General features: G+C 45.2%; 1 protein-coding gene across 2 annotated transcripts; it reads right to left on the reverse strand.

Moving 5' to 3' along the window:
- Window positions 1-58,559: 58,559 nt before the first annotated feature.
- Window positions 58,560-95,639, reverse strand: EGLN2 (egl-9 family hypoxia inducible factor 2). Of its 2 annotated transcripts, XM_083159696.1 has the most exons (6): window positions 95,109-95,638; window positions 93,891-95,033; window positions 70,248-70,367; window positions 66,070-66,206; window positions 64,695-64,762; window positions 58,560-59,437 (listed from the first exon to the last, which is right to left on the reverse strand). In XM_083159696.1, exons 2-6 carry the CDS (start codon window positions 94,869-94,871, stop codon window positions 59,385-59,387), a joined length of 1,359 nt encoding a protein of 452 aa, XP_083015822.1. In that variant the 5' UTR covers window positions 94,872-95,033; window positions 95,109-95,638; the 3' UTR covers window positions 58,560-59,384. The 2 variants fall into 2 exon arrangements, with proteins under 2 accessions (XP_083015822.1, XP_083015823.1); XM_083159697.1 differs by lacking the exon at window positions 70,248-70,367 and having other exon boundaries at window positions 95,109-95,639.
- Between the last annotated feature and the right edge of the window lie 43,356 nt (window positions 95,640-138,995).

The raw sequence follows: 138,995 nt of genomic DNA on the forward strand, positions 1-138,995 counted from the left end.
AATTCCTTTTTGGCCAAGGCGAAGTTGGTTCCCAACAGTACTAAGAATGTCAACCGGACATCATTGGAGACTGCCTCTCCTTCCCAATCTCCTTCAGCAGGGCCCATTGCTACATCCAGACATCCAGACCCTAAATTTGACGGCGTGGTTGTTGAACGGGCGATGTTAGTTAAAAAGGGTTTGTCTCATCAGGTGGCGCAATTCCTTTTGAAAGCAAGGAAAGATGTATCATCAAGAATCTACTATAGAACATGGAACAAATTTACTGAGTGGGCCAAGTCATATCCAGAAGATATACGCTTCAGTGTCCCGTGTGTACTACAGTTCCTATATGAAGGCTTTTCGAAGGGACTGGCGACATCGACGTTAAGAGTACAAATCTCAGCCTTATCCGTCTTATTGGACATAAGATTGTCCGAAGATCCTCTTGTCAAAAAATTTGGCCAAGCACTGAAAAGACAGCGTCCCAGAATTAAGGAACCCATAGCTCCATGGGACCTGAACCTTATTCTGAACGCCATGATGACAACACCGTTTGAACCTTTGGAAGAGGCACATATGAAATTAGTGACATGGAAGGTGGTCTTCCTCACAGCGGTCACATCTGCCTGTAGGGTCAGTGAATTGCAGGCTCTTTGGGCAGAACAACCTTACCTCAATATTCTTCATGACAGAGTATTGTTAAGAACAAATCCCAGTTTTCTTCCTAAGGTTGTTTCCAATGTTAATATAAATCAAGAAATTATTCTTCCAGCCTTTTTTCCGGACCCAAAAACAGAGGAAGAAAGGAGAATGCACATGCTCGATATGCCTAGGGCAATTTCCTTATACTTGAAAAGATCAGAAGAGATACGCAAGACCAAACAATTATTTGTTCTACATTCAGGGTCAAGAAAGGGCGAAGCAGCTTCCAAAATCACTATAGCCTGCTGGATTACGGAAGCAATAACATTCGTGTATAAAGAAGGAGGCCTGGAAATTCCGAAGGAGCTGAGGGCACACTCTACCAGGGCCATATCTACTTCTTGGGCGAATAGAGCAAATCTCTCAGCAAAGGACATCTGTGCCGCTGCCACATGGAACTCCATTCATACCTTTGCAAAGCACTACAATGTAAATGTATCTCCTACCCATTTGGGGAAGGTGGTGCTGCAGCATGCTGTTTTGTGAGCTATTCAAAATATATATATTAAGCATCACCCTGACTATGTCTTTATTGAGTCCCCCCCCTGTTTTTATGCTTTGGTACATCCCAGAGTAATGGCTGCCATGGAGAGTGAGGAAGAAAGGATTCAATTATACTTACGATAATTCCGTTTCTTCTGAACTTCTCCATGGCAGCCTACGGTTTCCCTCCCTGTCTGTGGTATTAATAGTAGAGACACTCAAAAGACTGGAGAGGAAGGGGAGGAGGCAGAGATATACCCTAGGTGGGAGGAGTTACAAGTCTACCTGTCTAAACCTGGAGAGAGAGGGAATAACCCAGAGTAATGGCTGCCATGGAGAAGTTCTGAAGAAACGGAATTATCGTAAGTATAATTGAATCCTTTTTTGTTTTCTACCTAAAATATTGCATGATTTATCCTCTTTTATGGCTTAAATTAATTGTACAAGTGAGGGAATATCATTTGTCAGATTAGAGCCACAGTCAGGTGGAGGCCCCAACAGGTTGACCCTTGATCATCAGGGCCATGTTAAGAGCTTCAGGGGCCCCCGGGAAAAGCATTGGAGTGGGGCCTCTAACTAGTATATATACAGTTGTGCTCATAAGTTTCATACCCTAGCAAAATTTGTGATTTTCTGCCCATTTGTCAGAGAATATGAATGATAACTCACAGACTTTTCTTTCACTCATGGTTAGTGGTTGGGTGAAACCATTTATTGTCAAACAACTGTGTTTACTCTTTTTAAATCATGATGACAACAGAAACTACCCAAATTATATATATAATAGGTATCCAGCTAGCTGGTATCCCTAGGTGGCGCTGCTTAGTCAAAAAAACAATTAATCATTCAGATCCAAATGGAATATGCATATATTTATTAAAAATACAATTCATCATAAAACATTTTCCTAGACATACATAACATACTACACATAACATACAATACGTAATTAGACGAAGCTGATAGTAGCTTTTAAAATGTCTGTATACTGAGGCTTATTTTGTAAGATGACTGTTTGTCATGTTATTGAGGCATTTTCAAATATAGAGGCTTATATAGTTACCAGTCCCAAGGGCCGTTTGTAATGGATAGATTCCACAGATTTTTGCTGCTGCAATGTCCTATTGGACTTCCTCCCTTTATCTGAGCCAGGTAGATGTTTGTAATCCTTTGAGTGGTCAACCTTTTTTCAAAGGGACCGGCTCCAGGTGGTGTCCGTCCAAAGGAACTTTAGCTGTTACACAGTCGAAGCTGTGTATAGATTTACTGCGGCGCTGGGCTGGACTGCTTCCGGGCTGAATATGCGAGGCTCCCAAGTACGCGTTTCTCCGCCTATTTAGTAGATCAGCGGCTTCATCAGCTGATGAAGCCGCTGATCTACTAAATAGGCGGAGAAACGCGTACTTGGGAGCCTCGCATATTCAGCCCGGAAGCAGTCCAGCCCAGCGCCGCAGTAAATCTATACACAGCTTCGACTGTGTAACAGCTAAAGTTCCTTTGGACGGACACCACCTGGAGCCGGTCCCTTTGAAAAAAGGTTGACCACTCAAAGGATTACAAACATCTACCTGGCTCAGATAAAGGGAGGAAGTCCAATAGGACATTGCAGCAGCAAAAATCTGTGGAATCTATCCATTACAAACGGCCCTTGGGACTGGTAACTATATAAGCCTCTATATTTGAAAATGCCTCAATAACATGACAAACAGTCATCTTACAAAATAAGCCTCAGTATACAGACATTTTAAAAGCTACTATCAGCTTCGTCTAATTACGTATTGTATGTTATGTGTAGTATGTTATGTATGTCTAGGAAAATGTTTTATGATGAATTGTATTTTTAATAAATATATGCATATTCCATTTGGATCTGAATGATTAATTGTTTTTTTGACTAAGCAGCGCCACCTAGGGATACCAGCTAGCTGGATACCTATTATATATATTATCACTGTGAGAGGTACACAATTCCTCTGAATAGGAGGCTGCAGCTTGGTCAAAAGATTGAATAAAGTCCATACCCATCTATTGTAGGAACCAGCGCTTTTGAGTGACCCTACTACCCAAATTACCCTGATCAAAAGTTTACATACCCTGGAGATTTTGGCCTGATAACATGCACACAAGTTGACACAAACGGGTTTGAATGGCTACTAAAGGTAACCATGCTCACTTGTAATCAGTGTGTGTGTATAAAAGGTCAGTTAGTTTCTGGTCTCCTGAAAGACCCTTGCATCTTTCATCCAGTGCTGCACTGACGTGTCTGGATTCTGAGTCATGGGAAAAGCAAAAGAATTGTCAAAGGATCTGTGGGAAAAGGTAATTGAACTGTATAAAACAGGAAAGGGATATAAAAAGATATTCAAGCAATTGAGAATGCCAATCAGCAGTGTTCAAACTCTAATTAAGAAGTAGATAATGAGGGATTCTGTGGAAACCAAATCACGTTCAGGTAGACCAACAAAAATTTTAACCACAGCTGCCAGGAAAATTGTTTGGGATGCATAGAAAAATCCACAAATAACTTCAGCTGAAATACAGGACTGTGGTATGTTTTTTCAAGATGCACAATAAGGAGGCATTTGAAGAAAAATGGGCTGCATGGTCGAGTCGCCAGAAGAAAGCCATTACTACGCAAATGCCACAAAGTATCCCGCTTACAATAATCCAAACAGCACAGAGACAAGCCTCAAAACTTCTGGAACAAAGTTATTTGGAGTGATGAGACCAAAATTTAACTTTTTGGTCACAACCATAAACATTACATTTGGAGAGGAGTCAACAAGGCCTATGATAAAAGGTACACCATTCCTACTGTGAAACATGGAGGTGGATCGCTGATGTTTTGGGGATGTGTGAGCTACAAAGGCACTAAAAACTTGGTCAAAATGGATGGCAAGATGAATGCAGCATGTTATCAGAAAATACTGGAGGAAAATTTGCACTCATCAGCCCGGAAGCTGCGCATGGGACATACTTGGATGTTCCAACATGACAATGATCCAAAACACAAGGCCAAGTCGACCTGTCATTGGCTACAGCAGAATAAAGTGGTTTTGGAGTGGCCATCTCAGTCTCCTGACCTCACTATCATTGAGCCACTCTGGAGAGATCTCAAATGTGCAGTTCATGCAAAACAGCCCAAGAATTTACAGGAACTGGAGGCTTTTTGCCAAGAAGAATGGGCAGCTTTACCATCTGAGAAAATAAAGAGCCTCATCCACAACTACCACAAAATACTTAGCTGATGTTAAAGCATTACACGGTATTAAGAACTGGGGTATGTAATCTTTTGATCAGGGTCATTTTGGTAGTTTCTGTTGTCATTATGCTTTAAAAAAATAAAGTAAACAACCACTAACCATGAGTGAAAGAAAAGTTTGTCAGTTATCACTCATATTATCTGACAAATGGCCTGCTAGGATATGTAAACTTATGAGCACAACTGTATATAATATATGTGTGTTAATGCAGTTAGGCAGAATGCAATAGGAGTCTGATGGCAGTAGCGGTACAGGCAGGGAGTGTTGCAGGGAGCTGGCATCCCATCTCCCTGCAGTGCACCACCTTGTGTGATCCAGCAGAGGCTGGATCACACACTGAGGTAAAGGCACGCTGTCGGACACACTATCACTGGGCGCGCTGTAACTCACTCCCCCTGGTAATGGACACAGCCTGGGGTGTTTTTTCTTTCAATCTGGGCAGTGGCTTGCTGCTTGCACTGATCTTACATTCTACAGATTAACGATCCAACCTGATATTTATATTACAGCTAATGTAAGAAACATCAATCCAAAAACACTTCATAAAAACACAGTTTAACAATGTAATTACCCTTATTAGATCCCAGGTAAAATAACATCAATTAAAGTAATTACAACACTTTTTTATGAGACTACTGTAGGAATATTTTTATGAGACTTGGAACCGTTTCTCCTGGAACACCCTTCGGATATACTGTAGCTTCTGGAACTTACAGCCAACAGGAAGAGACTGAAACTAATGTTAACAATCCTTGAAATAAAATCTGTTTACTCATCCATCAGTTGCTCTGCATTTATAGCCAGTCAGAAGTGGATTTAAAATAAAATGACAGGGGGGGAGGAAGATGATGGCATGGCCTCACAACAAGGGGGTGTCCTCAAATGGAATGCCGAATTATGATGGAGAGAGGGGGATGCCTTGAAGAAGCATAGGGTGACAGGAGAGAGGAAGGTATGCAAAGTTATGGGGAGAGATAGTGGGAGATGGAGAGGCAGAGGGTGACAGCGTGATGGTAAGAGGAGAGAGAGGTGACAGGGAGAGACAGTTGGAGAAGGAGAGGCAGAGGGTGACGAGAGGGTGACAGTGTGATGGTGAGAGGAGAGAGAGGTGACGCAGAGAGATAGTGGCAGTTGGAGTGGTAGTAAGCAACAGTAAATGGTGATGGGGAAAGGCAATGGGTGAGAGAGAGAAGGTATTAGAAAAGGCAGTAAGTGACAGGGAGAGGCAGTGGGTCACAAGGAGAAGCAGGGTGATGGGGGAATGGAGAGGGTGATTCTCTGGAGAGACAGAGGGTAATGGGAAGATTGTGATGCAAGGAAGAAGCAGAGTGTGATGAAGAGAGATAGTGTCAGTGGGTGACAGGAGAGGCAGATAGTGATAGCTATTGGGTGACACCAGGGAATGGGTGACAAGTAAAGACAGTAGATGACTCCATATATGTCCCTGCCATCCCCCAAAAATACCTAAAACTTCCAAAAACACCCCCTCACCCTTTCACAAGTTGCCATTATTACACTCTACACTCAAGCTGATGTAACTAACACTAATAGATTAATACACCCCCTCCATGGCAGCAGTGTCTACTCATGTACTACTCCTCACTACCTGGCTGCGTCACAGCCCAGAAGATGTCAGGGCCATAGGAATCTCCTACTATGACACTGCCTCCCCCTTTTGGGACGTGACCCAGACTATCACTTATTACACAATAGATTAGGAAAAAAAACACATAATACCTGATACTAGTATGTCCCGCATTCACATTTCGGTATGTGTGTACATATTGCACAGAATCCTGGCGATCAGAATACAGGTGCTGGAATCTCGACAATTGTCAGAATACCGAGCCAGAGATGGTCAGGGTTTGGCTACAGGGGGAAAGTTAGGGTTACGCTGTGGGGTGGTGGTTGTAGCAGTAGTAGTAGTTTGTTTATTTATAAGGCACCACAAAGTGTCCGCAGCGCCGTACATAGCAAACATAAAAACAAATTACAAGGGTCTACACTGGAGCGGCACGGACACTAATGTGTCTCATTGTTTTGTTCAATAGTGTACAGTAGGTGCTAGTATGCATCTTTACTGTTCAGTATATTAAAGTCCAGGTTGCCAGAGTTCGATTGTAAAGGGATCATTTTAATTTTACACACAGCACTGTTACAGTCATGTATACAGTGGTACTGTAGATTTAGTAAGCTCGATGAAGTGATAAAGGGGGAAATTTACTAAAGGAAATTTGTAAAAAATAGGTGTATTTGTATCCAGAAATACACTTATTTTTGACATTTACTATCCCGAAAATACGGCAATTCGTATTCGTATTGATGTTCTATCAATACGAATACGAATACGAATTTCCCCCTTAAAATGTCTGGTTTTTATCAGTGGTAAATCAGCTGCTACTGTATAGTACAGTACATTACTGTGCTTTATAGTACCTGTCATTTTTTAAAGCCAAGCATGTACAGTACAGTAACTTTACAGTTACTGTAGGAGCTGATTGGCCGGTGATAAACTACTCACTGGTGGGCATGCAGAATGCGACACTTGTTCCGTACAGGACGCAATATTAACAAGTGAAAGTGTGCCACTCTGCTCCCACACCGCTAGCCTGCATACGCTTCACAGAGTAGCTTCATCAGGGCCTGATGTATTGTTGATTTTGACCAGCTCGTGGTTCCCACAGCCCTTATCAGGGGAGGAGGGAGCCTATACGTCACTGGTGTCTCTCACGCTGCACGGACATCCTGCAGGCTACCTTATAGCCTGACCAGGATAGTAGCTTTGGTGTCTAACTCTGCATACTGTACTTATCCCGCAAACTACTGCATGTGCAGGCTAGCGGCGTGCAGGCAGGATTATCGGCATACCTTTGCCTTACACTGAATCCGACCAGCACTTAATGATTATACCTGTGCGGGTGTTTTACCATATGCTACATATGCAAAATTATTCCTATTTTAAGAGAGTAGACAACCACGCTTTTTAGAAAATTGATACTTCTGTCCATAAAACAATATTATTTTTTTCTGTACTAAAGGGTGGTGCTAGTTACGGCGGCGCAGACACTTTGTGGCGCCTTATAAATAAACAAACTACTAAACGAACTACTACTATATTGCACAATCCCTGAGTGCTACAACATAATTTAAAAATTCTCATTTTTATTCACGACTAGACAGGCAGGACGTGTGAATTGACAATTAGTCATTAAATATTGGCTAAATTGTCTCAATCTTCATGTAAGATTGAAATTGATACTCAGTATTGTGTTATAAATCTTAAAGCTATTTAGCTACTAAAGTGGAACAAAACACATTATTATACTGACTACACCCATTCCAGGCATTAAATGAATAAAGACGCTGGTCAAAAGTTAAATCATTAATTACTACAGAAAGTGAAATAAAAGTGTGCCACTTGCCCGCCACCTTATCCTTTTAAACATTGTCATTATCTCTGTCAATTCCACTACATCCCATTGCACAGTACAAAAAGTACATACTGCACATACTTTTTGTACTGCCTTCGGATCACATCGCACGCACATTGCATTCAAAACGCATGCGATGCGATGCAATCTAGCCCATAATTCATGCGATTCTCGCAGCATTTACCTTAAGGTATATTTCACAGCATTTTATTTATCCTTTTCATTAAAAGTTAATTTTTAAAATGATTCCAGGTGCACCAAACTAAGGACAAACTTTTCCTCTCAGCTTGTGTCTATAGCTTGCTGTCCAGTAATAGCGCACCCTCATCAAAAATGCCAATTTAGGCTATGTCAATTCTTTGAGGGTCCTCACTACTAATCTATGTCCTGTGTGACTGGCTCCATACCCCTCTATGCTTCAAAAGTTAGTCTGCTACCTTGTGATTTTGTGCATGTTTGAGAAAGATGTAGTTTCACTCACTGTCAATGCTAGATGGCAGTGTTTTGGAGACATAGGGCGGTATTCAATGTGAATACCGGCGACGTGCAGCGAATCCTGTTTAGGATTCGCTGCACATTCGACACTGCTCGCTGCGTTCCGGAGCCTCGCCGGCTCCGGTATTCAACGAGTCAGGGGCTCGCTGCCCCTGACCGGCGAATTTGAGCTCCTGCGGCGGATGCCGCAGGGAGCCTGAGGACGGTGGCAGGCAGGTAGATGGAAGTCTCCCTGCCTGCCCCAGAACGTTTGTGGGGGGGAGGTGGGCTCCCCGGGTGCCAGGCAGCACAGGCTGCCCCCCCGGGGGTGCCAGCAGGGGACCGGGTATATTCACTACACCCGATCATGCATATGTAATGATCGGGTGAAGTGAATATATGAATATCTGGTACTTGTTTCCTATCTGGGCGCCCGCTAAGTTAATTGCGCACCATGCTATTCTCCGTAGAGAAATCGGATCGCATCGTACACATACACGATATTGAACGATGCGATGCGATGCGATCCGATTTCCCTTAGGAAACAATGTTAAATGGCTCAATTTAGCCAAATTATCATAGGAACAATAGTAAATGGACCAAAAACACCCCTGAACATTGAAATGTCCCCCCAAAAGTAGTTGACGCCACCCCGCCATCAACGTGAACCCGAAGCGTGGCGAGCGCAGCGAGCCCGCGAGGGGCGGCGGTACGCGTCCTCCGACCTTTTCATGCCCTACTATCCACGTCGGCGTGGAGTGAGAATAGAATAGTGTGGCGAGCGCAGCGAGCCACCGAGCCCGAAGCGTGGCGAGCGCAGCGAGCCCCGCGAGGGGACGCGGATACCTTCACAGGTAAACGCGTCCCTTCGCGGGCTTCCCAGGTGTCCGCGTCGCCATGGACACCTGGGAAGCCCGCGAGGGGACGCATATAACTGTGAAGGTATCCGCGTCCCCTCGCGGGGCTCGCTGCGCTCGCCACGCTTCGGGCTCGGTGGCTCGCTGCGCTCGCCACACTATTCTATTCTCACTCCACGCCGACGTGGATAGTAGGGCATGAAAAGGTCGGAGGACGCGTACCGCCGCCCCTCGCGGGCTCGCTGCGCTCGCCACGCTTCGGGTTCACGTTGATGGCGGGGTGGCGTCAACTACTTTTGGGGGGACATTTCAATGTTCAGGGGTGTTTTTGGCCCATTTACTATTGTTCCTATGAGAATTTGGCTAAATTGAGCCATTTCACATTGTTTCCTATGGGAAATCTAATCGGATCGCATCGCATCGCATCGCATCGTTCAATATCGTGTATGTGTACGATGCGATGCGATCCGATTTCATTACGGTGCCATACGTAGAAAACCTGGGCGCCCAGATAGGAAACAAGTACCGAATATCTAATGAGCAGCTCGGCTCTGGCCCCCTGCTGGCTGGTCTGTGTAAAAAAAAATATTTTTTTTAAATTAAATATATATTCATGTGCTTACAGCACATGAATAAAAATAGCATGCCCCTCCTCAGAATAAAATTCCAGATTTTTTTACACCAATTGTAAAAAACAAAACACTTTATTTTAAAAGTTCACCTTCCACTTCACCATAAAAAGATAGCGATTGCTACTCGGTGAATCATGGCGAAAAAAACCTTGAAATGTATTTGCCATCTGGTCATTGAATAGGGTGATTCACCGTTTTAGTCAGAAATTCGCCTTACAGCACAAAATCGCCATAAAAACCTGGCGAATCAGCCTCATTGAATACCGCCCATACAATCAGACACTAGACATATATGTATAGAGAGAGAGAGAGCTAATCTATGAGGCCAGAAGCTGCGCACACTGTACAGAGGCAAAAACAGAGTGCTGTAGCTGTAGCTTGCATAGGTGGACCAGCATAGGGTGGACTGGAGGATACCAGAGTAGGAACCGAGTCCATGCCATCCTCATGTGTGATGTTTGTATACAAGCTGGTTATATCTAGAGTCATCAACAGGCTAGATTCTGGTAAAGTGCTCTCAGTTTTTCAATGAAATCAGTGGAATCTCTAAAAAAAATAATCCATGTTCTGTACTACATACTGAAACCAAAAATGTATAAATTGGAAGATAGGTAAGGTTGGAAAAGAGAACCAGATGAAGAAATTATAGGACACCCTGGGGGCCGCACTAAAGTTTTGTGCAGTTTTGGCAAAACATAAATAAATGGGGTCCTACGATGTGTTTGTGTCAAAAATTCAGATTTGGATTTATCAATCCAACCATGAACCAATCCCTAATTGATTAATTTGTTTTTTATACACATAGGTGGGGTCATAGGTCAGTAGCTTATAGCAATCAATATCAGGTAATTGCCTCTCAATCTCAGAAACATAGGGCCTTATTCTAGTTCACTCTTAGAGGCAAATTCCTTCTTAGCTGGACAAAACCATGTGCACTGCAGGGGGGCAGATGTAAAATGTGCAGAGAGAATTAGATTTGGGTGGGGTTTTAATTCAAAGTGAGATCTATATTGCAGTGTAAAAATAAAGCAGCCAGTATTTTCCCTGTACAGAAACAAAATAACTCACCCAAATCTAATTATCTCTGCACATTTTACATCTTCCCCCTGCAGTGCACATGGTTTTGTCCATCTAAGAAGGATTTTGTCAGAAACAGTGAACTAGAACAAGGCCCATAGTCTGACTTGTTAAGCAGCACAATACTGGTCCCTTTATCTGTGGGACGAATAAGCACTGAGGAATTGTTTTTAAGAGACTGTAATCAGAGTGTCATCTCTTTGATTAGTGTTGTAGTGGGTATTTTAGCATGGCTTGACTTTGATTTGTTCTGATTGCACTTTATATGTGCCATTAAATATGCATTTTCAAAAGGATGTTGCTGGCTATCTCTCTCCTGCCCGTGCGGCCGGTACCTCCTGCCGCATCTGTCTTGCGGGTCCCGGCTCTCCCGGCTCCTGCTGCTTATAAAAAAAAAGTGACATTCGGAAAATGGCTGCCCCCATACTGCAGACCGTTTTTAAGGTTGCTAGAGGAAGCCACCGCCTCCTCTAGCATCCTCAAAAACTGTCTTTCGTATGGGGGCAGCTTATTTTTATAAGCAGCAGGAGCCAGGAGAGCCGGGACCCGCAAGACAGAATCACCGGCTGCAGGGGCAGACGGCAGCAGCTAACTATAGCACCGTAGCCTCGCAGCCCCCCCCCCCCCCCCCCCCCCCCGGCGTCCACACCTTCTCAGCGCCTCCCCGTCACCGCGGGGGCTGCGTGGCTATAGTTACGCCACTTATATGACTTTCCTTACAATGCTGATTTTGAAACTACAGATTCTGACAAGTGTAAATAAGCATATGAGTTTAGAGTCACAAGCCCTGATTCTGAAATTGCATAAGATTCTCAGATGCCAAGTATTTTTTAATCCAAGTTTGGTTTGGCCCATCTCCAGAGCCATCTTATATTACATATACACAGTTTGTGAGTGAGCTATTATCTAATATATAAAAACAAAAATTTGTCCTTCTGTCTTTCTATACAAATCCATAGTTTACAAGGGAAGATCGTGAAATTTTCAATACGAGCGTATTTAAATTAAGGTTGAGGCAACTAAAAACATTCCAAAGCGAAAATAATTCATGTTCATTTTTAATGAATTATAAACCACAATTTTAGCTGGTTTGTTGCCAATATTACTTCAGAAATGATTTTCACAATGTTCTATTGTTTTGAAAACGGAGCAAAGTTTATACTGTGTGTTTCATATTTAAATTTATTTTTGCAAACAAATATTCTTAAAATCCTGAGCAACTCCACCTAGTAGTGAAGATAAAGGAGAAGACACCAAAAACACTACATCATAAACATGTCTCCTGCAATGATATTGGTCTCTTGGCATAATGTATCTGCCTCACAGTTTTTAGATTATTGAATATTAAAAAATATTGTAAACATTGGTGGTAATTGTTTTCTAGAGGAAAGCCCCACTCACTTTTTGGCTTTCATCTATACTTAGTTAAGGAGTAAGTCAGCCCTATTGAGTAAGTCAGCCCACAGTTGTAAAGTAGAAAACATCCATTTACAAAGTAAATGCTTAAGATGTATAGGATGAATTAAGGACTAAATATACTCCCATATTGGGTGACATTTAATAGGATGCAAATTTTAGTTACTTCTCAAATTCTCAAATTCACAGCGTGTACTTTTTGAATTCACATTTTTTTCCTCCAAAACCGATTATTTAATAGGATGCGAAAATGTGCGGTAAAGTGCGAAGAGATGCGATGTGGTGCGAATTTATGACACAGTAATGTGCGATTTCCGGCGTAGGTCATTTTCTGACCAACCGGAATGCGAATTACTACACTGCCTCCGCATACCAAACAACCCCCTGTGGCCGGAGACCCCGGCACACGAGATTAATGGCCGCCACGGCACTGAAGGGGTTAACCCTCAGTGCACTGCACCATCATGGACAAAGGGCGTTTGGCACCAAAATTCTAAATGTACTCGGCACTAGCCGCTGGTTGTTTAAATGTGTACCAGTCTGGTTGTTTTGCAGGGGAAGGGGAGCCAAGGAATAGTCCAGCGCTGCCGCTGGGAGTCCTGGCCTGCAGCGGAAGAGAGGGGACACTGGTATGCTGCAGCCCCGGGTCAGCTCCAGCGGCTGCAGTGAGCCACACTTAACCCCCGATGCACCGGAGGCAGGAGGCAGTGTTCCGGGCGCCGGAGAGGAGACCGGGGGGCAGCAGGGATGTGGGTGCGCTGCAGTCCCGGCTCATTACCGGAGGCTACAGCAAAGCATCGCCCAATTAACCCCAAGCGCGCTGGGGCTAGGGGAAAGTGGCTGTGCTGCAGAAGCCCCAGACGCTGGAGGGGACTGTGTGCAGGCTGTTGGCAGGCTGGGAGCATGAGATAGCCAGCTCCCAGCACAGGTAAAGGAGCCCCTGCAGCCAGGATGGCTTTCCTATAACATCTGCCCCTGCATCGCAAGCAGCAGAGGAGGTAGCATAGTAGGCTCACACATGCCTCCACTGTGCTTGTCGACAGGTGTCGGCGGACCCCCAGGATCCGCTGGCCCTAACCGGTAAATCTGTTTCTGCACAATTCGCTCTTCTGTTTGTTCTGTTAATGATAATAAAAAATCTTTGAGAAAAGTAGTGAAACTGTCCTGCTGGCAGCCTATCTGGTTCACAAATTGGCAGAGCAGAAGTTAAGGGTGGCCCAGGGGTGGACCTCCAAATATCACGCCCAGGATCTACCATTTTGGACTTTTTTGCCCATTGTGGACATATCCTTAACGGTGCCCCCCCATTTAAACCATACATTGTGGTGGACACTGCTCCTCGAACTCTCCAGCGGCATATTACCATCTAGCCAGCATAGTGGGAGGACATTGTCTCCTGTGAGCAGAGGCCCCTTCTTCCTCAGATCCCACTTCACTCATTAGGAGGACAACGCATCCTGGTCCACCATTGGTGGGTAAGGTCCTACACAGACCGGAAAGCTACATACCAGCTATTGCGGAAGCCTTTCCTTCAACTGTAATTACAAGCACCGTAACAACTAGTGAGGATTACCTTAATTTGCAATAAAGTGGATCTCAGTGGACTCAAAAGTCACCTACAAAAAAATCGGTAAAGTGCACTTACCTGTGACCAACGGTACCCCTTACTTCCCCTGATTCTTGGGCCATTTCCATACTTCACCTCTAATCCTGTGGCGTGATTTTTATCAATTTATTATTGTATTTTATTGTGCATCTATATTGTATTTGTTTATATATATGTTTTTATTTATCGTGATCAATTCGCCCAGCAGGACCTGGTCTGCATCAGTGGCGATTTTTAGACACTTTTGAAATGTGAATTCCGTTTGCGCATCCCATTAAATAAGCGACTTGTATACTTTTCAATGGGAAAACATCTGGATGCGAAAAAATGCGATTTAAACTCGGTAACTGAAAATGTGCGAATTATCGCCAAATATATGCGAATTACATGACTTATCGCACCCTATTAAGTAAAAAAATTACGTGAGGTTCCTAGTATTTTTTAAATCAGCCCGGGGCTCTTGGATCAGACCTGGTTCCAAAAATATAGGGGACAATAGAAGTAGTTGTCCACCGTAACTTTGAAATCAGCACCGGGCTCCACAAGTCATTAAAGTAATGCCACAGCAGGGGTTCACTGTTATATAAGTTCCCTGGGTGCTGGACGGGTCCCGACAGTAGGGATCCCGACAGTCATCTACCCGACGTTGGAATTCCGACAGTCAAAACCCCGACACACGGGGGCCCAACGGCCACCGGCTATTCTCCCTCATGGGGCTCCACATGGGGGTAGCGAGCCACCGTGTACACAGCGTGGTGAGCGCAGCAAGCCCGCAAGGGGCTTTGTTGCGCTCACCATGCTGCCTGGGTCCGGCCAGTCGGGGTAATGACTGTCGGGATCCCAACTGTCTAAACCCTATACCATACCTGTTCCTATGGCCATGGCATTACCATCCATCTGGTCATCCCTGGCTGAAGAGGGGACTCTTCCATTATATTGGTCCCCCAGGCCAAGCCAGGGCTGAAACCTAGTGTTATCCCTGGCACCCCTGGACTAAAAGTACCAGCAAATCTCCCCCCGCTGGCCGGTACTTGGAAACCCTCAAGTACCAGCATGCAGGACAATAAAGGGCCCACTGGGACTTGTAGTTCCACATCCAAACCAATACTGTGAAAGCCAAAATGTATTAACATGCACACACACATACTTACCTATGCGGACATGTAGAACGGTCCTCTTGTCCAGTATGAATCCATTTTGGGTACCTGTGGAAAAAAATAATTACTTAAATTCATGGTAGATTGGGTCTCTTCATTCAAAAGTAGCCAAATAAGGGTTTAAAAAATGCAGGACCAAAACCACTTGGACTTAGGAGAAGCATGTGTGTTGTAGAAAATGTTCTGGGCTAGAACAAGAAGCTTCAGTAGTGGGGATTGCACAGGGTCAAGGGTTTTTTGTTTTTTTTACTTAGGAGGTTATTCTGGTTGATTCGCAAAGCTGCGAAATCACAGCCTTGCGAGTACATCTGACGCCACCCTGCAAATGCCGGTATGTTGAGGGCCTTGAGCACAGCACTGGGATGCAAGTCATTAATCTAAGATCAGAACTGCAGCCATTATTCCGTAGCAGAAACACATGATTAGGTTGTACTCATTTTCCACTAGGTTTATGATGTCATCTTCTTATTCAGTGTAAGCATTAACTTTTCTGTAGAATTCACTATAATTAAATACAATATGTAACTTTATATCACACAAAATGGAATTTCCCTGTGATGGGATTAGTAGATTCTGAAAATTAATATTTTGTAAAAATAGTCTCAAAGTCAAATCATCAAAGGGTTGGCTTGTGATGGCTTAATTCTATCACAGAGCATATGCAATGATGACACTATTCTATGGCCCCTTGCAAATGGCCGTTCTACCCTGTACAAATAAGCAGTACTTTATAACTCCCACCAATGGCATAAACTCTATAATACCAAAATAATGCAAGCCTCCTCTAACCCTCAGAAATACTAATGATTTTCGACAACGTTCTACCTCTCTGCAACAACTGCTCTCACCCATTTCTACCCTTGCCTGTCCTGAGACAGCTGTATCCCACCTAAACCAGACTATACAAACTGCCCTTGATGAAGCTGCTCCAGCTACTCCTCACAATCCACGTAGGCTTAAGGTGCCCATACACCTTGCGAGAATCACATGCGTTATGGGCTAGATCACATCGCATCGCAAAAAGTATGTGTACTGTTTAATGGGATGCCCGCAGGAGAGCGCATCCCATTGCAGCGTGTATGGGCACCTTTAGATGCCAACAGTGGCAATCTAAATAAACAAGACACCTGCAAAAACAATCACGTAGATTTGAACGTCAGTGGGGTAAATCTTGAAATCCAAGCGACTTCATCATATTTAAGAATACCTACCACTCCTATCATAATGCTCTGGACACTGCTAAACAAACACATTTTCAATCTCTCCTCTCTTCTCATACTCCCTTACCCTCCCCACCAGCTACTATCATTGAACTTGCTATCTTCCTCAAGGAAAAGGTTGCTAAAATCCAAGATGAAATGGAATGCTCTTCTTCAGCCAGTGAATTGCCTCCTTCTTTTCCTGAGCCCTTTGCCACTTTCTCCTTATTTGACCCCACAAGTGAGGATGAAGTATCCACACTCTTCTGATCCTTCTACTCCACTAACTCTCCTCTTGATCCTATACCCTTACAAGTCAGTAAAGCTCTGTCTCCTGTTCTTATCCCAAACTTAACTAAAATCTGTAACCTCTCTCTACTGGTATCTTTTCTTCTCTGTTCAAAACATGCACTTATTACTCCCATTCTAAAAAAAAAAAAACACAATTCTGATCCAAACTGTCTCTCTAACTACCATCCTATTTCTCAGCTCCCATGCCTCTCCAAGCTAATTGAGAGAACTGCCTACTCTCGGCTCACACACTTTCTTAACTCCTACAACTTATTTGACCCACAATCCCTAGGTCTTCAGAACACAGCCCTTTCTTGTAATTGCTCTTTGGTGTTCACTTCTCTGATTCTACCTCCTCCTTACTACCTCTGTCCGTTGGAGTACCACAAGGCTCAGTCTTAGGTCCTCTGCTTTACTCAACCTATACCTCCTCACTTGGGAAACTAATCGACTCTTTCAAATTTTAGTATAATCTTTACGCTGATGATACTCAAATCTATCCTCCCCGGAACTGTAATCATCAGTATTGCTCCGTGTTTCTGAATGTCTTTCTGCTATTTCATCTTGGATGTCATCTCGCCACCTCAATCTCAACATTTCCAAAACAGACTTAATTATATTCCCACCAGCCAAGAGTAGTTACCAACTTGATATCTCTATCACTATTGGGAACACAACAATCAATCCTACTACAGAAGCTCGCTGTCTAGGGGTCATCCTCAAAACTGAACTGTCCTTTATTCCTCACATTTAATCTGTCCCTTGCGCAGTAGGAAGACCTGTGCTTAGTAGTAGTACCTCTTCTAGTACAAAAAGAGAGAAAGAAATTATGCAGCGCTCATATATTTTAATGATTCAACCATTTATCATATTAAAACATCTTTAAAAAATAATAAAACATGAAGTACAATAAAAAATAGTAAATAGAAAAATGTGGACCTGTCAATAAAGTATATAACCTGCTCTGGTCAATCTCAGCACATTTAGAGGAGTGAGGTTGGGGGATCGCTGGAGTCGAATAGTTCCACTTGTTGCTGGAGGTCCTATTATGGACTTGCCGGCTTGTGGGGATCCTCTGTAATGTGTGTTGTGCTTGTGGGAAAAAGTGCTCCAATTTGTAATCCCAGGTGGTCTCACTGTAGCTGTCCCAGTCCAGGATGGACTTGTATTATTGTGGGGGATCCTATTGGAAATGCACCGTGTTTGAGAAATAAAGTGCTCCAAGTGCTGGAAGGAGATGATAAAGTCCAGATGAATTAGCAGGTGAGGGGCAAATAGTCCATGACAGGCCCACCCTGTCTTCAGTCCGGCACCTCATATAACTGGGCTGTGAGGATATATATGGAATGTAATTTAGTAGGGGTTATGGGGAATACAGTATACCTTACAACAGTGGTTCCCAACCCTGGTCCTCAAGTACCCCCAACAGTGCAGGTTTTCCAGGTCACCCAGCAGGTGCACAGATTATTCAGGCACATTTTAAAAGATCCACAGGTGGAGCTAATTATGTCACTTGTGATTCTGTGTGGAGACCTGCAAAACATGAACTGTTGGGGGTACTTGAGGACCAGGGTTGGGAACCACTGCCTTACAACATAACACATTTCATTAGGTAAAAAATGCTCTGCTCCTGGACTTCCCTGGTAATGTATGATTGCTGGCAATCATCCATTAACAGGGAAGTCCAGGAGTGTTTTGTACCTAATGGAATGGGTCATGTTGGAGAATATGGTATATACCTAATAGGTATTATCTGACACCATAGTCTTAAGGGTTGTGTGTTGTGCAAATTTGCAACCAACCCTCCTTGCCCATTGAGAGTCCCATGTTCTTTACCCAGAACCCAAATGCTACCAGTGAGAAGAGGGGCCATGGTGTTATACAAAAAAGGGGACTGAGTTTAGATGATTTAATAAGTGTTTGAATGAAACTTGTACGCTGAATAGAATACTGGAGGGTAGAAGGAAAGTTATTAATATTGTGCGTGAATCTGTGTACAGTGGCGTAACAATGGAGGATGCAGTGCAACTGCTATGGGGTCCAGTGGCTTGCGTGGCCCCAACGTCCAGCAGGCAATCCCCAGCACCCTTTTTATTTTAATTCTGTCACACAGGCTGTACCACTGTCCTGCGCTCTCCTTTGTCGGCACATTTAAACTTTGCTGCGGCATGAGGAGTGGGTGACACTGTGCCGACAGGAGGGAGACCTTATGCAGGGAGCCAGAGGAGGAGACACTGCACCAGTGAAAGGGAGACTCAGCACTGATCGTGATAAGGATCGCTAATCCCTGCCACTGCTGGAGGTACATTACATGCATGGGGGGGGGGGGGGGATTTTGGGGCACATTTATCATGATCGTATTTACAATGAAAACTGGGCGGAATATTACCGCCCAGGATCGCATTATAAAATGCGATCAGATCACTGGGATGTATCATCCCTGGCACTGCAGGGACAGGGCTCCGAAAGGAGCCTGTCCCTGCGAAGTGCTAAGCCGGAAGCCGGGGGGTCAGCGCATGCGCGGTTATGCGCTGACCCTCACCGGCCCCTCTTACCGCACTGCCCTGCTCGGGCAGTGCGATGTGCACCCATAGGCTACAATGGGCTATCGCCATCCCAGAATGGCGATAGCCCAGGGGTGCAAAGCCGGGCTGCCCGATGTTGATACATCGGGCAGCTTCGCATCCCCCATAGAAACCTATGGGGGATGCGGCCGGCGGCACTGCAGGGAGGATCGCAGCAGGGATCGGAGATTCTGCTGCGGTCCCCCTATGATACATTTAGGGGATACTTAGTATTTGCGGCTAACGTGCGTTTTCGGGGATTTAGCCGTGAATATGGTTTGATAAATGGGCCCCTCAGTCCTCTACTCCCCCCACCTCTCATCCTCTACTCCCCCTTCCATCCACTACCACCCCCCTTCTCTCATCCTCTACTTCCCCCTCCTCTCATCATCTTCTACTCTCCCCTCCTTTCAACCTCTACTCGCCCATCCTCTCGTCCTCTACCCCCCCCTGTCTCATCCTCTACTTCCCCCTCCACTCGTCCTCATCTCTCCCCTCCTCTCATCTTCTATTCTCCCCTCCTCTCATCCTCTACCCCTCCTTTTCTCTTCCTCTACTCCCCCTCCTCTGGTCCTCCAATCCCCCCTTCTCACATCCTCTACTACCCCTCCTCTCGTTCTCTACCCCGCTCACTCCCTCTTTCTCTCTCTCTCTTCCACCTGCTCCTTGCTTTCTTTCAACCCGCTTTATGCCTCCTCCTCAGTCCTTCTGTTTTATCTCTCTTTATCTCTCTCACTGCCATTAATCTCTGTCTCTCCTCTATCTCTCCTTCCCACCTCTTTCCCCACACTTCCCATCTCTTCCTTTCCTCTTTCTCTCTCTGTCTTTATCTGGCTCTGTCGGTCACTGACACCATCACTTTCACTTTGTGTCTACCTCTTTCTCTCCCTGACACCCTCTCTCACTCCCTGTCTCTCCCACTTTCTCTCTTTGACACCCTTTCTCACTCCCAGTGTCTCCCCCTTTCTCTCCCTGAAACTCTCTTTCTCTTTCCCTCCTTCCAACATTCTTCCCTGCTTGAAGCCCTATCTTTCTCTTGCCAACGCGTCACTGATTATCCGTTTCTTATTATCTGCACTGGAACTCTCCAAGAACACTTATCCCAGCTGGCAACAGATAAACAATACAACATTATGAGTAATAATAAAGCTTTTGGAAGCTCATGACCCTTTCACATAGAATATGGCTTTCCAATTGCAGCTGGCCCTAACAACCAAGAAGCAGACAAATAAATTAATACAATAAGTTGCTGATCCTAAAGATAAATATTGATTAAACGTATTAAAGGGCGTTCTTCTGAAAACTGTCAGAAACAGCTACAAAATAATGCAAATAATCCCTTTTATTATACTTAGACTAGACTTATTCATGAAAGATAGTGGCCCAGTACACAGGGCTAAAGTGATTATAACCACACCACACTAAAGCTGGCCATACATCTACAGTACAGATCGATTGTCAGATTAGGCTGGTTGGAACAATAACCTGGTAATATCTGAATGACAGTTTGGCAGTTCTCCAGAATTTCAAAGCTAATGGTCAACTGTCATTTGCTCTCGTCCATTACCAGGATTTTGTTCCAACCGGCCAGATCTGACAATCGATCTGTAGATGTATGGCCAGCTTTATTCTCACAGAAGTTGCAGGAGATGCACAATTATTTGGGTAGTCCCAACACCACAGGAAGAGCATTAAGTTCTCCCACATCCTAGTGATGCAGGCAGGATGGAGAGATAGTCATGGGCAATTGTGGGTCTGCTGGGAGGGTGCGGGTCTAAAATGGGCGAATCATGTCATTTTAACACTGCTCCCTACCCGCATCACAGCCTGGCTCTGCCTCCGGAGTGCCCAGCAGTTTAAGAAGACAAGTATAACCATTCTGTAAAGAGATTCAAAATGCGTGGAGGGAAGGGGCACATTTTGCTATGGTTGCAGAGATGGCCATAACATAACATGCATGCAGCTGTGCAAGGATATTTGTGCTAGCGATGGCCATCATTGCCATTTTATTATTATGATTTTATTTATAAGGCGCCACAAGTGTTTCGCAGCGCCGTACAAAGACAATCCGCTATGTCTCTTGCATCTATATTGGATTTATTTCTTCACAGGCACCACTTCAATGGTGCTCACACCTGCGGCTGGTACATGTAACACGGAAGGGACATCACTCAGCTGGAACTATCCATCTCCTAGCTGTCCACAAATTGCGACCAAACCTTTGTTATGTGAGTCTGCCCATCTAAGCACAGAGGGAGCTCATTATCAGTTATAGAATCAAGCAGTGATCATGGTAATTTCTCTGACTGAAGCTGGCATCTGAAAGCGTGTTGGCACTTACATAGTGCTCTGGTGTTGATCAATGTTGGGCGCATTTGGATGTGATGCAAGAATGATAAGCACAGTAACTAATCAGGCAATTCACATTATCTTGACATATGCTAAGCGGAGACCCAGAGCAATATTTGGTAATTCATTTTGTTACAACATGTTATTTTATATCACTTAAAGGAGGCGCAAACATCAAACATAATTTTCTCTATGTATTCTCCTAATGCCTTGTGCCCAATGCCCCAAGTTACAGTGGCATTAAATGGTAGCCGCTGGGGTGCCGTATAAATAGCAGAGTTCTGGAGGACAAAGCTATATGTATACAGAAAAACTCCCCCAGTGGGGAAAACAGCACTCACCAGACTTTTGAATTGTATTATTCAGGTTTAAAGTCCCAATAGTTTAATCATGTACAGGCTTACCGACGTTTCGGTCCCTCAGGACCATTCTCAAGGCAGCAATAGGTACAGACAATATCAGCAGCAGTTTTAGGTATGGAACAGGGACAGGGTCCCTGGTACGGAAGTAAAAACACACTTGCCATTCCTAAGAATGGGTTGCAAACTGCACCCACTTCCCAGGATGGGGTGCATTGGCCTGTGACCACACACTCTAGTAAATACAAACACAGGGGGCCCAGCACTCACTACGACAAACTCACCTTAACATTCAAATAATCAATTAAATAAATAATGGGGTTTTAGTTCATGAATTGATCAATGCATTTAAGCTTGCAGCCCATCGCCAAGGGACCCCATTTCACTGCAAGTCCTACACTAACAACTGATTTTCATGGGAACCTGGCAACTGTTTGCACATCAGTTTGTTGTAGTGAGTGCTGGGCCCCCTGTGTTATATATATACTGTATATATATATATATATATATATATATATATATATATATATATATATATATATATAGCACTTACCTATCCTGGGGACCAGGTTAGGAAAACAGACCAGCACTTATGCAGATAGGATGAAGCAAAGAAAATGTGTAATTGTCAAAGCATTATACAAAGTCTAGCGGTGCTGCTGTGGCTGGGTGCCATGGGTGCATTAGTACCAAGGGTTGGGGCTTGGAAGGTGCAGGGTTGCCGCAGGTGAGGGAGGGTGTCCAGTAGTGGTGTGGGTAGGGTGCGGGTGGTGGAGTTGCAGGTGTAAGGGTGCCGCATGTGGGTGAGGGACGTGCGGGTTTGTAGGGTTCCGCTGGGGTTGGGGTGCGGTAGTTCGGTGTGGGATGGTCAGGGGTTCCGCCAGTTTTGGAGTGGGAGGCATGGGGTTGGTCTGGGTGAGGGATGGGGTTTGGGCATACTGTGGATAGGGGTGAGGCCGGTGTGGTGTGGGTGGGGGGTGCTGGTGTACAATGATACAGAGATTGTGACCCTCTAGCAGCAGGTACCAGCAGGCTGCAGCAGGGAATGAGCTGCATGCTGGGTCTTGTAGTACCCCAACAACTACTGTATGCTAGTAAGTACCAGGGTGGGTTATGGAGGCACCCTGCTGCCCCCTGGCATGCCTGCCTCCCTGATTTGGTAAGTGCCCCCCCTGCCCTGATCTCACCATTGCAGAACTGTGGTGGTGGTGGTGGTGGTGGTGGTGTTATACAGGGTGCTGCTGCAGCAAGGGAGCTGTCCTCCATCCTGGCTGCTCGCCAGCACCCACACACAGCTGCCTTGGAAGCTTGGAGTGCTACTGCCTCCGGCCTCCTCCTGCTGCCCCTGGTCACCATGACAACTGCTGGGTGGCGAGGGGCTGCTGCTGCTTCCACCATGGGGGTCTCTGGGCACACAGCAGCTTGGCTCCTGCACACTGTCAATGTTGAGTTTTATACACGCCATTTTAGTATAGTATGGCCGCCATTTTGGTTCGCAGAGTTGCGCAAATAAAGTATACATACCCGAGTCTGTGTGACAAAGTGGACCAGAAGCGCAGCCATACTATTACACATAAATTCATAATGCCACTAACACTAAATAAAATATAGTTAATTAAAGGATTAGTGCACTACACATAGGTTAATTAGAAATACACGATTGTTTCTGTACATGTTTGGTATCATTATGTTCAGTGTCCCGTACACAGCATTCCGGTCACAGACAAATATTCGCAAGTCCCATGGTCTGATAATTACGGACAAAATACCTATTATATGTATTTTTATCATGTGTCCTGTATGAGACAAAGGAATGCAGTTGTAACTAGTTTGTGTTGCTATTTACGACCCCTGACGACGATGCCAACACACAAAGGACTCCAAAGTTCACTCCCCCCCTGCACCTTTGCAAACCAGTTGTATTACTTTGCCCCAATCACTGAGGACTGGACATTCGAACCCTGACCAATAGGAACGGCCTTTGACCTCCCCCTTCTGACCCTATAAGTTAGGTGACCCTGGGCAGCCTCAGTCACTTCGGCACTGCTTCTTTCCCTGACCATTGACCGGGCTATAGTTCAATCTGAACATGGCGAGCTCCGACCGGACTGCGCTGCGCTATTTTCCCTGACGGTAAACATTTGTATTCCCATTTTATGTAATGTGGCTGATTATGATTGTATCTGTTTCTGCATCTTTGTAAGTGTTTTTAAAGTACTGATTATTGTTAGAGAATTGCATCACGTGTTACCCTGTGTTTTTCCTATTTCTGTAATCCCCTTTTGTCCTTTAGGGACTAAATACACTATTAACGGAGTTTCTATCTCCTCACCTTTATACTGTGGTCTCGTCTATTATTCGCATCTAGCGATAAGGTGTATTACAGACATTGTCCTTACAAGTGTATTCGCAGATTAGAGACAAAGTACTGCGAAGGGATCTCCTATTAATGCATTGGTTCTTCCGTGTATAATACACGATAAAGGTACGCTACGCTGCGCTACGTTTTGTTCGCACGTAGCTAGGAATAAAGGGTACACAGGTTACGGACATTATACGTAACCTACGCTTTTCACTTATTGTTCTTTGATCATATAAATATCGGTATTGATAATTGGGGGCTGGCGTCCGGCCGTTTCACACTCTAGAACTCGGTACCAAACGCGCGGCTTGACCTATACCAGCAAAAGGGTGGAAGTAATTATTATCCATTGCTGGATAGGCCAGGTCCGCGGAGGTGCAGGGTTTGAGAGGTGCTAGCGTTTGAACTCGAAGTACAATAAGTGAAATCCAAGGAAACATTAAGCCACGTGTTTTAAAGTATATTTAAGTGTTTAGTAAACTGTACTTCTGCCTGCCACAAGTAGTTTAACGGGGTATAGTGTCTTGAGTTGCTTGTTCATTACAGTATATGTGCCACGTGCGATAAGGTTCGCACACGTGGAGACAAAGGCATTTGTTTATTATAGTACATAGAGGATCCCTTCTGTGCAAAACTATAACTTTTATTGTTAGTTACTGAAGGTGCGCGCGAAATTTTCGCATCTTTGTACGTAATTTACGGATTGAGTGCGGGATTTATTTTGCATCTTTATACGTAACTTTCGGACGGAGTTAAGGGATTTATTCCATATTTATGCGCAATTACTGCGTATAGCGAAACCCGAGCGCGACCTTGCAAATACACTATAGAACACGTGGGTGGCCGATTCATCGGCGGCCTGCGAACAGGTTTAACAAACGCACGTACACTCGTGGCTGTTCACTGGCACTGCACATGCAGCACACATAGGAACCCAAAGGTGAACAGTATTAATCACTAGCTTTATTTAAAACAGTATAGTAACATACTGTGGATAAGGCGGTGATTAATAAGAGAAAATAAGTTTTTCTTTTATTGTTCATTTTCCCAAAAACAAGCAACCCAAACATTATTTTAATAGATTCCTATAGCCATTTAAAAGGGATTTATACCTGCATAAGTATCTAGTGAGAAACTACCAACCTGGGAAGATTTTTCTGTACAGAAATATTTCAAGTTTAAGCGTAAGACCAAGGTGTAACTAGCACCCAGTGTGAAACAAAACTGAGGTGAACGGGTGTGTGACGACACGACTCAAGCGTAGTAGCGCAGTCCAGTGTAGGACAGTCCAGTGTAGGACAAGGTGCACGTGACGACATGCCCATAGGAACTGCCCCTTCCGTGGACCTACCTATTTTGATCCACAGGGAGGGTACAAGAAGCTAAATCGGAACCCCGTGATCTGATTAGCTGCTTTAGAAAACCAGTTTTTGGGGATACAGGAAAAACCAGTTTTGTTGTGTCCTGGAAAAATTTGGCCGCACCTTGCAAGTTGACTAGTAGTTCGCTACTAGCCGAAAGACTTGGTGATTGAGTACATTACCTCGCATAGTGGGCTTCACGCTTAATTGCGGAATAGTGCCATTTTGTGGAGGAGGAGTGTTTTGGGAGCAACTCACAGATAAACGACCCACCGGTTTCTGCTAGCTGTGAACTTTTATTCCTGTAACAATGGGAAATAACTGGTCACACAGGGATGCCGTGCTAGTTAGGGAGGAATCTAGTCGACCTAAAGGGTCGGCAGCTTCCATAATGTGTTGGAGCACAGTGAACGAGCAGTTGTTTACCAAAAGAAATGAAAAAAGATTGACACAAGGCAGCAAGTTAGAATTTCCCAGTGTTGGTGGTTTCGATCCAGAAGTCTAATCAGCAGTTAGAGATCAGATATGTTTGCTCATGCCACTCGAGGAAAGAGTTGAACAGAATGAATGTCTAAAATTGAGGCAGAAGGAAAGTACAATCCAAAGGGAACATAGTTATCCGTCAGATGCAAGTATAATCAGCCACAGGAATACGAATGTTTCCACTCCCCAATATGTAAAAAAGGGAACAATTCAAGTCCGAAGTGAAACCAAAAATAACCTGAAAATGAATAACTTGTGTACTGTTTTTACCCCCTATAAGCAAGATACAGAAGATCCACAGGAGGGATTCCTGACATCAGCCATCCCTTGCGAAGCTAGCGGAAAGGAGAGAGAGGCTGAGACAGCCCAAGCTGCTGCTGCCATTCTGGTCGAGGAGATGGCTGATGCCAGGAACACAATTGGAGACACAGGTAAGTACACACAACACAGCACAGAGATAGTTATTCCTGGGATGTTGTCCAATGGTGCAGGGGGGATACAAATCCACCCTCTGCACACAGTGGAACCTCCTTGTAGACGGGGAGACAGGGATGAGGTAATGCCTGTAAAGGATAGCGACATGCACAATACGTGGACACAATTAGAACGTCATTCAATCATCAAAAATTTCCCTGATCCCAGCAAAGATCTGGCAAAGTGTCAGAAATTTGTAAGGGAACGGGGAAATTCAGATGAGCCCACCAATAAGGATTGGCGATACATGTTGAGAGCTTGCCTCCCTTCACACATAGATGTCCAGAAATTCATTCGAGACAGTGGTGTGGAGGGCGATAAGATTTTAACTGAACAGGGCAACCAGGAAAATATACGCCTAATAAATATACAATTGGGTGTATATTTCCCAGCGACGGTTGAAAATACTCTGATGTTCACCATCAAACAAAAAGATGGTGAGTCTGCCAGCGGATATTTCAACCGTGCTTTGCAGGCGTTGCCAAAACACTCTGGTATCCCCGACCCCAGAGACAACATACATCTTAAGGGAGTGATTGTCTCTGTGCTGATACAAGGTCTTAGGGAAAATTTGAGAACCAGCATAGAAACCATTCACCCCAACTGCAGACAGATGACAATACATACTTTAAAGAAATCTGCTGTTGATCTGGACAAACGATTTATGACAGAAAGACAGACAAACGGCATGCAGAAACTGATAACAGCCGATAGTCACACTTTTAGTAAGGATCCAACCAATAACATACCACACCCAAGGCAAGACACGGTAAGACAAAACCAAACGGTATGTTTCAAATGTGGAAACAAAGGACACATAGCCAGACATTGCAGGGTAAGTAACCATAGGAAACATAACACATATGTAAGTAACTGGGAGACACAATGGGAGAAGACAGGTAGGTCTCAACACATAGCCATAGCCCCACATACTGTAGTAGCCAACGCCGCCCTAAGCATGACACATATATGCAAACAGGGAGTAGGACACACACATACACCCCACAACCAGGTAACGTAAGACAATATCTGAGGGAGGAGCCTCAGATATGGGTAAGTGAAATGGTTTAAATGTAAAAGTTTTTTTTTATCAAACCCGTTAAACAACATTCCCTCCTGGTCTAGGTTGTGCCAAGCAAATAGCAGTTACAATTGGGGTAACAGGAAAAGTGCAGCATTACCCATAGGTAAAACAAATAGAGATCATAATCGGGCCCTTGCATATCAAATGCTTTGTCTTATTGACTGCAGCGACTACGATTGACCTTCAAATTACAGAACTACCTTGAAATATAAGTTATGTCTGCTACTGGACTCCAGAGAATTCATAACTTAGAGACAACAGGACCAGTATGCACGAACTAGATGCAAAATTGTTAGATATACCCCCATGACTAATGCTGCACTGTACTGTTATAGATTTTTTTTTACCCATCTAAGGTAGCTAAAAACTACAGCACAAATACCGAGTTCCCTTTGAACTAAAGATGGGCAGGACACAGGATTAATGGCAATGATAGCTTCAAATAGAAACCCATTTAAAAACAAAGAGCATAGCGCCCCAAAGTACAGCTTCACCATTTGGAACCTGAGGTTGAGCTGTAAAAATACCCAGTGAAATAACAAGGTTCCCAAAAGAGAACTTTTAGCTAAATACCCCTAGACACAGCCCATAGTCACAACCACACTGGGAAAGAGAAAGAAGGGAGGGCTTACAGATGAGAACAGGAGTTGAAAAGGGTAAGAACCAAATAGTTGAGAGCCAATTCCCCCATAGTGCCAAATCCTGGTGTCATCCAAATAAAAGAGAAATTTTCTGTTGAAAATAAATGTACACATAACTGTCATTAATTTTTTCTACCCTTTTGAGTTTTTCTCTCTCTCTTTTTCCATTGTTTTTTTTCCTTCCCCTACTCTTCTGTTCCAGCAACTTTAGAGAGCCACCAAGCCCCTCCCCCGGGTCTTGCAGGATCGCACACTGTCCTTACGGCCCACCAATGGGTTGATACCAATACAATGGGTTAATGATCTATTGTTATGTCCTTTTCTCATCCACAACACCAGCAGATGGCGATGGACAACTTCTGGTGTATCCTCCTGAGGCAGGACATAACGTATCTCAGGACAGATTGCGGTTGCGCCTGAACAGGGGGGAGAGGAGGAGGGGGAAATCTGGGACACATTAGTAACCATAAACCCACAAATCATAGAAAAAAATAGTTCGAAAAATCTGTCGCACTCCCAGCAGAGAAATACCTTACCTATCTATATAATAAGTTGAAGAGTCTGTGTGCGTGTGTGTGTGTGTGCGTGTCCGTCGCATTGCGGACACACCGTGGCACTCAGAGACACCAAATTTGGCAACAAGATACCTCTGGACCCGGTGGTGTGCACTTCGAAGCCGTTTTTGGGAAATTTCACTTAGAATTTTAAAAAACACCAAGTTTTAATTTTCCTTCATTGATGATCTGGGGAAAAGATCGACGATCTGGGAAACCGTGGACGAAGGAACAACTCCACACCTGATTTCATTGCTGTCATTGAGTATGACACACACATTCTAACATTACGGTGAAGGCTTTAAACAATTAGGAAATAATTGAGGATATACATAGACCACACATAACACACACGCATGTACACATTGTACACACACACAGTACACCACATACGCACACATAGCACACAACACGCACATTTATACGTAGAGCACCTCACACACTTAAGCTGTGTACACACGGGGGAGATAGGGGCTGAAATCGCTGGAAACACACCGCATGCAGTACAATAAAAATCCATACACACTACAACACACACCCAAAAACAGTACAACAAACACACAACTCCTGGCTTCAATCAATTCTATAGAGACGGACCACGATAAAATGGCCGCCCCATAAAGCAGACAGTTCTCTGAAACTGTTTGCGGTATGGGGGCGGCCATTTTATCGTGGTCCGTCTGCATAGAATTATTAATTGAAGCCAAGAGGGGAGCCGGGACGCGCAGACAGGTAAGCCTGCGGCGATGGGGGGGACCGGCGGCCGGGGTGGGGAGGGGGGGAAGGCGCACCCCCATTAATGGCGGGGGTGGGAAGGCCGGCGGGGAGGGGGGTAAGGCGCCCCCCCATTAACGGCGGGGGGGCGCCCCAAACCAAGCTACGCCACTGAGAACACACACACTTAAACATTGCCAGGATATGCACAGTACACTACACACACATATACGTAGCGCACCTCACAAACTTACACATTCGGCAGATATACACACAACACAACACACATAACACACAACTCACAGTACAACACACACCAACATTCACTACAACACACACCCAAAAACAGTACAATACACAGAACACACACTTAAACATTGCACAGATACACACACATAACATACCTCTAACAGCACAACACACACCCACATTCACCACACACACCCAAAAAACAGTACAACACACATTTAAACTTTGCACAGATACACAAAGACACAACACACACATACTGTATATACATAGCACACCTCACACACTTACGCATTGGACAGATACATACAATATAACACACAAAACCACATACATTACAACACACACACAAACACAGTACGACACACACAAACACACAGAACACATACAAAATAATTTGCTGTTTATTTAACAGTCTTTACCGGCAAATAAAAACTGTACCTAATGTACCATTTCTACTTTGTTCCCCATATCCGTCTCTCCAGTCCTCCAGTTGCACTGAGAAATCTTTGTCCTGGCCAATGCACCCATTGATCAATACAAAGTGGGCACACTGCACTCACCCTGTTAGTCAGTTGGATATCAGCCACTGCTCTGCCTTAAGGGTTTCCCAGACTCTTTTGGTTCATAGATAATGTTTGGTCGATGGGCATGAGCGCTGCATGCATTTGTTTGAATGTTATGAGTGTAAGAAGTTGAAGAATAAGACTGAGATGAAGATTTGTCATGTTATAGTGTACAATTTACTCAATAAATCGTGAAAAAAAAAATGTGTACATAGAAGTACAATCAAGAAATGAAAGTAGGATTAAAAAATAAATTATGATTCAAACTGATAATTGTTTGGATGGCGGTGGGTTGCGAAACAAATCTATAGGTGGAGGGGGTATGGATATTGTGGGCATAATTGGTGTTTGGTACACCTACAGGGGGTACCCAGATGATGAGAAATTTTCACTACAGTGTCACCGTAGGGGGATTTCCAATTGGGGTTCAGGTGGTCTTTTAGGGACCCCTTTACAATTCCATTGGTCTCTTTTTCTGGAGCCTATGGTCTCCCTCAGTGATTGACTATCATTAAGGGAGAACGTAAGCTCAAGGAGAAGAGACCTTCAGGATTGTAAAGGGTCCCTAAAAGATCACCTGGACCCCAATTGGGAATCCCCCTATGGTGACAATGTGACCGTGACACTGTAGTGAAAATCCCATCAATTGAGGGCCCCATGTAGGTGTAACAAACACCAATTATGCCCACAATATCCATACCCCCACCTATAGATTTGTTTCACAACCCACCCCATCCAAACAATTATCAGTTTGAATCAGAACTTATTTTTTTAATCCTACTTTCATTTCTTGATTGTACTTCTATGTACACTTACATTTTTTTCACGATTTATTGAGTAAATTGTACACTTTGTAACATGGCAATTCTTTTTCTCAGTCTTATTCTTCAACTTCTTACACTCAAACCTTATCAATGCACCCATTGATGATTGTGATGGCTGGATCAGTGGATTGGCTCGGCGGGTGTAGGGAAGAATTTGGCCCATTGCACCCATTCCCAGTGGGGCATTACAGTGGTGCGGGGTAGCGTGCATCGCGTCATGACATCATGTGGCCAGGCCCGTGGACCTGCTCCCACACTCAGGGGCTGCCCCACTGTTTGGTAGAGATGCCCGGTGCATGTGCTTTACAGATCCCCAGACCTCAGAGACTGCTGCAGGTTTGGTGAGGGGAGTGGCAGTGGCAGGGAGTAGTGAATTTTTAATTAATTATGGCGGGGTAAGTAACGCCCACCCCGGTCCCTTCGCACTCAGCGCCTGTAATTACACACCCTAGAAACTGTACAATTTGAAAGTATAGAAATGGAGGTGTGGCCACGTCCCTTTCTGATTTTGTACCGATTTCTGACCCTCAGATGTTGGAGGATATGTCATACAGTAGGTGCTAAATCTCAGGAGTGGATGTGGAATTCATCAACACATACAAGTTATCAACTCAGGAGCGTTGTGTTTCAAACAACAACACCACACCTGATTTCATTGCCATCATTGAGTATCAATGCAAACACATTCTAACATTATGGTGGAATCTATAACAAATTACAATCTTAGGTCTTTGGCACAGCCTATTGTAAGATGACATTTCTCAGCAATTTTGGAAATAAAGAAACCTCAAGGTTTTCCCGGGCAACGCCGGGCAGGTCAGCTAGTTGTGAATATGCGGTACCCCATAAAGCGAGTAGTCACAAAAAAATATTTTTCAATAAATTTTGAACAAAGTCCCAGTAACCTTAAGCATTGCTCCTTATGTTACCCAGGGCAACCACAGCCACCATCTTGTGAAAAGCAGTCCAAGTAGTGCACAAAGCATTCCCCTTCAACAGAGAATGAAAAGGGTTGTAAAACGCATTTACATATAAATAGGTGCAATCACAAAACCCATGTCTTCACAGACAGATGTGGAGAGTAAAGAAGGGGAAACAGGCCTGATTACAGCCTTTGCCATGGGTATGACTGACACAAGAGACCATGTGATTTGGAATACTAGACCTGCTGAGGGGGTGACAGATATAGTGACGTAAGAAACCTGGTGATGCCAGCCTGACCAATGTCGTACTGCAGTGTATAATTAAACCCAGTTACTCGAGCACTTCCTACTTGTTTACACACTGTAGTTACCATAGCACTACTGGTAAACAAAACTGAGAATGTGGTGTTGGGGTGTGTTTTAACTGGTTATGATCCTCATATAGTCTGGACACTCCTAAAATTCTGCCTAAACATGTGAAAAATATTCATCAGCCAAGTTCACTAAATGGGAACTTGCATTGATGAAGTCTATAAATGTTACCAGTAAAATGGGTAATATTGTAAACCCAGCAACACTCTTACCAGGTGTGCCCTCCAAGGCACAAAGGGTGGAGTGGTGCTGAGGTTGCTAGAATGGTGGAGTTTAGTGGGAGCCGAGACGAATATGATTGCATGACATGTTTGAATCAGACCTTTGCAGCATGCCCCCAAAGGGTGGTAACAACCCATTGGAAGAGGTAATTCATTTTTTTTTTTTTTTTCTCCCTCCCTCGTTCTTTCCACAACACTGAGAGGGGAAAATTGTACACTGGCTATACCGTAATAGATGGAAAAGGCATAGTAGAGGCTGAACCCATTGGACGTCTCACTCAGCAACAGCAGCCTCATTAGTAGTACTGCAGGCTGAGAGAAAAACAGCCAATATTCATGCCGACTCCAAGTACGTTTGTTGGGGTAATGCAGAAGATTTTAGGCCCTATGGCGCCTTAGAGATGTTTGTTTCAGTAGCTGGCACTCCAGTGGCGCAAGCGTTGTAAGTTTAAAAGATTCCTGTCACACAGCTGCCGGACAGAGTGGCTGTTATCAAGTGTAAAGCCCACACCTTCGATAAGGATTCAGTGTCACTTGATAATGAACATGCTGGCAAGGCAGCTGGGTGAGCCATGCCCTTTGCGGATAATGTTTGTGTTCCCCCTGTAAATATCAGTGTATTCACATAGAAATACAAGATTTGTGTCCCCTGCAGGAGAAGCAGTCTGGAAGCCGAAGGGATGTGGTCAGGAATAGAAAGATGGACAAGGAAAACCAGTGACTCTGAGAACATGCCAAACTGTCAGGGCAGAGATAGCCCATGGCCTGACTTGTCTTGACAGGGAAGGTATGTGGAAAATTAGTCCGAAATTACTGGTGTGCCCACAGACAGGTAAGACGACAGGGTCATGCCTTACTTGTCTGGGGAAAGAAACTGGAACGGCTGTTCCCACAGAGCCATCTCCACATCCCTCCTCCAGCAGGATCCTCTGCAGGTAATACAAATTGACTTTGTACAGTCCACTCTAGAAGCGTTTTAGTTATTTATTTACTTATTTTTTTTATATATATGTGTTGATGTTTGTGCGTATAGATATGGCAGCCCAGAAGCACCCCTGAGTATGCAAGTATATATGAAAGATTTTAAGTCATGTGTAAACCTCTAGGGACTGATGGTACACCCCACAATCTCTTTTGTAGTAGTAGAATCACTCTCAGAACTCCACCTCATTTGTCCCCATCAAAACATTGCTTGGCAGGCAGCCACACGTTATGGTAATCCCACAAGGAGATATTAGACCACACCACGAAAAAAAATAATAATGCAAATGATATATCCACACCTGGAAAACTGCAGCAAAAGGACTTTGTTGACACCTGTTGTGAACTGTCATAACCATGAACCAGGAGATGTTGTTGTTTCCCCTGCTTTGCCATATACAGGTTGCTTGATAGACCTTTGGAAAGAACCACCCCAAGTCTTGTTGACCAGCACTACCTCAATAACAAAGTCGCAGAGAGAGAGATTCGGGTACGTTCGTCCTACTGCCAAAAGACCAGAAACCCAGAAGGTCCTTACATTCGAGGGCGAAAGAAAGAAATCGCTAGAGGCACCATTTCGGGAGGACTGGAGAGCAGCAAAGGTCAAGCAACCTGTACAAGCTACAAAAGGGACTGTGACACACCCCACTGGTAACAGGTTGGAAGGATCACTAACAAGTTTTTTCCTTTCTCAGTTTTCTCTATTATTTTGGGTCCTATTCTTGTCCCCCCCACTATCCGTTCTTATCTTCAAAGTCAAGGATACTGCTGTCGCACTGCTGCCAGGTATTGGACAGATGATACAGAGTTCTGAGAGTGTGTTACCCGTCCAAGTTTAGGTCAAGGTAGAAACTATAAGCTTGACATGTTACCCAGGACCGGATGTTTGATAGTAATAATACCAGCATACTTAAAAAAAAAGGCATACCAAAAAGAGAGACAACAAAGAATTCCAGGGTCTGTTGTCACAAACAACGCCTACCAAAGGATGCCATATCTGAAAAACAATTGTATATGTTGTAACCTCCCTTGTTTTTATTTTTTATCCCAAAAATTGTACATTATCCTTCGTCACCCTGAGTAGATTGTTCGATAAATGCGGCCCATCATTTATCCATGATCCTGGATCGGCCAAAGAGCAGATGGTTTACTCCCCTTATATGTTTAAGTCACTGATCCCAATTTCTCTGTTAGGATTATGAATTTCTGTGTTATTAGGAAAAATGTTTGTACTGTGACAGTTTTATATTTACTGTCAAAGGGTGGACTGTCAATGTCGAGTTTTATACACGCCATTTTAGGATAGTATGGCCGCCATTTTGGTTCGCAGAGTTGCGCAAATAAAGAATACATACCCGAGTCTGTGTGACAAAGTGGACCAGAAGCGCAGCCATACTATTACACATAAATTCATAATGCCACTAACACTAAATAAAATATAGTTAATTAAAGGATTAGTGCACTACACATAGGTTAATTAGAAATACACGATTGTTTCTGTACATGTTTGGTATCATTATGTTCAGTGTCCCGTAAACAGCATTCCGGTCACAGCCAAATATTCGCAAGTCCCATGGTCTGATAATTACGGACAAAATACCTATTATATGTGTCCTGTATGAGACAAAGGAATGCAGTTGTAACTAGTTTGTGTTGCTATTTACGACCCCTGACGACGATGCCAACACACAAAGGACTCCAAAGTTCACTCCCCCCTGCACCTTTGCAAACCAGTTGTATTACTTTGCCCCAATCACTGAGGACTGGACATTCGAACCCTGACCAATAGGAACGGCCTTTGACCTCCCCCTTCTGACCCTATAAGTTAGGTGACCCTGGGCGGCCTCAGTCACTTCGGCACTGCTTCTTTCCCTGACCATTGACCGGGCTATAGTTCAATCTGAACATGGCGAGCTCCGACCGGACTGCGCTGCGCTATTTTCCCTGACGGTAAACATTTGTATTCCCATTTTATGTAATGTAGCTGATTATGATTGTATCTGTTTCTGCATCTTTGTAAGTGTTTTTAAAGTACTGATTATTGTTAGAGAATTGCATCACCTGTTACCCTGTGTTTTTCCTATTTCTGTAATCCCCTTTTGTCCTTTAGGGACTAAATACACTATTAACGGAGTTTCTATCTCCTCACCTTTATACTGTGGTCTCGTCTATTATTCGCATCTAGCGATAAGGTGTATTACAGACATTGTCCTTACAAGTGTATTCGCAGATTAGAGACAAAGTACTGCGAAGGGATCTCCTATTAATGCATTGGTTCTTCCGTGTATAATACACGATAAAGGTACGCTACGCTGCGCTACGTTTTGTTTGCACGTAGCTAGGAATAAAGGGTACACAGGTTACGGACATTATACGTAACCTACGCTTTTCACTTATTGTTCTTTGATCATATAAATATCGGTATTGATAACACACACCAGGGAGGAGGTGCGGGTCTGCAAAAAATCAGGAATTTTATTCTGAGGAGGGGCATGCTTTTTTTATTCATGTGCTGTAAGCACATGAATATATATTTAATTAAAAAAATATATATATATTTTTTTTTTACACAGAGCAGCCAGCAGGGGGCCGGAGCCGAGCCGCTCATTAGATATTCATATATTCACTGCACCCGATCATTACATATGCAGGATGTAGTGAATACCCGGTCCCCTGTTGGCTATCCTGGGGGGCAGCCTGTGCTGCCTGGTTCCCGGGGAGCCCACCTCCCCCCCACAAACGTTCTGGGGCAGGCAGGGAGACTTCCATCTCCCTGCCTGCCGCCGTCCTCAGGCTCCCTGCGGCATCGCCGCAGGAGTTAAAATTCGCCAGTCAGGGGCAGCGAGCCCCTGACTCGTTGAATACTGGAGCCGGCGAGGCTCCGGAATGCGGCGGGCGGTGGCGAATGTGCAGCGAATCCTAAACAGGATTCGCTGCACATTGCCAAAATGCTCATTGAAATGGCATACACACAAACAATTTATAACCACATTCATGTGAAGTCCAAGGGAAGAAACTCCTCCCCCAACTAGGGCATGAATAAAGATAATTGATCCACCTGTGTATCACAGGTTATAGCAATTGTGTCTGTGTTTACAATCAGAGAAAAGACAAATACATGCCTAAATCTGTACATTCAAATATACAGCATATAACATATCATATTATACATAAAAAAGACATCTAACAAAAAAGCACATCTTAAAGAACACAAAACCAAAAATACCACATTGCATGATTTCTTTCAAAGCTATTCTTTCGGCTGATAAGTATTAAATAATCTCCAGTGACCTCTAGTGGCAAGAGGATATAATCATTTCTACTGTATCTGTAATGAAAGAATCAGTGTTTAGAACACTAACCTGAAGCAATGTTGTCAGTGGCGGATTCAGGGGGGGCACCCGGGCACGTGCCCCCTGTCATTTCCTGAGGACAAGGGCTTTCCAATGAGCCCAGCCCCGTGTCTCTAGCCCCCCGGGAACCAGAGATATCGCTTGGCAAAGCTGTAACGTTTTTTCCCCATAGGATAATATGGGACCCGTCAATTCCGACCGCCACCCAGTTCCGACGGCTGCCAGTTCCCCCCTGGCATCACAGAAGCAATTCCAAATCACTGGGCCTTCAATATGATACCAGGCTGGTCCATATCGGTCAATCGGTTCCAGAGATATTGCATGTAAAACAATTTTTTTTATTATTGTAATTTCATGGCTGTTCATGTTCTTTGAAGGCAGATTACTCTGGAACCAAACGTTCCAGTTTCACTGGACCAAAATCATTCAAAGCCCACTCAAAAGTTCTTCAATATTATACTTGTCTCATGTAAATGGGTCAGTTGGTTCTGAAGATATAGCCGGTTAAATTAGATAACTGGTTAAAGGGGGGGGGGGATGGGTGGTTTTCTCTCCCCCTCACACCAGAAAATGCAGGGACTAGGCTGGTGTAAAATTGGCCAACCTGGGAATGCATTATCTGGTGTGAAAGGGGTATTATTTCAAATAGCCAGGACCTGCAGTGCTCTGAATACAGCCAGGCTCTGCCACTGTCAGTGGCTATCACTTCTACCGGGCTGCGGCTGTATTCCCCCTTTTCAATGAGCATGTAATCCCACATGGCAATGAGCATGGAACCTCTGGAAATGAGCATAGAACCCTTGGCAATGAGCATGTAGATTAGCAGCACTTATGTAGCATAATTTTTAATAGGCATTATGGTGTTTGGCATAATACATAATGGACATAATGGCGTGTAACAACGTGTAATGGACATTATAGTGTAAATGTTTAATGCGCGCCTTTGGTGGACAATGTCCTTGTTTATAAAGCGTATTGTGAATTTTGGCTTAATCTGTGTGGCATTATGTGATTCTGGCTCAATCCGTGTGGCATTATGTGATTCTGGCTCAATCCGTGTGGCATTATATGAATTTTGGCTCAATCCGTGTGGCATTATGTGAATTTTGTCTCATTCCATTTGGCATCATGTGTAAGGGGCAAGTATAATGGGGTCTAGTATTTTGTTGCATAATGTGTAGAAGTTGTATATGGTGTTTTACACTACACTCAAGGACACGCCCCCTGTTGAGTGGCCACACCCCTTTTCTGGAGCACGCCTTCGGTGCGCGCACAACTACATCCTTCACTTTTCTCTCCATGGTGGGCCTGCGCACTTTAAATGCCAGGGCCTATTTTTTATCCCATTGCCACCCTCTCTCTGCCGCTCTCTTAGCATGTACACTGGCACCACTAACACCGCCCCTCACCCACCTAAACCCTCTTTTATCATGGTGCCCCCCCTGTCATTTTATCCTGGATCGGCCCCTGAATGTTGTATACAGTTGTTACAAAAATGCATTCAGCCCTAAGCTCTTGTTGAGACCAATTGGAGATAAGGTCTTTAGGGAGAAAATCCATTTGGACTCAAGTTGTAATAACTTTTTAGCTCTGTCTCCCCCCTAATGTTAAGGGGCACTTGAGCATAAGAAACAGGAAGTTCGGCATAATGGACCGCAAATTGCGTTCCACTCGCCGGAAGTGACATAGCGGACTGTCGGACCCGGAAGTGATCAGCGGTGCGAGTGGAGGAAGGAGGTGAACGCTCGTTACCGCTGATTGCTTCACTCATCAGACTGGCTATAAATAAGGAACCTGCTGTATGCCACCAACACAGCCTTGAGAAAGACCCTCATCTTTTAGTGGCATTTGGATTTCCAGTTCAGGAGGACTTAAGGAGTTTACCCCTCTTCAGTCGTTCCCAGTCCTGTCACCCGGGCACAGGACTGGTGAATATTGATAGACTTGATGCGCATGAACTGACTAACCACCAGTTCTGATACATGACTTGGTAATTAGTACCTTTTGCACCCTGCCTCTGGAATCCTTTTTAAGTTTAATGTGTATATATTGTATTTTTTGTGTGTAATAAAACTAGCTTCACCATTATAAGCCTTTTTTCTCTCCACATATATTGGAATACTCTACCCTTCGGGGAATCTGTATTGAGTGAATATGAGGACCTAATGGAACTTCATGCATTTTAAAGGAAGTATACCATATATACTCGAGTATAAGCCTACTTTTTCATAACATTTTTTCTGCTGAAAACGCCCCCCCCCCCCCCCCGACTTATACTCGAGTGAGGGTCCCACTTGAGTCAATACGTTTTCCCCGTTTTTTGTTGTAAAATTAGGTGCCTCGGCTTATATTCGGGTCGACTTATACTCGAGTATATACAGTAATTTTGCATCATATATCACCTCTGTACCATATATTCTGTTGCAATTTCTTCCCTAACCCAGGTGCCGTATAAAGTTATATACTTTGTTTTTGTGCACCAGATTGTCTAAGGGAGTAGGTAATCTCCCTACTTTTTTGGCATAGGGAGCGCAGAACCGGAGGTACCCATCACTCTGTTTTCCACGGACTTATGCAGCAGTAGCAATGGATTTTAATTGCAGTGCCACTGGACCGGACTTTTGCATCAGTATCACTGGAATGGACTTTTGCATCAGTATCACTGGACTGAAAAGAACACAGAAAGGAGATGTAATGCACTGCTGGATATAGTAATACTGATAATTGGCTGAATCAAAATAAATGAGGGCACGCTGTTTAACGAATTTGAAATTTATATAAAATTGACATTTGAAGATATACACATAATTTAAATACACACAATATGCAATATAAAAAGAAATATAATAAAAAACATTAAGGAATTTAATGTATACCAAGTCTCAACTGGGTCTCCGATTTTAAAGTGACCAATCCAGTTATTATAGATTAAGATAGATAATAGGCATCAGTCTGTCAGTAAATGTTCCGGTCGTTTTCCGTACAATGAGGGATAAGTAAGTCAGGAAAAGATGTTAAAGCCGGTCTTTGGCATATAAATCATGCACTTAATTGTGATGAAAGAGCAGGCTCAGATAGATACGGGTCTGTGATGCATTATGAATTATCACTCCCACTTTTCACATATCCCAGGGAAAACTTAGGTGGCCAAATGATTGGGTGTGGTATATTAGCCCGACAGTCGGGATTCCGACAGTCATTAGTCAGACGTCGGAATCCCGACTGCACAGCGTGGGGAGCGCAATGAAGCCCCTTGTGGGCTCGCTGCGCTCGCCACGCTGCGGGCATGGTGGCGAGCTGTGCTAGCCACCTATTTTATTCTCCCTCTATGGGGGTCGTGGACCCCCACGAGGGAGCAGTCGGGATTCTGACGTTGGAGGAATGACTGTCGGAATCCCGACTGTCTGGGAGCCGTCCGGCACCCAAATGAATGAGATATTCGCTCACCCTTGTAGCCGCAGTATGACCGTTGTGTCAAAGGAAGGTAGTCCTCTACCGCAGCAGATTATCCAAGCTGTTTAAAGGAGATGGTACTCTATGATGCCGGTAACAGCGGACTCAGGAAACCGGACCTCTGGAGCAAGTGGGGAGTCTTGACAGGAGCTGACGCTGGAGAACTCTCAGGGGAAACTGACGAGTTGTTCAAGATGGGGAGGAGACTGTGAGACAGGCTTTTATCCCTCCAGGTAATGAGGGAATCAGACGCAGGTGAGGGAATCAGCCGCAGCAGCAGCACACAGACCTGGAAGTGAGTTGGAGCTTACCTGGATCCTGTGACCCGCAATCTGATCAGGGAATACACCTGGAGCTCTATGACTTGGAAGCAGGAGACATAACGCCAGGGATTACAGACGGTACCGGCAGCTGATCTGCGGAGTATATTACCCCAGCGTGCCGGTAAGGGGCGAGCGGTATGAGAACCGGGGTTCCTGACAGTACCCCCCCTTTAAGGGTGGGCACCGAACACCATTTGGGCTTGCTCGGATTGTCTCTGTGGAAAGCTGCGATCAAACGAGGGGCATGCACATCGGCAGCATTGATCCAGCTTCTTTCTTCTGGACCATAGACTTTCCAATCGATGAGATATTGGATGCTTCCATATCGTCTGCGAGAATCCACCACTTTATCGACCTCGAATTCAACCCCTCGATGGGTATAGACTCTGGGGAGCTCAGGAGAAGAACTTTGGAATCGGTTGAGGACAAGAGGTCGCAATAAAGATATGTGGAAGGAATTTGGGATTTTCAAGTACGGTGGTAGCTTCAATTTATAAGCTACGGGATTGATTATTTGAATCACAGTGAATGGCCCGATTAACCGTGGGGCGAACTTCATGGACGGAACTCTTAAGCGGAGATTTCTAGTAGAGAGCCATACCTTGTCTCCGGGTTTCAACTGGGAAACTGCCTTCCTTTTACGGTCAGCAAAGAATTTGTATCTCTTTGAGGCTTTCTTGAGTGAGACATGGACATTCTTCCAAACTTGGGAGAAATGCTTGAGTGTGGAAGATGCAGCAGGCACTTCCAAAGCTGGCAAGGGCTCAAAGACAGGTGGTCGAGGATGTTGACCGTACACTACATAGAAAGGAGAGTAGCCAGTAGCTGTATGGTATCTAAAATTGTGGGCAAATTCTGCCCAGGGCAACAGACTAACCCAGTTGTCTTGTGACGAGGAGACATACAGGCGGAGGAATGCTTCAAGGTCCTGATTGACTCTCTCTGTTTGCCCGTTAGACTGCGGGTGATACGCTGTGGAAAAGTTCAATTTTACCTTCAGGGCAGAACAGAGAGCTCTCCAAAAGCGGGCCACAAACTGCACTCCACGATCGGAGACAATTTCTGCAGGGATTCCATGAATTCGGAAGATATGCTGAATGAATGTCTGGGCGAGCTTGGGAGCAGAGGGCAGACCAGTCAGTGGGATAAAGTGTGCCATTTTGGAGAAACGGTCTACCACCACCCAGATGGTATTACATTCTTGAGACTTTGGGAGCTCGGAAATGAAGTCCATGGAAATGTGCATCCAGGGACGCGTGCGAATGGGCAACGGAAGAAGAGTACCTGCAGGGGACTGTCGATGGACTTTATGCTGGGCACAAATAGGACATGAGGCCACGAAATCCTGGACATCTTTTTTCATGTGAGGCCACCAATATGACCGGCGAAGAATCTCTAGAGTTTTGAGAACTCCCGGATAGCCGGAGAAGGGTGAAGCATGAGCCCAGGATAATATTTTTGGCTGGAGCTCTGGTAGTATGAGCATCTTTCCTCGTGGTGGCACAGGGGATACATGGGTGGCAGCAAAGGCAGTAGGACTGATGATAGGACGCTGTTCTTGCGGCACTGTGTCATCCTCCATAGAGCGGGACAGCGCATCTGCCTTTGCATTTTGGGATCCAGGACGGTGAAAGATTTTGAAATTGAATTGTGAAAAGAATAAAGACCAACGAGCTTGACGGGAGTTTAAGCACTGGGCTGTTTGGACGTAGAGCAAGTTCTTGTGATCTGTAAAGATGGACACGGGGAATTTGGCCCCTTCTAACAGATATCGCCATTCTTCCAGTGCTAATTTAATTGCCAACAACTCTTGATCACCAATGGAATAGTTTTTCTCAGCAGGTAGGAATTTTCGTGAGAAAAACCCACAGGGGTGCTGTTTGCCATCGTCAGAGACTTGGGAGAGCATAGCACCAACACCCACATTAGAAGCGTCCACCTCGAGAAGGAACGGTCTGTCTGTATCTGGCTGCTGGAGGATGGGAGCAGAGATGAAAGCTTGTTTTAGCAGGTGGAATGCGGACAAGGCTTCTTCAGACCAGATGGCTGGATTGGCACCTTTTTTGGGTGAGAGCTGTGATGGGAGAGATAAGCGTGGAGAATCCTTTGACGAATTTCCTGTAATAATTGGCAAAGCCAATAAAACGCTGGACTGCTTTGAGAGTGGTTGGCTGGGACCAACTATTGATGGCTTCGTTTCGAGGGATCCATTCGTAACTCTGAGCCAGACACGATATACCCTAGGAAGGGTATCTGGGGAACTTCGAACGTGCACTTGGAGAGTTTACCGTACAATTTATTAGCACGTAAATGGGATAGCACTTCTTTGACTTGAGAACGATGAGACTGGAGATCTGAGGAGAAAATCAAGATATCGTCGAGGTAAACAACAAGATATTTGTATAAGACATCTCTGAAAATTTCATTGACGAATTCTTGAAAGACAGCTGGTGCATTACTGAGACCGAAGGGCATTACCAGATACTCGTAATGCCCATCTCTGGTGTTGAAGGCGGTCTTCCATTCGTCACCTTTGCGAATCCTGATTAGTTTTTCGGGGGGGTTTGGGATAGAAATCTGCACACAAAAAAAAGGGAGAATGGGTTACCCTATTCAATAAGGGTATGATCCGCTATATAGAATTCTGCTAGCGGGGGGTGCTATCCTATCGACTGGATACAATAGTTACAACTGGAAAGAGAGAGAAAAGTAGTCGTAGCGGATGCACACCATATACATTTGAAATAACATTAGTCTTCAATGAGTCGTTTTTATATAACTTAAGTGGGGAATCCTTTTAATCTTTATTTGGTTGGGGATTCAGGATATACCCACTGTGATTTTGCGAAATCAAGAGGTTAAAATTTGTAACATACAACAGATACATACATTTAGTGAAAAATATAAGAATAAGTGTACAATAGTTTTTAAAATATAGGTAGACCAGATTGCATGGTGTGGTGCCTGTTTCTAAGCTTGGGTTTTGTCCCCCAGATACACAAAAAATGGTATGAGAATAGCCCTCAATGGGTATCAAATATCAAAGGATTGCCTCTTATTGGCCTGTCATACTCAAATATTGGCGTATCTATACCGGACCTTTTGCACCCTAATTGTAAACAGTTGCTACAGGTTCTATACAAATCTGTGGATATTGGCAGTCACCTCAAGTGTAAATAGGACTTATCCTATGAGGTGGTGATTGATGTGTGGATTTAATTACACATATGATCTATCTTATATAGGAAGAGTAATAATCTCTATCCTAATTCGGCAGTTCGATTAGTATTATTGATTCAATACAGGTTTTGATATTCCACAGATTGGTAATGTCAATTTGTTATTTTATATGCACTGTTAAGACAGTATGTTGTTAATTTGGGACATTAAAGCATACTGTAGTACAATGTAGCTGAGTTGGTAAAGTTGCTACTTGTACACTGGCGTTCACTAGTTGTTCTCTGATTGCAGTGTACAGTCTAATGCTGCCACCTGCTGGTGTGAGAACAGTCTAGGCACCCTTAGTGTTCAGCTATTATTAATGCAGGGTGGATCACGTGGCATAAGCTTTAAATAATTATTAACAGTATAATTCCTACTCCACACACACACAATCCTGTGTCTAACACTATAAACACAGGTTAGGACACGTGTTTCGCACTAGCTTCTTCAAGCTAACCAGAGAGTGCTCTCCCCCATGCCATATTTATTATTTGGACCCACCAATCAATGTGCGCTGTTTGGGTCACGATCCTAAATCGGCCAATGGGTGCCTGGATGCGGCGGTAGTCATTCCGGCTTACTTCCGCCCTTTTAGTGACTCTTTTGCGTCGTGACGTCATCGCGCAAGTCACGTGACTCACGTCGCGTGTCACGTGAGATGGTCCCGGCCAATGGGAGCTCGTTATTTGCACGGATCTGAGAGTATACTATCCGGGGTTAAGCCCTGTATTGGGCATATAATATAACAGTTTGGTTTCCAGGTTGCTGTAATGTCTTTTATTGTGCTGGAAATGGTCCACTGTTTCTTCGCGGGGCTACTTCGGCTGCCTACTTCTTAATCCCCTGAATATTGAGATCTCCACTCTCACATAGTCAGCACTACACACATTTGTGTTGTGAGACGTGATGATTCCGGGTTAAAGCCCCGTTATATGTATAATCTATAATCCTGATTATGTGTCACGTGGGGTGGTCCCAGCTTTCATTGGCTGGGACCACCCCACGTGACACATAATCAGGATTATAGATTATACATATAACGGTGCTTTAACCCGGAATCATCACGTCTCACAACACAAATGTGTGTAGTACTGACTATGTGAGAGTGGAGATCTCAATATTCAGGGGATTAAGAAGTAGGCAGCCGAAGTAGCCCCGCGAAGAAACAGTGGACCATTTCCAGCACAATAAAAGACATTACAGCAACCTGGAAACCGAACTGTTATATTATATGCCCAATACAGGGCTTAACCCCAGATAGTATACTCTCAGATCCGTGCAAATAACGAGCTCCCATTGGCCGGGACCATCTCACGTGACACGCGACGCGAGTCACGTGACTTGCGCGATGACGTCACGACGCAAAAGAGTCACTAAAAGGGCGGAAGTAAGCCGGAATGACTACCGCCGCATCCAGGCACCCATTGGCCGATTTAGGATCGTGACCCAAACAGCGCACATTGATTGGCGGGTCCAAATAATAAATATGGCATGGGGGAGAGCACTCTCTGGTTAGCTTGAAGAAGCTAGTGCGAAACACGTGTCCTAACCTGTGTTTATAGTGTTAGACACAGGATTGTGTGTGTGTGGAGTAGGAATTATACCTCCGTTATACTGTTAATAATTATTTAAAGCTTATGCCACGTGATCCACCCTGCATTAATAATAGCTGAACACTAAGGGCGCCTAGACTGTTCTCACACCAGCAGGTGGCAGCATTAGACTGTACACTGCAATCAGAGAACAACTAGTGAACACCAGTGTACAAGTAGCAACTTTACCAACTCAGCTACATTGTAATACAGTATGCTTTAATGTCACAAATTAACAACATACTGTCTTAACAGTGCATATAAAATAACGAATTGACATTACCAATCTGTGGAATATCAAAACCTGTATTGAATCAATAATACTAATCGAACTGCCGAATCAGGATAGAGATTATTACTCTTCCTATATAAGATAGATCATATGTGTAATTAAATTCACACATCAATCACCACCTCATAGGATAAGTCCTATTTACACTTGAGGTGACTGCCAATATCCACAGATTTGTATAGAACCTGTAGCAACTGTTTACAATTAGGGTGCAAAAGGTCCGGTATAGATACGCCAATATTTGAGTATGACAGGCCAATAAGAGGCAATCCTTTGATATTTGATACCCATTGAGGGCTATTCTCATACCATTTTTTGTGTATCTGGGGGACAAAACCCAAGCTTAGAAACAGGCACCACACCATGCAATCCGGTCTACCTATATTTTAAAAACTATTGTACACTTATTCTTATATTTTTCACTAAATGTATGTATTTGTTGTATGTTACAAATTTTAACCTCTTGATTTCGCAAAATCACAGTGGGTATATCCTGAATCCCCAACCAAATAAAGATTAAAAGGATTCCCCACTTAAGTTATATAAAAACGACTCATTGAAGACTAAATTTATTTCAAATGTATATGGTGTGCATCCGCTACGACTACTTTTCTCTCTCTTTCCAGTTGTAACGAATCCTGATTAGGTTGTACGCCCCTCTGACACGGTCAAATAACTCGGTGATCAGAGGAAGAGGATAACTGTTCTTGATAGTTATTTCATTGAGACCTCTATAGTCTATGCAAGGGCGTAACCCTCCATCTTTCTTTTTTACGAAAAAGAATCCTGCACCAGCAGGGGAAGATGAGGGCCGGATAAAACCTTTCTGGAGATTTTCTTGGATATACTCGGACATCGCTTTGGTCTCAGGTACTGACAGGGGATAAGTGCGCCCCTTAGGAGGGGACTTCCCAGGGAGAAGATCGATGGGACTATCCCATCGACGGTGTGGAGGTAGTACATCAGCGGCTTGTTCACTGAAGACATCACTGTACTCATGGTACACTAAGGGAAGACCAGGCAGATTTTTAATCACAGAGGATCGGACAGGAGTTACTTCACTCAAGCAATGTTTCTGGCAGTAATCACTCCATTCTTCAATCTTAAGAGATCTCCAATTGATACAGGGGTTGTGAAGTTGTAACCACGGCAACCCTAACACAATGTCGTAGGAGGATTTGGGGATGACCAGGAACTCCATACATTCTTGATGAAGTATACCCACATGGAATGAAACAGGTACTGTCCGATACACAATGTCACTTCTGGGGATTCTACTTCCATCCACCGCAGTCAAGTAGTGAGACTGGGGTAACAGGAGAACAGAAATTTTGCACTTGTTAACTAGCTCGGCTGAGATAAAGTTCCCTGCAGCCCCGGAGTCAGCCAGGGCTGAGACATGCAGGGTACACACTGGGGACACAAGGGCAACAGGTAGCACTAAGTCAGTGGTGGGAGGAGCTTTACTGGAGCAACCTAACCTGACTCCCCCACTGCAGGTTAGGGCTTGGCGTTTCCCGGACGCTCGGGACAGGACCCAATGAAGTGGCCGGGAGCGGCACAGTATATACACAATTTTTCTCTTTGCCTCCTGGACCGTTCCTCTGTAGATATACCTGTAGTATACCTTTGATAAAGCTGCAGTTGGCAGTGAAACGCGTCAGGCAGACCTCCAGTTCTTCACTCCAAGTGTGGGATATTGTACCTTGATTGACTTCCCCACTGGTACACGTTGATCCACGGATTCACCCATTCAAAACACCCTGCTTATCACCGCAGTCCTTCAATTGTGTTTGGTGGTTACGGTCTCTCCTGGAAACATCCAGCGGCATAATTCCAGCTTGCCATCTTCAAACAGGAGGACATTGCTCTACCATCTTTCCGAGTTATCCCTGTCGACTCTTTGGCGGACACCGCTTATTGGAAAAGTGTTGGGGTAATCCATCCCCCCCCCCCCCCGAAAAAGAACATCAAAAAATCTACAGGGGGTTACATCATTAGCGGAAGCCAATCGACAGCACTCTCCACAAATCATCATCCACCCGGGTGAGGATTCCAACTACCACCCGTGGTTACTACACAGATCGCCCACCAAATGGTAACGTGCACTTACCTGTAATCCATTTTTTTTTCTCTTCCCCACTTCCATATTATCACGTGATACATATCCCCTGTCCTACACTGGACTCATTACAGTCATACTTACCCCAGCTTGTGATGTGAAGAATTGTTTTCTATGGTACCTATATTGTTTTTACTGTGTAATTCTGTATCTTTGTATTGTACCCCAATATATGCCTTTTAATTTTAATATTATCAAGTAAAATATTATTACTATTGTAACTTGGTGTGTGTCACCTCATTTAGCGCTGCTCACACGCTTTGGCGTGATTTGGTCTTGTGTTTTCTGGTGGTGGGGACTGACTATCCCCCCTTGAGCAGCAGCTTACACCCTGAAAAACACCTCTAGTTAAGCGCCTGTTATTTTCCCTTGGCCTTTGGTCCTGGGAATCTTCTTGTTCTTTCCTCTGTAGATAACCTAGATCTACCTATCTGCATAGGTTCTTATGTAGCGGGTATCGTAGGATGGTGCAGAGGCGGAGACGGGACTCTGGGGAATACTTTCTTTTGTTTTTCTAAACCTCCCTCTCTCAAGCGCAGGTCTATTTTAACACACAGGGAGATCAGTTCTTCAAGCTGCTCAGGGAGATCTCGGGTGGCCAGTTCATCTTTGATGCGTTCTGAGACACACAACCAGAAGGCGGCTGTTAACGCCTCATTGTTCCACTTAAGCTCAGAGCCAAGAGTCTGGAATTGGACCACTAATTGTCCCATGGGACGAGAACCCTGTTTAAGGCGAAGGATCTCTGTAGAGGCTGATGCAGGTCTTCCTGGCTCATCGAATATCCGTCGATGTGGTAGAGACGAATCTGTCATAGTCGGTGAGGATTGGATCAGATTTTTCCCAGAGGGGTGAAATCCCATCTAGGGCAGAACCAGTTAGCAGAGAGACAATGTATGCTATCTTGGTCCTGGCTGTCGGAAAGTTCTGCGGCAAAAGTTTGAATTGGATGTCGCACTGGTTGAGGAAGCCTCTACAGGCTTTGGGATTGCCATCATATTTGATAGGAGTAGGCAACTGAAGACGAGGGATATATGCTGGGGCATGAGTGGCAAGCTGATTGGGTACCGGTGGCGGAGGTGGCCGGAGAGACTGCTGGAGTGAATCCAGACGAGTGGACACTTCCTGTAGGTACGTAATCACCTGCTGCTGAGTCGCTTCTTGCGTCTCCATACGCGAGGTGACATCTTGGAGAACCGCTGGCCCCACACTATGATCGTGTGCCGAGTCCATCGGTCTTGAACAAACTGTTACGGCCTGGACTAGCTGTGATCCCGGCACTGACCTGGGTGCGCCAGCGGAGGGCGCAGGGAACGGGAAGCGGGGAGGCTTGAGGTAGCTGGAGCTCATGCACGGAGGATAGATGAGGATAACCTGCCGGGGACACAGAGGATTGGCTGAGACCTAAAGCAAAGGCGCGGGGTCTAAGCCGACAGCGGTATTCACCAAGGACCCCCGCAAGGGGATATGGACTTAGCTGCAACTGCCGACCAGGTTGCGGCCCTCTGCCCAGGTTCCTCTGTGGCTTTGGCAGGGTTTGATACTCTGGAGTCTCTAGAGCAAAGATGTAGAGGGGTACTTAAACCATCGATGGTGATCGATGGCACTGAATGCTTGGTAGCAACACGGAGGGCACAGAGGAATAGGGGTAACTGGATGTACACAGTATTGGGGACTGAGTACCGTGAGATGCGGCCTGGAAGCCGGAGGGAGTTCGATGGTGATCACTGGGGTCGCTGGAGATCACTGGGGAACGCAGGAGATCGCTGGTATCCGGACACTGAGGAGACAACCTGGGCTGCACAGAGAAGACTGGATCACATGGTGGATGGAACTCGTGGAAGCTTCTGGCAGGAGTGGAATGACCAGGGACGCTGAGAATGACAAGGGTAACAGCGGACTCAGGAAACCGGACCTCTGGAGCAAGTGGGGAATCTTGACAGGAGCTGACGCTGGAGAACTCTCAGGGGAAACTGACGAGTTGTTCAAGATGGGGAGGAGACTGTGAGACAGGCTTTTATCCCTCCAGGTAATGAGGGAATCAGACGCAGGTGAGGGAATTAGCTGCAACAGCAGCACACAGACCAGGAAGTGAGTCGGAGCTTTCCTGGATCATGTGACCCGCAATCTGATCAGGGAATATACCTGGAGCTCTAAGTGACGCAGGGGATGACTTGGAAGCAGGAGACATCACGCCAGGGATTACAGACGGTACCGGCAGCTGATCTGCGGAGTATATTACCCCAGCGTGCCGGTAAGGGGCACACGTGAGCGTTAAGAGAACCGGGGTTCCTGACAGAGTGAATAAACTTGAAATGGAGGAAGTCTGCCAGAGAGTGAGATTTCCTCCAGAGGCGTTCAGCAGAGCGAGCACATTTTTGCAAGAATTGTGTAATTTTGTTGTGCCGGGGTTGGGGTTTAGAGCGTCGGAGGGTGACAGTGTGGAGGGGGCTACAGAGTCGAGAGCAGAGGTGAGAGAAGAGTAATAGAAAGAGGCAGCCTGGTTGGGGCAGGTCATGGTGGAAAGAGGAGAGAGGAAAGTCTCCAGGGAAGACAGGACAGTAGGGTCAAGAGACCCGAGGTTACGTCTGGTGACTGTGGGTCTGAGCTATGAGGGGAGAGGGGAGGATGTGAGGGTGAAAGAGAGCATATTGTGGTCAGAGAGTGGGAAGGAAGAATTAGAGAAATCAGAGAGATTACAATGGTGGGCGAAGACTAGGTCAAGGGAGTGTCCGAGATTATGAGTGGGGATGGAGGTCCATTGAGAAAGTCCAAAGGAGGTGGAAAGGTCAAGAAGATTAGAGGAGGCAGCATTATTGATGTCAATAGGAATGTTAAAGTCACCGAGGATGATAGAGGGGAGGTCAGAGGCAAGAAAGTGTGGAAGCCATTCAGCAAAGTTATCAAGGAAAGGGGAGCAGGGGCCAGGGGGGCGGTAGATTACAGCCACAAGGAGGTGAATGGGATACCTCAAAGGTGGAGCATGTGAGGGAGGGCTCAGGTGGAATGACAGGGAATGTGCAGTTGCGGGAGAGGAGGATGCCCACTCCTCCACCCTGGCGGCCATCAGGTCTGACCGAGTGTGTGAAGGAGAGGCCTCCATAAGAGAGGGCAGCAGGGGAGGTAGTGTCAGAGGCGGAGAGCCAGGTTTCAGTGATGCCGAGAAGGTTAAAAAAAGTGGGGGATAAAGAGGTCTTGGATAGTTGGGAGCTTGTTGCAGATTGATCTAGCATTCCAGAGAGCACAGAAGAAAGGAAGGGAGGGGACAGTTGAGATAGGAATTAGGTTGTGTGGGTTGTGAGTGCGTGTGAGAGATGTGGAAGTTGAGAGGGAGTGAGACCTGACAGTGAGGACTGGTATGGGACTGGATCGAGGAGCTATATTTCGGTATAAAGTTGTTCATCTCAGTAATGGCCGACTCCTTTTTCAGGATAAAAGTTATCATGGCAATTTTATGCAAAGGAGTTTCCAGTAGCATAGTAACAATGGTCTCAGGCAACATTAAGAACTCATTGGAGAGAAGAACAACTTGTGTTTGGAAAGGATCACCTTGGTGTTGTGTCCAAAGGGCCACATAGTAGTTTTATCCTAGCAGTGGAATTTGCTTTAGCCACTTGACCCTTTGAGTGCCATTGTTGCTGCGAGAGATTCTCAAAATATCCATTAAAAATGGCAGCATTGCTCACAGCGACTGGTCTTTTAGTATAAATACAAATACAGTCAATTTGATTAATTGAAGTTTAGTTAAATATTGCCCCCAAAAAAAGAACTGTCACTCAAAGGGTTAAAGCAGTCATTTCAATCTGTGTGCCAGGCTAAAAGTTTTAATAAAATTTTTAATTGGTACCCGTAATTGGTATCCACAAATGTTCTGAAATCCTTATCAGAAGTCATTAAATACAAATGAAAAACAAGGATTACTTACAACTGATGCAAATAAATTACTCACAAGGAGTCAGTGGGTGGTATTCAATTGTTTTTCACCAGCATTTCAGCTCAAGGGGGTGGTGAGCTGAAATGCGCAAATTTCATAGCTAAACCTGACCATAATGTGCGCCAAAAAAAATCTATTGAATATTGCCCTATGATCTCCTGTCATTTTAGACAGAATAGCCACAAAACAGCAATTGAATACCACCCAGTGAGTCAAATATTGCACCCAAGTTCCCAGATTTTGCCGGGTATGGGTCATAGGGTCGACCACTGAACGTCGATAGGGTTGATAGGGTTGGAAGGTTGACACAAGCATTAGGGCAACAATGTGAAGGTCAAAAGGGTGACTTTTTTTGGTTTTGTTTTTTGTCCCAAATGTTGACATAGTCGACATGGACACCATCTAAATGTACCGATGAGCTTGGGACACGATTACATTCTCCCACCACGCGCTAGTGGTTGCAGGGTATGAAATACCACCTGTCGGTACATGTTGGCTCAAGAAAAACGTGAAAAAATTATTTAGACCATTTGACTGCGGACCTTCCCATTGTTGACCTAATGCTTGTGTTGACCTTAGCCATGTCTACCTAAGCCCTGTCGACCTTCAGTGGCCAACCCAATGTATGTCAACCTTATTTACTTAGTTTTCTTATATAGCGCAAATTCCATTGCGCTTTACCTTCATGGAGTCGACCTAGTGACAGTATCCCGATCCTGGACACCAGACTCATCTTCCCTTTGAGACTGAAACCCACCGTCTATCGGACATCCTGAATTCAGCCTGCACTTACTGCGGATTGGACCAGTGTGGCGGAATTAATATCCCTGACAGCTAACTTCTCCTCTCAACCAGTGACTGGCTCTGTGCAATAGGAAAAACCCCTACCAGTGGCGTAACTACAGAGGGTGCAGGGGATGCAATTGCTATGGGGCCCGGCCGTTTGGGGGGCCCGAGGTCACAGCAGGCTATCCCCTGCACCCTCTTTAATTATTTTTTCATTTTTAGTTTAATAAAGTTTCAGCGCAATCATGGCTGCGCTGCCATCCTTTAGCCGCCGCCCGCCCCCTTCAGTGACTGACAGCAGCGTGCAGAGTGTGCGCAGCGTGGCAGCAGGACACATCCGACACACATAACAATAGCCGCTGCAGAGCCTCCACTGCCAGAGGCGCCGCACAGCAGAACAGCAGAACCCACCAATATCGGGGCACAGAAGACATCCACTGAAGGCGGCGCACAGCAGAACCCGACAATGCCGGGGCACAGGGGACCCTACAATGATGGAGAACGTGCAAGCTAATACCAGCACCGATGGGACCCGCCGGGGTTGCGTACAGACATGACTTGCAGAGGAAGAGGAGAAGGCAGGTGAGAACGAGACCTGCACAGCGCCACTTGTACTGTGAGGTGTGCACAGAGCCACTTGTACTGCCTCTCTCTCACTCCAACCCCTTGCCTCACCTCTATCCCCACATTCCCTCTCTCATCCCCACAACCCCCTCTATCTCCCTGCCTATCTTTGTCACCCCCCCCCCCCCCCCTTGCCTCCCCTCACTCCCTCTCCCCCATGTCCCTTCTATTCCCCTGCCTCTCTGTCTCACTCCTGACACCCAATGTTACAATCAGTGGCGTAACTACCATGGGTGCAGGGGATGCAGCTGTTACGGGGCCTGGGCCTTTGGGGGACCCGAAGGCCCAGCAGGCTATCCCCTGCACCCTTTAATTTTTTCCACATACTGTAGTGCAGGTAAATGCTGTCCGCTGTTGGGAAATCAGTGGACCACTTGCAGGAGTCAGTGCCCAGCCCACAGGACTTCCGGCGCACTGATATTGGCAGCTGCCTGAGGTGCTTGCAGGAGGCTGGAGCCCCTGCACAAAGGACACGCACCTAGGGCACAGGAGATTGGTGGCTGCCTGAGCCGCTAGCAGGAAACTCTGTGCACATACACCCGGCGCACAGGAGCCAGGGCACAGTAGAACGGCAGCTGCAAGAGATTCGGCGCAGGGAAGAGCAGGGGCCGGGCTAAAGATTCACAATAGATGCGCCACTGCCGGAGCCTGATGGCTAGTGAGAGGGGGAAATACGCCTGTCATAATCCTTTTACTGCCTCACCCCTCTCTTTCCCCTCCTCATCTCATTCCCTCCCCACAGGACACCCGATGCACACTTCAGGAGCCTCTGCACACAGGAGACATGGCACACCTCACTCTCTCTCTTTGTTCTCCCCACTCTGTCCCTTTCCTCTTAATTGCTCTCTCCCCAACCCCTTTTCTCTCTCCTTTTTTATCCCCTGCTCTCGCCCCCTTTCCCCCTCTCTCTCCCCCCTTCCCCCTCTCTCTGCCCTGCTGTCTCTTTTCCCTTCTCTTTCTCTCAACTCTCTTTTACTCACCCTCCGTCTCCCCTCTCTTTTTATCTCTGCCCTAGTCTCTCTTTCTCCTCTCTCTCCTACCCTCCTCTCTTACCCTCTCTCTTTCCTTCCGCTCACTCACTCTTTCTCTAACTAAAACCACTGCTTCCCTAAAACCATCTTTCACTCTGTCTCTCCCCCTTTCTCTCCATGATGGCATCTCTCACTCCCTGTCTCTTCCCCTGACTTTCTCTCTCTTTCTTAAAAATGGTGGGGTGGGGGGGCCCATAGCAATAGTTTGCTATGGGGCCCACACAGTTCTTGTTACGCCTCTGACCCCTACGTGTGTGTCTGCTGTAAATATCTGTATAAGTGCACTCATTTGGGATTAGCACTAAAGTGCTATTAAGGGAGCACTTCCTGGAGACAGAAGATAAGGGAACTGCACTGTGCATGTATTGCATTACAAAATATAGGGCATGTTTCAGTGGAGCAAAGTCATTTTGGAACAGACCATGTAGCAATGCAAGGGGAACAAATGCATTTATATTGTTTCTGTGCACGGTAAATACTGTATGCTTCTGCATGTATCCCACAGATGTTAAGAGACCCATACATTAGTCAGACTTGTCCTGATTTCCCCTGCAGCTCCCTGGGAGGGGGACACATCATTAGGCACTTGATGTGCCAAGTTTCGCATATGATAAATTGCATGGATTTATCATATGCAGTCCCCGGGTAGCTGCAGGAGGGAGTCGTGCGGGGGATGTCAGCAGGCGGGGGATGCCGGCTAATAGAGAGCCAGGCAGGTGAGGAAGCTGTTGCAGTGCCAGTGGAAGCAGGGCACCGGGCAGTAGAAGATGATGGCAGGGGCGGGAGGAGCAGACTAGAAAGCAATGGCTTTCTAGTCATCTGTATGGGCGTTTTTCTTTTTTTCAAGTTCTCTGCTCCTCCCGCCGCTGCACGGCAGCCAGCGTCTTCTACTGCCCCGTGCCCTGCTCCAGCGGCACTTCTGAGCGCAACAGCTTCTTCGGCTGCCTGGCTCCCTATGCAGCCTCTCTCTGCTCCCTCCGTCTGGCTCTCTATTAGCCGGCATTCCCCGCCCACTGCCATATCCCCCACACGGCTCTGGCCTGCTCATAAAATTTAGCAAATCTGTCCGACCTCCCGACTCCAATCTGATGTGCACAGGACCACGCATCGGGTCGGACAGGATGTCTACAAGTGCGATTTTGGGCTGATTTCACGGCCCAATTCGCCCGAATCAGGTCAAATCGTGCCCAAATCGTATAGTGTATGGGGACCTTTACCTTTATTATTACACTGCAATTTAGATTTCAGGTTGAACACATCCCACACAAATCTAAAGCCCCATACAGATTACACGAGTCCCCGCCGATGCAGATATTGGCGGCGACGGGGTACATGCACACTTATCGATGCCGGGGGAGAAAGTGAGCGATGGTCATGCTGCACCTCCAGCATGACAATCATTAAGGGAGACCCCCTTGTCCGACCATGTACAGATGAGGGAGGGGGGTCATTAAAAATGTGGAGTGTACACAATATTGCTGAACGGTGTATGAGGCTTTTCTCTCTGCCCAGGTTAGATCTGCCCCACCTGCAGAGCCGAAAGGTTTTGCCCAGTTGCTTGCTTTTTTGCATTCTTTGTATATCTGAATGAGGCCCACAAATGAGTGTCAAGATGTGTGGGTGTTGGTAAAAGCCGTACATACTGTACATGACCTGAGGACAAATACCTCATTACTCATATTCTGAGTTTTATTACAAAACTCTGAGGCACGCGAGTTGCTCTGCACCTCCATTCACAGCTGCCACGGTAGAGGGACCACGTTCTTACAGAAGAAAGAGTGGACATAAAATCACTCATTAAAACTGATCAATACAGTGACAGATCTCTTAATCCAAATATTGGATTGTAAAGCACCTTTTTATGAAATGGACAAAACAAAGCTGCACTGCAGGTGGGGCAGATGTAACATTGGTAGAGATTTAGACGAGGTATATTCAAACTGATATCTATATTGCAGTGTAAGAATAATTCAGCCAGTATTTACCCTGCACAGAAGCAAAATAACTCACCCAACTCTAAATCTCTCTGCACATGTTACATCTGCCCCACCTGCAGTGCAGCATGGTTTTGTCCATTTCAGAAAAAAAAAGGTGCTTTGCGATCAGATCTGAATTAGGCCCATTATCTTTTTTTATTTCTATTTTGTTCGCGTTTCATGGGCACAATTCCTCATTTCTGCAGAGATATAAAAAAAAATATATATATATATATATAAATATTTAAAATCATTCTCTATTGGTTTAATGGTTAGTGTTACTACCTCACAGCATTGAGGTCATGGGTTTAATTCCCACCATGTCCCTAACTGTGGAGTTTGTATGTTCTCCCTGTGCTTGCATGGGTTTTCTCCAGGTACTCCATTTTACGAAAACATACTGGTAGGTTAAGTGTGTGTGTGTGTGTGTGTGTGTGTGTGTGTGTGTGTGTGTGTGTGTGTGTGTGTGTGTGTGTGTGTGTGTGTACAGATAGAGCCGCCGTCAGCCAGCCTCCCCGATCGCCAGATTTCATGTGCTGGCGCAAGCTGGCAGACCAGCTGACGGGGATGCACGAGTGGCTCACACATCCCCATCAGCAAGGCGGTGGGGAGCGGGGACCGAAGGCTTCCCTGCCTGTCTCCACTTCAGGGGGCAGGCTAGGGGAGAGCGGGAAGGAGCGGGGAGATGGGCAGAGGGCCGCTACATCCTCCGACAGAATGGGGTGCGCAAAAGTCTCATGTGCACGCGCCCCATTCTGTCGAAGGCTGTCGGAGGTAGGGGCATGACGATTCCATTGCCAACAGCCGCTCTAATGACACCAGCTCCCTCTGTACATGTGATAAGGAATATATATTGTAAGCTCCACTGGGGCAGGGACTGATGTGAATGTTCAGATATTCTCTCTGTAAAGAGCTGCGGAGTAAGTCTGCGCTGTATACTGTAACTTCTATATGCAAAAATTAATCTCAGAAGTTACTGTACTACAAGATAACCAACAGGTGGCGCTCTAAGTCTGCCTAGTGAACATTCTATTGGGAAATTAGACTCGTAGCCTCCAGTAATACATTTTGTAAGATTGTATATTTGTTTTTCCCTTTGTATGGTTATGTGCAGTGTTCAATGTATCTCTAAAGCAGACTTGCGCAGTAAGGATAGTACCGGTTTCCTAAAACTAATTGATCCCTGGAGGACAATTCAATTGTCCCAAATAGCCGGCATTATCTGAAAGCAGGAGAGAAAAGAAATTACCCAATAACTACTCCTTTTTCACAAATGCAAAAACACATGGACCAGAAAACTTATTGCATTAAAAAATCGTTAACAACTGGGGAAAATTGAATACCCTACCCCTTATTGGGCAATATACAGTATAATGCCGTTCTCCATTCTGATGACCAATATAAAATACAGATCCCTATCCCAATATACAATACAGAGACCCACAATACAGAGACAACCCCAGATTGCCATTACACAGTACTGAGCCATTTGATACTCTGTATACAGTGCCATGTACAGCACCATAGAAAAAGTCATTTTTGTTGGGTATTTTTGACGTCCTCAGACATTTCTGCCAACGCCCCTCTGCTGCAGGAACTACATTGCCTAAAGTATTGTATTTGTTCCCGTGTGACAGGAATTCAGCACTTACATCACCTGTCACGCGCTATAAAATATAGCGGATAGGCACAGACTTTCCAAGACTAAAAATTGGCAGCGGCCAGTGTGACGTTGTCCTTCGGCCCTCCAAACCCACCTGGATAAACAGGACATGTACATTGCCGAAGGACGACCACATGACTGAGACAATTACATTACGGCCATTTGACTCGAGTATTGCACAGTGATGGCTGCCGTTTTGTAGGGGGGACCAATATCGAAGATAATTGAACTCATAAGTTCATAATGAAAGCTCTGCATTTATATGAATATTGGATCACACTGTGGAGGCAGACATTTTGTGGGATGAAGGGAAGAAGCCGCCAACTTTAGTAAATACCAGACACTGAAATGGTAGACAACAGCCCAACTACTTTCAATGAGTGAAAACTTTGTATTATCTGTCAAGTTATGAGGACTTAAAGGAGAGTGATGGCTCAGACCAAAGTCTGTGGAACACACACACACACACACACGTACTGTACACATTACCGCAGATACACCTAGGTCACAGGTACAGACATACCATGCAGACTCGGCACAATTTAACGAGGTAAATTTTATTGCAGCTCTTACAATAGAAATCATTTTTCTTTCTTCCATACAAACATCTGTCCTCCACCCCAGCCAGTTACAGATGGACTAGCGATAAAAAGTAGGGGGAAAAAAAATATATGATACGTTAATTCTCCACACATTAACCCTTTCACTGCCAGAGCCTGGACTACACCTGGAGGCATTGCGTTACTGCCCTATCGGTGATGTAATTTAACCCCCTCTTTCATCTGTACCATCATCATTTCAGAAATGCTCTCCACCTTTTATCCTCCTTGTGATATCAGTTCTAAACTAGTTCTTAAACCCCTCTGTAAATGACACCAACATTCTCTGTGACTCCGGCACACCATCCCTCAGTCCTCCCCCAGCTCATTCCATCCCTGCCTCTTCTTCATCTTCCCTCCCTTGCCCTCGCTGTAGGAAAGAGCCATCAGGACAATCACTACACCGCGGTGTTTCACCTCCGGTGCGCAATCTCTGTACATGTGCAATGTTTGAGTGAACGATCAGCAATTCTTAAAGTCAGACCAGGTGCAATAGCCTGCAAAGCAGGTGCCGCACTCCTGTGCAATGCTCTACTGGTCGTTGTAGACACCCGTCTATGTTCTAGATTCACATTTCAAGAAATGGGCTTTAGCAGGCGATTCTAAAGCAGACAATAAGATTAAGCAGCCACAATCTCCCCACAACTGTAGGAAAACTTCACGCTTTATTCAGCGCCCAAAATTCAGCCCTTGTACGGGTAATAGCAGCTTCAATTCAGCAGAGACCCTCCAGAATGATCGTCAGGAGACTTATTACGCCCCGTCACACGGCACCAGGTGGGGAAACTGGAACATGGATGCCCTTCTGTCCACCAGCTGGAGGAGGAAACAGAGGAAGGAGGGAATAAGTAACAGAACCATCACAAACAGCATGTTTATTTCTCAAACTGTATTGGTCACCTACCTCTGGGAGTGCAGCCCCATTGTAGGCTTTACCAATGAATATTGGTCATAACTTACCTCACTGACGTTAATAAATTATTGTCCATTAAAGTAAATTATGACCATTATTCATAGGATACTAGGCTCCTAGTAAATGGCTAGATTGCATTCCTACATAGTGGGGGATATTCTGGTTCACTCCTGGCAAATGCCTTCTCAAATGGACAAAACCATGCGCACTGCAGGTGGGGTAGATGTTACTTGTGCAGAGAGCTAGATTTGGGTGGGGTTTTACTTAAAAGATCTATATTGCAGTGTAAAAATAAAGCAGTCAGTATTTTCCCTGACAGAAACAAAATAACTCACCCAAAATCTAATTCTCTCTGCACATTTTACATCTGCCCCCTGCAGTGCACATGGTTTTGTCCATTTAAGAAGGAATTTGCCAGAAGGAGTGAACCAGAATAACCCACCCCCCCATGTGAGGTATGACTAATCAACATTCAGAAGGTCAGCAATTGATATGTAGGCATGCATTTAGGTTGACATAGTGTTGTCTTGCTGAATATTGGCATCTGAAAGTATCAACATTTTAACTAACATGATATTTTGGCTATCTTAGCCTCCAAACTTTCAAGCGTTCCCTGAAAACTCACCTCTTCAGGCAAGCCTATCATATTTAAGTACCACACGCATAACCCTCTGAGGTACTTTGTATTATATTGCTTCCCTTCTGGAACTACAAGCTATGCTATTACTGGTGCCTGTCCTTGTGTTTCCCTTCTATATCCCTATAGATTGTAAGCTTGCAGCAGGGCCCTCCTACCTCCAAGTCTGTCTGTTGTTACCCAGTTTGTTTAATCACTGTCTACAAATTGTAAAGCGCAAAGGAATCTGCTGCGCTGTATAAGAAACTGTAAATAAATAAACCCTTGCATTAATAATTGACACATTTGGTGCGGACATTCTAAAGGTGTAGACACCTAACTGCATGTCACTGTATTGATTCTCCACCTAATCAACATTCATAGAATCAAGAAATCAATTGGATTCCCTTACATAATACCCAACTGTCCAGATTGGAGAGATATAGTGGAGATAAAGTGTAAGATGATAACGGGTTGGGATCATTTGGCCTATTGCATTATGGTAGAAAGTCATTAGGTCGAATCCATTAGGTCGACATGCTAAAAGGTCGACATGACTCTAGGTCGACATGGGAAAAGGTCGACACGATTCTAGGTCGAAAGGTCATTAGTTCGACAGGTCATTAGTTCGACAAGGTCATTAGTTCGACATTGTCTATGTCGACATTCACAAGGTCGACATGGGGTTTTTCACTGTTTTTTTTACCTGAATGTCAACACAGTCGACATGGACACAGTTTAAAGTGCACTGCATCCCCTCGCATCGCTCGCTGCGCTCGCGATGCGTCGGGCACGGTGCCTCGCTACGCTCGGCACACTATTTTATTCTCCCACCACGCCCTAGTGGATGGTAGGGCATGAAATACCGCCTGTCAGCACATGTTGGCTCAAAAAACAGTGAAAAACTCCATGTCGACCTTGTGAATGTCGACATAGACAATGTCGAACTAATGACCTTGTCGAACTAATGACCTGTCGAACTAATGACCTTTCGAACTAGAATCATGTCGACCTTTTCCCGTGTCGACCTAGAGTCATGTCGACCTTTTAGCATGTCGACCTAATGGATTCGACCTAATGACTGTCTACCATAATGCAGTAGACCAAATGACCGCATCCCGATGATAACACACCAGCCAATCAGCTGTGTTTGAAAAATGACAGGAGTTGATTGGCTGGTGAATTATCACCTTCCACTGTATCTGTTAATACAACTGCCCCATTGTAAGGTACAGTATGTTGCCATGAAGGAAATCAGTCAATGGCTGCCCCTATTTACTGGTGACCAGGGGACTTGAGTCAGCAGTTCGCTATTCAGAAGGAGTTTGCTGTTAACAAGCATCAATCTGAACTTGACAGTGACAAAAGAAATACGTGTGTAATTTACCGCACATTGTTATGCTTCTCTACACTGTATCCAATAGGCATACTATCAATTACCAACAAAAAATTCTTTAAATTCCTGCAAAACTAGAAAAAGGAGTTTAGAACGGATTTACCACTGTTTACGTGTATACCAGGTTGGTTACACAAGCTGAAAGATAAATTGTGGAGATGTAATCAAAGGTTGGAGAGAGATTAAAGGCCCCCATACACTAGGGCGACTTGTCCTTAGGACAAGTCGCCCCCGACTTCCCCCTGAGCTTCCCCGGCTGCTCCCCGGGGAGCTTGATAAGATTGCCACTTGATGTGCCATTTTTTACATGTGATCAATCGTCTCGATTGATCACATGTAAAAAACCCGGGGAGCAGGATGGGGGGGGGGGGGGCTACAGAGCAGGGCTGCTGGTGGGAGCAGGGGGGGCTGGGGACGCTGCGGGGGACACAGGCGGCATAGAGCCGGGAGCTGTCAGTGCTAGAAAAAAAAGCCTATACAATGAATGGGCAGCCTGTGATTGGCTGAGCGCGCTCTCAGCCAATTGCTGACTGGCTGAGAGCGCGCTCAGCCAATCACAGGCCGCCCATTCATTGTATGGGCTTTTTTTTTTTATTCAGTACTGACAGCTCCCGCCGGCTCCCCCTGCCCGGCTCTATGCCGCCTGTGTCCCCCGCAGCGTCCCCAGCCCCCCCTGCTCCCTCTACCGCCGCGCCGCCCCACTAGGTCCCAAGTCGGGTGGTCGGACGTGCAGCAGGTCCGACCACCCGACGCAGATCCGATGCGCACGGGACCGCGCATCGGATCTGAGGGGACATCAAAACCAGCCGATTTTGGTCCGATTTCGGCCAGATCCGACTGATCTGGCTGAAATCTGACCAAAATTGGCTAGTGTATGGGGGCCTTAAGAACGGATTTATCAGATCCTGTCATTTTTCAAACACAGCTTTTAACATGGCGGTTAAAAAGCGGATGGGCGGATACTTTCTCTCTCTCCATGTGTCGATACATAAACCCTAAAGTACCAATCGGTCACCCCTTTTGCAGTGCCGTTTCTAACACTAGACAGCTGCCTAAGAGCTACAGAATCTGGGGGACAGCCATGACTATAACAAAATGAAGGATGACTCAGAGAGGAATCCATGTTGAACTTAGTACAAACGGCAGGTGATGACCGTGTAAGACGCCAGCTCCGCACGTTCACCTGAGGTTCTGAAAAATCGACATTGGTGTGTGGGTGGTGGTGGAAGCACGAAGCTGAAGTTTTGCCTAGGGTGCTGAAAAACCTCGCATCAGCTCTGCCCTTTGTCACCATTACCTGACAGGGAACTATACTAGTAAATAATAGTGTTGCTGAAAATCACACTGCCCTATTTATGTGAAAGTCTGTTTCACGTTCCAAGTCAACCATTTTATTTAATAAATGGTTTTCCCTGTCAGCAGTATTGTCAATATCAGAAGAATGTATAAACACTGCATTGGGTAAGGTAGGCAGCATTATTAAAATAATACAGGAAAACATAGTATATAAAATGGTTCTCTCTATAGAATGTGAAGGCTAATAGAACACAGACCTTCTTATAAACACAGCAAAGAAACGTGTTTAGTCTGCGACGGACTGCATCAACCCATGTATATGTAGCCGTCAGGAGACCATCGCATGTGATTTTTGGCACCCGCAATGTAGAACGTCCGATTTCCCTTGAACTCCCCCGGGATTCCATTTACATGCGATAGATCAAATGCAATATATTGCATGTAAAAAAAAAAAAATCAAGTGCCAAGTCAGATGAAGGACTCGTGGGGAGCTCAAGGGAAAACTGGTCTGACTTGTGTCTCAGACAAGCTGGTCCAGTGTATGGGAACCTTTACACCAATAATAAAAACAATGGCTTTAAAAGAACATCATCCCTCGGAAAATACAATTATTTTGCCGAATACAAATCATTATGCTGCGTGCCACAATATACGGGAAGAGCTCCCAGTGCCGGATACACACCTTCTGCCAGGAATCACCTGTTGTTATCTCTATTGCACTAATGTGAGACCATTACGGAATAACAGACCTTCATGAGCTGCAGCTGTCGCCATGGTAATAATCAGTGCAACAGTTTGTTTCCATGATTACAGATATTAATAAAAGAAGGTCAGCTATAAACATCATATCAGCCAAACTGAAGCAACAGAATGCTTCCCGGATTTCAACAGCCAATTTCAGGCAGATGTCTTCTTTCAGGCGTCAGCAGTTATTCCAGCAAAGTAACACCTAGAATCATTATTTAAATGAAGGAAAAAACCCGCAGGTTTTGGTCTAATCAGATATACATTAAGGGGGTGATTCAAGATCCCTCAGCTTATCAGCGTCCGTTCGCTGTTTAGCGAGTGGCTTAACGACACTTTCACACATGCAGCCATATTTAGGTTTGTGTAGGTGGATGCGCATCAAACTGGGATTTCAGCAGGTGTGAAAGGTATCAACCCTGGCAAACTAAGTTCTGGGTCCCTGGTTCCGACCAAGCATGTTAGAAAGCGGCATGAGAATCTGGTAATCTCTGGATAACAGGAAAAAAATGAGACTCCACATAAAATGAATTAGTGTACAAGTACTAGAATGTAGGGCTACCCACTGGTGTGATGGCTATAGATGGTCACCATCGATTGTACCATTGGTGATCAGCATCGACAGCATGAAACAATTGGAAGGTCACACTTATTGATAGCCATTGTTCCTTGAGAGCACAGCAAGCCAATCATTTTCAGGAGGCGGGGCTAAGCACCGTGCCCTCTGTATTGGGGAAAAGAAGACCATCATCGACATGTAGCCATCAATGGCAAAAAACTATCAGATCTTCACCACAGATTGCAAAATCATAGACCTTTGGTGACAAACCATCGATGGTTAATGAGCCACCCTACTATAAAGTGGCAAACTTTTTGTGGTTTTTCGTTTTTTAATACCCATAATGCCCTTAGGATTTCAACATGACATGATCATCTATTCCAGTGACCTTTTGTGAAATACAGTAAAGGCTGCTCCATCTGTAGCTTGCCGTTGACAAGTAAACTGCAACTGTAAATTCATACGGCAAGATTACATGATAACATACGTTTACACTAAACAAAGAATAGTCTAGTTTGTATAGTGTACAAATGCAAAATTACTCCTCACCTAGTCTGTATTTATCTTTGGCCTCTGATCGTTCCTTCGCATCAAAATACCAGACGGTGATTGCATACCTGTAGGCGGAGACAAAGTCACAAAGTGTCATTACACTGACAGCTTTACACCCAAAGCCCTGAGCATGGATTACTGACACAAAATAACTCACCCAAATCTAATTCTCTCTGCACATTTTACATCTGCCCCCCTGCAGTGCACATGGTTTTGTCCATCTAAGAAGGATTTTGTCAGAAAGAGTGAACTAGAATAAGGCCCTATATGAGATGTACAGTATCTTCTCCAATGGAATATTATAGAGGTCAGCGATACTAGTCATGGCTCAAGCCAGTGGTGGAAGTCCCAAAGGCGGTGGTAACTCCGGTATCTGAGCGCCATCTGTGGGATCCGAAAGAGCCTTGTGGCAGCCCGTGAGATCTGTGACTGCGATGCGCACAGGAACGCACCTAACATCGCAGTTGTAGGCAAAGGACATGCAATGTGACACTTTTCTTGTGATCCGTTGCAACAGTTTGCCGGAATCGCATGTAAAGTCTTCATATCGCACTAGTGGATTGGGGCCTTTAGAACATCCGTCAGATGCATCCACCCTTACGTGCTGGGTGTACACTTCACTGTTCACAAACATACTATTTATTCCCCTCATACTATCACTTTATACGGTTTACAAGCTGGGTCCCCCATTGCACATATTGTGTACAAGCCTGACCCCTTATCACGCATTTGGGACTGGACAGTGCGGTCTGTGTGACAGAGGGAGGAGATAGAGGATTTCATCTCTGTGGTGGGAAAGGGAAGGAGTGGGGGCACTAATCCTGCCGACGGGCATTTGGGAAGTGTGCATTAATATTGTCCCTGCTATCAAGCTTAAAACAGGATAATATTAATTGGATGTGGATTAGGAGTTGGCTTTTGTGCTGCTTAAAGGGCAAAAATTCTAGCACTCAGCTACTTCTTACTAATGTAACACTTTCTATTGTGGGGCCTTGGGGCAGTTGGGTTGTTCCACTACAGAGTTTAAAAGAGTATTCTATCAATTGTATGAGAGTTAGCAAGTCAGCGATTGTACTACTGTAAAGATACATTTAGATTTGGAGGTTTACTCTTGCCTTGATATCTCTCGCCGCAGTTTGAAATAGTGTTTGTGTTGGGTTTTATACCATAAATCAATTATTTGCCCCTTCTCTGGGCCAATGTAATTTTTTACAGGACAACTGCAGGTTTCATTTTGAATCGTACTATGGAACTCCATTCCGGAGGCAGACAGAATGCACATACATACATACATACATACATACATACATACATACATATGAATGCTATAAAACACTGCTAAGCACACATCTTATGACATGCATGTACTCACCGCATAGCAAAGGCTGGTTTTACTTCGTGAGGATTACGGCGATCGGACCAGAACATCAATAACCGGTCGAATAACGGCTCAATGTTGGCTACTACGGAACGGCCTTCTGGGAAGATTTGTAGGAGCCCACCATGGACCTAAATAGAGGGAGAAAGAAATATATAAAATGATCAGATTGCTATACTGGGATTCTATCAGCATTGCAATGCATTAATTTATTAATATAACAGTATCTTATATAGCGCACACATATTCCGCAGCACTGTACAGAGAAAATCTGAAGAGTCCCTGCCCCAGTGGAGCTTACAATCTATATTCCCTACCACATGTACACGCACACACAGACATTCTAGGGTTAATTTGTTGGGAGCCAATAAACCTACCAGTATATTTTGGGATTGTGGGAGGAAACCGGAGCACCCGGAGGAAACCCACGCAAATACGGGGAGAATATACAAACTCCACACAGTTAGGGCCATGGTGGGAATAGAACCCATGACCTCGGTGCTGTGAGGCAGTAATGCTAACCATTACACCATCCGTGCTGCTTACATTAGGCATTATGTATACACTCTTTGCCTTACAGATATGTCCTCCCACCTAAGCTCAATACTCCACACTGCGAGAGACACCAGGCACAAGTGAGCCACCAGGTTCCATGCAACTCCGCTAGCGCTGGACATTTGCATTCATTTCGACACGTGTATATCTGTTGTCAATGAAGAAGCACTAGCAGAGTTACACAGGACCAGGCACGCCGAGAACGGCTGTTTGGGGCGACTGCAGCAATAGTGTATGAGGGACAGCTGTACATTGTTGATGTTTGTGTTCTGCACAAGTAAAACTTGTAAATGAATACATCAACTCATTCAGAAATCCTTCTGCTACATGAAAGCAGACAAACCAACCATTACCTCGCACGTGCCAGTGTTTATATAGCACATTACAGCAAACAGCCTTTTTATGATTATTACCCTGCTGGGATTACTGTAGCACTCGGCAAGTGTTGTGCCCGCCGTGATGTACGGTCTATTCATGCTGCTTTGTACGTTTCTCTCTGCTACCTCATCATTCCCAAAACTGGATGTTTATCAGGACAGACATCTGCAACTGCCCAAAAGAGCATCACCTTAGGGCAGTGGTTCTCAACCACGGTCCTCAAGTACCCCCAACAGTTCATGTTTTCCAGGTCTCCTCACAGAGGGGTAGATTTATTAAGCTTGGTGAAGTGATAAAGTGTCTGGGTTTTTATCACCGGCCAATCAGATCCTACCTGTGAATTCACAGGCTTGGTTTGAAAAATGACAGGTAGGAGCTGATTGGCCGGTGACAAAAACCAGACACTTTATCAATTATAGGCAGTGAATTACACTACCCACTGAAAACAAATAGCATGCAGAGCTTTCTGTTTTGAAAAACAATGCTGTGAAAGAAGAAAACAAAAAGTCTGATCCTTCCTGATCCGGTGGCTCCTGGTCATCTTTCCACTTTGGAGATGGAAGCTGGGAGGAGAGGTGGCTGCTGGGAGACTTAGTTCTCCCTGTTCCTGCCACTTGGCACACACCTGACAGCGGTCTCAGACACACTAATGCATACTCACATACTTTAACCCCTTCACTGGCAATGCTTCAGTGGTAACATTGGCATTCCCGGAAAATTTCTACGATTGCCAATGTCTCTCCCTCCTTGGCACCGCCGCGCACAGCCGGGTTGCCGGGGAGTAGCTGATGTAGCGCACAGCAGCGCTGCCAGGCCCCAGTGAGACACAAGAGGGGGGGGGGGGGGGGGGTTAGGAAGCGCTCCCCAAAAAATAAAAAAAACCTGCCCAGTGGGGAGCGCTCCCGAAAAAAAAAAAAAAAAACACCACCGCTGAAGGGGTCAGCCGGAGCAGCTACAAGATATTGTTGCTTCGTCCAAAATATTTAATGGCATTCATTTAATAAGTAAACCCAGCATGGTTTTGCCTTGACATTATTGCCAAAATAAATCCAATGGGTGATTTCAGGGCATTTTCTAAGCGATCTTACTAGGTTGCGTAGAAAGTACCCCTATAAATCGGTCCATGTGTAGGGCCCGGCGATTAATATCCAGCATGCTGTATAAATCTAGTTACACCGCCGGTCAGGCCCAATGTTCACACCGGAGAACATGGCGCCGACACATCGCTGTGCGGCACTGTGTGCTAAGCGATCTTGCTGCAAATCTCCCTATGTGTAGGCCCCTTAACACCCGAAGCACCGAAATCTCACAGCTGCTTGCCACTCGCAGGCTTACACTTATCCCATTGTGCTGGTAAGTAATACCTGAGTAACCAGCCTACGGACAGCACATTATTATGTAACTTCCCGGTGGGATAGGAAAGAAGTCATCACGCAGTGACTCACATCAATTACTGGCACATTTAATTAGCCTCTTATAGCGCTTAAAAGATATCCTGATAAGTCAGAAGCAGCAGGTTATAATTCTAATTTACTAGTGAGGAGGTGTCCTAAAGAGTCACCCCAGGGATTAAAGGAAACAGATCGTACTCATACACCACTGTAACTCTAGGCCTTTATGTAGAACGGTCATTACCTGTAAGCCTAGTAAGAGCGGCCTCATTACGTTTAGTTAGATCTGATTACTTGAGTTCTTTTTATTCTGTTGCAGACATTGGGGCACATTTATCTTGGCATTATATTAGCCCCCAGAAGGGAAATGCAGGATGAAACACTTACGGTAGGAAGCAGCATTATACCCCGGCGGGGACTGGGGATTTGGAAGGAGCTTGTCCCTGCATTGTGTAGTGACAGTCCATACTCTACGGCAAACTAAAACCTGTGGGCCAGCTCCAAATGGGCTTAGTATTAAAGTGTAACGTGGTTATTCCTTGACACCTCAGATGTCCGCACTGCACACAATCCGTTGTTGTCAGAACAGCAGCGTGCCGCGGGCCGATGTATGCTGGGGTGCCACACTCCGCGGCAGGATGAGTCGCAATTAATGCGGCAGGCTCCTGGCAGTGTATATGCTTATGCTTGGGGCTGGTTCTCATGGCTAAACCGCGACCATCCCGTCATCTGCAGCAATGTATACAGAAATGCTGGGGGGAGCCAGGTTGGCTGGGTGTATACACGGTCCCCTCCTTGATGTATGGACCAGCAGATCAAATATAGCTGGGGCCCGTTCCTCTGCCACAAGGATGACTTCTAGGGAGGAGCAATATAGAACTCTGTGTTATTAAGGTAAAAGTCTGCTTTGACGCATTTCGCCAAGCTCAGGGTGGTGAAATGCGTCATCAGAGTATGGCCGCCTGTGTGAATAATCTACGTTCGTGTACAGCGCCACTGCCAGTGACTGGTCATAAATTGGGCATCTTGTGTGCCTGCTTAGTTACCTCTCTGCCACCAGCCAGGAACGACCAATACATGTTCAAAACATTGCTCGGTACTTGTGTATTATCACAGCGCCCGTTAAGTATTTAACGTGGTGCCCTATTCAGCGTAGTAGGATCGTATCGCATGCGATGCAATTCGATTTAGCACACGCGCTTTGGGCTCGGTGGACACGCCGACGTGGATAGTGGGGGTATGAACAGGTCGGGACTACGCGTACCGCGTACGCTCGCAATGCTTCGGGGTGACGTGGATAGTGGGGGTGTGCTAAATTGCATTACAAAGCACGCAATCAAATCGCATGCGATCTGTGTGCGATGCAATCCGCAGGCAGGAGTGCCGTGAAACTGCACAAGTACCATCGCAATGCATGTAAAGCACATGCGATTGCATGCGGTGCGATGCAATGCCCGCGCCGCCATACGGGAACCGTACGGCTCCAAACGTCACCTGCTTAGCTACCAGAAACGGATACTTATTTGTTTTTATGTATTAGAGAGAGTGTAAAAGGACATCTTCTGACAGGGTGCAAATCGTCTTGCTTTAGACCAGGGATGGGGAACCTTCGGCCCTCAAGCTGTTAAACTACACATCCCAGCATGCCCTACTACAATTTTGCTATTTGTACATGCTAAAACTGTTGCAGGGCATGCTGGGATGTGTAGTTCAACAACAGCTGAAGGGCAGAAGATCCCCCATCCCTGATGCAGTGCACACACTTCTGCTGTCTTCATTGCTAGAGATAAGATGGGATCATCTTGGGTTACCTGGTGGAGTAGTGCTCGCATTGCTGGGCAGACATACCTTGGTGTCCCAGTTTTGATTTAGGTAGTAAATGCAAGTCAAGCAGCGTCCATCTCTGTTTGGGTTATCCACGTGTCGGACATATCCCATCCCATTTCCAGGATAGCAAGCCACCATTGCCTGCAAAATCGAAAGCCACAGTATGAGCAGGTTATCTGTGCATTAATATATAGCATCCTCATTAGTGCATACACCAGTGTCATATCTGGGGTGATACTGGACCAGCCTTCACTAATAAATGCCTCTACCTCCAAGTCATTTTGCATTGGCTTATAATTCCCTCTGGCCAAGCACTGCACACTGTGTGGTTCCAACCTAAAGAAAATCACATCATACTGAATATGATCTGCCAGGGTTAAATAGCAGTTTGATAAAAGGACCCCAATTTGTCATTTGCAGTAGGTGACCCTTAGCTTACACACATGAAAACATGCAGGAGGAGGAGTTTGCAGGTGCACACTAAATATATATGCTAGACCTTTTAACCCCTTCATGACAGAGCCAGTTTGTGCCTTCATGACAGAGCCCTTTTTTTCAAATCTGACATGTATCACTTAAGTGGGGATAACTTTTTTTTGCTTTTACTTATCCCAGTGATTTTGAGATTGTTTTTTCGTGACACATTGTACTTCAAGTTAGTGGTAAATTTTGGTCGATACAGTCTGTGTTTTTTTGTGAAAAATACCAAAATATCGTGAAAAAATGGAAAATTTAGCAATATGCAAAATGTCACATTTTCTGCTTGTGAGACAAATAATCATACCACTCAAAATAGTTAATAACTAACAAAGACCATATGTCTACTTTATGTAGCAATCATTATTTCAACTTCCTTTTCATTTTTTTGGACACTAGGAGGCTTCAAATATGACTAGCAAATTCTCAAATTTTCAAGAAAATTTCAAACACTGATTTTTTTAGGGACCAGTTCAGTTCTGATGTGACTTTGAGGGACTTGTATGTGAGACACCCCCATAAATGATGCCATTTCAAAAACTGCACCCCTCACAGTATTCAAAACAGCAGTTTGGAAGTTTGTTAACCCTTTAGGTGTTTCACAGGAATTAAAACAAAGTGTAGGTGAAATTTCAAAATTTCTTTTTTTTTGCAGAGTTTCAATTTTAATACATTTTTCTAACGAATACAGTAGATTTTACTAGAGAAATGTGACTAAAAATTGATTCCCCCAATTCTTTTGTTTTCAAAAATATCCTATATGTGGCCCTAGTGTGCACGTTGACCAAACCACAGGCTTCATAATAGAAGGAGCACCTACTTGATTTTGGAGCCTCCTTTTTATGAGATTTTTTTTTAGGCACCATGTAGGTTTCTAGGCACCATAAGTGCTAAAAGTTAGGAACCTCCCCCACAAGTCACCCCATTTTGCAATCTACACCCCTCAGGGAATTCATCTAGGGGTATAGTGTACATTTCAAACCCCCAGGGGTTTCACCAATTTTGGTACAACTGGGATGTGAAAATGGAAAATTACATTTTTTTACACAAACATGCAGTTCTGGCTCAAAATTTTTCATTTTCACAAGGAATGAAGGAGACAAAGCACCCCAAAATCTGTGCCCCAATTTCTCCCGAGTACGGCAATGCCTCACATGTGACCAAAAAATACCAGTTGGGCGCATGGCAGGACTCAGAAGGGAAGGAGTGATTTTTGGATTTGGCAGCACAGATTTTGGTGGAATGAATGGTGGGTGCCATGTTGCATTAGCAAGACTCCCAAAGCACCAATACAGTGGAACCCCCCCACAAGTCACCCCATTTTGCAAAGTACACCCCTCAGGGAATTCATCTAGGGGTATAGTGTACATTTCAAACCCCCAGGGGTTTCACCAATTTTATTACAACTGGGCAGTGAAAATGAAAAATTACATTTTTTTACACAAAAATGCAGTTCTGGCTCAAAATTTTTCATTTTCACAAGGAATAAAGGAGACAAAGCACCCCAAAATCTGTGCCCCAATTTCTCCTGAGTACGGCAATGCCTCACATGTGACCAAAAAATACCAGTTGGGCGCATGGCAGGACTCAGAAGGGAAGGAGTGATTTTTGGATTTTGCAGCACAGATTTTGGTGGAATAAATGGTGGGTGCTATGTTGCACCAATACAGTGGAACCCCCCCACAAGTCACCCCATTTTGCAAAGTACACCCCTCAGGGAATTCATCTAGGGGTATAGTGTACATTTCAAACCCCCAGGGGTTTCACCAATTTTGATACAACTGGGCAGTGAAAATGAAAAATTACATTTTTTTACACAAAAATGCAGTTCTGGCTCAAAATTTTTCATTTTCACAAGGAATGAAGGAGACAAAGCACCCCAAAATCTGTGCCCCAATTTCTCCCGAGTACGGCAATGCCTCACATGTGACCAAAAAATACCAGTTGGGCGCATGGCAGGACTCAGAAGGGAAGGAGTGATTTTTGGATTTGGCAGCACAGATTTTGGTGGAATGAATAGTGGGTGCCATGTTGCATTAGCAAGACTCCCAAAGCACCAATACAGTGGAACCCCCCCCCAAGTCACCCCATTTTGCAAAGTACACCCCTCAGGGAATTCATCTAGGGGTATAGTGTACATTTCAAACCCCCAGGGGTTTCACCAATTTTGATACAACTGGGCAGTGAAAATGAAAAATTACATTTTTTTACACAAAAATGCAGTTCTGGCTCAAAATTTTTCATTTTCACAAGGAATGAAGGAGACAAAGCACCCCAAAATCTGTGCCCCAATTTCTCCCGAGTACGGCAATGCCTCACATGTGACCAAAAAATACCAGTTGGGCGCATGGCAGGACTCAGAAGGGAAGGAGTGATTTTTGGATTTGGCAGCACAGATTTTGGTGGAATGAATGGTGGGTGCCATGTTGCATTATCAAGACTCCCAAAGCACCAATACAGTGGAACCCCCCCACAAGTCACCCCATTTTGCAAACTACACCCCTCAGGGAATTCATCTAGGGGTATAGTGTACATTTCAAACCCCCAGGGGTTTCACCAATTTTGGTACAACTGGGCAGTGAAAATGAAAAATTACATTTTTTTACACAAAAATGCAGTTCTGGCTCAAAATTTTTCATTTTCACAAGGAATGAAGGAGACAAAGCACCCCAAAATCTGTGCCCCAATTTCTCCCGAGTACGGCAATGCCTCACATGTGACCAAAAAATACCAGTTGGGCGCATGGCAGGACTCAGAAGGGAAGGAGTGATTTTTGGATTTGGCAGCACAGATTTTGGTGGAATGAATGGTGGGTGCCATGTTGCATTATCAAGACTCCCAAAGCACCAATACAGTGGAACCCCCCCACAAGTCACCCCATTTTGCAAAGTACACCCCTCAGGGAATTCATCTAGGGGTATAGTGTACATTTCAAACCCCCAGGGGTTTCACCAATTTTTATACAACTGGGCAGTGAAAATGAAAAATTACATTTTTTTACACAAAAATGCAGTTCTGGCTCAAAATTTTTCATTTTCACAAGGAATGAAGGAGACAAAGCACCCCAAAATCTGTGCCCCAATTTCTCCCGAGTACGGCAATGCCTCACATGTGACCAAAAAATACCAGTTGGGCGCATGGCAGGACTCAGAAGGGAAGGAGTGATTTTTGGATTTGGCAGCACAGATTTTGGTGGAATGAATGGTGGGTGCCATGTTGCATTATCAAGACTCCCAAAGCACCAATACAGTGGAACCCCCCCACAAGTCACCCCATTTTGCAAACTACACCCCTCAGGGAATTCATCTAGGGGTATAGTGTACATTTCAAACCCCCAGGGGTTTCACCAATTTTGGTACAACTGGGCAGTGAAAATGAAAAATTACATTTTTTTACACAAAAATGCAGTTCTGGCTCAAAATTTTTCATTTTCACAAGGAATGAAGGAGACAAAGCACCCCAAAATCTGTGCCCCAATTTCTCCCGAGTACGGCAATGCCTCACATGTGACCAAAAAATACCAGTTGGGCGCATGGCAGGACTCAGAAGGGAAGGAGTGATTTTTGGATTTTGCAGCACAGATTTTGGTGGAATACATGGTGGGTGCTATGTTGCACCAATACAGTGGAACCCCCCCACAAGTCACCCCATTTTGCAAAGTACACCCCTCAGGGAATTCATCTAGGGGTATAGTGTACATTTCAAACCCCCAGGGGTTTCACCAATTTTGATACAACTGGGCAGTGAAAATGAAAAATTACATTTTTTTACACAAAAATGCAGTTCTGGCTCAAAATTTTTCATTTTCACAAGGAATGAAGGAGACAAAGCACCACAAAATCTGTGCCCCCATTTCTCCCGAGTACGGCAATGCCTCACATGTGACCAAAAAATACCAGTTGGGTGCATGGCAGGACTCAGAAGGGAAGGAGTGATTTTTGGATTTGGCAGCACAGATTTTGGTGGAATGAATGGTGGGTGCTATGTTGCATTGCCAATACAGTGGAACCCCCCCACAAGTGACCCCATTTTGCAAACTACACCCCTCAGGGAATTCATCTAGGGGTATAGTGTACATTTCAAACCCCCAGGGGTTTCACCAATTTTGGTACAACTGGGCTGTGAAAATGAAAAATTAAATTTTTTTACACAAAAATGTACTTCTGGCTCAAAATTTTTCATTTTCACAAGGAATGAAGGAGACAAAGCCCCCCAAAATCTGTGCCCCCATTTCTCCCGAGTACGGCAATGCCTCACATGTGACCAAAAAATACCAGTGGGGCGCATAGCAGGACTCAGAAGGGAAGGAGTGATTTTTGGATTTGGCAGCACAGATTTTGGTGGAATGAATGGTGGGTGCTATGTTGCATTGCCAATACAGTGGAACCCCCCCACAAGTGACCCCATTTTGCAAAGTACACCCCTCAGGGAATTCATCTAGGGGTATAGTGTACATTTCAAACCCCCAGGGGTTTCACCAATTTTGGTACAACTGGGCTGTGAAAATGAAAAATTACATTTTTTTACACAAAAATGTACTTCTGGCTCAAAATTTTTCATTTTCACAAGGAATGAAGGAGACAAAGCACCCCAAAATATGTGCCCCCATTTCTCCAGAGTACGGCAATGCCTCACATGAGAACAAAAAATACCAGTTGGGTGCATGGCAGGACTCAGAAGGGAAGGAGTAATTTTTGGATTTTGCAGCTCAGATTCTGGTGGAATGAATGGTGGGTGCTATGTGGCATTAGCAAGACCCCCGATGGACGGTGAAATGATGAACCTAATAATCCATCGATGTGTGGTATATTTTGAAACACTCATTTATACATAGGCCGGGTTTGTCGGGGCAAGTTTCACAGTGGAAAATAGTTTCCTTTCTTATTCCCTTTTTATAGCAAACTTTGCACCTTTTTTGTGTCCTGCCCTTTCTTGCAGTGGAGGGGATTTCGTTGGGAAAATGCTGCCCTGGTACAATACGGGGGCCAGTACTAGAAGTACTGGGGCCCTCTGCCTGCTGGTTCCCAAATATTAGGCCCTTTATGACTTCCTCTTGAAAGTGCATAAATGTCCCCCTCTGGCCGGTAGAACGGAATAGCACGTAAGCGTTATACAGTGCCATCTGGATGATATACACAGCCAGCTTCTTGTACCAGATATTTGTTTTCCGCAGGGCACTGTACGGCTTCAGTACCTGATCTGAAAGATCCACTCCGCCCATGTACTTATTGTAATCTAGGATACAATTTGGTTTTGAGGTGTGGGTACTGGTACCTCGTACAGGGATGGAGGTGGTACTGTCTCCATGAATTGTTGTCAGTATAAGGACATCCCTCTTGTCCTTATATTTGACCAACAACATATTTTCGGTGCATATTCCCCTGCTTTCACCCCTTCTCATTACTTGGGCAATGTGCGTTTTGGGGAGGCCTCTTTGGTTCTTGCGCACAGTACCGCAAGCTGCTGTACCTCTTGAACCAAGGGCCTTAAACAGGGGGATGCTGGTGTAAAAGTTATCCACATAGAGGTGATAACCCTTATCCAGGAAGGGGTGCACTAAATCCCAGACAATTTTGCCACTAACACCTACGAGGGAGGGGGGGCATTCTGGCGGTTCAATTCTTGAATCCTTCCCTTCATATACCCTAAACTTGTGGGTGTACCCTGTGGTGCTTTCACACAGCTTATACATTTTTATGCCATACCTTGCCCTCTTACTGGGAAGGTACTGGCGGAATTTAACCCTTCCTTTAAAATGTATAAGGGACTCGTCGATGCTAATACATTTATCAGGGATGTACAGCTCTGCAAATTTGGCACTGAAATGATCAATGACCGGCCTGACTTTGAATAGCCTGTCAAAGGTGGGATCATCTCTGGGTGGGCACTGTGCATTATCGGTGTAATGTATAAATTTATGGATTGCCTCAAAACGAGTCCGAGTCATGGCCATACGGTAAAATGGGGTGCTGTACAGAACATCTGTACTCCAATATTGCCTAATTTGTGGCTTTTTTACTATGCCCATATGAAACACCAGACCCCAAAACGTCATCATCTCTACTGCATCTACAGGGGTCCACCTAGCAAATGATGACGTGGGGTTTTGAGCAATAAACTGCTGGGCATATAAATTAGTTTGGTCCACCATTAAATTTATAAAATCATCAGAGAAAAATAATTTGAAAAAGTCAATTTCTCTGAGACCTGTGGAATCAAATTGGATTCCTGGCATGGCCAAAAACTCAGGAACCTGGGGCTCAAAATTGTCTGGTGGTGGGGTCCATACGAGATCAATTATTGGGGGGGGGGTCTCAGCTGCTCTACGGGGGCGTCTTTGAGGGGGTCCCTCATCACCAGAGGAGGAAGAGGAGCTTAAGACGAATCCTTCAAATTCCCCGCTTGCCTCACTGGCTGTGTCAGAATCAGAAGCAAGCATGGCATATGCCTCCTCCACTGAATACATTCTTCTGGATGACTGGGATGACATTTGGGATGACATTTTTATTTTTGTGTTACTGGTAGTGAAATGTTTCAACACGTGTATAGTGTAGGGGGGGGGGTACAAACTTTATTTCAACCCGGGGGGTATGTAGTGTGTTGTGTGTATGTAGTGCAGAAAAAAAAAATACTTTATACAAAAAAAAAAAATTGAAGGGGTTAAAAAAAAAAAAATTGAAGGGGTTAAAAAAAAAAAAAATTGAAGGGGTTAAAAAAAAAAAAAAAAAAGGTCCTGCGCCAAAAATTGAGCACAGATGTTGGTCAGTAACGTCTGTCACTGAACAGCGCTCAAAGGCAACAGGAATTTGATAAAAAAAAAAAAAAATAGATCAACCCTGTGCCGAAAAAGCTGATCAGTGATGTACGTCACTGATCAGCGCACAGTGGCCACAGGACACCCACAAAATCACAGTGTGTGTAAAAAAAAAAATTAAAAAAAGACCACACAGCACCCACAAAAAAAAAAAAAAGGTGATCAGTGATGCGACACTGATTACCAGTGAGGGGCAGCAGGTGCACAACCTTTGGTGCAACTGGCAGCAACTGACAGGTATATATAAAAAAAAAAAAACCTCTGCGCCCCCAAAAAGTTGCTGATCACCTCAGATATAGTGATCAGCACAAAAGGCGGGGGTAGCAGACACAAAATATACACTCTCTGTCACTATCTCTCTCTATCTCTCTCTATCTCTCACTATCTCTCACTATCTCTCACTATCTCTCACTATCTATCACACTGCAGCAGCAGCACTGACAGTTATATGTATAAAAAAAAACCTGCACCCCCAAAAAGGGGGGGTAGCAGACTCAAAATATACACTCTCTATCACTCTCTGTCACTATCTCTCTCTATCTCTCTATCTCTCACTATCTATCACTATCTATCACTATGACACTGCAGCAGCAGCACTGACAGTTATATATATAGAAAAAAAACCTGCACCCCCAAAAAGGGGGGGTAGCAGACACAAATCTCTCTATCTCTCACTATCTCTCACTATCTATCACTATCTCTCACTATCTATCACTATGACACTGCAGCAGCAGCGACAGTTATTTATATATAAAAAACCCCTGCACCCCCAAAAAGGGGGGGTAGCAGACACAAAATATAGCTCTCTCTGTCACTATCTCTCTATCTCTCTCTATCTCTCTCTCTCTATCTCTCTATCTCTCTATCACACTGCAGCAGCAGCAGGAAGTCTCAGGAAGTCAGATCCAGGAAGCGTCCAGCACGCTACAAGCAGTGATCAAGTGATCAGGTAAGGTATTTGCAAGGATCAGGTAAGTATGAGCAAGGATCAGGTCAGTATCACGGCAGATAGGCACGGTGACCGCTCTGCACGCTACTCCAGACCGGAATGGCGTCTGCAGCGCAGTCACCGGTAGTTTAAATGTCGCGCCTTGGCTGTGATTGGTCCGTGGGTCCCACGGACCAATCACAGCCTTGGGGGCAGGTGGGGTGAGGGTGGGGTGAGGTGTCATCGTCACCGATGACCCCCTCATGCCCCCTGACGCCCGGCGGTGATTGACACCTGTGTTACCGAGCGTCTGATTCGCTGGTAACACAGGAAAACGCTGTGAATGGCTGTTCACACTGAACAGCCAATCACAGCGATCGCCGACGGGGGGGCGGCATCGCAGCCCCCCCTGGGCATGCAGGGACATGTCTGCTGTCAGGGACAGCAGACATCGTCCCTCTGTCACTGCGTCTCGAGACGCAGTGACAGTTTAAAGTCATGACGTATATATACGTCATGTGTCGGGAAGTACTTCCCGGCCATGACGTATATATACGTCAAATGTCGTGAAGGGGTTAATATCTTGCTATATTGCATTTGAGGTTATTAGCATAGTAATGGCCATTAGTATGGGCTTGTCCACCGCATCCAGGTTACCTCAATAGGACAAGTCCCTAACACTACTCTGGGACAGGTCCAGGGCACAGGCCCCCCCAGGCCAGCCCAGCAGAACCACCCCATGGCATCACATTAGTGTGAAATTAAAGGGATAGTAAAAGGGATAGGGGAAATTATATGTGATAGGACTTACCTAGGTAAGAAGTAATAATAAATGTGAAGGGTGCTACATATATACTAAACAAACTAAAGGGGTGATTGAAAGTGTACGATATGATGCCATGGAGCATATCGTACACTTTCAATCACCCCTTTAGTTTGTTTAATATATATCTGCCCTGAGAGTATAAGCGGGTCAACTTGCCCCCATATTCACCAGGATCTTCAACAAATCACTGGAGCTACACAGCCTCAAAAGCTCCACTATGGTTCCGGTTCCCAAGAAATCCACTATTACAAATCTGAATGACTACAGGCCGATAGCTCTGATGTCTCGGATCATGAAAATGTTCGAGCGCCTGGTAATGAACCACCTAAAAGCTGTGACTGGCCACCAGCTAGACCCCCTCCAGTTCACCTACTGATCGAATCAATGCATTGAGGACGCAGTCAACCTGGGCCTGCACTACATTCTGCAGCACCTGAATATGCCTGGTACCTATGCAAGGGTCCCGTTTGTTGACTTCAGCTCGACTTTCATGACAATCATCCCCAACACTCTCCACCCCAAACTACTCCGTCTAGGAGTCCCTGGAGCTACCTGTTCTTGGATTGTGGACTTTCTGACCGATAGAAAACAAGTTGTGAAAGTGGGGAAATTCTCCGGCTAAGTGTGGTCCATCAGCACAGGAGCCACCTAGTGCGGTGTACTCTCACACACATTCTCTCCCCCCCCTGCCGCTCTTCTCCCTGTACACCACGACTGCACCTCAGAGGCATAATCAGTAAAGATAATCAAATTCGCTGATGACACTACCATCATTGGCCTCATCAAGGACGGGGACCAATCGGCCTACAGACAAGTGGTGCAGCAGCAACCATCTAGAGCTCAACTCGCTCAAAACTATCGAGATGGTCGTGGACTTTAGGAAGAAGAAATCTGTTGGTGTTCTTCTGCTAACAATTGCTGACAGTGTGGTGTCGTTAGTGGACTCTTTCAAGTTCCTAGGAACCACAGTCTTCCGGGACCTTAAATGGGGGCCCAACACTGACACTATTGTTGGAAAAGCGCAGCAGAGGCTATTCTTCCTTAGGCAACTGAGGAAGTTCAACATCCCACAGAAGCTTCTGCTCCTATTCTACTCCATAATTGTTGAGTCTGTACTGTGCTCCTCAATACTGGTCTGGTACGGCTCCGTCAGTGAGAGAGAAATGCAGACTCCAAAAGGTAGTCAGAACTGTGGAGAAGATCATCAGGACGGACTTTCCCTCTGCCCAGGACCTGAACCTTTCTAGAACAAAAAAGCGGGCAACAAAGATAGTCAAGGACCAACTACATCCTGGCCATGGCTTATTTAAGCTGCTGCCATCAGGCCATTCCCACCAGGTCTGAACCCTAAAAAGTTTCTTCCCTCAACCGGTTCACCTGTTGACGCGTGAACTCATGAACACCTCACTGTCTAGTCGCACCATAACACTTTGCACATAATCTAACACGGTGTCCCCTCGGAATAACTTTCTGTATGACTGTACATGTTCCCCACCTGTTTATATTGTATACTGTTTACTTGTTACCGCAAGCCAAAAACAAATTCATAGTATATGCAAGTATACCTGGCCAATAAAGCGGATTTTGATTTCATAAGCCAGTTAAGTAACTAGGAGCCAGGTACGTCCACATCCACAGACATTAATATGAAGGATTCCAAAGAACTGGGCACCCCCAGTAGTTGTAAAGTGCGTTGGCTACCAGGCTTTTGGGCCTTGCCTAGGCCTGACTGAGATAATTATCAAAAGATCTACATCATAAGCATCCTGTTACAGGGTCTGATGAAGGGGCCACTAAGCTAATTGAGTTGTTCTGCTTTTACATCCTCCCCGTTTGTTCTCATGTATCCACGTCCACACGCACAGCTCTGCTATACAATGAAATGGTCCTAGGATCTCTCCCAACGCTGGCCCCACTTGCGTCACCAGTTTGGGAGCCCTCACAATATCCCGCAGATAAATCATTCGGCATCAGGGCCACAGCATTCCTGCTTGCCACTCTTAAAGGGGCAATGCCAGGGCGTAGAAGAATCTCATCTTAGCAACTGCTTATGCTTTTACCTCACTAACTGGAGAAGTCGGTTAAGAAGTTTTGGAGCTGAAAAGGAAGTCATCATTTCAGGGGGGTTCTATGTGTAAAACTATATTTGAGAAAAAGACCAAGCATATTGTATAAAGTAAATAAGGACAATGGGACAAGTTAGGCACAATTCTTTGGACAACATGGACCTTTAGGGGGGAGGGGGGACCTAAGAATATATATTAGAGGGTTTATGTAATTCAGGTCAGTCATGCAGCAGCATTAGCCTATGAACAAAGAATAATACAGGGATAGAACAAGCACAGCAGGGGTTAATGGGGAATTGTGCGTCCCACACACGTTATGCGCTGCCTGTATATACAATTTCCTGTAACCACAGGACCTACGCAGCAGCTAAAGATAACGCCAACGTCACACAAGGATTTGAACTGGTGACCTGGTGGACTTAGGAGCACAAGTATCTGCCTGCTGAGACATTAATCTAAAGACAGCGCGCGGAATATATATTAATAACGTCAAACATTGTATCCCTATCTCGTATACATCTACTCTCGCCCTTCTTATCATCTCACGGGTTCGCAGAGTTCCCATTGCACGCACCTATTTCGTAACACACAGATCCATACACACCTACAGCCACATATTGATTATACTCACAAGAATCAATTATATTTGCCGATATGCATGCACAAACCCGCACCATCGGTCCCTGCAGTAAATTCGGTCCAATGTTCTATAACCCTACTCAGGTGCCCACTAGCCCCATTTATATATGAGGTCCCGTCTCTGGCATACATCAACATAACCTCATCACTTAACCTGGGTATCAGATTTGCATGAATAATATGCACAATACCGATATCTTAAACAATATCATCATACATATCATTCAGTATGTACCCACTATATCGTTAGCAATGCAGGCCATCGTCTGAACATGCAGTCCCACCTGACGATATAGGTCAATGACTGCATGATCGGCAGTGGTCCCAGTGACATCACCGAACTAAATTGTTCAGTGTTTTTTTATTATTATTGTTTATTTATATGGTGCCACAAGGGTTCCGCAGCGCCTGACAATACATAGATGAGCAAGATAACAAAACTAGAAAAATAGTGATTTACAGTACAAATGCTAATTAGGGCAAGTACACGGTAAATAAAAAAAAATGCACTGATGCAATTATAACAGTGGCAGAGATATATTATAAGAAAAGCACATGAGGAGAGAGGGCCCTGCTCCTAGAGCTTACATTCTAAAGGGGAGGGGCAGACGGACAGGGGTGACACAGCAGGGATAGAAGCGAGCATAAACATAGGGTTAGAAATTGTCCATTTCCCGGGCACCGCCGATATCATTAAGGCTATCAGCAGTGCCACATATGGTATAGTGGGGATGCAGTTTAAATCCCAGCGGTCGGGATCCCGGCGTTCAAAATCCCGAACGCCGAAATCCCGACACTTTCTCCCTCCGTGGGTGTCCACGACACCCTCGGAGGGAGAATAAATTAGTGTGCCGAGCATAGCGAGGCACCGGGCCCGCTGCGTGGCGAGCGCAGCGAGCCCGCAAGGGGGGGGCGATCCACGTCCCCCCCTTGTCGGGATTTCGGCGTTGGGATTTTGAACGCCGGGATCCCGACCGCCGGCTTTTCATGCCAAATCCGGTATAGTGTGTATGGGGCTTTAGACCAAAGTAACACAACATCATACAGACCTCATTACCTTACTTAAACCCAACCAAAATGACAGTTTACAAGCCCAAATCCACAGTATACGCAATTTGTATCATGCAGAAGGGAACTCTGTGAATGAATTAAGTCAGCTCTAGAAATACACAAATCTACAAGACCAATGATTTCAAAATATGGGAATTAGGCCAGTAGCCGTTCTGTACCGAATTTCATTTTATATTATTATTACTATTGCTTAATTATACGGTGCCAAAAAGGGTTCCAAAGCGCCTAACAATACATACATGGGCAAAAACAAGTCAAAAACTTACAGTAAAAGGTCATTTAGGACCAGTAGAATATTTTTCCCCAGCCAAACCTGGAAAAAAACAGGCGCCTCAATGGGACGTGTGGTCAAGCAGGTCACACTAGGGAGTGTCTAGTCCCAATAGAACTATACAAGAGAAAAAGAAAAGGGGTGTGGTGGAGCGCTAAAATTGATCTATAAATCGAACCAATTGGGTAGTACAATAATATAATTAATTAATTAATATCGGATAAAATAAATAACAAATAATAACAGTATTCATATAGCAGCAAGTGACTGTCACAATAAAAATACAATATATGATAAAATATTAATTAGTAGTAGGACTAATGACAGTCCCTTGCTGCTATATAAATACTGTTATTATTTGTTATTTATTTTATCCGATATTAATTAAAATGAATTATATTATTGTGCTACCCAATTGGTTCGATTTATAGATCAATTTTAGCGCTCCACCACACCCCTTTTCTTTTTCTCTCATTTAGGACATGGTAAAATATAGATAGTAGCATAAGGGGACAGGGCAATCGGCAGAGTTAGGGGCCTTCTGGCTGAGCAAGTAGTAAAATAAATACAAATTATACATAGATTTAATTTTGTTAAGAGAGGAAAAAGCACATGAAGGAAGAGGGCCCTGCTCGTGAGTTTACGTTCCAAAGGGAGGGGCAGATTGACTGGGGTGACGCAGCAGGTATAGAAGTAAGCGTATAAAGAATATTTTGCATTAAGGAGTGTTTGAGGTTACGGACAAGTGAAGGGGTCATAGGTCGCCCATAGTAGGGAGATGGTGGTGTACTGGGTTGTAGAATCTGCCTCCCTTTTTGGACAAAATACACGTGGATTTCGACAATGCATGCCTATTCCGACAGTCGGAACACTTCCTACTCCGATTCCAGCACTCAAACATTCCGTCAGTCGGAATCAAATATTGAATACCCTCTATAGGTCTGTTTGCATACTCATATTAGCCTGGCATGCAAAGGGTTAGTGGTAACCATACTGTTGAGACGGGTGGAAAACAGAACAGCATTTTTGGAATTGCTTTCAGGCTGCTCTGAGTACTGTGTTTGGGATTCCAGAGCTAGATTCCTCAGACACATAGGGGATCCGGAAAGTATCCAGTGAGGTGCAGGACCTTGTCTGTCCTGGGTCCAAGGCATTCCTTCCATAATGCTGCTGGGATGGTGAGCTGGGTTCTCAGTGATCTGCAGGGATTTGGTGAAATTCAGCAAGTTCAAAGTCGAGGACCAATTCCCTGAACTATGTGCTTGGAATCTGTCGACACCTGAAATAGGTCGGCAATGGCTAAGATTGACTTGGTTGAAAGGTCTACACAAGCATTAGGTCGGTAATGGCAAGGTTGACAGTAAAAAGTCTACATTAATTTTTCCCTTTTTTTTTTTTTTTTTTTGAGCCGAAATGGTGTATATCATGCCGTACCATCCACTACGGCAGGGCTGGGCAACACCGGCCCTCCAGATGTTAATGAACTACACATCCCAGGATGCTTTGCATCAGCTTCAGCATGGCCACATAGCAAAACTAATGCAAAGCATCCTGGGATGTGTAGTTCATCAACATCTGGAGGGCCGGTGTTGCCCAGCCCTGCACTACGGCGTGGTTGGAGAATGCGGGGAGACGTGGTACGAGGGGAGCGTAGCGAGCCATGCGAGGGGACACTGTACACTGAGACATGTCAACTATGATTCGGTTGACATTTGGGTAAAAAAACTTGAAAAACTCATGTCAACCTTTTGACTGCCGACCGAACGCTTATGTTGACCTTTCACCATGTTGACCTATTTCAGGTGTCGGCCTTAAGTGGTCGACCCAAGGACCCATACTCCTGCATACAAGGGTTTCCCAACATGTGGAATTCGCAGATACCTTGAATGCTAGGTCAGCAGAATGGGGTATTGAGGCAATCCATTACAAAAGTACAGGCCCCATAACACAGGGCAGGCGCTATAGCCCCCGCCGAAGGAACAAAAGGATCACTATCCGCACTGGCACTACAATAAATGGGAATAAAAATACTCTTCTGTACAAAGCAGCAACGGATTCTCTAATTATGGTCTGTTGTGTAGAAGTCAGTGTATCACGACCACACTGATTGCCTTGATTAAGCTACAATAGAAAAGTTAAATATATTGTTACAGTCACAATGGGAAGAGTTACTGGCGATACCGCAGTTATCACTCAGACTACAGCAATAGATATAACCTTGGTACATTGATTAATGCAACACAAAAAAAAACATATGTAGACATTTATGAATAAAGCAGAATTGACACAAACCTGCACAAGGTCACATTATCAGGCTGAAAGATACCATTCAAAGGAGTCGATTCGATGCGACACGAGTTGAGTAGCGCTGGGATGGAGGTCCCGGAGCTATTCATTTCAGCGCACTGCTATGTCGGAGAATGCGCATGTAAGTGTTCCACCTCGCTAGGGCACAGAACAGCAATCACGTACCTGTTGTGCATAGCAGCACGTTGGATTGAACAAGTCCGCGAGCTGATTCCCAAACAAAGGTATCACCCCAAAATACTACTACGCAATGATAGTGCTTGCTGTAGGTACCTACAGCAAGCGTGGAGTGGAGTCCCGCTTTTTCATCAGCTGCACAGCACGGCTTACAGTACAGCATAGAGCCGAAGGCAGCGGCATGATGCAGGAGAGACTCCCAACATCCAGGAGGGAGGTAACAACGGTAATCAGCCACTCACACTCTGGTGAATGGTCAATATAAGGAGCACAGGCACATTGCACGCATGGACCTTACAACACTGGAGACCAGACATTCTGTGGTCCATTAAAAGGGGACCTATTCTAATTTTTACACTGTGGTTCATATAAAAGGGTCGATAATAGAAGATTTCCATTTATTTGACAAATAAATATTTAAGGTTTTCAAATTTGGTTATTAAGTTTTATGTCTGCACATAATAGCCCTGCTTCTATTATATAGCACAGAAACGTATACATTTATATTTCTGCATCATCAACACACACACACACACACACACACACAACACAGGTCCCATACAGACACTTCTGCATCATCACACACAGATCCCATACAGACACTCCTGCACCATCACACACACACACACACACAGATCCCATACAGACACTCCTGCACCATCACACACACACACTCACACACACACAGATCCCATACAGACACTCCTGCACCATCACACACACACACACACACACAGATCCCATACAGACACTCCTGCACCATCACACACACACACACATACAGATCCCATACAGACACTCCTGCACCATCACACACACACACACACACACACAGATCCCATACAGACACTCCTGCACCATCACACACACACAGATCCCATACAGACACTCCTGCACCATCACACACAGATCCCATACAGACACTCCTGCACCATCACACACTAACAGATCCCATACAGACACTCCTGCACCATCACACACTAACAGATCCCATACAGACACTCCTGCACCATCACACACAGATCCCATACAGACACTCCTGCACCATCACACACAGATCCCATACAGACACTCCTGCACCATCACACACTAACAGATCCCAAACAGACACTCCTGCACATCACACACACAGATCCCATACATACACTCCTGCACCATCACACACACACAGATCCCATACAGACACTCCTGCACCATCACACACACACACACACACAGATCCCATACAGACACTCCTGCACCATCACACACACACACACACAGATCCCATACAGACACTCCTGCACCATCATCAGACACACAGATCCCATACAGACACTCCTGCACCATCATCAGACACACAGATCCCATACAGACTCTCCTGCACCATCATCAGACACACAGATCCCATACAGACACTCCTGCACCATCATCAGACACACAGATCCCATACAGACTCTCCTGCACCATCATCAGACACACAGATCCCATACAGACACTCCTGCACCATCATCAGACACACAGATCCCATACAGACTCTCCTGCACCATCATCAGACACACAGATCCCATACAGACACTCCTGCACCATCATCAGACACACAGATCCCATACAGACACTCCTGCACCATCATCAGACACACAGATCCCATACAGACACTCCTGCACCATCATCAGACACACAGATCCCATACAGACACTCCTGCACCATCATCAGACACACAGATCCCATACAGACACTCCTGCACCATCATCAGACACACAGATCCCATACAGACCCTCCTGCACCATCATCAGACACACAGATCCCATACAGACACTCCTGCACCATCATCAGACACACAGATCCCATACAGACACTCCTGCACCATCATCAGACACACAGATCCCATACAGACACTCCTGCACCATCATCAGACACACAGATCCCATACAGACACTCCTGCACCATCATCAGACACATATATCCCATACAGACACTCCTGCACCATCACACACACAGATCCCATACAGACACTCCTGCACCATCATCAGACACACAGATCCCATACAGACCCTCCTGCACCATCATCAGACACACAGATCCCATACAGACACTCCTGCACCATCATCAGACACACAGATCCCATACATACACTCCTGCACCATCATCAGACACACAGATCCCATACAGACACTCCTGCACCATCATCAGTCACACAGATCCCATACAGACACTCCTGCACCATCATCAGACACACAGATCCCATACAGACACTCCTGCACCATCACACACACAGATCCCATACAGACACTCCTGCACCATCATCAGACACACAGATCCCATACAGACCCTCCTGCACCATCATCAGACACACAGATCCCATACAGACACTCCTGCACCATCACATACACAGATCCCATACAGACACTCCTGCACCATCACACACTACCAGATCCCATACAGACACTCCTGCACCATCACACACTACCAGATCCCATACAGACACTCCTGCACCATCACACACTACCAGATCCCATACAGACACTCCTGCACCATCATCAGACACACAGATCCCATACAGACACTCCTGCACCATCACACACTACCAGATCCCATACAGACACTCCTGCACCATCATCAGACACACAGATCCCATACAGACACTCCTGCACCATCATCAGACACACAGATCCCATACAGACACTCCTGCACCATCACACACACAGATCCCATACAGACACTCCTGCACCATCATCAGACACACAGATCTCATACAGACACTCCTGCACCATCACACACACACAGATCCCATACAGACACTCCTGCACCCTCACACACACACAGATCCCATACATACACTCCTGCACCATCTCTCACACACACACACACACACAGATCCCATACATACACTCCTGCACCATCTCACACACACACACAGATCCCATACATACACTCCTGCACCATCTCACACACACACACACACAGATCCCATACAGACACTCCTGCACCATCACACACACAGATCCCATACATACTGTATACTCTCCTGCACCAACACACCCCATACATATTCTCCTGCACATCACATATGCAGAGTTGGGAATACAGATGGAGCGCCTCTAAGCCAGTGCTGGGGCGCGGCAGAAAGCCTCCACTAGCGAGCCGGCGCTCCATCTGACTGGGACGTGAGAGGGCCCCCTACGCATGCGCATCCCAGTTTTCTGTCGGCGGGGGACAGGAACCCTGCCCGTCTCCACTTCAGTGAGATGGGCAGGGTTAGGGGATCATGTGGCGGGGACCGGCGGAGAGCTCCGCAGTAAGGGGACGCGCACGAGTCCCCTATCTGAGGACTGCCAGCTGGCGAATCTACCGCCAGCCCCTGCAAGGAAGAGGGACGCTCCATCTGTATGCCGTTATGCGTGTAGTCACATTGCTCTGGGACTAGGTGTATAAATGTACGGGTGATGCAGAGCCATATGCTGCTACACGTAGGACCAAGGGCTGTAACAGGGTGCTGAGACAGGGCTGGCACAATTGCTGGCTGTGGACAGTGCAGGTGTATCTTAGCACAGGTATATGCACTAGTGATGAGGACTAGTAGTAAGCCAGGCTGGTACACAGATGTGGCCAGATCTCATTACATGTATATACATGCATTTCTTCCATGTTTCATACCCTATGTAACCATGACACACAGCTGAGGTGCCATGCACAGCTCACACTGTAATGTCTAGATATATGGAGATATTGCAATGACAGCACATAGTACTGGTTCCGTACGGGTTAACGCTGTTCTCCGGAGTGTCACTGTGACTCAGTATCTGGCAGAAGCTAGTAATCATTAACCAGCCCCTAGCTTATCTGAGGCCTCAGCTTGGCTAATGCAGGCTGACCAAACATTGTGTTTTGCACAAATAACATCACAAGAACCAGAGAACGTCTACACAGCCCTGGGGATTGGACATTCTAGTTATAAACCCCAAAATGCACAACCCAGTCTGCTTCATATGACCTCTGTGCACCCTACATCACATACCCAGAGGCCAAAGCCTGCCACCACTTACCCCAGACCACTGCCCCTTATAGTACTCAGACCTCCCTATATACCCCATTCAGTGGGACTGCCAGTTGCCTTCCACTATTAACCTACCGTCCTTTATTATATAAGATCTCGTTGGCCCGCTTTCCTTTTGTTCTTGCCTTATAGTGTGTACACACGGTTAGATTTGGATTCCGATGTTCCCGATATAGGGAACATCAGAAGCCAAATTGCATGCTTTTTTTAGGGCTTCCGAGCCAGATGCACTGCCGATGCGCGCTCTTGTGTGAGCGCATATCGGCAGCCAGATAGGGAGGGCAGGCAACACTATGTAGTGCAGATCTGCACTATATAGTGTAAATTATGCCCCTCTGGCATGCCGTCAGATGTGAGTCCCGATGCGATCTGATCGGATCTCACGGCAGTATCTGCCGTGTGTACACACCATTAGCACTATTATTTATTTATTACCAGTTATTTACTGTACAGAGACTATTTGAACATTCACATCAGTCCCTGCCTCTATATCCCTACCACATGTACACACAGACATTCTAGGGTTAATTTTGTTGGGAGCCAATTAACCTACCAGTATATTTTTAGATTGTGGGATGAAACCGGAGTACCCAGAGGAAAACCAGGCAAGGAAATGGAGAATATACAAACTCCACACAGTTAGCGCCATGGTGGGAATTGAACCCATGACCTCAGTGCTGTGAGGCAGTAATACTAACCATTACACCGTCCATGTTGCCTACTTCCCATGCCACCTGTCCTTTACAGAGACTCTCATACTAGGTATAAAACTGCCTTCCAAAATGTCATTTTTGTACACAGTGAGGTAAATCTAGTAAAGCGTGAGTTTTTAGATATGAGATGTTGCTCATAGCAACCAATGAGACTCAACTTGTCATTTATTTAGCACCTTCTTGAAACTAGAGGATAAAAGCTAGAATTTGATTGGTTGCTCTGGGCAACATCACTCACTTTTAAAAAAACTCACACTTTAGTAAATTTACCACAGTGAATCAGGTCCTGTGTCCAAAGCTCCCCAGAAAATGTATTCTTTTGGTCTTGGGGCCAGAAGTGATAAAATGGAAAGCGATAAACAACCAACCAATCCGCTCCTACCTTTAATTTTTCAAACCCCATCTGTGACATGGCAGGTAGGAGCGGATTGGCTGGTTGTTTATTACTCTCCTTTTTATCACTTTTGAAGCTTGATACATCTGTCCCTTGCTCTTTTATTTGCGGTATTGTCCTTTCCCCTCTGTACTAGGCATCTTTATCATCCAGCATAAGTCGTTATAAGAGAGAGTCCTCTCCGAGAGGACTACTAGTAGCAGGAAATGATCAGTGCTGCCGGTGGGCATTTATGGGGAGGAAAGGATGGAGTAGCGAAGTAATCATTTATAGTGAACACGGATGATCTCTAAACAAATAGAAATGTTCCTTCTGTCTATAAACAATGTCATTACTTTTGCCTTGTTACACAGTTTTGCATGTTTACTTTGCCTGTGTATGGGTCGACCACACAACAGTTGACATGCATTGGGTCGACCACTAAAGGTCCACACATGAAATAGGTGGACACAAGCATTAGGTTGACATTTGTATTGGACTTTTTTTTTTTCTTTGCTGCCTTAGATTTTGCACCTTCCTATATTGCTGTTTTTTCCTCCATACAGTACTAGGTACTTAGGATTAGTGTTCAGGTGTAACCAATATCCCTTTCACAAGGCCACCCAGCAATTACCCAGCATTTTTGTGCGCCGGGTCATTTTCCCGGGTGCAGCTTACCCCAATTCACACCACCCGCAAATTACCAGGTTAAAGCATTTCAACCTGGGAATTTGCTGAAAAACCTAGGATTTTCTGTGGTGTGAAAGGGTCGACACTGCTCTTGACCAGGGATTTAAAACCCGTGTTGGCTCTTGTCACACCAAAGTAAAACCTGGGTTTTTCCAGCAAATTCCCAGGGTTGCAAATCTTTAACCTGGTAATTTGCTTCTGGTGTGAAAGGGGCATAAGTCACAAAGTCCATAGCACACTACATAGAGTGGTGCGGCCCACAGTGAGGATGAGCGTATGTTGACACATGTGTCGGTGGTTTTTGCCTTATTACCTGCCGCTGTGAATATAGTGTTTATATCGCTGGAATTCCCTCATGTAACCATGTCATTGGGAGAAGATCAGGGACGAAAGGTATCCTATTTAGCTTAAAATGATAGCCCGTTAATTCTGTCACCCATTATATAGAGATGCAGTCTGTGGAATGAGGTTAACCCTTTCCTGAAAATAAAGTTCAGGGGCACAAAACATTTCCCTAACATCTGTGTAGGGTTACCAATATCCTGGCCGGATTTCAGCGTATTTTGGAGGCATCCAGAATCAAAGGGATATTGTGGTAACCCTACTTCTGTATCTCCAGATTTAAATACATTATACTTACACAATGTAACCCAATAACATCACTGTTAACAAATCAGCCACTATGAGGCCAAACGAGAAATACTGTCCACAGCCCATGTAACGCAATCTTTTTATATCTAAGGGAAATTATGCCCAAAAAGAGGGTTACAGCTGTGCCTTCAATCAGCATTAGAGACACACTTCTACTGCTTATGGTGAGAAGTCAAAGTTCTCCACGGAGAATTAGCGTCATGGGGAAATGACAGTATGAGGAGGCTGTGGAGGGACAGGGCGAAACTTCATATGCGTTCCTTGAGGCGATTGCCAATACAAGCTAGAACCCTGGTAGTGCACATTATCACCTGATTATCAACCTGTGCTGCACTACAGCATGTAAAACACTGTCTTAAAACACAACAGTGGGAACAGCACTACGACGCCAAGGCACGTTCGTTCAAACAGAGGATACGTGTGCACAAGTTCTAAGCAGGTTTGGACAGATATTCAGGATTGCCCGGTTCCAGCTGCTCTCAGGGGTCTTCAAGCAATATAGCATCATTCTGAAGAAACCAGTGGCTCTTCTTCTGTGTTCTGTTGTAGCACTACAAGTCTCATCAGTATATAGTCATTAGCTCGACAGCCCTTTCATTCGGTCGACATGGAGTTAGGTCACTTTTCTTTTTTTTTGAGCCGACAGGAGGAATTTCATGCCCTACCATCCACTATGGTGTGGAGGGAGAACAAAATAGTGTGCCCGAAGCATGGCGAGCACGGCGAGTCATGCGAGGGGACGTGGTGCACTCCATGTTGACTGTGTCGACATTCGGGACAAAAAAAGTGAAATACCCATGTTGACCTTTGGAATGTCGACCTAATGACCCTGTCAACCTTCTGTGGTCGACACAATGTATGACCTTAGTTCGGACAATCCTATGATCCATACCAGTCTCATCGTGACTACCATGGATGGTAAACAGCCGCAGATTGCCAGCCTCTAGTAGAGATACATTATAGTCACAGAATTCTACCAGTGGAATAATTGGGGCTTCCCTAATAAGTGTGGCAACACCAACCAGTATTTAATAAGTAAATCAGGTGCAGATTGCATGAAAGGTTCTGTTCTAATTTTAGCGAAAGTCCCTGCACGCTAACACAGGGCGTCAGGTGACCAGCGAGCGGCATGGAAGACAATACCCAAATGAAGAAACAACCACCGTGCAATGCTAGTAGCCTTCTCTCTGACAGATCTGCGACACATGAGCTTGCTAAGCTTTGCTCTACTTACAAAAAGTCAGATACTGACCAGAAGGCCCTATGGCCCAGTGAACAGTACATTTACAGAAGATGAACAAACATAACCTCGATGACCATCCCTTCCCTGTATGACACAGCAAAGAACTATGAAACCTGGTGCCCATCCCTCTCACAGGAGATAGACCAAATCCATCGATCAACGCTTGTGCATAAAGTGATCAATTTACTGATGACAACAAACCACAAAGAACGCCTGTAATAAATAAAATACTTACAATAAACTTTAACCCGGCGTTTGGATCTCATTTCATACAGTGTTATGCTGAAATTTAGGAAATCAGGATTCTTTTTTTCTAGAAACAGGTCATAACCTGAGAGGAACAGGAGTTTACGCCGACACACCGTAACGTCACTTCGCTCACCTTAGTTCGGCCATTGATGATGTAGTTGCCCAGTTTCCCACTGCAGTGCATGATGACCTCATCTATCCTGGACATGAAGAGACCAATATTTTCACAGCCAGGCTCCTTCCCTTCCACCCAGGCAATCTGGTCCCCCCGAATGTTTTTGGAGGGAATGGTCCTCTGGCTGACAAGTTGTCCATCCCTGAACTTCCCACTGCGGTTAAGTAACTCCACCTCATCTAGGACCCGGGAGCCCAAAGCTTCACCTAAAAAGTGGTCCTTGACACAAATGCCATAGTATGTCATAGAAGGGATAATATAGTCTAAAGCCATTTTTTGAGGGGCGACCACTAAGCTATTGTCTGTTGGAGGTGTGGTGCCAAAGTGCCCCTCCATTCCGCAGCTATGCTCTTGCTGAGCCTGGGGGGCATCCATGTGTACTTCAGATTTCCACCTCTTGCCCTCCATGGGAGGGAATACAGAGGGTGCGCTCTCTGGTGCCATGACTATAACTCCATTTTCCCCAAAACCATTACCAGTCCATCTTCTTTTAACGGGCAAACTATCTCTTCTTCCATTGAAGGACAACAGCATTTCTTGGCAAGGGGCACCGACTGGCACATCCCTTGAAAAAGAGCCAGCTATCTCCCGGCTGACGGATGCCCCCGTCCTCACAATTGTCTTTTCCCTATTTGCTAAAAGGTGTGCCCTTACTGGTGCCACGGTGCATGCCAGCAGGGATTCCTCCTCTGCACCAGCACACAGATGTTCTGCACTGGCATTCGTGTGAAGGTGGCACCTGTTGCCTATGTTCAGCGGGTTGAGGGTCGGGTGGGCATCTGATGGTGGGTGACATGCTGTTACAGTGATCTGTGGGAATCGCTCTACCCCCATCCTGGCACCCAGCGGAGAGGGCACAGCTCTAACGTGCACAAGTTCCTGGCTGTGTGGCTTCACTTCACTGTTCACGGACTGCCCCGGCTGATACACTCTATCCATGTCAGTGTCAGCAGCATGTCTCCTGCACGTAGCACACGTCCCAGCCCCATCATTCAGCTCCTACTGTAGCAGCAACTCACAGACAGCATCCTAGTCCTCCTCCCTGGCACTCTCCTGCCCACGGACACAGGGCAGCTGGGGTGAGACACAGATCGCCTTCTCCTGGGAAAGAGAGGAGCAATGAGTATACAATGCACCATGATCTATAGCCCGGACCCCACAGGTAACAGCACTTACCCAGGCTGGCTATCCTCCCTGCAGTCACAGGCTGGCACAGATCCAAGGCTGGCACAGGGGCAACTGATAGCTTCACAGGTCACCAGTGCTGTATTGGGGAAGAGAGGGTGGATGAGGGGTTATTTAAGGATGCTCAGGGTCTGTCTGAGACAGCACGTGATGGAGGGTCCTCAGCGCTTGTTCCCCATGCCCAGGCTGATGGGTGACTGCATTATATGTGGGGTCACCAAGTGCCTGCACTGTATGTCTGGGACCCCCCACAGGAGCACGGCAGGGGATAGGGTATCTCTCTTTCAAGGTTGGTAGATTGAGCTAGATGTCTATGGAGATCTCATGTGTCTGGGCTGCTCCTATGTCTGGGACACCAGGCTGGGCTGCATGGTTGCCAGAAAGAATGTCCCCTGTGCTCCTAGATGTACTCTGGGCAGGAGAGAGCTGCTGTATGTGTATGACAGACTAGTGAGTGTGTGAGGCTGAGCTGCCGCTGCTTCTGCAGCTGCCCCCTCCCTCCTTCTGGACCAAGTCTCCCCCTCCATAAGGCTTTGTATCCCATACACGTGCACAGCGATCATGTGACAGCTGCTGTAACTCCCCGTGGCCGCTAGAGGCAGAGGCGAGGCGCCTGGGTATAACCTGCTGCTGCTGCATAGTTATTATACAAGCAGACATTATGCAGCTATTTGTGTTTAGTGGAGTATTATTCATTTATACCCCCTTTCGTCTATCAGTTGCTGAGAAGACAAATGTTGCAATTCTAGTAAATTAGCAGCTGTTTCGTGGGCTTGTTGATAATAGGGTCGACTTGCACAGTCGATAAGGATGACACGGAAATGATTGACACATGAAAAAGTTGACAGAAGTGTTTCACCTTTCTTGGTGTCAATTTGTAGATTTGCGTACACGACCTGTGTACCACGTACCTGCACTTTGCTCACCATGATGCTACAAGCCACTTTATTATTTTATAGTTGCCTACGTGACCTTCTCCATGAGGACTGGACTTCCCTGTAATGTATAATTACCAGCACCTGTGGTGAAACACCTTTCTTGTCCATTAACTAGCTCACCACAGGAGCTGGCAATCATACATTACCAGGGAAGTCCCGGAACAGAGCATTTTCTACCTGAAGGAGAGGGTCAGATACTGTAGGCAAGTATGTGTATGCCAGACCATCTGTGTACCTGTAGAATGTGTCAGGAATGAATGCAGCACATTTGAAAATGACAATCGATCAATTGCTCCCAAACACTGGAAAAGGAATACAAATGATTGTTCCATTTAATTTGATAAATTCTACTATAGTTTCACCACAGGTGATGGCAATAAAAAAATAAGAGGAAAGCCCAGGAGCTGAGTAATGTGTCCTTCCTGGAGAGGGTCATGTTGGGAGGTATGCTGAATAACTATTGATTGTTTTCAGCATTTGGGTGCATATGCGGGTTGGGATCATTGGGTCTACAGCAAGTTAGTTGACATGGGGTTATGTCGACAGGTCAATAGGTCTATACACGCATTTGCTTGACAGTGTCTAGGTCGATAGTCAAAAGGTCGACTTGGGGTTTTCCACTGTTTTTTTACCTGAATGTCGACACAGTCGACATGGACACCGTTTCAAGTGCAATGCTTCGGGCACGGTGCCTCGCTGTGCTCTGCACACTACTTTATTCTCCCACCACTCCCTAGTGGATGGTAGGGCATGTAGTACCACCTGTCGGCACATGTCAGCTCGAAAAAAACAGTGAAAAACCCCATGTCGACCTTTTGACTGTCGACCTAAACACTGTCAACCTAATGCTTGTGTCGACCTAAACACGTGACGACCTAGAACCATGTCGACCAACTTGCTGTAGACCCAATGACCGTATCCCGCATATGCTCCCATCAATTTCCAGATTTTGTTCCCACCAGATAGATTGGACAGATAAATATTTAGGTGTGTACCCAGCATTAGTAATGACTGTACATTTCCCAGACCACCTAGCTCAGTGGTCAGGGAACTCGGTCCTCATTACCCCACACAGTGCATGTTTTGCTGGTAACCCAGCAGGTGCACAGGTGTACTAATTACTCACAGACACATATTATAAGGTCCGCAGGTGGAGTTAATTATTTCACTTGTGATTCTGTGAGGAGACCTGCAAAACATGCACTGCGTGGGGTAATGAGGACCGAGTTCCCTGACCACTGACCTAGCTGGTGCACAGGTGCAGTCATTACTGTCACATTTTTTTTAAACACGTGCTGCAATCATTTCAGGGTTGCCTACCTGACCCTCTCCATGAGGGAGAAAATCCTCTGTAAAGCCCCGTACAAACGGGGGCGATAGGTGCTGAAATCGCTGGAAATATGGTCGCTGGCGACCAAATTGGCAGTGATTGGAGTGCACACCAGTGATAAATCGCCGGGTGCGCGCTCCTGTTTTTAGCCCCCTTATGATCGCTGGTCGCAGGAGCTTGCTCCCCCGGCAGAGGTTCCCTTTCATCAGCGACCATCTCTGGTCGCTGATGAAAAGGAGAAACTGAGCAATATATGGCTGAGCAATATATCTCCCCCGAGTGTACGGGGCTTATCTGGACTTCCCTGGTAACGTATGATTGCCATCACCTTTGGTGAGCTAGGTGATTGATAAGAAAGGTGTCTCTCTACAGGCGATGGCAATCCTAAATTACCAGGGAAGTCCAGGAGCAGCACATTGTTCGCCTCCTGGAGAGAGTCATGTTGGGAGGTATGGTTTCAGGACACTAAACAATTCTGGTTTTCCAAGTTATCCCGCAGGTGCACAAGGTGTATTCATTATTCACTGACACATTTGAAAAAATCCACATTTGTAATTATGTCACTGGTGATTCTGTGAGGACTGTAATGCTGTGTACATACTGTCCGATTTCCTTTCCGATGTTGACGATATAGCTTGTGTTGACCTTCCAACCATGTCAACCTTAAGCATGTCAATCTATTTCAGGTGTCGACCTAACCCATATTGACATTCAGTGGTTGACTCAATGTATGTCGACCTTCAGTTGTTCCCAAAGACCCATACCCGTTGGAGGTAAACTGGTACAAATGAGCAAAAAGGGAGTGGCCAAGGGGAAAGGGGATGTGGCCTTGTGGCTCTCCCATAGAAATCAACAAAGCTGGGAAATACTGAGAACCGATACAAAGATTTTTGGCCGGTACAGACCAAAGAAAATGGTACTGCAATGGTCAAAAAGGTACAGTTTGAGGGTATGGGGCAGGTTTGTTCTACCCCAGAAATACTCACCAATGTAGGAGCTGCCCCTGCTTCCCGGGGGCTGCTGCTGGCAGCAGATGTTCGGGACCATTCGGGTATTCATGTGTTCAGGCTCCTGGGAGTGTGTTCAGGCTCCAGGGGACCCAGATGTACGATTGTCTAGGTGGGTGACGGGTGGAGGGGAGCGACGAGGGTGCTGCCAGATGTTAGCGTGTCACTGGGGGCACCACTGGCACACATCTACTTCTCTCTGGCATGCCAAGGAATTTTCCAGGCAATCCCGTGCCAGCAGTGCTTGACAGTAAGTAGTTCGACCACGATTGTTTGACAGGCAAAAGGTCGACATGGTCAAAAGGTTGCAATATAGCAATGCACCAGGTCGACATTGACAATCCACATGGAGTGTGCGGAGCGAGGCATCAGGCCCAAAGCATTGGGGGTCCATGTCGAAAGATTTCGACATACTCACAAAAACTGTGACAAACACATGTCAATCTTTTCATATGTCGACAATTTCCCTGCCGACCTTTTGTCAATGTTGACCTAGTAATGTTCTCTTGATAAAGCCCGGCGATAAGTGAGTCACATCATTATCACCTTCTATCACCTACAGTATCTCTTGTTTTTTTTATTTTATTACCCAAAGTTGGGTACACACTAATAGATATATCTGCAAATCTATAGATTGTAAGCTTGCGAGCAGGGCCCTCCAACCTTTTGACTGTCTGTAAATACCCTGTTTGTTGTATCACTGTCCCCAATGTAAAGCGCAACGGAATATGCTGCGCTATATAAGACACTGTTAGTAAATAAATAAATCAGTCGATCTGCAGATATATTTACAGGTGTGGGATTGATATTATGCAAATGAGAAGGCGCATTTGCATGAGCCCACCTACTGAGCTGTCAATCACTGGCAGCTCCCAGCGAGGCTGTACGTACACACAGCAGGACACGCCGATATATTTTTAGATTTATTGGGCATCGGCTGTGGTTCACACAGAAATCAGCTAGAATTACACTTATGGGAAACGGGATACGGTCATTTGGTCTACATGCTGTAGACCAAATGACCGTATCCCGTTTCCCATAAGTGTAATTATTGGTCGACAAGCATTGGGTCATCACTGTTAGGTCGACATGGGTCTAGGTCGACAGGGATTTAGGTCGACACAAGCATTAGGTTGACAGTGTCCAGGTTGACAGTCAAAAGGTCAACATGGGGTTTTTCACTGTTTTTTGAGCCGACATGTGCCGACAGGCGGTATTTCATGTCTTACCATCCAATAGGTCGTGGTGGGAGAATAAAATAGCGCAGCGATGCACCTTGCTCAAAGCATATGGAGTGAAGCGAGAGGATGCGGTGCACTGGAAACTGTGTCCATGTCGACTGTGTCAACATTTGGGTCAAAAACAGTGAAAAACCCCATGTCAACCTTTTGACTGTCGACCTAATGCTTGTGTCAACCTATTGACCTGTCGACCTAAACCCAAGTCGACCTTGTCTCAGGTCGACATAGAACCATGTCGACCTTTCCCCATGTCGACCTAACGGTGGCGACCTAAAGGAGTGCGGACTGCGGTGCATGCGCAGTAGCAATGTGGGCAGTGATAAGGAGAGCTGAAGAGGCAGAACATAACGGCTCCCCTTATCGACATTAGGGGAAAAGGGTGCCCGCTTCTCCTCATTATTGCAGGAGAAGCGGGAAACAAAAATTAACTGCCTGATAATACATCTGACCCTGTGTCCTCAAGGCATTTGTAATGCTGGCCACACATCAGACCAACTTTCCTCCAACTACAATAGTTGCTTGGATGGAATAAAAATATGGTACCGGCTGGAAGCAAATGGAATATTTACTTCAGAAATTTGCTCCCAAAATCTGAAAAAGGGCAAAAACAGTCCCTCAGACATGGCAGTTGTCTGTAGTTGAACCTGTTTGATTTATACAATTTGAATGAATGTTTTTTTTCCATTTTCCTGGGTTTGTGAGCACATTTCTGATTGTCCTTTGCTCCCATACAGTAGCATATATTTATTCCAGTGGCGTAGCTAAGTTTTGTGCGCCCCCCCCCCCCCCCCCCCCACCGCCGTTAGGGTGGGGGGCGCCCCCACCACCCCGCCAAGCACCCGCCTCCCATGCAAACCCCCCCCACCAATCCCCCGCAGTCTTACCTATCGTGCTAGTCCCGGCGGCTCCGTTCTTCTGCTGAGGACCACCACAAAATGGCCGCCCCCATACAGCAGACAGTTTCAGAGAACTGTTTGCTATATGGGGGCGGCCATTTTGTGGTGGTCCTCAGCAGAAGAACGGAGCCGCAGAGACCAGCGAGATAGGTAAGTCTGCGGGGGATTGGGGGGGGGGGTGTAACTATAGCACCGGCGCCCCCACATGCACAGCTCCCCCCCCCCCCGTGCGGTGGCTGGGGCTGCGGTGCTATAGTTACGTCGCTGATTTATTCCATCCAAGCAACTAGTTGGATGGTTGGAGGAAAGTTGGTCTGATGTGTGGCCAGCATATTACAGTCCAGGTTTTAAGTATATCCATGGCTGAGCATAGATGCTTCGATCAAATTGACTGAGGTACTAATTAAACCACCCAGGCCCATGCAGGTGTGGATTATTAGACAGTGTCTAAATAGACAGTCAATAGGTCTACCCCAAAAGGTTGACATTTAATAGGTCGACAGGATCAAAAGGTCAACAGGGTTAAAATGTCAACATGGGAAAGGTCAACAAGTCAAACAGTTGACAGGGTCAGAAAGGTCAACATTAAAAAAAGGTAGACATGAAAAAGTCAACATGAGTTTTTCAAAAAAAATTGTGTGTCAATGTCGACAACGGTCAACATGGACCCTCTATGGTAGCACCTACCATGCTTTGGGCTCTGTGGCTTGCTGTGCTTGGCCCACTATTATATTTTCACTCTGTACTGACATGGATGGTAAAGTAAGAACAAGCCAGTTTAAAAAAAAATCATGAAAAACTCATGTCGACCTTGTCATGTGTCTACCTTTTTCATGTCAACGTTTTAAACATGATGACCTCTTGACCCCGTTAACCTATTGCATGCGTGGCTGCCTGACCCTCTCCATGAGGGAGAAAATGCTGTGTTCCTGGGCTTCCCTGGTAATGTAGGATTGCCATCACCTGTGGGGAGCTAGGTAATGGATAAGAAAGGTGTTTCACCACAGGTGCTGGCAATCATACATTACCAGGGAAATCCAGGAACAGAGCATTTTCTCCCTGCTGGAGAGGGTCAGGTAGGCAAGTATGAGTTTGGTGTGCTCACACCCCATCTTTGCACAATCGTGCTCCCTGTCCCAATTCGAGTTGCTGCAATATATAAAATGGGCACACACTGCCTGTTGCTTTGTGGTAACGTAACCCCCTGCTAGCCTGTCCTCGGAGAGGGTTAAATTGAGGTCATTGGACCCCAGAGACAGGGGTGGGAAGTAATATAGGCACAAAGTTATGTTTGGAGCAGACTGCTCATCTGTCCTTGGAATCACAGACCTAATAAGAGGCATGGTTTATGCAAAAATGAGTTTGGTCATCGGAGCAGATTATATTTTGTCCTACGTTTGACTGCATGACGGTTATAGCAGCCTTTTTGGCGAAATTTTGGTTGCTGCTATATGCAGGCATGTGGGAACGATTTGCTGGGCTATTACATACCCTCCAACATGACCCATTCCATTAGGTACAAAATGCTCTGCTTCTGGACTTCTTCCTTAATTTAGGATTGCTTCACCTGTGCTGGAACACCGTTATCATCACTGAACTAGTTCAACACAGGTGACTGCAATTATCAATTAAGATGGAAGTCCAGAAACCGTGCATTTTGTACCTAATCATGTTGGCGGGTATGAGCTATTTATCACGGTCCTCTGATGGGACATCTGCTCCAATAAGTAGCTCAACCTTGGGTCACACATGAGCACTGTGATAGATGGAATAATCGACATGCTTCACTCCATTCCTAATTTGTAAGGCGCAAAGGGCACCCAAATATATTGGAAGTTGGCATAAAATTGTTGATCTCATGAGTGGACCCAATGATAAATAACAACAGGTTGAACATCTATAATCTGGCACTGTCGGTTCCAGCACTGAGCTGATTATCGGTTTTGCCGAAGTATTGGCGGTATCATCTGCATGCAAGTATTCCCCTGCAGTGCAACCCCTGTAGCACAATTCCCCCCTCCCCCACGGCATCCAAGCCCCCAAAGCATGACAACCCCCCCCCCCCCCCATGTCTAGGCAGGCAATCAATAGTTTGACAAAAAAAAGGTCGACATTGACAAATGCTGACATGCAACAAGCAAAAAGATGACATGAGGTTTTTTTTATTGTTTTTTTGTGTCAATGTTGACACCTGTTGACATGGAACCCAAAATTTCATGTTGACCTTTTCATGTTTCAACCTTTTTCACAATCACTTTTTGCTTGGAGATCCTCTCCAAAGTGCCAGCTGTTTCACTACTGTAAAAGTTTCCCGTGTCATATCGACCCGGCTTACCCCATTACAATGCATCGGCCATCCGGGCTGAACTCCTGTTCAACCCTGCTCACTGCTACAGCTATATATTACTACAGTAATGTTTCTATATGAAACCATTTATAATATGTGGCAGATAGCAACACATATCTACTCTGAATATTAAATAAATATATCTATGTGTGTAATTATTGGTATATTTTGGAATTCAGACAGCAGCCATCATTAATTCTATATTTTGATGTATAGCAGAAATGGAACAAGTTCCCCCTTTCCTTCCCCACCCCTGCTGGGTCATCTCTCCCAATCCCTCTCCCTCCCCCCTCATTACCACTAGTGAGACGTGCAAGACTGCACACACATACACTTTGCAAAGAACTCTGGGAAAGGAATAGCCCTCAGCATATGGGACTGACCTTGGATCCCAGTACCGGATGCAATGCTGCCTAGGTGGGGGTGAGAGGGACTGTGTAAATAAATATTTAATAATACAAATATAATAATATATAAAAGCATTGTGATGCAATGGATGGTTCAACAACAGGATCTTTACATTAAATTAAATTAGATCTTTACATAAAAAACTATAATAATAATAATAATAATAATAATAATAACAGGATTTGACACTTTTTTATAACATTAGGCAGTAGTTATACAGTAGCATATGTTTTTGTCTAGATTTTTTCTTACACATTTAATAATACAGGCACATTGCTATTTACTAAGCTGAAGGCTAGATAAGCAATCTAGTTATTTCACTTCCCTTATGAATGTGGGCTTGCACTGGTTATGTCTCATTTGTTGATCAGTGCATTATAGATGCTATAGGGACTTGGGGTAGAGGAAAAGGGCATGAAGCACTCCTGGAACTTTAAATGGTCTCCACAGTGGTGGAACTTGTGGGTTCTGAGCCCAGGTGTAAAAATATAATTTGGATTCCCCGAATCCCCCCCCCCAACCCAAGTTCACAATATGCAACACAGCAGTGGGAGACAGAAAGAGGCAGAGGGTGACGTGGAAAACAGTAGATGACAGGGGCAGCAGTGGACCTCATATTCTTCCAAGCCCCCGTGCTCTGAACCAATGGAAGTTCCTCCTTTTTTCCACTGAAAACCCCTGCACATCCTTCTCATGAACACTGCCATTGGCTGCGCCGCATGTCAGTGAATGGAAGACGGCACAGTCTCCCAACATCGGCGGCCGTGGGGATTGGATAGTGTGTACGGGGCTTTAGACTATTTTTTATTCCGTACGTTTAACTGCACCTAAATCTAGATCTCTGCCAACCCAATAATTACTTCAGTGTCCTGTCCCCTGATGCAACTATTGTTATTTACTGTGTAATTGTCCTAAATTGCCTTGTTCTATAATTGTTATTGTGTTTTTGCTCATTTATTATTTTTTTATTTACAGTTTCATATATATATAGCGCAGCAGATTCCGTTGCGCTTTACAATAGGAAACAAAACTGGGTAGTAACAAACTGACATAGAGGCCCTGCTCGCAAGCTTACAATCTATGGCAATAGTAGTGTTCATTCTAGCACCCGCTATCTTTGAAAACCCATGCAGTTCCTCTTCCCTGCCTGGGGTGTCACAGTCTGCAGTTGTGCTTCTAGCACAGTGTGGCCTGTATATCAGCACTGATCTGCAAACCAGACCTGTGCTAGAAACACCACAGCAGACAGCGACACCCCAGGCAGGGAAGAGAAACTGCATGGGTTTTCAAAGATAGCGGGTGCTAGAATGAACACTACGATAGTAGGAGCGATACATAAGGATAGGATTCCATAGCATGGCAGTCCCACCAGATTACAAGACAGTCCTGATGGGATGCAGTTGGATATGAATGCTACTAAAGGTTGTGTGGGGGTTCCGGGATATGATAAGCTTGCCTGAAGAGGTGAGTTTTCAGGGAACGTTTAATAGTTTTGAGGCTGTTGGACAGGGCATTCCATAGGGTGGGTGCTGCCCATCAAAAATCCTGTTAGTGTAATTGGGAGCGAGTAATGAGTGTGGATGAGAGATGCAGATCTTGTGCAGAGTGGAGAGGTCGGGTGGGGATATATTTTGCGATAAGAGAGATATAAGTCGGTGTAGTCAGGGTAATGGCCTTGTATGTAAGTAGAAGTATTTTATATTGAATACAGTAAAATACAGGCAACCAATGGAGGGACTGACAGAGAGGATTTGGAGACATTGAACGTCTAGCTCGGAAGATGTTGCTGTGGAACATTAATATATTTCGCAATATGACATTTTCATGTGCATTGGTAACTTACATACAGTGGAAATGGCCACGTGTAAGAGATATCAAGTCTGTAGGAACTTGTGATGTGAGTGAGGCACAATGCATCACATGATGTCATGCCTCTACATACATGATACTGCACCCCCTGGGCACAGGAATAATAATACACGTATCACATGATCCCATACTTACGGTGCACAGGTAGAAGATATTTCACCTAATTCAGACCTGATTGCACGGCTGTGAATTTGCAAGTGATTATCGATAGACTGCACATGTGTGCGACCTGAATTGCAAATAGAATTGCAGCTATTCGCAGTCCTGCAATCTATTCATAAGCCGTGCTAAGCAATTCACAGGCTTGCCTGGGGTGAGATTTCACACTGGTGGGGTGGTGTATGCCTGATTGGTCAAGTCTGAATCGGGCCCATAGAGCATATTACGCTTTGCGCCGTTTCACACACACACTAGTTTTTGCTTGAATCACATAGGCAAACGCAGGGGGGGGGGGGGGTGTTCTGGTTGCATGGAAACCCCCCTCCACTTGGCAAGTACCTTAAATTGTGACAACAATAGCTGGTATATAATATGATCAATAGAGCTGCCACCGCACCATGCAGTGTAAGGGACAGAGCGGAGCTGCTGCACATGCCCAGTGTACCAGCTTCATCTACCATATTTACTGTATGTGTGGATCTGAGCCCTCAAACATTGCAATGGGCAAGAGAGAAGCTGCCAGGAGGAAGAGACAGGAGCTTTACCATCTTGTGCGAGATTGTGAGCTTAGGAAGTGCAGTACTGTTTCTATTATGTTTATGTATTAATTTATCATATGTTTAACCTTTTCCTGACCACTTATCTTATTTAAATGTTTGAAAGAGCCTATACTATAGACCATCTTTACTGTTAAATATCAATACTGTATTCCATACAGTATCCAGTGTATAAAAAGACCAATTTTCGGGGCTGTTACCGCTAGCCCAGACTCCCGTACTTACTCCACTGCGCTGCAGAGTGGGAGATTTTGGATTACATTTAGAAACCCCCTTCTAAAAATCCTGCATTTGCCACTGAATCAGTCACTTTCACAAGCAAACGCCTTTGTGCAGCGTGTGTAATGTCACGGCCTTATACCTTTCATTTTATAGACAGAGACACTTGAGCGTTGATCCCAAACGTATCATCGTAATCGTGTTTTTTCATCAGCATCAGGGAAAACGGAAGCGTAACCATGTTTATTGGGTACAATAGAGAGATGAATTGTGTACATTCCACTCAATATTCTTTCCGGGAAGAATTCTTGCCATGTTTTATTTGCATTTCTATCTTTCGAAATCTCTTGCGTGTTGTCCCATAATACATAATAATTTCCATTTCGTCACTCATACACTTGTCAAATTGAAGACTGCGGACGGGTAGAAAGTCAACGGACAACTAAATTCCATGGTGTGTGACAGCGTGCATAATGACACGTACATCACTGTCTTAAGGTGACGGCGCGGCACAGCAGCCATACTTGGCAGTGCTTATTCGCAGCTGTAACGCGGCGGCCGTGCTGTGTACGTCTGGTCTGAAATCTACTTTGTATTTCTTCATTTAACCACAAACAGTCTATGGGGGAAAAAAAATGTATAGTTCTGTTCCATACAGACAAAACCATTGTGCATCAAAAGGCCCTATGGGGCCCATTTATTAATTATCGGGTTCTTACCCAATAACTATAATTTATCATCACTATTTACGCCATTAAGAAACTAAGTACAATCTATACAGTACGCCAGCTATCCTCGGCTTCTTCCTCACAAATACTATCAAACAATTATATGTCAAACCCAGTTATCATTGAGAGGGGCACCAGACAGGGTTGCCCATTATCCCCCTTACTATTTGCACTTGCACTGGAACCCCTGGCGGTAGCTCTTCCCACCTCTTCCTTACATACAGGCATACATCTCCGCTCAATAGAACTTAAACTAAGTATGTTTGCGGATGTCATGTTGCTCTTTATCTCTAAACCAAACACCTCCATCCCAGAGATTATTAACCTAATAAACCAATTTGGATCTTTTTCGGGCTTTAAAGTAAATTTGACTATTCCCACTAAATGCAACTACCCATATGACTACTGACACACCGACGCTAACCAGATTTACTATATGTCGGAATCCCATAAAATACCTCGGAATAATGATCCCTCCCCGATTATCCAAACTATGGCCCTTATTCTGGTTCACTCCCAAAGGCAAGAGAGAGAATTAGATTTTGGGGGAGTTTTACTGCAAAGTGAGATCTATATTGCAGTGTAAAAATAAAGCAGTCAGTATTTTCTCTGCACAGAAACAAAATAACTCACCCAAATCTAACTCTTTCTGCACAAGTTACATCAGCCCCATCTGCAGTGCACATGTTTTGTCCATTAGAGAGTGATTGTGCCTTTGCGAGTGAACCAGAATAACCCCCTATATGACACAAATTACAGATCGATCAAACTACAAATACCACAAACTTTAGAACATTGGCAAACACTCCCTCTGTCTCTCTCGGGGCGAATAGCTGTTATCAAAATATATTATTCCCAAAACTTGCATACTGCAAACTTACAGATAACTAGATGGGATGTTGCAGAATATACTATATTATTCCTAAAATGTATCTGGAATGGGAAGAAACCCTGGATACCTATAACTAGATTGCGGCTGCCTAGATCCCAGGGAGGATTTGGCCTCCCAGACATTGTAGCCTTCTCACAAGCAGCTCATTTCAAATACGTGACAGACTGGTTCCTCCAGAAATCCATATATATATATATATATATATATATATATATATATATAGTATAGCTGTGGCGGCACTCTGACGGGCAATGCGGTCCCAAATAGGGATATTCAGTGAGATGCAGTGTAACAGCTGCGGTGCCTTCCTGCTTGAGCTCACAACCGTGGGTCAAGGAAACATACGGATGTAGGGACGGCGGCACTCGCAGAGAGAAAAACACAAGGCAAGCTTGGTCTTTACCAACGTTTCGTGGCTGGCGTTGCCACTTTATCAAGGTGCCAAAGTTCTTTGGCACCTTGATAAAGTGGCAACGCCAGCCACGAAACGTTGGTAAAGACCAAGCTTGCCTTGTGTTTTTCTCTCTGCGAGTGCCGCCGTCCCTACATCCGTGTATATATATATATATATATATATATATATACAAATTTGACTCTGGAAAATAGTCTATTCCACCCTTATTCCCCATTACCCCTACTCCATACACCAAATCGCTTACTGCCTCCACATATTAAATCCTATGTACTATTTCATGACACGTACAAATCTTGGAAAACCTAAGTAAGAAGCTAGGGAAATCACATACAGTAACACCCTATAATACTTTCTGGGGCAATCCCCAATTTACCCCAGGTTTAGATGACGCTATCTTCCTGGAGTGGAAAACCAAAGGAATAGCATGATTACGAGATGTGTTTGATCCTGGTGGAACTATACACACATTTTCCTCACTAGCACAAAAATACAAACTACCCAATTCACAATTTTTTATGTTCCTACAAGCACAACAACCGACAAAATGGCAGACTGATATTCCTAAATTCGCACCATTGTCGCAGTTATATAAAACTTAGTACAATAAGTATAGTATTCAACACATGCATGAAGCAAATATGGATCCCAGGGTCACATACATGTGACCCTGGGATCCATATTTGCTTCATGCCTGTTTTGAACTGTTCCATACCCTGGCAGTTCAATACCATCTGGTAACGACCCTTCCTTGAACCTATGCACAGTGTCACTTTATTGTGTGCCTGTTTACATTTTATTGGATTGATGTTTTTTGAATAATGTTTCCTTGTAGTTTTAAGATGTCGATTGTGAATTAAATATCAATACGTGTTATGCGATGATATTTCCCTATCTTTTTCATTTTTATGCACCATCTACTGTTATTGATGAGGAGTAAATGGTCAGCATTATTGTGAAAGCCAAGAAATACTCCAAGGGGAGTTGGAAAAAGGGAAGTAATTTCCGGTACTTGTTTCCTAGCACGGCCACACCGATTTACATCGGGGTGGTCGTGTCGGAAAAATCGGGTCGATCGCATCGCATGCGATTTGGTCGCATGCGATGCGATCGACGCGACCGACCGATTTTGGACCCGACTTTTTTTTTGAATGAAATGTAAATCGGGTCCCTGGGACCCGATTTTACATTGGATTCAATGTAAAATATTCCCAACCCCCCCAAATTTAACGCCTGTGGAAGTCTAGGTACACACACGCCATTTTGTGATAGTATGGCCGCCATTTTGGTTCGCAGAGTTGCGCAAATAAAGTTTCCATACCCGAGTATGTGTGACAATGTGGACCAGAAGAGTAGACATACTATCACACATAAATTCATAATAACACACTTACACGAAATGAAATATAGTTAAAAGGTTTAGAACGCCACACATAGCTTAGTTAGCCCTGCACACACCTGTTTGTATCGTGTTTAGTACCATTCCGCTCAGCTCATTATGCGAAGTATTCCGGTCATTGCGAATATTTCGCAATGTACACGGCCCGATAGTTATGGACAAAATCCATATTCCAGAGACAGTTTCTGTTGTAAGTAGTTAACAAAGGAAACTAGCTCAAACCGGTTCTTATCCTTGCTGACGCCGAAACCACCAAACAAAGGACTCTTAAAGTTCACTCCCCTGCACCTGGTCAGACCAGGTACAGCGTCTAACCTCCAATCACAGTGGACCGGACATATGATCTCTGACCAATGAGAATGGCCCTTGACCTCCCCCTTCTGACCCTATAAGATAGGCGACCCGGAGCAGGCTCGCTCTCTTCGGCACATCTACTTTCCCTGGACCTTCCTACCGGACTATAGTTCATTCCTGAACGATAGTGAGCTCTGACCGGACTGCGCTTCGCTTACTAGATGACCACGGTAAACGGTTGCATTTTCACGGTATTTATTCTTATAAGTATTGTTGGCTGATTGTGTCTTGTATTATTGTATTCTTTCCCCTTAGCAGAGTTTGTTAGTATTCATTGTTAGTAGATTGTATCACTTGTTATACCTGTTTATTCTTATTTCTGTAACCCCCTTTTGTCCATTAGGGACTTTAATACAACCTTTTATATGGAGTTCTAACCTCCTTACTTCTATTCAGTGGTCGTGTCTGGTTATTCGCATAATAGCGATAAGGTACATTGCGGACTCTGTCCTTTAAAGTATATTCGCAGAATTAGAGACAAAGTCCTGCGAAGGGATCTCTTATCAAGGTATTGGTTCTTAAGTGTATAACATACAATTAAAAGGTACGCTACGCTGCGCTACGTTTTGTTCGCACGTAGCTAGGTATAAAGGGTAAGCAGGTTACGGACACATTACGTAACCTGCGCTTTTCACATATTGTATCTCTGGTAATAATCATATCGCCGTTAACAATTGAGGGCTCGTCCGTCCGCTCCACAGTCCAGAACTCAGTACCAGGCGTGCGACTCGACCTATACCAGCAAAAGGGTGGAAGTATTTATTTGTTTCCATTGCTGGATAGGCCGAGTCCGCGGCAGTGCGGGGTTCGGGAAGTGCTAGCGCTGAACCCGGAGTACAATAAGTGAAAGCCACATGTTTTAAAGCATATCATACCTAAGTGTTTAGTAAACTGTACTTCTGCCTGCCACAAGTAGTTTAACGGGGTATAGTGTCTTGGGCTGCTTGTTTATTACAGTATATGTACCACGTGCGATAAGGTTCGCACACGTGGAATCTGTGTTTATTATAGTACATAGAGGATCCCCTCTGTGCAAAACTATAATTGTTTATTGTTAGTTACCGCAAAAACAGGGACCACGCCACGTGGCGACAAGTCCTGGGCCTTTTGCAGTAACGTAAAGCGTCTATTGTATATTACGCAAGGTGCGCGCGCACGTGCCCACATCGGGAAAGTTTCGCATCTTTGTACGTGGTTTACGGATTAAGTACGGGATTTATTTCGCATTTTGATACGTAACTCTCGGACAGAGTTAAGGGATTTATTCCACATTTAGGCGCAATTACTGCGTATAGCGAAACCCGAGCGCAACCTTGCAAATACACCATAGAACACGTGGGTGGCCGATTCATCGGCGGCCTGTGAACAACGCACGTACACACGTGGCTGTTCATTGGTACTGCACACGCAGCACACATAGGAATTAAGAGGTGAACAGTATTAAACCACTAGCTTTATTTAAACAGTATAGTAATATACTGCGAATAAAGCAGTGATTAATAAAAGAAAATAAGTTTTTTTTTCTTTTTGTTCATTTTTTCATAAGCAAGCAACTCAAGCATTATTTTAATAGATTCCTATAGTTTATTATAAGGGATTTATACCTGCATAAGTATCTAGTGACAAGCTACCAGCCTGGGAAAATTTTCTGTACAGAAATATTTCAAAAATACGCATAAGACCAAGGTGTAACTAGCGCCCAGTGTGAAAAATAACTGAGGCGAACGGGTGTGTGACGGCACGACTCAGCGCAGTGTAGTCCAGTGTAGGACAGTCCAGTTAGGACCGGGTTCACGTGACGACGTGCCCATAGGAACTGCCCCTTCAGTGGAATTGATTCCGCTAGGAGGGTACAAGAAGATATATCGGAACGCACTTGTTTCCGATTAGCTACTTTAGAAATCCGATTTTTGGGGGTATAGGAAAGCAAGTTTGTTATACCCTGGAAAAATTGTGCCGCATCAAGCAAGTTGGCTAGAAGTTCGCTGCTAGTTGAAAGACTTGGTGATTGAGTACGTTACCTCGCATTGTGGGCTCTTCGCTTGATTGCGTTGAAGTGTCGCTGTGTGGAGAAGTGAGTGGTTGGGGAGCTCTCAACTTAAATAACCCACCGATTATCTATTAAGCTGTGAACGTTTATTCCTGTAACTATGGGTAATAACGGGTCACGCTGTGATAACGTGCAGGATAGGGAGGAAGCAAGCCAGCCAAAAGGATCGGCTGCTTTTATTATGTGCAGGAAGCACGGTGAACTCGCAGTTGTTTACCAAAATAAATGGAGAAAAATGACACAAGGCAGCAAGTTAGAATTTCCCAGTGTTGGTAGCTTCGATCCAGAAATCTTATCGGCAGTAAAAGATGAAATATGCCTACTCTCCAGTCGTAAGAAGAGAGTGAAGCATATATATATTCTTAAATTGTGGCAGAAGGAAGGACAGGAACAATGGGGAATCAAAGATCTGGCAATGCCGGACACAATCAGCCACAATAAAAATGCAACCGTTGCCGCAATAGAATCAACTCCCCCACCCCCATATGTGCCGAAGGGGTTAATGACTCATACGAAAGACATGAGTAATAATGTATCTGTTACTAACTTGTACCCTGTCTTACCCCCTTATAAGGAAACCCGAGAGGAGAACGAGCAGCTGTTGGCACTGGCCGTCTCCCATGCCCTTAACATGCTTGAGGAAAAGGTGCAACCCACTGCTGGGGTCCCAGCACAGGAGGAGGAGACGGCTGATGTCAACAGCATAGTATTAGACACAGGTAAGTACACACAACACAGCACAGAGATAGTTGCTCCTGGGATGTTGTCCAATGGTGCAGGGGGAATACAGATCCACCCTCTGCACACAGTGGAACCTCCTTGTGGACGGGGAGGCGGGGATGAGGTAATGCCTGTAAAGGATAGTGACATGCACAATACATGGACACGATTGGAACGTCATTCAATCATCAAAAATTTCCCTGATCCCAGCAAAGATCTGGCAAAGTGTCAGACATTTGTAAGGGAGCGAGGAAATTCAGATGAGCCCACCAATAAGGATTGGCGATACATGTTGAGAGCTTGCCTCCCTTCACATATAGATGTCCAGAAGTTCATTCGAGACAGTGGTGTGGAGGGCGATAAGATCTTAACTGAACAGGGCAACCAGGAAAATATATGCCTAATAAATATACAATTGGGTGTATATTTCCCAGGGACAGTTGAAAATACCCTAGGGTTCACCATCACACAGAAAGATGGTGAGTCCACCAGCGGATATTTCAACCGTGCTTTACAGGCGTTGCCAAAACACTCTGGTATCCACAGCCCCAGGGACAACATACATCTTAAGGGAGGGATTGTCTCTGTGCTGATACAAGGTCCTAGGGAACATCTGAGAACCAACATAAAAACCATTCACCCCAACTTCAGACAGATGTCAGTACGCACTTTAAAGAAATCTGCTGTTGATCTGGACAAACAACTTATGACAGAAAGACAAAACCAAATGGTATGTTTCAAATGTGGAAACAAAGGACACATAGCCAGACATTGCAGGGTAAGTAACCATAGAAAACATAACACACATGTAAGTAACTGGGAGACACGATGAGGGAAGACAAGTAGGTCTCAACACATAGCCATAGCCCCACCTAGTAGCCAACGCTGCCCTAAGCATGACACACATATGCAAACAGGGAGTAGGACACACATACACCCCACATCCAGGTAACATAAGACAATATCTGAGGGAGGAGCCTCAGATATGGGTAAGTGGAATAGTTTAAATATAAAGTTTTTTTTTGTATCTAACCCGTTAACAACATTCCCTCCTGGTCTAGGTTGTGTCAAGCAATTAGTAGCAGCAATTGGGGTAACAGGAAAAATACAGCATTACCCACTGACGAAACCAGCAGATGTTACAAGCGGGCCTCTGCATACCAAACACTTTTTGTTGGCTGCAGCGGCCCGACTAACCTCCTGGGTAGAGATTTACTATGTAAAATGGGATGTGTCATCTATTGCACCCCTGATGGGGTATTTCTGGACACTCCTAGAAATCTTACACAAGAAGTGCAAGATATGCTGGACAGTCCTCAGAGGCTAATGTTGTATTCCACTGTTATAGAGTCAAATCCATCTAAGGTAGCTAAAAACTACAGCACAAATACCGAGTTCCCTTTGAACTAAAGATGGGAAGGACACAGGATCAATGGCAACCATAGCTTCAATAGAAACCCTGTTAAAAACAGAAAGTATAGCGCCCCAAAGTACAGAATCACCATTCGAAATCTGAGGTTGAGCTGGAAAAATACCCAGTGAAATAACAAGGTTCCCAAAAGAGAACTTTTAGCTAAATACCCCTAGACACAGCCCGTAGTCACAACCACACTGGGAAACAGAAAGAAAGGGAGGGCTTATGAATCAGAACAGGAGTTGAAAAGGGTAAGAACCAAATAGTTGAGAGCCAATTCCCCCATAGTGCTAAATCCTGGCGTCATCAAAATAAAAGAAAAAAATGTTTCTGTTGAAAATAAATGTACACATTACTGTCATTAATATTTTCTACCCTTTTTGAGTTTTTCTCTCTTTTCTTTTTTTTTTTTTTCCAATTTTTTCTCCTTCCCCTACTCTTTTGTTCCAGAAACCCACAAATCATAGATAAATAGTTCGAAGAATCTGTCGCACTCCCAGCAGAGAAATACCATTGTGAATATGCGGTACCCTGTAAAGCGAGTAGTCACAATATAGATATTTTTCAGTAAATCTTGAACAAAGTCCCAATAACTTTAAGCATTACTCCTAATGTTACCCAGGGCAACCACAGCCACCATCTTGTGAAAAACAGTCCAAGTAATGCACAAAGCATTCCCCTTCTACAAAGAATGAAAAGGGTTGTAAAACGCATTTACATATAAATAGGTGCAATCACAATACCCATGTCTTCACAGACAGATGTGGATAATAAAGAAGGAGAAACAGGCCTGACTACAGCCTTTTGCCATGGGTAAAACTGACACAAGAGACCATGTGATTTAGAATATTAGACCTGCTGAGGGGGCGACAGATATAGTGACGTAAGAAACCTGGTGATGCCAGCCTGACCAATGTCGTACTGCAGTGTGCAATTAAACCCTATTACTTAAGCACATTCATACTTGTCTACACAGTGTAGTCGCCATAGCACTACTGGTAAACAAAACTGAGAATGTGGTGTTGGGGTGTGTTCTAACTGTTTATGCTCCTCATATAGTCTGGACATTCCTAAAATTCTGCCTAAACATGTGAAAAAAAAATATTCATCAGCCAAGTTCACTAAATGGGAACTTGCATTGATGTTACCATGTAAAATGGGTAATATTGTAAACCCAGCAACACTCTTACCAGGTGTGCCCGCCAAAGGCACAAAGGGTGGAGTGGTGCTGAGGTTGCTGGAATGGTGGAATTTAGTGGGAGCCGAGACGAATATGATTGCATGACATGTTTGAATCAGACCTTTGGCAGCATTATTATTATTATTATAATTTTATTTATAAGGCGCCACAGGTGTTTCGCAGCGCCGTACAAAGGAACAATACAGGGAGACAAAAACTTGGCATAACATTGAATAAATAACAAAAATACAGTACAAATAAAGAGCACCACAGTTCAATACACATTACAGCTTAAATGTAAGTAGTGAGGACCCAATCAACATACAACTAGAGGCTTGAGGCCAATGATGGAGATGAGTATGAAGATGGTCACTGAGTGTTGGAGTAAAGGAGAGCTGTGAGTGAAATGTGAAGAGAAGTGGGCTTTGACAACAGGAGGGAAGAGGGCCCTACTCGGAGGAGCTTACAATCTAGAAGGAAGCATGCCCCCAAAGGGTGGTAACAACCCATTGGAAGAGGTAATTCATTTTTTTTTTCCGTTCTTTCCACAACACCGAGAGGGAAAAATTGTACACTGGCTATACCGTAATAGATGGAAAAGGCATAGTAGAGGCTGAACCCATTGTACGTCTCACTCAGCAGCAGCAGTCTCATTAATAGTACTGCGAACTGAGAGAAAAAAAAAAAACAGCCAATATTCATGCCGACTCCAAGTATGTTTGTTGGGGTAATACAAAAGATCTTAGGCCCTATGGCGCATCAGATGTTTTGTTTCAGTAGCTGGCACTCCAGTGGCGCAAGCGTTGTAAGTTTAAAAGATTCTCGACAGTCACACAGCTGCCGGACAGAGTGGCTGTTATCAAGTGTAAAAACCACATCTTCAATGAGGATTCAGTGTCACTTGATGATGAACATGCTGGCAAGGCAGCTGGGTGAGCCATGCGCTCTGCGGATAATGTTTGTGTTCCCCCTATAAATGTCAGTATATTCACATAGTAATACAAGATTTGTGTCCCCTGCAGGAGAAGCAGTCTGGAAGCCGAAGGGATGTGGACAGGAATAGAAAGATGGACAAGGTAAACCAGTGACTCTAAGAACATGCCAAACTGTCAGGACAGAGATAGCCCATGGCCTGATTTGTCTTGACAGGGAAGGTATGTGGAAAAATTAGTCCAAAATTACTGGTGTGCCCACAGACAGGTAAGACGACAGAATCATGCCTTACTTGTCTGGGGGAAACAAACTGCAACGGCTGTTCCCACAGAGCCATCTCCACATCCCTCCTCCAGCAGGATCCTCTGCAGGTAATACAAAATTGGCTTTGTACAGTCCACTCTAGAAGCATTTAAGTTATTTCTTTATTTTTATATATATATATATATATATATGTTGACGTTTGTGTGTATAGATATGGCAGCCCAGAAGCACCCTTGAGTATGCAAATATATATAAAAGGTTTAAGTCATGTGTTAACCTTCAGGGACTGATGGTACACCCCATAATCTCCTTTTGTAGTAGTAAAATCACTCTCAGAACTCCACCTCATTGGTCCCCATCGAAACATTGCTTGGCGGGCAGCCACAGGTTATGGTAATCCCACAAGGAGATCCTAGACCACAAATGCAAGTGATGTATCCACACCTGGAAAACTGCAGCAAAAGGACTTTGTTGACACCTGTTGTGAACTGTCATAACCATGAACCAGGAGATGTTGTTGTTGTTTCCCCTGCTTTGCCATATACAGGTTGCTTGATAGACCTTTGGAAAGGACCACCCCAGATCTTGTTGACCAGCACTACCTCAATAACAAAGTCGCAGAGAGAGATTCGGGTACGTTCGTCCTACTGCCGAAAGAACTGAAAACCGGAAGGTCCCTACACTCGAGGGCGAAAGAAAGAAATCGCTAAGAGGCACCATTTCGGGAGGACTGGAGAGCAGCTAAGGTCAAGCAACCTGTACAAGCTACAAAAAGGGACTGTGACACACCCCACTGGTAACAGGTTGAAAGGATCACTAACAAAATTTTTCCTTTCTCAGTTTTCTCTATTGTTGTGGGTCCTATTCTTGTCTCCCCCCCCACTATCCGTTCTTATCCTCAAAAGCAAGGATACCGCCGCCGCCCTGCTGCCAGGCATTGGACGGACGATACAGAGTTCTGAGAGTGTGTTACCCGTCCCAGCTTAGGTTAAGGTAGAATCTATAAACTTGACACCTTACCCAGGACCGGATGTTTTAATACCATCATACTTAAAAGCATACCAAAAAGAGAGACAACAAAGAGTTCAAGGGTCTGTTGTCACAAACAATACCTACCAAAGGATGCCATATTTGTGAACGTGTATATGTTGTAACCACCCCTGTTTTTATTTTTATCCCTAAATTGTACATTATCCTTCGTGACCCTGAGTAGATTGTTCGATAAATGCGGCCCATCGTTTATCCATGATCCTGGATCGGCCGAGAGCAGATGGTTTACTCCCCTTATATGTTTATTTCATGGATCCCAATTTCTTTGTTAGGATTATGAATTTCTGTATTGTCGTGTGAAATGTTTTTGTATTGTAACAGTTTTATATTTACTGTTAAAGGGTGGACTGTGGAAGTCTAGGTACACACACGCCATTTTGTGATAGTATGGCCGCCATTTTGGTTCGCAGAGTTGCGCAAATAAAGTTTCCATACCCGAGTATGTGTGACAATGTGGACCAGAAGAGTAGACATACTATCACACATAAATTCATAATAACACACTTACACGAAATGAAATATAGTTAAAAGGTTTAGAACGCCACACATAGCTTAGTTAGCCCTGCACACACCTGTTTGTATCGTGTTTAGTACCATTCCGCTCAGCTCATTATGCGAAGTATTCCGGTCATTGCGAATATTTCGCAATGTACACGGCCCGATAGTTATGGACAAAATCCATATTCCAGAGACAGTTTCTGTTGTAAGTAGTTAACAAAGGAAACTAGCTCAAACCGGTTCTTATCCTTGCTGACGCCGAAACCACCAAACAAAGGACTCTTAAAGTTCACTCCCCTGCACCTGGTCAGACCAGGTACAGCGTCTAACCTCCAATCACAGTGGACCGGACATATGATCTCTGACCAATGAGAATGGCCCTTGACCTCCCCCTTCTGACCCTATAAGATAGGCGACCCGGAGCAGGCTCGCTCTCTTCGGCACATCTACTTTCCCTGGACCTTCCTACCGGACTATAGTTCATTCCTGAACGATAGTGAGCTCTGACCGGACTGCGCTTCGCTTACTAGATGACCACGGTAAACGGTTGCATTTTCACGGTATTTATTCTTATAAGTATTGTTGGCTGATTGTGTCTTGTATTATTGTATTCTTTCCCCTTAGCAGAGTTTGTTAGTATTCATTGTTAGTAGATTGTATCACTTGTTATACCTGTTTATTCTTATTTCTGTAACCCCCTTTTGTCCATTAGGGACTTTAATACAACCTTTTATATGGAGTTCTAACCTCCTTACTTCTATTCAGTGGTCGTGTCTGGTTATTCGCATAATAGCGATAAGGTACATTGCGGACTCTGTCCTTTAAAGTATATTCGCAGAATTAGAGACAAAGTCCTGCGAAGGGATCTCTTATCAAGGTATTGGTTCTTAAGTGTATAACATACAATTAAAAGGTACGCTACGCTGCGCTACGTTTTGTTCGCACGTAGCTAGGTATAAAGGGTAAGCAGGTTACGGACACATTACGTAACCTGCGCTTTTCACATATTGTATCTCTGGTAATAATCATATCGCCGTTAACACGCCGTACACCCCACCCCACGATAGACGCCAACCCGAAGCGTGGCGAGCGCAGCGAGCCCGCGAGGGGCGGCGGTGCACGTCCTCCGACCTTTTCATTCCCCTACTATCCACGTCGGCGTGGAGTTGAGAATAGAATAGTGTGGCGAGCGCAGCGAGCCACCGAGCCCGAAGCGTGGGGAGCGGACGCGTATACCTGTGAAGTTATACGCGTCCCCTCGCGGGGCTCGCTGCGCTCGCCACGCTTCGGGCTCGGTGGCTCGCTGCGCTCGCCACACTATTCTATTCTCAACTCCACGCCGACGTGGATAGTAGGGGAATGAAAAGGTCGGAGGACGCGCACCGCCGCCCCTCGCGGGCTCGCTGCGCTCGCCACGCTTCCGGTTGGCGTCTATCGTGGGGTGACGACGGGGACATCTATAATGTGAAATGGGTCATATTGGCCCATTTCACATTTTTCACATTTTTTTCACTATTTCAATGTTAAAAAATATTTTAACATTGAAGCCTAAGGAAAAATCGGGGGCATCGCGTCGGGACCATTGTTAATGGTCCCGACCGACGCGATGCCCCCGATATTTTACCTTTCCCGACACGATTTCAATGTTAAAATATTTTTTAACATTGAAGCCTATGGGGAAATCGGGGGCATTGCGTCGGTCGCGTCGGGACCATTGTTAACGGTCCCGACCGACGCGATGCCCCCGATATTTTGTCCTAGCCGGCCAAATGGACCTGATTTCAAAGGAAATCGGGTCCATCGTATGGATCGTGTACCTTAACTTAAAGGTACACGATCCATACGATTGTGGCCGTGCTAGGAAACAAGTACCTAATTTCCTTATTATATGTTGAGCGCTGGTTGAAGCAGTTATATAAAAAAACTGGACCTCCCTCTGAAATATTTACACTCCGCATCATTACAGGAAACTCACCTGAAATATTTAAGTACATCATATATTACGCCTATACAGAGAGCACACTTTGGGCCTTATTCTAGTTCACTATTAGAGGCAAATTCCTTCTCAGATGGACAAAACCATGTGCACTGCAGGGGGCAGATGTAACATGTGTCCATCTGAGAAGGAATTTGCCTCTAAAGGTGCGTACACATGGGTGCAATTATGTATGAAATCGCTGGCAAAATGGTCGCTCAGCGACCATATTGCCAGTGATTTCATGTGCAGCCGGCAATAGATGGCTGGGAGCGCGCTCCCGCGGCCAGCCCTTCATGGTCGCTGGTCGCAGGAGCATGCTCCTGCGACCAGCGGCTTCCCCCAGCGATCATCGGGCAGGAGGTCAGCGCCGGAGAAATCAGCGCTGTTCTCCCATGCCCTGCGACGCTGCTCCCTCCCTCCTCCCGTCACCTGCTGCTGCGCTCCGCCTCCGCCCCGTAGCAGTGTCTCCTTTTCATCGCTGATGAAAAGGAGACACTAGCAATATGATTGCTGGGGATATATTGCTAGCAATATATCCCCAGCAATCATATAGACCCGTGTGTACACAGCATAAGAGTGAACTAGAATAAGGGCCTTTGTACCGTAAGATCTAGGCATTTGCAAATTATATGCAGAATTTCTGGGAATGTGGTAACTATCGGAACAAGATCATGTATTACATTAACAGCCTTTTTACATTGACTCTAGTAAGAAACCCAATGGCATGCTTATTTTTATATTTTAAGGACTGGAACCTTGGCATTAACAAAAAATCTCTTATCCCTGCGCTCACGGTAATATTGGTCGTAGCCAAAAAATTTATATTACTGCACTGGATACATACACGGACCCCGTCGGTACAAGAACTTAAGTCTGTTCTGTTAGATGTATTATTTTATGAAAGACCGTTATTACTGTCTCCGAGAAAGATGCAGCAAGATTTGATAAGAAATGGGATCCATTTATAACTAGTCTGGATTCTGACCTACAAACAATCTAGGATAAACAGAGTATTCCACGTGGTACCTTAGGCGGCAGATAGCCAAAGAAGGCATATGATAAATATAGTATATACATATTATATGTGATGTATAGACATGAAGATTCTCTTTCTTGTATTGTTTACAGCAGGGTTGCCGACTCTCCCGGAATGGCCGGGAGTCTCCCGAAAATCGGGACCCCCTCCCGGCCCCCCGGAAGGGTGGGCAACCCTCCCGGATTCAGGGGGGACCCCCGCTGCGCCCTGGATCGCGGCATTAAAATGCCGGAATCCTCGGGTCTGAGGAGGGGGCGGAGCTAAAATGACACAATCGCGTAATTTTAGCCCCGCCCCCTCGGCGGAGATCCGTGAATTAGACAGTTTGCCATCATGGGGGCGGGGTTTAGTGACGTCACACTTAAGCCCTGCCCCCTGAGCGGCTGCTAGAACTCTCCTCTCCGGGCTTCTCCCAGAGAGGAGAATTATAAAGTCGGCAACCCTGGTTTACAGTAGTAAGATGGTATTAACGCCCGTTGATCCCTCCCCCTGTCTCCTACCCCTCTATTCCTTCTCCCCATTATATAGTTTAAGTTCAAGTTGTACTGTTGATCTCTCAAGACAAATTTTATTGTGACCAGAGTAGACCACCCCTCTATACAAAGCTCGCTCCGCAAATCTACTCACCTCTATGGAATATGTCACACGTATACTATTATATAATTCAATGTGTTAATAGTCAAGATTTAGACCGATCAGTAATACGGCACGTGATGTTATCTTTATCCATATACCTCAATTAACATAATGAGAGAAAAGGATATGACATAATGAAATGTACGATTCAGAGAAATCAATGTTTATACAGAATATTGCTGATAAATGTACAACTAAGTATGTTCAAGCTTTATACTAATTCTGAAACTATAATAAAATTGTTTGCAAAAAAGAAAGAAACTATGTACTGCCGGCTTGTATTAAATGACGTCTGCAGGAACAGGGACTGACAAGCATGTGTGGAGGGTGTCGGGGAGGATTCCTGCATATCCTACTCCTGGTACATTTTCTGGAGCTTTGTAAATTACACAAGAAAGCAACCCGCATAGATACATTTGGGGGATACGTAATATGTGTAGGTACCCCATTTAAACATCAGTATTACCCAGGGTTGCCGACTTTGTTATTCTCCTCTCCGGGAGAAGCCCGGAGAGGAGAGTTTCAGCAGCCGTTCAGGGGGCGGGGCTTAAGCATGACATCACTAAGCCCCGCCCCCATGATGCTAACTCAGTAAATTTACGGATCTCCATGGAGGGGGCGGGGCTAAAATGACGCGATTGTGTCATTTTAGCTCCGCCCCCTCCTCTGAGACCCGAGGATTGCGGCATTTTAATGCCGCGATCCGGGGGACAGCGGGGGTGCCCCCTGAATCCGGGAGGGTTGCCCACCCTTCCGGGAGCCGGGAGGGGGGACCCGATTTTCGGGAGACTCCCGGAAATTCCGGGAGGGTCGGCAACCCTGGTATTACCCAAAAATATTATTTGATATATTGGTGCCTATAAGCCAGATTCTGGTTCACTTGCAAAAGCAAATTCTCTCTCTCTAATGGACAAGACCATGTGCACTGCAGGTGGGGCAGATGTAACATGTGCAGAGAGAGTTACATTTGGGTGTTATTTTGTTTCTGTGCAGAGTAAATACTGGTTGCTTTATTTTTACACTGCAATATAAATATCAGTTTGAAGTACAGTACAAATACCACCCAAATCTAACTCTCTCTACACGTGTTTCATCTGCCCCACTTGCATTGCATATGGTTTTGTCCATTAGAGAGAAAATTTGCTTATGCAAGTGAACCAGAATCAGGCCGAATATGTATCCAAAAACACACTGGGATCATGTTATAGCATCAATGTAATTGTTTTTTTTATAGCATAAAGGGTCAACAGTTCGTAGGACTACACAAAAAATCAGGGACATTTTTTTCAGTGACCATTTATCCTAGATGGACTTTTGAATTAGGCCTTTGCTGCTGATTGGTGTAGTGAATGAAGTGTAATTTTTGCACTGGTAATAAATTCCCATCATTAATTTGTACCTTTACTATTGTACCTTTTAGTAATTAGACCCTTTTTCGATAAAAAGTACATGGCAGCATGGATGGTGTAACTTTTGGAGTTTGTATATTTTCCCTGTGCTTGCAAGAGTTTCCTCCGGGTATTCCGGTTTCCTACCACATTCCAAAAATAAAAGGTAGGTTAACTGGCTCCCAACAAAATTAACCCTAGAATGTCTGTGTATGTGTGTGCATGTGGTAGGGGATATAGATTGCAAGTTCCACAGGGGCAGGGACGGATGTGAATGTGAATATTTCAGTAAAGCGCTGCGGAATATGTGTGCGCTATATAAATAACTTGTAATAAACACAAAATAAGTTTGTCACTCCCCAATTTAGACTAAATTATAGTATGCAGGGCTTTTTTTTTGTTAGTCATGATATACAATTAGCCAATAGTATCCCTTTCAGACATATAACCCTCCAATTACCTGGCATTTAGAGTGCCAGGTCGGTTTGCCAGGAGCAGCCTGACCTCCATTCACACTGAACAGCAGCAACCGGGTTAAAAATGTCAACCTGGTAATTTGATGAATAACACGGGTATTTCTTCTGCGTGAAACGGTCAAAGTATTCACCTGTCAACTGAATGTTTAGAGCGCTGTTTCTCTCGTTTTCTGGGCCTTCAAAAATTTTAGCATGGCCAAATAACAAAACTGTAGCAGGGCATGCTGGGATGTGTACTTCAACAACAGCTGGAGGACTGAAGGTTCCCCATCCCTGCTCTTGATTGACAGTCAGTATGTTGATACCAGGTGGTTGACACGAACAAGGTTAACATGGGCAAAATGTTGACATGGCCAAATGGTCAACACATGAAAGGGTCAACTTGAGTATTTTTTTACCAGCTTTTTCATACCGTCCACGTGGACTTCAACTGGGAACGGTATCCAATAACCGTCCTGTTTACCTGGTCAGACATACATAACAGCCATATATACCGCAGAGCATCTCATAGGGCCTTATTCTGATCGGTGCGGATTTTACCGCATGCGAACGTCCCGCCGATGTTGATCGTCTGCGCATGTGCAGAGGTCACTCTGCGCATGTGCAGGCGATTTCGCCGCACGTATTCTTTCTACGCCGCACAGGGGGCGTAGAGGGGCGTGAGAGGCTACTTAGCCTCATTACCCTATGCATACGCCCTGCGTTTCATGGGCGTTCCCATGCAAACGCGGGGCGTATGCATGGTAATGAAGCCGTGACGCGTGTGTAGGGGGCGGGCATCTGACATCGCCGGATGTCAGCTGCCCGCCCCCATACATGATTTCATACGGACAAGTGTCCGTGTGGTCTTGGGTGGCGGGACCTAGTGGAGCGTGCGGCCCTGCATTCGATGTTCGGCGACCATCGAATGCAGGGGCTGCTCCCAAGATGGAGGAGGCGTATCCCCGTCCACTTTCATGCGGACCGCCACATATCCGCATACGGACGGAGGTGGCGATCCGTATGGAAGGCGGGGATTCGCCTGCACGAACATGACCGCATATTTCTGATCGGGCCGCACCGATCAGAATAAGGCCCATAGTGAGGAAACTGGAAAAATAGAATTATTTCACCTGTTCTTGGACAGCTGCAGCTCCTAAAAGGGACTCTGTCCCTTCCACCGGGAGCATGATTTCTGCTTACATCCGTTATTGTGGCTTTTTATGTATCCAGAAGTTTCCGCAATCTGACTTGACAGTTCTTAACTGCACTGTGATATTTATAATAGTCACACAGTAAAAGGAAGTCCTGGCAGAGAACATGTATACTGTGAGATAGAGACAGGTCATTGTATACAGCTGGCGCAATGAGAAATCTCAGGCCTGAATCAATCTCCCCCATCAGCCATCAGGAAAACAAGCAGTGCCCAGAAACACACACACACACACATATATACACACACAGACACTGCTCACTTACTCCGCAGCCTCTTGTTTTGGAAGATGCAGACGGGACAGAGGAAACAAACTTCTCACCAAAACTTCCTGGCCTATTTTTCCCCTCAGCAACCCTCCCTTTTCCTCCCAGGAAGACCGGAGCTGTCACGCGAAAACTCCATTATGGAATTCTTAGAAAAACACATGCGTGTGTGTCTACGTGTGAAATTATTGACCCTGACCAGCACAAGGAGGGTTCAGCCACATGGCTCAGACAAATGACCCAATGATAGCGGCCTGCTTAACCTGTTGGATGCAGGAGGAAGGAGTGGACTCAGTCTTGTACATATCCCTCTGCAAGGTACCAGGCACTCAGTCGTTTACTGGATATAAAAGTGAAGAGACAGTGGGCAAGATGTGTACTGTACTAAGCCTTGGAAAATGATAAAATGGAGAGTGATAAACCACCAGCCAATCAGCTCCTACCTGTCATTTTTCATACACAGCCGGTGAAATCAACACAGTAAATACCAACAGTCTTTTAGGCGCTCCTTAGTGTCCCTTCTTCCAATGTATCACTGAGGGTTGCTCATATGACATAAAAGAAGAGAAATAACAATATAGTGTGATACCATTAGACACTGATAAATTTATAATGATGTCACTGTAAGATTGGAATCGTACCCTCTTTAATTGTCCACTGAAAATAGACAACAATCGCTTGTATTTAAAGGTCTGGAAAGATAGGTCCTCAGGTGGATCCTCCTGATTTATCCTCGGGCATTCACCATGTAAAACATTGAGCAAGATAACTCCAATGTGAAATACCGTTTTTTATTTTAAATGAATGATATTAAAAAGCAATACACTGCACACAAGATGGGTATAAACAGTGGACTCTCACCAGAAAACAATGTCTACTTGCACAAAAGCAGACATACACAGCTTGGATGGTAAAACCACAGGCGTTCCTGGATGCTGGTAGATGTATGAAGTCCTGGTGGTCCGTCCAGAGTTTATCAGCCCCTTCCGCCAACGCGTTTCAGACACAATGTCCTTTATCAAGGCATAGAGACCTTTCCCCATATCCGGGTATTTATACCCAAACATTCCAATCAAAAGCAAAACCTATTTACAGACATAGAATCCTAACATCTATTACACCCTATACATTCCTCATAATGCCGCCGGACTTATTCTCCTGTTCTTTAAGGAGACCGTTTCCCTGTAGCGCAATCACGCCGGAGTTCAGCGTCTCTAACCGGAACTTCCCTGCGTTCCAGCGGGTCCCGGAAACCGGAAGTTGTATGCGCTCCACCGTTATTTCCTGTTTGACGCTGGTGCGCCATTCGCATTTGTCTTTATCTTTACTTCCTTGGTTATTGGTTCCACATCATTCTTTTACTGGCATGTGCGCTCCACATATAACAATATCCGGCAAAACTTGCATTCCAGCGCCATTTTAGAGGGCGGATTTGATAATGGTATACATTATACCAGCCGCATATTATATAAAAAGAGAGAATAAAAACATATATTATTAATGAACTGTTGTTACAAAAGGGAACAATTTACAGATATAAATATCTCATTTAAAAATTATTTTAAAAGGGAGAGGATAAAACATCTGTAAAAAGCCTATAAAAACCACTTTAATTTGGTGAAATGTCAGGCAGGAGCTGATTTGCTGGCTGTTTACCACTCTCCATTTGATCACTTTTGAAGCTTAGTGCATCTGGTCCCCAGTGTCTATTTAGACAGTTAATAGGTCTTCCTCATATGGTTGACCATGTTATAAGGTCCACATGGCAACGGTCACAGCAAAAATGGAAGACTCAATTTTTTTTTCAACTTTTGCTTTATTTACCATCTATGCGGATTACGTATGTGAACAGTAACTTGTGCCGAGCACAACCGTAGTGAGTGGCCTTTTCTGAAGCGGAAAACCCACAAAGGGGATGCAGTCGGCAGGTCGACAGTAATTAGGGTGACACGTGAAAAGGTCGACATGGTCAAAAGGTTAACACAAGCAACAGGTCAACGTGGAAAAGGTCAACATGAGATTTTCACTTTAAAAAAAAGACATGAGCAACAATTTTTTTTTATTCAAAACTCATGTCAACTTTTTAATGTCAACATTTCCATCACCAATGCACATATCCTGTTCTGCAGCCCGATTCCTCCTCAGCATTGACCGATACATGGGTTTTTCATGATTTTTTTTTTAAACAGACTTGTTTATACTTCGCTCATCCGAGTGGGCATAGAGTTAGATTATAATTATGTGTCGATCTTCCCATTGCCAAAATAATACTTGTGTCGACCTTCTAACCCTGTTCTCTGGTGAGACATGAAGGCTGGATTTGGCTCTCATCTAGATCATCAATCAAAAATGAATGATGATCTAGGTAGATTAGAGGAATGGTCAAGAGAATGGCAACTAGTTTAATGCCAAAAAATGCAAAATCATGCACTTGGGTCTCAGAAATCCAAAGACTAAATATAGTATAAATGGCACTATAATGGAAACTACTGAGGAAGAGAGGGATCTAGGTGTCACTATTTCAGGGGACTTAAAGGCAGGTAGGCAATGTAGCAAAGCAATGAAGAAGGCAAGTCAGATGCTCATCTACATACTGTGCCCAGTTCTGTATAGGTCATTGGTACGACCTCATCTAGAGTACTGTGTTCAGTTCTGGAGGCCATATCTCCAGAAGGATATAAATACATTAGAGACTGTACAAAGAAGGGCAACTAAAATGGTGCATGGCCTACATCACAAAACGTACCAGGAAATAGTGATGGGCAAAACGGGTCACTAACGAGAGCTGTGTTCCAGCAGATCAGTCAGTGAAAAGATCTGTATCTTTTAGGCGGGGCAACGGTTCACTTTGAAATAAGGGGTAATTGATAATAACGAAGCATAATTTGTTTTACAATCATTTATTGCCATTTTTTTTTTTACTTTTTTTTTTTTTTTTTTTAAACAGTGAGCTAAACAAATAAGAACATACATAACCGAGTAAAACACTGATCGATGGCTGGGTGCAGAATCGCCATCGATGGCGTCTGCACCGATGGCCATCCCTAGCAGCAGCAGCCTTGTTATTCTTTCTTTTACTTGCAGTAGCAGCACTGTAACTCAGTCTCCTGAGTTAGTACATCTCAGCTGCCACAGGTGGCAGTGCTGAGCATAGGCAAATGCATTGACGGATCACCATTTTTGGAATCGGCGGCTCCCTCAGTCATTTATGGGATCCGTTCAAAAGATCCGCTTTGTTCGCGAATGACCCATCTCTTCCAGGAAAGACTAAAAGATCTTAATATGTATACTTTAGAGCAGAGAAGGGAAAGGGGGACATGATAGAAACTTTCAAATATATCAAGGGTTAATAGACTACATTATATCTCCTCTATGGCATATATTACTTCCCTTTTAAATAACACTGTTTCCGAATATCAGCAGGTTTGGAGTCCATGGTTCATTTGCAGCAATTTATGTTTATAGATTATCTCTTCATAATGACATCACTTTGTTTCAAGCCAATAATATCCTACTTTACTTATTTCTGCTACTCATATTTTCATATTTTAATATATTTTTTTCATTTTTGGTGTATATTTGGCTCTTGATAGTTATTATTAACTATAAAACTTGTTCTCTCTTTTTTTTGTTTGTATAAAACTTGTTTACTACATGATATCAATATCAATGTATTTTCACGTAGATGTTTGGATCTTGGTAATCCTCTGTTTAATCTTTTACGTCTTTATATATTGTGAAATGCTACTGCTTGTTTGGTCATGTGGTAATATCAAAATAAACAGTAAAAATATATATATATATATATATATATATATATATATATATATATAAAGGGTTTTAACAAGGTACAGGTGGGAGACATTCTTTACAGGAAGAGGAGCAGCAGAACACGAGGACATGCACTGACACTAGAGGGAGGAAGATTCAGGGGAAATGTGAGGAAGAATTACTTCACAGAAAGAGTAGTAGATAAGTGGAATAGCCTCCCATCAGTGGTGGTAGACGCAAATACAGTAGTACAATTTAAACATGCTTGGGATAAGCATATTGATGTCCTTACAAAGCAATAAGGATCAAATATGGTTTGAGGTAACTTGTTTAAAAAGGGGGCAGACTAGATGGGCCAAGTGGTTCTTATCTGCCGTCAATTTCTATGTCGATGTCAGCAGAGACCCCAGCGGCGTGTCAGTGTGGCCGCTGAATGAGCTGACAGACACGGGTAACAGAGAGCTCAGCGGCGTGTCAGCATAGTGGTGGGCAACTGAAGAGGTAACAGCCAATGTTGACAGAGACCACAGTGACTGTGCACTACTCCGCTGTGTGATGGCTCCCGCAGCAGTGCCACTTGCCTTATCTGTCTGTGCCACAGTCTCAAGTGGGTGCAGGAGCCACATCTCATTAAGAAAAGAGCCGCAAGAGGCACGAGTTGGCCACCACAGTCAATTATCGGTACTTGTTTCCTAGCACGGCCACAATCTTGTGGATCGTGTACCTTTAAGTTAAGGTACACGATCCACACGATGGACCCGATTTCCTTTGAAATCAGGTCCATTTTACCGGCAAAGGTACAATATCGGGGGCATCGCGTCGGTCGGGACCATTAACATTGGTCCCGACGCGATGCCCCCGATTTCCCCATAGGCTTCAATGTTAAAATATTTTTTAACATTGAAATCGTGAGGATCGCGTCGGTCTTGTGCCATTATAATGGCACAAGATGAGATGGACTTGATTAAGTCCATCTCACCTTTAAAAAAATGTGAAAAATGTGAAAAGGGCCAATATGACCCATTTCACATTATAGATGTCCCCGTCGTCACCCCACGATAGACGTCAACCCGAAGCGTGGCGAGCGCAGCGAGCCCGCGAGGGGCGGTGGTGCGCGTCCTCCGACCTTTTCATTTCCCTACTATCCACGTCGGCGTGGAGTTGAGAATAGAATAGTGTGGCGAGCGCAGCGAGCCACCGCGCCCGAAGCGTGGCGAGCGGATGCGTATAACTTCACAGGTATACGCGTCCCATCGCCACGCTTCGGGCTCGGTGGCTCGCTGCGCTCGCCACACTATTCTATTCTCAACTCCACGCCGACGTGGATAGTAGGGGAATGAAAAGGTCGGAGGACGCGCACCGCCGCCCCTCGCAAGCTCGCTGCGCTCGCCACGCTTCGGGTTGGCGTCTATCGTGGGGAGGGGTTTACGTCGTTAAATTTGGGGGTGTAGGGAATATTTTACATTGAATCCAATGTAAAATCGGGTCCCAGGGACCCGATTTACATTTCATTCAATTAAAAAATCGGGTCGAAAATCGGGTCGGTCGCGTCGATCGCATCGCATGCGACCAAATCGCATGCGATGCGATCGACCCGATTTTTCCGACACGACCACCCCGATGTAAATCGGGGTGGCCGTGCTAGGAAACAAGTACCCAATTATCTTCTATAAGGTGCTAAATAAATAAGTAGTAGATTCTGACTGGTTGCCCATAGCAACATCCCATCTTCAATAGTACTCCCATCTCAGTAAATAAACCCCTCAGGGGCCCATTTATCAAGGCTCGCGTTTGCAAATTATTACCGCCCAGGCTACATACATTTGGGTGATACATAATGGGCCTTATTTTGAATGACTCACAAGGCTGCAAAATTCGCAGCCTTGCAAGTCCATCAGACGCCGCCCTCCGCGCCGGCCCCCCCCACGGCTGCGAATGGATGATTTACATAATCATCCATTCGCAGGGGGGGAGAAATCATTCGATGGTCACCGACCATCGAATGATTTCTCCTGTGCACGCAGTTCAGAGTGATCTATACTGCGGGTGCTCTGTGCAAGGACAGGGCGGGCAGCTGACATCCGGTGATGTCAGCTGCCCGCGCCCTACATGTCCGTCATGGCCTCATTAGCTGGGCGTTCCCATATGCTAATGAAGCTGGCCGGCGCCCCCCTGCTTGGCGTGTATGTTGTGTGCACCCGGCGAAATGAAGGGGGCGCAGACACAAACCATCGGTCCTCCGGAAGACCGAAGCAATCAAAATAAGGTCCAATACGGGTGTTTTCAGAGATTTAGCCGCAAATATTGACTGATAAATGGGCCAGTAAGTGCTAGGAAACCTACATATTGGGGGTTATTCAGATTTAGTTGGTCCCCTGCGTTTTTTTGCAGGTTTTTATGCGCATGTGCAGCGCTCGCATACAGAAGTCCGGTCGGGGGGCGTAGAGGGACGTGGGGGGTAATTTGCATATGGGAACACCCAGCATTTCATGGGTATTCCCATGCATTTCCGACCATCGAATGATTTCTCCCCTGCACCCAAGGCTGTGCATGGATGATAGCGCAAATCGTCCATTCGCATGCCTGCGGGGGGGGGGCAGGCGGCCCTTGGTGGACTTGCAATTCGCAGCCATAATACCAACCACTGGAGAGGGTAAGGCACATATAAAACAAGTAGTCAAGACATTTAAATATAATGAGACAGAACACAACGTTGCACAATCATTGGGGAAGGTGACAAAAGTTCTTACATTACATACTGTACATTAGCAAAACGACAGAGAAAAAGGGAAGTACAACTAAAAGAGAAGTGGGCGGGTGCGGGTGGCAGCGATTGCCTTATTAGCTACAGTAAGATGACAAAGCGACACTACTATAAACCTTTTTTGGTACAGAAGGAACGGGAGACATCTTTGGCCGGCGCTCACCAGATCCCTTGCACTGGCGAGCGCCGGCGATAGAGACTGAGACGCGCGTGCGTTTCACACGCACGTGCGTCCCAGTTTCCCGACGGCGGGGGGACGGGAACCCTGTCCGTCTCCGCTTCAGGGAGACGGATAGGGTTAGGGGGGGGTGCAGCGAGGACCCAGGCCGACCGTCGGTGAGGCTGCGGGGACCCGGGGGGGAGCCCTCTTGTAAGGCGACGCGCGCGCATCCCCTTACGGCGGCTGCCGGCGGATGGCGACTCTTCCGCCATCCCCTGCAAAGATGTCTCCCGCTCCATCTGTACTTGTTTCCTAGCACGGCGCCCGGATTTCGCATGGTACATTTTTACCGTGCGATGCGATTTCACGCCCTCCTGTCAGTCAAAACTCGAGAGGCGCTCCCCCCACTATCCACGCCACCCCGAAGCGTGGCGAGGGGTGGTGGAACGCGTCCTCAGACCTTTTCATACCTCCACCACGTTGGCGTGGAGTTGAATTTAGATAGCGTGGCGAGCGAAGAGAGCCACCGTGCCCGAAGCGTGGCGAGCTGACGCGGATTACTTTACATGTATTCCGCTGCACTCGCCACGCTTCGGGCTCGCCACACTATCTAAAATCAACTCCACGCCGTTGTGGATAGTGGGGGTAAGAAAAGGTCAGAGGACGCGTTCCACCGCCGCTCGCCACGCTTCAGGGTGGCGTGGATACTGGGGTTCACGCTAAACAATGGCGTAGGTGCATGTGCTTACACATCACATACCATGCACACATCACATCACATCTCATTGTAAGCACCCATCACATCTCATGGCATGGGTGTTTGTACAATGAAATATCGCATCACATCACATTTGGTGCCATGCGATCCTATGCGATATTTCATTGTACAGTATAAGCACTCCTGTGCAGTTAACATGGACATCGCATCGCACTATAGATGGTTTGCAATGCGATTTTTCTACGCAGAATAGCACACTAAGCTATTTGCGTAGTGGGCACCCTGCTAGGAAACAAGTACCATTTTTTTTTTGTTTTTAAAGCTGCCAATGATTAGCAGCTTTGACAGATTTCAATGGCAACAGAAAACAGGGGTAGATGTATGAGAATCAGCTCCTGATTGTCCCTTTCTAAACCCAGCCTGTAACTTAACAGTCAGGAGCTGATTGACCAGTAGTAAAGTACCAGGCACTTTATCACTTCTCCCTTATAACTGCTTCTTACATTTACCCCACAGTTCTGATCTGGTACAGTGTCAGCCAATTCATTGTTGGGAAATCATACTGAACCCGTCTGATCTAGAAATTAGGTACTTGTGTAGTACCAGGGCGCCCAATTAACATACGTACGCTAGCGTCAGGAAATCGCATCGCACGGCCCGTTTTAGAGCCGTGCAATGCGATCTCAGTAGTTAATATGGTATGGACGTTTGGCAGTTAGCGTAGCTGTGCTTTCTGAATAAGCGTAGGTTGTGCAAATAGTGTAATCAGTGTTCCCGGTCCCTGCCAGATTTAGTCTGAGGTGAATAATGGACAGAAATGGCTGCATCAGGGAGAGCTGATAACGCTGCTGAGGTTACAGTGATAGCAGGCGAACCAGTCACCATGTTCACCTTACCAAATACAGAGGCTGTAATCTTTTTCCAGCACCACCAGTTGCTGCCGGTCACGCAGAATTGTGTCAACGGGCACCCGATGCGGCTATCCCTGAAGGTAAGCATGTAGCACTGCCACATAAAGGCCTGCTGCAAAAAGGTGAGCCTCAGAGCGGCGCACTGGTTCCCCGGGTGCAGTTTACCCTTCCTCACACTTTGTTTATAGGGAAAAGGGGTATGGGGGGGGGGGGGGGGGACAAGTGCACTGGCGTAGGAAATCTAGAAGTTGGTTAATAATCAATTAGGAATCCACTGATGCTAGTTATACAATGATAGAAATATCAGATAATTAATAAAAGTGAAGGTGCTCCCTAGGGAGTAAAATAATAATGGAAGAAAGAAAAAGACTCTCATTTTGTTGGGGCACTCTTGTTAACAAGAGTGCCCCAACAAAAAGAGTATTTTTCTTCCTTCCTTCCTCACACTTGTCCGCTTTATCTATTCCTGGGCGGAGGAGATGACAAGCGTGGCGTATTGTGACCGGGAACTGCACATGTCTAACAAAACCGCAATGCAGTACAACGGGTTGATGCGGGAGGCATGCAATATGGACTTGATTTCCCAGGCCCATAGGCAAATTGGTGGTCCCGGCATGGTGGTCAAAGTGGATGAAAGCCTCTTCGTGAAGCGTAAAAATCATGTTGGAAGGATGCTGCCTCAGCAGTGGATTTTTGGAGGGATATGCAGGGAGACTGGTGCCTGCTTTGTCACTGCAGTTGAGAAGAGAGATGCCAGTACGTTGATGGCCGCCATCAACGATTTTGTTGGAGGGCCTACAACACAGAGCAGCTTCAGCAAGCAGGCTATGAGCACGTGCGTGTGAACCCAGAGGCAGGGGTTCACATGCAAAACAGTGAGCGGCTGTGGGGGGCAAGTAAATGGTGAAACAAGCGCCAAAGAGGCACCTCCCACAAACATTTGGATTCGTACTTGGAAGAGTTCATGTGGAGGAAGACTCTGGGCGCTTCTAATCCCTTTAGCTGCATTCTCCATGCTCTGACGCTGCTTCCCAAGGCAAATGAACTGCCTTCATAGTGACTCTATTAGTCTTCTTTTTTTATTCATTCCTTATTCATTATCTTTATTATTGTTGTTTCACTTGATTTCTGTGTCTAAATGTAATTAATGTGTTATCTTTAGGATTAATTATTCAGTCAATTTAAAGATCATAGTTAACACATGTCCTCATTACTGTGTCAGAAGTATGGTATGGCAGTGGGGGGGGTTCCTAAACCCCCCCACTATCCACGCCACCCTGAAGTGTGGCGAGCGGCGGAACGCGTCCTCCCGATCTTTTCATACCCCCACTATCCACATCAAATTGGGGTTTTATTTTAGTGTGGCGAGCACACGCAGAATACATGTAAAGTAGTCCGCGTCCACTCGCCGCGCTTCGGGCTCGGTGGCTCGCTGCACTATATAAAATCAACTCCACGCGGACGTGGATAGTGGGGGTATGAAAAGGTCGGAAGGATGCGTTCTGCCGCTGCTCGCCACGCTTCGGGGTGGCGTGGATAGTAGGGGGGGGGGGGGGGTGCCTAAAAATCACATTGCATGTCATTGCAGTGTAGTTCAGTTAATGGCATCACACCCTATAAAGTGGCATGCCATTTTTGTGAGGTGCGATGGCATGCGATGCGATAAGCCCGGGGAGAGAGAGCAGTGAATAAATTACTTAGGAAGATCGCATCTCATCGCACGGCACTAAAACGGGACATGTGATGCGATGCGATTTCCTTACGCAGAATAGCAAATTGCATAGTGGGCGCCCTGGTACTACACAAGTACCAGAATTTCTTACAATTGTTGTTTGAAATCCATTTCTCTTAGCCGCTGATCATCGATGGCATTAAAAATCAATGTTTAGTTAATATGCTTGAGTGTGTATCCAGTGTCACAACTGGGTGAAGAAGCTTCCTGGGCTGGTTACTGCTCCCACCAAGTGATGTCAGAACAAGCGCCAGGAGCATGGGCAAATGCAGGTTTAAAAGGGAGTCTCCAGAGTGGGAGTGAAGCCAAGCACAGGAAAAGGTGATGGAGGTCTGTTAAACTGATCACTCTATCTATCAACCCCAGAGTTGTCACCAGTGGTTTTGGGCCGAGTCTCTGAATGTCTCTCATCTTGGATGTCTTCTCGCCAACTCAAACTCAATATTTCCAAAACAGAATTACTTATATTCCCGCCAACTAAGAACAGTTACCATCCTGATATCTCCATCACTGTTGACAACTCGACAATCTACCCTACCCCACAAGCTCACCCTCGACTATGACCTGTCCTTTGTTCCCCACATTCAATCTGTCTCAAAATCATGTTACATGCATCTAAAAAACATATTCAAAATACGACCCTATCTCACACAAGACACTACTAAATCTCTCATCCATGCACTCTTTATATCCTGCATTGTTTATTGCAATAGTCTCCTAACTGGTCTTCCAAAGAACTGACTCTCACCACTGCAATCCATTGTAAATGCTGCTGCTAGGCTGATCTTCCTTGCAAGACGCTCATCGTCTGCTGATCCGCTCTGCCAGTCCCTCCATTGGTTGCCTGTATCTTACCGTATTCAATATAAAAAACACTTCTACTTGCATATAAAGCTATTAACCATACTGCACCAACATATATCTCTCTACTTATCACAAAATATCTCCCATCTCGATCACTCCGCTCTGCACAAGATTTGCGTCTCTCATCTGAGCGGATCACTAGCTCCCATTCACTATTACAGGACTTTCATCGGGCTGCTCCCATACTATGGAATGCCCTTCCACCCACAATAAGACTCTCCACTAGCCTCCAAACGTTCAAGCGTTCCCTGAAAACTCACCTCTTCAGGCAAGCCTATCATATTTAAGTTCTACACGCATAACCCTCTGAGGCACTTATGTATTATATAGCTTCCCTTCTGGACTTGTAACTTGGTGGGATTGCTATGCTATTACTGATGCCTGTCCTTGTGTTTCCCTCCTATATCCCTATAGATTGTAAGCTTGCAGCAGGGCCCTCCTACCCCCAAGTCTGTCTGTTGTTACCCAGTTTGTGTCTACTATTGTAAAGCGCAACGGAATCTGCTGCGCTATATGAGAAACTGTAAATAAATAAATAATAAATAAATCATGGGGACACTGGATCATGTCATTAGACCCCACCTCCCTCACATGACTGATCTCTAAATAGGGCAAGGCCAAATGCTGATAGGGATGGGGCTTATACCACAAACAGTGGCAGGTGAATCCAGCACCCCAAAAAACTGGTTAGGGGATTTTCTGATACTCTGAAACACCTTCCTTTCCCAGCATGCACCACTGGAGAGTAGCAATATGGGTGCTAGGATAGTCCCATGTATATACCATGCACCTAAGTTGTGAGATACATGCTGTTAAAGGGTGCTATTGGGGAAACAGCTATGCCACTCTCTGGGTGGCAGCACCAGTTGTACACCTGTGTGTGACCAATCACTGAGAATTTGGTTACATTTGACCAAAGTGCCAGCATTGAGCAGTGTAATTACAGGCCCGCGAGTCCCAGGAAATGTATGGAATTTCACTGTTACACACACTGAATGCATGGATTTGCTATTTGGAAATCATTTCAAACTAATCTAGTGGATTTTGTAACTCTGTGTGACTAACCAGCAGATGTACTGTAGCTGAACTTTATAAAGGCATCTGATCAGAAATGACAGGGAAGGTGACCCCCTAGTTGCATTATAGACTACATAGCGCTATAAAGTGTCTTCAGAACAGGAAGTGGATGTCACATGTGGGGGGTGAATTGCTATGGACACCTACATTTCTTTGCGGTCCAACAGTCAACTGACCCTCTAATAGAGGGTAAACAATAACAGTGCATAGTAACCAACCTGACCCACCTGTGCACCCATCTGACCATGTTAGGAGGTGTGGCTACGTGTAAAGGACTTGCATTATAAATGGTAATGAAATGCAATGATCAGTAAGATGGGCAGAAGTACAGAACATCACATGTAACCAAAATAACATCCTCCTGTGTACATAGGACACAAAGCAAGTGAAGAACAAACAAACCAGTGCAGCACCTACGGGACAACTTCCTGTTGTAGTACAATACAAATAAACCACTTCCATCCTGATTGTTTTACACAATATGATCAGAGTGAATCCATTTAGGATCCGATTCAGGCCGATCCCTTCAGCAGGAGGCTGGGAATGCAGGCGCTTGTCTATTCGCTGGGCTGTGAGAAGGTCTATATCAGGCCCCTAAGCTACACGTGGAGGGACTTTGATAAGGGGCGGGGAGGGACACACCGATCTCTAGTGCACAAAAGTTTATAATAATATACAAATAAGGAATTAGTTTGTATGACATTATGTTGTTTTTTATAAGGGCTATAATGTATTCTATGCTGTATATTAGAATGCTGTTAAAATTCACAGGAGAGGTTCCATGACCATAAAACTGTCTAACGGGTACATTCAATATGAGATTCCGACTGTCGGGAACGTCCCAACAGAGGGAATCCCGGGACGGTTTCAACTGATCCGACAATCGGAATTCAATGTTCCGGCTGTAAAGTGTCGGAAAGTCTGCGGATTGTTGAAAAACATCCATGAACTCAACAAAAGAGACCCGGATCTCACACCCCTCAATGCTGTCGGTAACTGTAGCATTGAATAGGTGAGACCCGATACTTCCCCCGTCTGAAAATATTGGCATAGATTGAATAACCACCTAAAGCTTCTAAAAAAGTGAAAAGAGGTAATGTTGCCAAGAGCAACCAATCAGATTCCGCCTATCATTTTCTAGGATGCAATAGAGAAATGATAGACAGAATCTGATTGGTCGGTATAGGCTACATCACCTCTTTTCATTTTTAAATGCTTTAGTAAATTTCCCCCAAAAAGTTTCCATATAATCTACAGTGATTTCGCTCTTTATGCAGATATCACGCACAGTTGACACTGATATTGCAGCATTCATTTTATATTATGAGGTAATTCAGAATCTAGCCGTATTCAGTGGATTCCAATTGAAGATTATTTTCATGCAGAGTGTTCAAAACCATTAACACACTCTGGGGGTGATTCATTAGTGATCGGACGGGGCAGAATTCGGCCCTGTTTCGATGGTGGGGTATTTGCGCATGTGCAAACGCCTTTGGCGAGTATCACACTTGCCGAGGCGGGGCGGATACGGGTCGGTACAGGGGAACGTTCAGCATGTTATGGGTGCCCCCATGAAAATAATTAGTGTTCCCTTGGAATGCAGGCGGGCCGACGTCTCATGACATCAGAACCCGCCGCCAGTTCGGTGGACTTCGATGGAAATAAAAGTCAGTTGAGACTGACTTATTTCTGAAGGGTTCCAACGTACTGAATCGGCCCTCTGATCCCGCATAGTATCAGACCAGGCTGCAGGGTAATCTACCTCCACACCCCTGCTTGCAGAACTGTCCCCATTGCTAATTGGCCGGTAAATGACATTACAATAGTACTGGCTGTAATTTTTAAATGCTGTCCCATCATTTGGGCACCTCGCCATATTTGTCCGAATCCTGGGGAGCGGACAGCCCCTGTAGCGAAGGACTATATTTATGGAACAATAGAATATAAACATTACCTGTGCATCAAGCTGGGTATCTCTTCCAAAACGGCTTAATCTCTTAGCATATCTCCCCCTCTTTCCTGCCACCATTTCCTGCCCCTACAC

This window comes from Crinia signifera, chromosome 9 (genome assembly GCF_055691185.1).
Source record: "Crinia signifera chromosome 9, ASM5569118v1, whole genome shotgun sequence".
NCBI lineage: Eukaryota > Metazoa > Chordata > Amphibia > Anura > Myobatrachidae > Crinia > Crinia signifera.

Coding starts and splice junctions, on each gene's coding strand:
- EGLN2 (XM_083159696.1), bottom strand. CDS start 94,871: ATGGATAGAGTGTATCAGCCGGGGCAGTCCGTGAACAGTGAAGTGAAG. Junction 66,207..70,247: donor ATCAAAACTGGGACACCAAG/GTATGTCTGCCC, acceptor CCCTCTATTTAG/GTCCATGGTGGGCTCCTACA. Junction 64,763..66,069: donor AAACCAGCCTTTGCTATGCG/GTGAGTACATGC, acceptor CTCCGCCTACAG/GTATGCAATCACCGTCTGGT.